The sequence below is a fragment of the Oryza brachyantha genome, chromosome 1 (assembly GCF_000231095.2).
Source record: "Oryza brachyantha chromosome 1, ObraRS2, whole genome shotgun sequence".
NCBI classification, from domain to species: Eukaryota; Viridiplantae; Streptophyta; class Magnoliopsida; order Poales; family Poaceae; genus Oryza; species Oryza brachyantha.
This window is the reverse complement of record NC_023163.2, coordinates 4,711,818-4,841,371: the sequence shown is the minus strand read 5'-3', so window position 1 is coordinate 4,841,371 and position 129,554 is coordinate 4,711,818. Positions and strand designations below refer to the sequence as shown.

The window sequence follows — 129,554 nt, the reverse complement described above, 5'->3', positions numbered from 1 at the left end:
GCCGCCCCGCCGCGCCCGCGCCTGGCCGCCTCCTCCTCGCCGCCTCCTGGTCCGTCGGCTAGGGTTCTAGAAGAGGGAAGAGAAGAATTGAAGTGAGGGCAAAAGAGTCACTAGTTCTCAGTAAAAGGCTTGAAAAGATGAAAATGGTATGATGGAACAAACAATGGTTAAATGAGTGGTGTTTTGAAGATATCCTCGTTACTAATGACGTTTTAGAGAGCGTCCACTTTACCGGTGGTGTTTTGGCGATTAACCGGGTTTGCACGGTGGTGGATCGATCGAGCTGAGGTTGCTGGGGCAAATGATGATTGGGTGAACACGTGTTGAGTTCTTGTTCGCTGGGCCTTGCGCTTTTCTGCATAAAAGGCAATGGCGCCGACATGGCACAGCATGCTTCGATGGATGCACCATTTGTGCTATAATCTTCAGATTTTTCCAAGGGTAACACCGGATGACACGTCCTCGATCTACTGGCAGTAAATATAATCTGAATCTTTGCCTATTACCTCCGACGTCCCAAAATGAGTATTACAATATCTACAAGACAACATTACCTATTTATAGTACACCCTCAAATAATTATATTAGATTTAAGATTATTTTTATTGACAGTAGAATCAATATATTAATGGCTAATAAGGTCATTTTAAGTAGTGATATTACTGTGGCAAAATACTACCAACAGAGATCACGCGAAATCAGGCATCATTTAAAACCTTTGAAGATTTTAGATGTTTGGATTATCTGATATTTATGAAAACTATTTGAGAATACAAACAAATGAATTAACTAATGTAGAGTAAAAAAATTTGCTATGAAAAATAAGATTAGAAATTTTTACAAAGAAAAGTTATGCACAACACACACCATTCAAGCGAATGAAAAACATGCCACGGAAAAACCAAAATCTACAGAAGAAAAAGAACATGACCTAGTCCCCTCCAATTTCATCGTACAAGTAGTTTTCAGCATTTGCAAAAAAATTTACCTAATTGCAAGCCCTTTTTTGGGATTTCTAACATTTTGTTTAAATTTTTTCTTTAATTAATGTTTGTCTTGCTAACACGTATACAAGATTCACATTCTCCAATGCAGGATCAACGAAAGGGCAACGAAGACATTAATTTAATTAAGTTGTCCTTGCAATAAACCTTTTTAACTTATTTTCTTAATTTTTGTGCATAAATCTACTTTTGGATCAAAGTTTTTTTTCTTAATTCAAAACTAGAGAAAGTACAAAGTTTTTTGAGGTACAGATATTGGGGAAACTTTTGGATCAAAGTCAGGTGTATACACACTAATTTTCACTTATAGAAACCGCCATCGATCGATCCATCAAACATTAAACCAATAATGGCATGGTTAGTTCTGCCTATAAATTACGGTTGCAAACATAGGATATATATACGTGTACACTTCGTGGTAAGAGAATCTAATCACTCGAGATCTCAATGAAGTGATGGCACATGTGGTTCTCTCACCACTGAAGAAACCGATGCCAGGCTTTGTTAGCTAGGTCGTCCTTAATGATCAGTAGCCAGCAGGAAGAACCTGTTCAAATCGTTTTTTTAATTATCCATTTTTGGGATCAACAACCCTGCACAACTCCTTTTGGATCTGAACAGAACCTAGTCTACAAGTCATTCTCTTCCAAGCCGTTTTTTTCTTATTCGGTTGGATATGCTATTTTATTGCCAAAACATATATAATCAGCACATATACTTTGCATAATTGAATGCATGAGCTCTCTAGGCTCCCAATGAACCTAGCTACATTGCAACTTGTAACTAAAAGCTATTGTCAATTGGTCAGAGAGAGGTGTGATGGCTGGACTGAACTTGTTGTGAGAGATCATGGGATATACCAGTTCGAGTAGACGAGAGAATCTGACTCCGGATTGGTTTCATTCTCGGAAGCGAACAGCTGGAGTAGATGTGAACAGTTCCCTGCCTGAGTTTAATAGTGCTTTCACGAGAGCTTAACGGCGTTCGATATATTGCTGGAATAATCAAGCTCACGCTTCTGTTGCTGTCAATCTAACTGTTGCGACACATGGGGATGAACTGAATCTCTCACGCTCTGAATATATATATATACATATATCTCCTTCATCTATGGACTCCTCACCCACCCACCTGCCTCTGTGTGGTATGGTAATGCTCAGCGCCATTGGTGCGATGGAGAACTGGTTCGTGAAAGAAAATTAAGATCTCAGCTGAGATAGGTCTATCAGATCGATCGCTTGCTGTCCTGAACTTATGATGGGGTACAGTACACATCATTGATTATTCCCTGAAACATCCCATTGAATAGTGGCGCCTAATATTGGGGGCTACAGTTGCCATGGCGATACCGCAAAAGAGTTAATTCAGATGCAAGGCGATGCTGCAATAGATATGATCAGTTGTTTGCAAGATTCAGATTTAATTCATCATCTGCGCCCCCTTGAATTTTCGCAGTTCAGGAGCAGTACCAATTCCTTTTTCTTTGAATGCACGGAGCAGTGCTGATTTTCACCAGTCTGATGAATCCTGCACGGACATGAGAATTTACATCTCTGACTGAAACAACGTATAGTACTAGCTAACTGTATAGCTAGACCAAGAACAATTGAGATCGCTGCTCACTGACAGGTGTGCCCCCACAGGTTATAGGGTTCACCTATTAGTGATCAGTACTGCAAAGGGTCTAGATCCGATTAAGAAACAACCCATTCACAGTCGCATCAGGAAATAAATTTGCAGACTATTTTCAAGAATCATGAGAGATGGGCGAAGAAAGACACTGTGATCTCCATGAAGGGGCAAGATGGTACTAACAAAATACTGGAGTCACACTGAAGAGTGAAGGTGTACAATACAAAAGATAAGCTGCACTTGCAGTGTAACTTGAGTACTCTTGAAAAAAAGAAAGAAAAAAAGAACTCGCTTCAGTAGTTCAGTTTGTATCTATCTTTCACAACCATGATTAATTTAGCAGTAGGATTAAATCACTGCATTGATCAACTGGTTAGATCTTTTTGGCTGGGGAGTAGCAGTAGCGAAGAGTAGATGATATCCAGTCCGACATGGCACAGCACTAAACCCTAGCTAAGCAGCCATAGATAGCGTCGTCTTCTCTGAAGCTGTCAAGACGAGGAGCTCGACGACTCGAACGTTGAGACCTTCCGGCGTTTGCTCAGCAGCGACGTCCTGGGCGCGAAGTCGAAGCCGGAGCTGGCCTTGTCAAGCACGGACTGGAGCGCCTCGCGGACCGAGGCCATGGCAGCGGCGGCGGCGGCGCGCGGCCCGCACGACACCAGGAAGGTGAGCCGGACGCGGCCGCCCAGCGTGGTCACCTCGGAGCCGACCACCTCCAGCCCGAGCGGCTGCAGCGCGCGCTTGACGTCCACGAAGAGGTCGGCGCGGTCGTCGCAGCTGAGCGTCGCCCTGAGGAGGACGGGCGTATCGCCGCCTCCTCCGCCGCGGCCGGAGGCGGACGCCTCCTGGACGGCCTCGACGGCGACCTCGTCGGCGCCGGACGGGACGGGGGAGCACCTGCCGACCCGCGCCGCGGCGCTCTTCAGCTTCCTCACGTGGCTCACCACCTCCGCGAGCAGCGCGGCTTTGTCCATCTGAAAAACCGAGCGAAGAATCATTTTTTTCCGGCCCATAAAAAGCCCATCTCGGCCCAACGTGTTCGTGGGCCGTGGGGATATTTTTGACGTAGCATGCGTCCGCTTGGTGCAACTGACTGCGCCGCCGCCGCGGTTGCCGTCACCGATCGGGACCTCGCCGGCGTGGGGCCCGCAAAGCAGGAATTCGGCAGCGAGGTGGGGCAAGAAAGCTGTGGCTAGGTGCTCACCTTGTCCGTGCAGGGCACCATGGTCCGGAGCGTGGCGAGGTGGGCGTTGATCCTCTCCCGCCGCCGCCGCTCCGCCTCACTGTGGCTCTTGAGCGCCATCGCCGCCTTCTCGTCCCGGTCGCCGCCGCAATCCTTCCTAGGCATATCCATGTCGGCGGCGGCAGCGGCGTCCATTCCATCCGTTTCGCCGTCGTCGAAGAAAACCGACGACGCGGACGCTCGGCCCGGCTGGGGCTGTCTGACGCCGTAAGGCCCATGGCCGCCGCCGTGGTACCCCTGGAAATCGTACAGCCGACCGGCGGCGGCGGCGTCACCGAAGGGAGCAGAGCCCATCCCGTGGTCGCGGTGCAAGCGGGCTGCCACTACGGAGACGATCCACAAGGCAAAAGAACATGCAGATCGAAGGCCGAAATACCAAACAAGGCAAGCACCATACAAGAGGATCGGACACGATCAGCCAGAGCAAACGATCAAAGCAGGCCAGGCAAACGGCTCCTGCACCCAAGAAACTTGCAAGGCATAAGTGTGCCAAGAACACCTGAAACGAGTCTCTCTCCACCCAGAATGTCGCAGATGTTCCGCCCACAAAGAGAGGATGGAAGCAAGGCCAAGCCAAGCCCAAGAACCTGCAAGATTCAGACAAGGACGAGAGCCAGCGGCAAGAAACAGGCAGGCAGAGTGGCAGACAGCAGCAACACCAAAGCCCTTCTCTTCTCCCAAGATCGCCTAAACAAACGGCAAGGTCGTAGGAGCAGAAACTTCCAACCAGATCACAAGAAAAGCAGAGCCATGTCGTTGCTTCCGGTACGCGCGAAACAGTGGAGCGACAGGGACAAGCAGGAAGCAGGAGGGCACAAAGATCGTAGCTTTTGTGGTCTCTCAGGCTGTTCAAGAACTCAGGAGAAGCTACAGACACCGAGGAGGGAGAGAAGAGATGAGAGAGGAGGAGGAAGCAGAAGGGCTCAGGTGCCCGGCGGCCGGTTCGGAGGGCACGACCAGAAGGGGAGCGTGACACGCCGTAGCTTCCTCTGCTCCGCCGAGCCCACCTCGCTTCCACCCGTGCAGAACCTTGGCGTGCGGCGGTGTGCTTCCATTACTGTCTTCGGGGAGCTCCTCTTTCTTCAGCAGCGTAGGCTAGTGCAGGGCACGTTTCATCCTGGAGCTTCTCTGCTTTATGAACGGGATCATCTTCTGTTCTTCTCTCTCTCAGACAGATGATTTCTGTGTAGATAATCTGGGATTTCCTCTCAGTTTCTTGGTGAATGGTGAATTGATCTTCTCTGCTTCAGAAACTTGTGCAGGATTGAGAAGGGAACGCAGAGCACAAGGCTGGATGGATGGATGGATGGAGGAAGAGGGCTCTTGAGAGATTCTTGACGAGAGAGGGATGGAGATTGTGCAGCTTATGTGTGCAGGCCCTTTGGCTTGAGGTTTGTTTTTTCTGACTTTGACATAAGAGGATAAGGACATGTTGCACATTTTCTATGTTGCTTGTTGGGTTTGTTTCTTGTTTGCTTTCTTGGATTCTTGCTCTTTGTTTGGATATCTTTTTCCATGCCCCTGATGGTGCCTCGCGAGAAATTTCTCCAATCGCTCACGTAATTGTTCAGGGTTTATTGTTTTTTAGCAGACAAAAAACTGTCTAGTTTTATGTTATTTTTATATGCTTGTAGTGTTAAAACTGTTGAGCTATTATGCAACTTGCACAGACAACCAACAGTATGCATGGTTCAACTGGGATATAGGTTCTCTAATCAATAATGATCAGTGTCAAAATTCACTGGAATCATAAAAAGTTTCTTTGCCACAGGGCTTACACGCAAAGGAATAAGATTGTTCGGTTTTTAGGGCTACAGCCAAATTGAAAGTTTCAATAATCTTCTTAGAGTTAATCGTGAATTTTGCCATAAAGCTTCTCATCATTATTATCCAGCAATTATACTAATATATTTTTGCTGTGGATAGCCTTAAAACATATATCATACAAATAATATATGGTGAGCCTGGTTTTATTTTTAGGTTGATGGTCACCTGAAATTTGTATATGGTCAAATGTGACAATTCGTAATAATATTTTAGAAACCTTCTCGGAGGATAATTCAGAAATGGGAATGATAGATAAATTGGTTTGTTCAACTAATTGTGTATTTGTATGCCGTCCCTACATGCAACTTGTTTGCTGCTGAGTTTTGTGATGCAGACCAAACCATCTCTAAGCGTCTTGATGTTGCCATTTCAACCATCTCTGTTGGCTCCAAGTGAGCTACGGTATCAGCTATGAAGTGTTCCACACAAGATTCTGCTTTTCAAGTATTGGGAGCTTACAATATGTCATGAAATAATTGTTTTGTTTAGATGACCTAATCACTAGGCTGGTAAGTACACAGAGGCCATCTTTTGTCCTTGACATTATCAATCAAACCATGAGATGACTCAACTCAATTGTTTTTGTTTGACTTGTAACCTTCAACAGGTCCGATTCTAGAAATAATCCAACATGTTTGACCAAACCATTTAGTTCGTCTGCACGAACCATGCCTGCCATGAATGAATTGTTAAAGAGTTTTACTCTCATTCTTCATTTTGTACCTCGAGATACCAAATCGTTTCTTACTATTAGATCTAGCTAAGTAAGACGTGCACTGTTGGATCCAACAATTAGAAACGATTTGGTACCGCACTATCGCGAGATACCGATACCTCAAGGTATAAAAGGAAGGACAAGAGTAAAACTCATTGTTAAAAATGTCAGCAAGCGAAAAAACATCCAAATGATTCTATACTGGGACACAGGAAATTAGAATCTGATTAACATAGTTACTGTACATCTGACTAAGAAAAGGGGAATTCAATCACCATCGGTTAAAACAGTTCTCTATCGGAGGCTCTACTGACGTGAGACTCTACGTCTAGTTGCGTTGCTTGTGATATTCCACATATGTTGATGTTCATCTATCAGAAGTAACTGTTGATGATTGGTTAAGCAACTCATAGCTGATAGCAGCCAATATTAACTAATTCCTTAAGGGGACCAATGAGGGATCAAGGATAATCTTGAACACCTGGCGTTCAGATGGCCTTGTGTTTCTGAATTTTATAGTAAGCATCACAATCTTGGTAAGTACGAGTTTTGTCATCTTTGGAAAGCTTAATAGTATTTACTGCCTTGGTTTTGAGAATCTTGGAAATTTTACATTCTTGTTTGCTCTCCCCAAATGACTTGAGTTTTACCACATCCTTCCTTTTGTACCTCGAGACACTAAATCATTTCTCACCATTGGATCTAGCTAAGTATTATGTGTACTGTTGGATCTAACGATCAGAAACGATTTGGTATCGCGAGGTATCGGTACCTCGAGGTACAAAAGGAATGATGAGAGTAAAACTCAAATGGCTTACAGTGAATTATAATCGTTAAGGGCTCCTTTGAAACGCAGGGTCGAGAAAATATGAGAGAAAAAATACAATATTTTGATAAGCATGTAAGTGTAAAACAAATGATTGTAAAACATAGAAAAAATACAGAAATAGTGATTTGATTGGACCGCAGAAAATATATAGTACTTTGAGGAGAGATAAAAAGACTCAAAGAAAGTTTTCCATGAGGTTAGACCCTGTTAAATTTCCTCCAAAACTTAAAAAAATTGAATAGAATGAAGTTTTTCATAGGAATTCAGTATAATTCAATAATTTGTTTTAAGAGGTCATATAGATATATGATTAGAATCTTAGAAAATTTCTACGTTCTTCCTTCAAGTCAAAGGGGGCCCGGGGGAAAAAAAAAAGAGGGGAAAGAGGGCCCGAAAAAATTATGCAGCTCTACCGGAAGTAACGTTTTGTGTTGTCAATGTCAATTTTTCTTTCCATGGTGCACATAATCTCACAACATGCAAAGAGTACAGCAGACGCACCAAAAATGGTAATTCCCAGAATGCAATTCTGATGTACTATTTCATAATATAAGATATATGACTTTTTTTTTTAACGTTTGACCATTCGTCTTATTAAAAATTAATAAAAAATAAAAAATAATAAATCATGCTTAAGTTTCTTTTGATAATAAAGTAAATCACAAGCAAAATAAATAATATTTCGATAATTTTTTGAATAAAACATATAGTCAAACATTATAAATAAAAAAGTAAAACATTTTACATTACGAAACGGAGGAGAAACGGAGTAGTAGTAAAACTCAAATTGGCTTTTGTAGTGATACAGTAGAATCTATTGTCTCGGCATTCATGGTGAACAGTGAATGCACAATGTGGGAAACCAGCTATGGGCTAAGTGCTGACTAAACATATGGATAGCAAAGTTTTGCCATGTTCCCGGGAGTCCATTGATTCAAAGATAATAGTGTTAAAATGGGCCATCCAATAATGATAAAGACAAACATAAATACTGAAAATAAATTGCAACAGAGTAATTATGTCATGGCACAATTTACGTTAAAGAAGTAGCATAAGCTCTATGTCTTTGTGAAACGAAATATACCCCATCCCCTTTCTAAGGTCAGTTTGGTTCTTGCAGAGTAAAGATGAGGTGAGTCATCTGCAATCATCACCCCCGTTTCGACACAGAAAGATGCACTTTTTTTTAGTGCGTTACACTCGTGCCCTTCCAATCACACATTAGTATTCCTGATGTGAAAGTGACAATCATAACTGCAAGGAATTTGCTAAACATTCGAAAAGATCGATGCAACAGATTCCAGAGTCTTATCAAACAGATTCTTGGTGTTCTTGAGAGCTCAGCACTTCTGTGACTGGGGTGTTTGGGACAATGTCCTACGAAATATTTGAACACTTATTTAAGTAAACATAGACTATTATTAATAAAACGTATATATAATTTTGAACTAAATCGCGAGACAAATCTACTGAGCCTAATTAATTCATAGTTAGCTTATGTGATGCTACAGTAAACAAGCTCTAATTATGAATTAATTAGGCTTAAAAAATTTGTCACACAAATTAGCTATTATTTCTGTAATTAGTTTTATAATTAATCTACCTTTAATATTTATAATAAGTATCCAAACATACATGCGGCTAAAAAGTCCCCGTCTAAACACTCCCGATCAAAAAGGTTCTCAATGTAGTCCCTGTATCTCAGACTGTATTCCACACGTTAGGATTTAGGCTTCAGAATTACGTAGCACTAATGGTTCTGCATTGGCATGCATTTTTCTGCATGCATTGGACTCAAACAAGAATCAGGATCTGTTCAGGTAAATGTAAGACAGCGAAAAGGTTCACAAGTTGCCGAAACGTAACAACGGCAACTCTTTACACATGATCTTCATATTGTACAATTATTCCTCCTCATTCACATGGATCATATGCTGCTATAGGCTTATGGTACAATCCTAGGAAAGCAGCATATACAGTTATTCACAGAGTTATTACTAACAGGGTTACAGGGGACAGGTGCCTGATGCATGTATGATGTATCATCTATCCACAGTACTGCATTTTGCACCAGCCAAGTGCCCAAGTGCATAATCACATAAAGATCAATTCTTTCGCTATACTGACTGCTTTCTCTCGACCAAACAGCTTATGAACAATGGCAAGGGCAAACTCTGTCGCAGACCCTGGAGCTTTGCTAGTGATGAGGTTACCATCAACAACCACCCTGCTGTCACATGCACTCTGATCAGTAAGCAGATATGCCATCGGTGGAAACGATGTTGCCTTTTTCCCCTAAAATGAGGAAACAGCTCCAGGTTAATACAGCTTCATAGTTTTTTTTTTCCCAGAAGGAAATACAGCTTGACTGCTAATCTGGAACAATCATTTATATGCCTAAGAAACTGGAGTACTGTATTTGTTAGAAAAAAGAGAGCTGGCTACTGACAGGGATTAATACTCATGTACATATACACGGGAATACCTTCAATAAACCATGGGGCTCGAGGACATAAGCTGGGGAAGCACATATTGCACCATATGGTTTATTAGAATCTGCCTGTTTCTTGAGTAAATCTATAAGTACCTTTGTACTAGAGAGCTTTTGAGCACCTGGCAGGCCACCCTGTATACAAAACCAGTATCAGCGCAGTATTCAAAAGAGGTAGCACCGGATCAATCAAAAAGTAACTCAGCAGCTATGGAATGTACCGGCATGACAATCAGGTCAAATTCCCTTGTGGCAGCCTCTTCCACCATAATATCAGCTATAAGGTTAAATTTGTGGCGGCGGGTCACGATTTGCAACTTATCCTCAACTGATGCAACAGTAACATTTGCTCCTGCTCTACGCAAGATATCTATTAAGTTAAGAGCTTCCATTTCCTCCGAACCATTAGCAACCGGCACAAGAACCTGGAGACAGGAGTGGGGAGCACTACAATCATCCATGGTGTCATAATCATTATTCACATGTCGGTCTGATATAATTCACTAATTCTTGGTTATATTCATGTATGAACCAACCAACTAGTTACAAACTGACAAAGAAATCCTATAGCATCAGCAAAAGCATATTTGAGCAGGTCAAGACCTGTGCCATGGCAGAAGAACCTCTTCATGCAACCTAGGGATCCCTTTTTAACAGAAGGATTCAATTTTATTTCATACCTGAGGTGTACCACTGCATTTCCACTCAACTGAATTGTACTCATCTATGACATAGTCAGCTCCAGGTTGAGGACGGACATACTGAATTTAAAGAAACACACAATCATTAGGCAATGTTAATTTAAGCAGCTGATTTTGATGCAATTTGCACGGAAATAATTCAAGCGACCTGAGCAAAGCGACACATTGTTTAACTTTCAATTTCAGTATGTTCAGCATGTTTTACGCGTCAGAACAATCCATGGATCATTCAGATGATTGACCAAATCACTATAGGCAGAACTTCAGGAAAAATCTAACAGTTTACAAAGAACAATCAGGGATCATCGGTTTGTAACACCACCACCTGATAATACATAGCATATAGAGAAATAAAAGGTATGTAACAGCATGCAGCTTACCAAGGGTCCTGCAACCTCCTCCGACTTCTCTTTGCCATATAGTTGCTCCACCAAAGCGAGAGCATATTCAATTGCCGTAGCTGGCCCCTGGCTGGTTACTGCATTTCTATCTACCACCACCCTCGAGTCCACAGGGATAATTTCAGCATTGAACTTATCCATGAGTGATGGGTAGCAAGTTGCCTGAAAGAACAAATCACATCTGTCTCTCAACATTGATATCTCTGTCTCTAACAAAACCACTCTCAAACCAGTTAAATTGACTCTTCTGTCTGAATGATCAGTTTTCACCTTTAGGCCTTTGAGCAAGCCCCAGTGAGCCAGCGTCACCGCCGGCGCCGCGCAGATGGCGGCGTAGAGGCCCCCCTGGTCCGCCTGTTTCTTGACCATCTTCTCCAGCACATTGCAATCCCTAAGATTAGCTGATCCCGGCATTCCTCCCTACACCACAAGCAACCAGTACCACCGAATCGAATCGTCAGTCCATGCAAGATCTCCCCCACCCTTAAGCAAGAACATCTTGGAGGTTTACAGAACGTGAATCAATGGCAGGGTAAAGCATGATTAGTAGTTGTTAAGGGGAAAAGAGCAAATTTTAGGAGGAGTAGGAGGGAACCAGGGATGAGGGACGCACCGGTAGGGCGATGAGGTCAAAGGCCTCGCCTTCCAGGTCGGCGACGCGGGCGTCGGCGACGAGCTTGACCCCGAAGGCGGCCTCGACCAGGAGGCCGTGGTCCCCCGCGGGGTCAACCGTGGCGACGGTGACCCGCGCGCCGGCGCGGTTGAGGACGTCGGCGGTGGCTGCCGCCTCCACCGGCTCCGTGCCGGCGGCGACCGGCACGAGCACCCGCTTCGGCGCCGTCGCGGCGGCGGCGCCGAAGGCGCGGGAGAGGAGGAGCCCGGGCAAGGACGCGGCCCGCCTCGCCATGGACAAAGTCCAACCGGCGGCCATGATCCCCGGAGGCTCGGAGCACGGGATTCTTGCCTCCTGCCCCGCTTCGCCGGAAAGGTGGTGGTGACTTGCGGTGGGACTGGGAGCGAGGTGGGAATCGCAGTCGCAGCGGGCGGTCGATCCCCTTCCCGAGAGGGCAGGCAGTAGTGCAGGCTGCGAGTGCCCCGCTGCCCGGCTCAGCTCACGGCAAGTGTCGCCAGCGTCAACGGCAACCGACGAGTAGTCTCGCCGCCGTTGGCTCGCTGCGATCTTTCCCTGAATATTTTTTCTCGGCTTTTATATAGAAATTGATTATTTTATATTTTTAAACCAGAGGGTAAACCTTATCACAATTACTTTCAACATTTTCAACGTAAAATAACTATAATATTTCAGCTTACATATTTATCTAACGAAACAACGTACTCTATTTGTACTAAAATAAATTAATCTTTCAATTTTTAGCTATAATATTTGACGCTTTATCTTATTAAAAAAGTTTACGATTAATATTTTTGTCTTTATTAGATGATAAATTATGAATAGTAATTTACACGTGACTATTTTATTCTCAATTTCTTACAAAAGTTTTAAATAAGACGGATGGTCAAACGTTAGACACAGATGGTCAAAATGGAGTAAGTGAATTAGGGTGCGTTCGGTTAGCAAATTTTTTTTAGAAGGGATGTCACATCAACGCGTACGGTTCTATATTTGAAGTAGTAAAAATAGTCTAATTACAAAACAAATTTTAGATTCCGCATGAAAACCACGAGACGAATCTTTTGAGTTTAATTAATCCGTCATTAGCACATGTTGGTTACTGTAGCACTTATGGTTAATTATGTATTAATTAGGCTCAAAAGATTCGTCTCACGATTTTCCCCATAATTGTATAATTAGTTTTAATGTTTGTGTATATTTAATGCTTCATTTAGGTGTTCGAAAATTCGATGTGATGTTTTTAGAAAATTTTTTGAAAACTAAACAGGGCCTTAGGGGTTGTTTAGTGGGCTAAACTTTTTAGTCCCATGTCACATCGAATGTTTGGACACTAATTTGAAGTATTAAACATAGACAAATAAAAAAAATAATTTCATGAGTGGTAATCCATGAGACAAATTTTTTAAGCCTAATTAATCCATAATTAGAGCATGTTTACTGTAGCATCGCATAGGCTAATCATGGATTAATTAGGCTCAATAGATTCGTCTCGCGAATTAGTCCAAGATTATAGATGAGTTTTATTAATAGTTTACGTTTACTAATTTATAATAATAAACGTTCAAATATTCGATAGGACAAGTGACTGAAAATAAATCGCTTGTTCCAAACATCACGGTTAGGTGGAAGACACTGATAAACGACATGGACCACTGTGAGTAAGGTTTTATGATACGTAGTACTCTCTCAAAACAAACTAATTTTTCATTTTTTATCTATAATGTTTGACTCTTCGTTTTATTAAAAAATTATGATTAATATTTTTATTTTTATTAGATGATAAATTATAAATAATACTTTCAGTGTGAATATTTGTTTCGGTTTCTTAAATTTTTTTTAAATAAGATAGATTAAATTTTTTTAAATAAGACAGATGGTTAAACCGAAAGAAAGATTAGTTTGTCTTTGGAAGGGGAGTACGTTGTACCGTTGGAAGTGAAACATGTAAATCTTTCCAAATCGGAGGTTTTTAATTTGATTAGTGTATTGCGCACGAGAAAGTCACGGTTCAACTTATGAAAGGCACGGAGTACCAAATATCCGTATCAAGTAGCACGTTTATCCTCGGATCGAAATTAATCTCTCTAAATTGCAGATGAACTCACGGATTATATTTTATTTCAAAGCCCAAACTTTATGTTAATTGTTCAATTGATAAAATAGGATATGACGCAGAGCTCAAATGTCAGAAAGAAAAAAAAAACTCTCTTTGCGTGCGTAACAGATGACACGTCTGCATCAGCATCGCCACACGTCGATCGCTTGATCACCTAGAAAAGCAAGCCTTCCGCCACCCGCTGCGCCACGTCGCGGCCGAGCAGCTTCTCGACGGCGGCCACGGCGAACTCCATGGCCGTGCCGGCGCTACTGCCCGTGATCACGTTCCCGTCGACCACCACTCTGCTGCCCTCGCCCTCGCCCTCGCCGGCGCCGTCCTTGGGCAACCCGGCCGCCGCCATGGACGGGTGCACCGCCGCTTTCTTTCCCTGGAAAGAACCGCTCGCTGATCAGATCGATCGACAGACATGGGTGATCAAAAAGCAAGCGATCTTGTCTAGGTGTTCATTGCTCTTGCCTCGAGCAGGCCGTGGGGCTCGAGCACGTGAGCCGTCGCGGCGCCAATGGCGCCGTAGGGCTTGCTCGCCGCCGCCTGCTTCTTCAGCAGAGCGACGAGTTTCTCGTTGCTGCTCATCGTCTTTGCGCCAGGCGTGCCACCCTGTTCGACCGAGACGACACGAGACATGCAAAATGTTCAGTGCCATGAACATGTCAAGGAAATTGGGACCAGAGCTGAAGCGTGCGTGCTTGCCGGCAGGATGATCAGGTCGAAGCTCGTCTGACCGGCGGCCGCCGCCGCCTCGTCCAGCGTCGTGTCGGCCACGATCCTCATCCCGTGGCGCGCGACGACCTCGGCGGCGTCCTCGGCCGACGCGACGACGACGTCCGCCGCCTCGGCTCTGCGCAGGACGTCGACGATCGTTATCAGCTCCATTTCCTCGGTGCCGTTGGCTACCGGAACAAGGACCTGACGCCGGTGGACACATGCAGAGTTTCAGAGAAGTTCAGAGAACAAAAAATATGCGTGTGATTTTCACCATTTGTGTACTGTCCTGTACCAAAATATAAGCGATTTTGCCAATAAAATTACATAGTTAAGTTTATTATATTTTGCGACGTAGTTAGTATATATAAACCTTGGGTGTGCCGTTACATTTCCATTGAACCGAGTTGACTTCATCGATGGTATATCCAGCCTCATATTTGACAAGCTGACAACAAGATATATGCAGTTAATTACCCATAGCATGTTCATGTTGTGACTGAAATAAAAACAACAAAAGTATTGCTTTCCTAACACTCTCTCGTTCCATGCAGTGATGAGCCAAGGAGCTCAATTTGCCATGGGTTAAATGCCAGCTGCCATCTTCAATGGAAGTGGCTTACGCAGATGTTTACACAAAAATAACTGTTTTATTTTGCCACATAGGAAAGAAAGTATGCTACAAGGATTGGCCGGTGCCTGATGACTCACGGATGCTTAACAGGTGCTTATGTTTAATCTTGGTCCTAATTACTCGGACTAAGCACCCAAGAGAGAGTTTCTGGATTGGAAGAGAGACTTGAAGAAGGTGATTAACTTATGTGGACGTCCCAAGGATATCTAGCTAGTCATTAACAAGTGGGACTGTGGACAAGATAATTTTGTGGATTAATTTCTTCTGCACCTATTTTGTAATATTTATATTAAGAATTTTCTTGCTTAAAAGAATGTTCCAGAATTTATTGTATTTTCAATGTTATTTTCTGGTATCTCTAGGCAACTCCACTAGAAACTTACCTTAAGGCGAGGCACCTATCTCGACATAATTTGACATATGATAAATTACTCAATAAATATGAAAGGTCAAATTTAACACATACAAATTAAAAAAAAACAAATATGATTGTGAGGTGTCAATAGCATATGCACTAGTTAGAATTTAATTTGATTGTTTTAGTTTTTATACATCGAATGTAAACATAATATATTTGTGCAATAATATATCACATATAATATCTGATATTATTATTTTCAAAAATTTTCATAACTATTGAAACGACATGCAACAAAAACAGGGAGAACTCCTGCTCAGGAGAAAACATCCCCCAATTATATGGAGTACATTATTATCTTTTCGCTTCTGTTTATGCTTATAAGCCAAAATTTGAATTTTCAACCTTAATATAGAGTTATTTTGAGGTTTTTGGGATAGCTTATTTTTAGTCTTGGATTTTAGATCGCTAAGAACACATATATAAGTTTTATTTATAAATTATTTTTTATTTATAAATATGTCATTTGCCTTTTTCCCGAAAATTCAAACAATCACTCCCTATTACTCGCTGTTCCCAAACAATTCCCCTAGCACCATTCACCATTAAAATTTGACCACACTTACTTTGTCACCGATTTTACAAATATAAACTACATCATATTATCAAAACATGTTGCTCGTTAAATGTAACCATGCAACTTCTGTTCAACACAATATTATGTTTTTTGGTCAAACTTGTTTATATTTTCATCATATTTCGTTCTAGTGCTCATGCTAGTCATGCATGAAGTTCTATGGCTGCATTGTAGAAGAATTCAGATCGCGTGCAATCACAGCTGTGACAGTAAGTTAAGGACCGGAAAAAGCTTCGACCATCCATTTTGATAATCAAGATTCATATCTTGAGCTATAGTATAGGTGCAAAAAAATACCATACACTACAGCTATTTTTTACTAAAGTGCATCGTGCTAATTTTAGATAATCTGATTTGTATCGGTAACCATAGATACAACCGTTTAAGTTGCCGTGCTGCAGCTCATCCGGATCCATTCCTGAAACATTTGACGCCAAGACCATAGCAGCAGTCAGCAGATCATCATATCAACAACTAGCAGTATGGTCCCATAAGGACGAGGCCATGAGGGCCTATCCAGACAATAAATTCATGCCTAGCCTCTCCACAGACTCTTGAGCACAGGTTTCGTCAATATTCCAACCAAATAGTAACCGGTTTTTTCGCTTACAACGGCGGTTGTGAAGTGAACATTCAACGCAGCATTAGGCAATTAGACAGCCACAATGTCAGACGTCCATTTCCTCATAAATTATGCTTCCCATTCTTGAAAACCAGAAACTGTGCTCTCCCCACTCTGAATTTCTTGAATTAATTTCTTTTTCAAAAAAAATGTGGCCCTTCAACCATTCTAAATTTTTATGCAGAACATGTCCTCCATACTCTTAAAAAAAAGAACTAGTTTATTTCGTTTGGTGTCAATCTCAACCATATCAAATAATGGATATCACCAAAAGAATTATGACCTATGCATTTGTTTAGAAAATAATGTATTGCCAGATATTTGATTTGGCTGAGTTCGATATAAAATTTTGGTTGCATTTTTTTGTTAGATGAAGTTGAAAGATTATTTGATTTTCGTGATAGCTATTTTATCTTTATGTATATATTTATATTTATCGATAAGTATTAAATTTAAAAAAATCAAAATATTTTATAACATGAAAAGATGTAATACTCAACTTTTTAAGAAGGAAATTCGGGTGCACAGCTGTACACCCATGTCCTACTGTAGCTCTGCCCCTGACACGGCCGGCAGCAAATCAAATACTCCTACAAGCCAAGCCTAGCTAATCTTACTAAAAACCAGCAGCTATGTATCCAGCCAAGCACATTAACCAAAAGAAATCAAGCTGGCAAAAAGCCAGAAATTAATTAAAACCTTAAAATCGAAATTACCATTTCTTCTGCGATCTGCTCGGCCTTGCCCTTCCCGTAGAGCTGCTCCACCAGAGCCAGGGCGAACTCCGACGACGTCGCCGGACCGCGGCTGGTGACGGCGCTCCCGTCCACCACCACGCTCGCGTCCACGGCGGCCACCTCCGGGGGGAATTTGTCCACGAACAGCGGGTGAGCAGTTGCCTTCATGCAAAAAAAAACACACAAGGTAATTAAGCTCGAGTAATTAAGCTATCTATCCTCACTTACCGTTAAGTTTGACGGTTGCGTCGACATTACGGTAATTAAACGAACTGTGTATCTTTAACTTTCAGCAATCCTCCATCACACGTACTCTTTGTTTAGAATAAGAGCTTTTTTAATATTTTTAAAACAATACCTCGAGATGCCATATTTTTCAGTGTAAAATTTTGGTACAATATACTTTGTTGTACCATAATTTTATACTATAATTTTTGTTATATCAAGTTACATTTTAAGAACCAAATAAACTCTTAAAATAAAGTTTCTTTAAACAGGGAGTACCTCTTAACCAAGATTAGCTTAGTTAAAGTGTAGGTGCGTACACCGTCAGAAACTCAATATTAAAACATTTTTCACCATATATGTACTTGGTGCCTATTTTTATTTCTCTGTAGAGAAATTTTCACAAAATGGGTTTGGGGTACCCAAACCCAAACATATATTGTACTCTATCTCGAGGAATCATTTTAAAGGTAATTTTAAGCACATTAACATATATAAACCATTTATCTATTACATTTATATACAGTACTAATGCTTATATTTTTTTACAACCATTTGTTACCGGTGCCATTAACATTTACAGATTTTATTGAATATGTATTCAATTAGAATAATTTTACCGTTCCTAAGAAGGTACCCAGAGGTCTCACTGTCTTCTAATTTGATACCTCAGGTATTATATCAAATTTTAGAAGACAGTGGTACCTTACTGTACCAGGATGGGAAAAAAAGCTCATTCAATTAACGTCTTGTTTCGACGTTTTCAGCGGGAGAGCGATCGGAAAGAAGATTTCAACTTTCAAGCCAATCCAACATAAACATATACTTAAAATACCGTATATGCTAATAAAATATAATATATTTTTATAGAGATTTACTTCGGTCTAACGAACGGTCTAACAAAAAGTACCTCTAAGTACCGGTATCTCGTGATACTAAATCATTTCTGACCGTTGAATCTAACAGTCTACATGCTAATCAGGTAGATCCAATGTAAAAAACGATTTTGTACAGTACCTCAAAGTATTTTTTATTGGACCAGAGCAAATCTTATTTTTTATTTTTTATGAGTCTAAGGTTTCTTAAAAATCACTTTTACATCAAACACGTGTACATCAAGATCACCCAGATTTAAATACTGCTGTTCACAAATATTACGTTAACATGACTACCTCATTATGTAAAATTAATAATGTTAAAGATTTGTTGTCCTTCCATTTTCGAGATTGAGCATCTGGCAAAAAAAAGTGCATGTATTTTGTGGTAATTATGTCTCAAAAACCCATGGATACTTTACTCTCAATTAATTTGGTACTAGTGTCCCTTTGATCTGTAGTAATTTTTTTACTATTTTTTATTTGACGCCATTCACTTTTGGTCTATATTTATTATTCGTCTTATTTAAAAATTTTATACAAATATACAGAATTATAAGCCATTCTAAAATTTTGTTTGATAATAAATTAAATCATAATAAAATAGTAATTATATATTTTTTAGATAAAACGAATAGTTAAAAGTAAACTAAAAATAAAGGTACTACCGCTGTAAACATATTATAAGTCATTGGGTTTGTCTAAATTCATCCATATATCAATATATATGTGTCTAAATTTATTAACACATGTATTAATCTAGATATATGAATTTAATCTAGTGAAGTCTAGAAAGAAGGAGTATTAAATTTTAAAAAAAAAATCAGCGGATTACATGTTAAAAATAATTTCAACAGAAGGCAGGGATGTGATACTGGAACAGAGCAGCAACAGTGAATACTGAGCAGTGGGAACGGCCACTTGTTTAGCAACCTTGCGGCCGTCGAGCAAGCCCCAGGACGCCAGCGCCAGCGGCGGCGCGGCGCAGATGGCGGAGTAGAGCCCTCCGGTCGCCGCGTGCCTCCTCACCACGGCTTCCAGCGCCGCGCAGCCGCCGAGGTTCGCCGCGCCGGGAACCCCTCCCTGCATATACATATCGATCGATGTCGGTGTCGCCATGATCGGCGGCGCGGACGGCAATATTAGCTAGTACATAGCTGTGAAGAACTCAAGACGTGTGCACGTACAGGGAGGACGATGAGGTCAAAGCGAGCCGCGGCGGAGTCGTCGACGTCGTCGGCGGCGGCGGGGGCGACGAGCGCGTCCGCGACGATCCTGACCCCGTACATGGCCTCGACGACCAGCCCACCAAAGCCGTCGGCGGAAGCCACGGTAACGTGCGCGCCGGCGCGGCGGAGGACGTCGATGGGCACCGTCGCCTCCACCGGCTCCGTGCCGGCGACGATCGGCACAAGCACCTGCACACCATCAACCAACGTACCACGCGCACGCTCTAACGATCGACCACCGTATATATATCGATGTACGCATCAATACCAGCAGATCCCGCGCGCGTTACCTTCTTCGCGGGACGGGACGCCATTGCCAACGACGACGTCCGAGAGGTCGCTTGCTAGCTAGCTTGAGCTTTGCGCGAGATGCCGGGGGCGTGCAGTGCAGGTGGGAGGTAGGAGGAGACACCCGGCGCATCGAACGAGACTACACCGACGGCATGGGGGGGGGGGGGGGGGGGTTTCTTTAGTAGGAAACGTGTGGCGACGATGGATGTGCGCAGATGCCTGTGAAGGTAGGTCGTCCCGCACAGTTGCATTGACCAGCGCCAGCGCGCGCAGGTCGTCGCCTTCCTTATCGTCTTCGTCTTCGTTTTCAACGCAGGACAACTGCACTGTTCCTTCGTACTGCTATCTTTTTGTGTCATAATAGTTTTATTTTTTGTTTTTTCATGTCTAACGTTTAACGTTTGACCATTCGTCTTATTTGAAAAATTTATAAAAAACTAAAAATAATTAGTTTTATTATTCATATTTTATCATCTAGTAATAATAAAAATATTAATTACAAAAAAATTTAAATAAGATGAGTGACACGGAAAAACGAAAAATAAAGTTATTATGGGACCGATGTAATACAAAGCTCAAACAAGCAGCAGCTTTTGCTCTCTCGACACCATACATACATAGGAGCTACTCCTCCTACCCTTAAATGCAGGTAACGCCCTGGTTAGTTTGGGAAAATTTTTACGAGATACGTCACGTTAACATGTATGATCATATATTTTGAAGTATTAAATATAGTTTAACTATAAAACAAATTTTAGATTCTATGTGAAAACCGCGAGACAATTCTTTTGAGTCTAATTAATCCGTCGTTAGTACATGTTGTTTAGCACTTAAGCCTAATCATGTACTAATTAGGCTCAAAAGATTTGTCTCATGATTTTTTCAATAACTGTGTAATTAGTTTTAATGTTCATGTTCATATATATTTACTGTTATATTTAGGTGTTCACAGATTCAATATGATGTTTTGTGGGAAAAGTTTTGAGGAACTAAACAGGGCCTAACTAAAGATGACATTGGACCATCTAACTATATTTAACAATTAGGGGCATCGATATAGTATTTTTTATATCTAGTTGTGAATGTTTGGATACAGTGACTTTTTAGTCCCTTGTCATATTGGATGTTTGGACATTAATTAGAAGTATCAAATATAGACTGATAACAAAATTAATCGCATAAATACATGATATTTCATTAGACAAATTTTTTAAGCCTAATTAATCCACGATTAGCAAATGTTTACTGTAACATAATATTCGCTAATCATGGACTAATTAGGCTCAATAGATTCGTCTCGCGAATAGTCCAGAGTATGAGATGTGTTTTAATTAATAGTCTATATTTAATACTTCTAATTAGTGTTCAAATATTCGATGTAACAGAGACTAAAAAAAGTCACATGGAAACAAACAGACCATAGTAGTCAAAACATGTGTGACTACCAAAACAAATTGTTAGTATCATTTAAATATGCAACATTTAATTGATTGTTGAAATAGTCCATACAATACGTTGCTTCGTTATGTTATTTTATTACCCCACCGGGTTTTAATGTTGTTGACTTTTGTTTTATCATTCTTCTTATTCAAAAAGTTTATATATTTTTTATTTATTTTGATATGATTGGGCTAATGTGCAAAGCAACAACTCTATGAAGCCCTGACATCTTCATTATTAGATAAGTGTAATGCGAAACCGCCATGAATTGTGCTATCACATATCTTTCTAGTGTAGCATAATAAGTCGTTTAGAAGTTAGCTACTTCAAAGCATATGTTCTCGGCTTGGTAGTTCTCTTTCTCACCAAAAGTGATTGGCAACATGATTTATCCAAGTGTTGTTGAGGACAACCTAGGGATTATCCCGTGAAGCGGAGCATTGCTTGGCTATAGTCACCATTGCCTTTACTTTCTCCATTGACTGGGCGATTGGGTGATCTGGAAGTTGCTCCAAGAGTGTATCTGGAAGTGTGGCAGTCGTATCAATGTTTTGTTGTTGAGTATTGAAGACATCGTGTCCATTGACTAGAGTCTGTAAAATTGTGTGTTGCATCCGGCGAGATGCGTTCCTAAGATATGTACAAGCTTTGGCTTCATGATGCCGCATGTCCTCCTCATCTCGATGGACTCTTTCTTCTTGACACTTCTCTTCGGTCACACATGTAGCTTCCTCTTTTCTTCTTTTTCTTTTGGCCTCCTCTTTCAGGGTAAGGACCCGAGATGCGACGACAATTTCTCATGGTGTGGGAGAAAGCTCCTGGTGCTGCTACAGCTATACGATGCCTCAATCTGTATGATTTTCTTGGCTTCGTCTTCATGCCTGAGTGGTTCTGAACCCGACTTGGTTTGGATCTTCTCAGTAGATTGGGATCTAGACTACATTGGAGTTTTGTCCGCCCTAGATGAGATGGATCGGGAGACCTCTTCCTCCAACTGGCTCAAATCCGAGTCTGTGAAAGATAGCATCCCAAACTCATCGGCTTCAGGTCAAATTCCACCGAACTTTAAGGCTTGTTTGGGGGCAAATTGTGTCTTCATGATTTTTGAGTTTGGATCATCAATCTTTAGTAGAAAATATCACTGCACTCCTACCTAGCGTGCCAATTGTCAATGTTCTGTGTCAGCAGTAAATAAAATAAAGAGAGTGGCAAGTGAGATCTAAAGATTGATGGTGTGCAAGAGATAGGGGTTATCCATGTTCGGTCCATCGAGTATGAAGTAAAACCATACTCTTACTGGCTAGATGATACGCTTGTCTATTGGATGTCAATAGCTAAAACTTTGAGAATCTAGAATATTCCCCTTGAGGGACGTCCCTACCCACTATATACTGATGAATAGGGGTTACATGACTTATATACCAGGTAGCATACAATCCCATATGTATCATATCCAACCGCGTCAATTGGTATTATTAGATTAGTCATAGAGTACTAGGCTTCAACAGTCACTGTGTCATAAACAACATCTAATGAAATGGAGCTCGTAGCTTCTAACGAGGAATTAGGGTATTCCCAACCCATAACACTAGATGCAGTTTCTATAAACTTCACATCATCAAGAAACTAGTACTAAACACTACCCTTTCAATGCAAACACCACTATTCCATACTTTAATTTAATGCTACTTATTTTATACGGTATCTTAAATATTGTGTAGAAACCATGTCTCATGCAAGACATGGTTTCATTCTCTTTCCTCATTTATTCACTTGCCACATCATCTTTCGTCGTTTATGCAGTCCCACTGCTTCCAAGATTGCTGCTCAAGACAGTTCAATGGGTTCAATTATTACTGATGCTCGTGAAACTGAATCGATTTCCTTTTTGAAACAAGAAACTGAATCAATTTCAACTAAAAGTCCAGGTTTGCCCTTTATGAAATCATATGGGATTGGTTAGATTCTGATTCAGTTATTTTTCATCGCCCTTTAATTTCTTTCTTTGTCAGAAAGTAATTCTTCTGGAAGGGATAATATAGAAGTAAATGGTCAGTGCTTGCTGCACATAGATACCTCAGCAGCTGAAATGTCAGGTATCAGTTTTTCTACCAGACACTTCAGAATTCAGATCCCCTTTTGCCTTCAGATAGTTGCACTCATCAAGAATTTATTTCACACGGGATAATTGTCAGCTCCCCCGTTTGATGTGGGAAAACTATTGATGCAGATGAGGAAGTTGTTCTATGCAATTTTAGCTTTTCATTGAAGCATGGCAACTGATGTTCTCTCCCCTTGCAGAAAAGTTCTATCGTACGCTTACTGAATAAGCTCAGGTTGGCAAAGGAGAGGAATGTAAAACTGGCAGTCCATACTAGATCTCAGGAAGCAGGACATGTCAGCTATCAAGCAGTTTCTTCCTCAGATGATCTAGAAGGCGATTGGTATGCTTAGCACAATGTCCCCTATTACAGGGGAAATCTTTGAAAGCTCATGTACAGAGAACTCCTTAATTCTCTCAATCTCAGAGATGAATACGTTTTTAGTCTTTAGGAATTGTCTCTTCTTGACCTGAACTTTTGCCCTCAATACTTTTTTTTAGAGCTTTAAATACAGTTTCTGTAGCCAATGATTAATAGTGGATCTATGGTTGCCATCTTCTGAAAAGAATTCAGTAATCAGTACACAGACGGTTCCAGTAGGGCGTTGTTGGTTGCTTTCTTTGATTGGTAATAATTTGTTTAATTTGTAAACCAAACTGTTGGCTCCTATTTTTGGCTGAAGATAGTTGACCTATATGCGAGTTTGTGGGGCAACCCACTTGCATCAATAGTTGAAGATTCGATTAGATATTCACTCATTTCTTACATTACATCTAAGTAGTCATTAAAGAATTTTAAAAATTGATAAGATAAATTAATATAAGATATATCACTTCATAATATGCAAGCTTAAATTCAGCTTCTACAATTTGTAATAAAAAATAAAACTAATATATATACCATAAATTTGTTATTTTTTATAACTTATATAAGTCGAATTTAAACTTGTATCTTTGTGGAGTGATATATCTCGTGCTATCATATCTTATCAAATATTTTTAAAATTATTCATGACTATTTAGACGACAGAAAAAGAGTGGATATGCAACAGAGCGATGAAAACATTTTCCGATTATGTGTCAGCTAGTCTGAACTCTGAAACACTGGTTTGTCGATCAAAGATGAAGAAATCGTATTATTGTCTTGCACGATTAAACTGAAACTGACCCATCTATCCATCAATCTGAAATTCTGAACCGTCCGTGTGATCGATGGACAAAGAGTTAACACTAACACACTGTACTGCACGTCGCCGGCGTCAGGCCGTCGGGTAGAAGGGAGAGGTGGCGACGCCGCAGGTGCCCTGCGGCCACCACACGTCCTTGGCGAGGTAGAAGTAGCCATGGTCGCCCCAGTCTTTGCTCCACGAGTTCTTGGCGATCCAGTACTTGTCGCCGCCGAAGCCCTCGCAGTAGCCGACGATGGTGACGGCGTGGTTCACCTTCTCCGACGAGCAGGGGCCCCGGTACACGCCGCCCTTGTAGAACTGGAAGTCGCGCGCGCCGGCGTCGATGTACGCCGTCACCGGCTGCCGCGCCACCGCCAGCGCCAGCTGCCGCTGGTCGTTGGGCGGCACGGAGCGGAAGCCCGACAGGGACGCCTGGTGGGAGAACAGCAGCTTGCGCACGTCGCAGCCGCCCCTGACGCCGGTGTACGGGTACTCCTCCTCCGACGCGATGCCGCCGCGGGAGGCCACCAGGCTGAGCGCCGTGTCGGAGCGGCCGCCGCGGCACCCGTTGCTCCCGGTGTCGCAGTCCAGCATCACCTGCTCCGACAGCGACACCAGCTCGCCGGTCATGATCTTGTTGAGCCCCTCGATGGCCGCCGCCGCCGCAAACGCCCAGCACGACGCTGCCATTGATAGATTCCCCACCCACCCAATCAGTCAGCGTGTCTGCAGGGAGCTGAGCCGAGACAGACAGAGCATGCAGCGTGTCAGTCAGGCGATCTTACCGCAAGAGCGCTGGAACTTGACGCCGGTGACGGCGCCGCTGGAGCGCCAGTCGACGCAGCACGGCTGCGGCGAGTCGGGCGGGAGCGGGAACGGCGGCGGGGCGCGGAACGCGGTGGCGTTGAACCCGGTGTACTGCTCGACGAACTCGCCGGAGGTGAGGTCGCCGAACCCGTTCATCCCGACGAAGGAGTCCGTGATGGTCTGCGGCGCGAACGCGCCGACGCCGGAGGAGATCTCCGTCTCGCTGCGGAACGCGCCGATGAACTTGGTGTTGTCCTTCCATATCTGGTACCGCTTCTCGTGCTCGATCGGGCACGGGTAGCTCTTCCCGTACTGCGCCATCCACCGCGAGAACAAGAACCTCAGCTCACTGTCGGACTTCTCGCATGATGACGGCGGCGGCGGCGGCGACGGCGACGGGTTCGCCATCGTCGGCGGCGGTAGGACGTGCAGCAGGAGGAGGCAAGTGACGGAGAAGAGAAGGCCAAGGCAAGGCTTGGAAGAAGCCATCGTGATTAGATTACGTTAAGTGTACTTAGAGCGTGCTTCTTATGATGTATTTTTGTTATATGGGACACGTGATGCAGGCAGAGCAATGGTTTATATAGACCTCCTGATGCATGCAGGGTTGCTATTGTATTTGCCTTGTGACTTGGGAGCAGCGGAAATTTCGGTCAGAAATTATTTGAAGTTTGAATAAAATTTGGTCATATTTCCGATCCGGAATTTTGAGTCCTGCTTGAGAGGTGGAAGTTGTCCTCATATTTTTTTTCATACGATGCCGTTAACTTTTATGTTTACGTTTGATCATTTATCTTATTAAAAATATATAATTATTAAATTTTTTTATAATTTGATTCATTATCCTGAAAACTTTAATATGACTTATAATTTTATATATTTAGATGATTTCTTTAAATAAATGACTTATAATTTTATATATTTATATAATTTCTTTAAATAAAATAAATAGTCAAATGAAAATATAAAAAATATGGATAGAATATGAATGACAAGGAAGTAAGTGAGGACAGTAAGGTTCAATGCACTAATTAACTTGAGGCTGCGTCCAACCAATCGCCATGCACAAAATGTGGCGATGGATTAGTGTATAATTAATTAAGTATTAAAAAACTAAAATTTAATATTATTTTCTATATATTTTTTAACAAAGTTTAACGTTTAGTAACATTTAAAAGTATTTAAAAAGCATGTGCATAAAAACACAAGTAAAAGTTAGGAAAAGTGGGTGCCGAACTATGCCTAAGGGTCCCCGGAAAATAAAGGATCTTTTTCAGGATTTTGTGAGAATTAGCTGAATCACATCCAAACTTGTCCACTAATGCCTTTTGGGACAAGGGAATAATCCGCATATTTTTCATTCAAATTTTGAGGAAATATAACATAAGGTCCAACCTTGTTGAAACTTTTCATTTCACATTTTGTCCGATTTTCTAAACTACTACTCCTATTTGACTATGGAGCATATCCTTGCAGTATGGTTGGCAGATTTTACAATTTCTTTCAATCTAAAATCCTACGGAAGAGTTCAGCAACCATCAGATCCTATAACCGAAGTGGGCATAATTTAGCTGGACTTAATGATTTTATCATTTTAGTCATGGGGCGATTAATTAATGAATCACTAGCTGAAGGTTGAATATCTGCTCAGAATACGGTGAGGATAGAGGTCCCAGCGTACATAAAAGAATGCATATGATTTAATTTTCAAGAAACTATGTGCTTGATGCTGAGGACAATAAAACAAAGTTATCAAATTACTCCTTTGACCGTGTGAGACTCGGTCTAATTGTTCAAGGTCTTCGGCGGTGACAAGTACTTGATTTTTAATTTACCACTGGAGTGTTTCTCAAAAAATATACGTCAAATCACATCAACCCGAATTAGTACATTTCTAGGTACTAAGCACTTGCCGGGGTGATTCTGTGGCTTTTTCGTAAAAGAAAGCCGATATATTTACGAAAAGAAAAATAATTTGTGAATAAAACTTTTAATACGTATTCTTAGCGATCTAAAAGTTAATGCTGAAAATAAATTTTGATGAAAAAATCTTAAAATCAACTCTAAATGTTGAAGATTCAAATTTCGACATATAAATATAAATATAAGCAGAAACGAAATGATGGGGTGATAGAGAAAATAATCTGTTTTATGTGAAAAATCCTATAAACATTTTTGTGTTTCAAACTGGCCCAATGTGCTATGACCACTGAAAAGCGGAATTTGAAAACTAGTTTGTTGACGTTAGTCCTGACAGTATTAATTAGCACCACACGAAAATTTCCTATACGTACTCGTCAGCCAGAGGACACGCTTTAGTACGTAATCCTGTACTTGTATACCGTTATCGATCGTATGTCTAGATTGAGTTCTACCATAATTTTTCTTTCTTTAATTTTCTGACATCAACTAGATGATGAATACTCATAAAATTTATATGATTCAATTCCCCTGCTGTCTGATGACTAAAGTTGCGACGAAATCGACAGCGTAAACATATCGAATCAGCGCTGTCGAAGTGTCAACCGGTCTGACAAATCGCAGCGAGATTTTGCACTACTGTGGTCGTCTACGTAGACAAGGATGATGCCACCCAACGTTGCAAGATATGAATGCAAGCATGCTGCAGCTTGTAGTGATACGATCAAACCATCTGAAATTCTCTGAGCGTATTTTTAATAGATGGCATCGTTTGCTTGTTTTACATATTTGATAATTTGTTCTATTTAAGAGTTTTATACAAAATATAAAAAAATATAAATGTAAGATATAATTAAAATATATTTAATAATAAATTCAATCACAACAAAATAAAAGACAATTATCTAAGTGTTTTGAAAAAGATAAATCATTAAACATTCAAACATATGCCAAAACATAGATGACGTTATCTGTTAAAAGTGTTCTCGCCTTGAAACCAAATGTGTGCCCTTATTCGTGAGGGCCTTGCTGTGCCCTTATCCGGGTGTCAAATAATTAAGAGAAGAATATGAGCATGTTGAGAATCAAATACTGGATCTAATGGGCCGTGTTCGGCTGGTGAGGGTAAGGTAACTTATTCCAATGCAGAAAACGTAGTAATAGATTAGTACATGATTAATTAATTATTAATTTCTAAAAATATATAAAGTAGATTAATATAATTTTTAAACAACTTTCATATATAATTTTTTGCAAAAATATACTGTTTAGTAGTTTGAAAAACGTGCGTGTGAAAAACGAGAGGATAAGATATCTTACCTGGGGCAAACGAACAGGGCCCTAGACACGTACGGGAACTGGAGCTAGCTGTGCGTGAGTAATGAGGTTGTTTATGTGCTAGGAGAGTGAACTTGTGCTCCCAACCGTTAACGACAAATATCAAGCGTTGCATCTGAATTTGATAATGTGAACCGCAAAAGTAATTTAATTCTGCAGTTTGTTTACATGCAAATTGCTGAAAAGCATTGTCGTACACTCTTCGCTTCAGTAGCTTGGTCATCGGAAAGAACGAAGAATTAAAACTGTGGATGGTTTTCGTTGATCACGATCATTCTGACGAGAAACCTTGTTCTAAATTTCTTCTTGAAGCATGCACGGTTCAGACTTCAGTGTCTACATACGTACGGTGCAGAACATGTCAAAGTGAAAAAGTTCGTCGGAATGTGCAAATATTTGTGTTGATGATAATCGTCAGGATACTAAACATCACCATCTGCTGTAAACAGTCAAAAGTCAGAATTAGTGAAGCTTCTTTTTCATCGTCGGACGTTGTTTTCTTTAGCAACTACTGATCGTACTCTATCTGTAGTGGATGGTTTTTCATTCCTCGGGTGAACATCTATTTATTTCTTACGTGTTATCTAAATAGTCATAAAATAAAAAAAATAATAGGAAGATTAATACGAGATATATTATTCTATAAACATACACGTTAATTCGACTTCTACAAATTAAAATAAAATTGAAACTAATATGTGTACATTCACAATTTAATTTGTTACAACTCGTATAAGTCAAATTTTATCTTAGATTTCTGTGGTGATATATCTTATATTAATTTACCTTAATAATTATTCTTATTTATTTAATAACTATTTAGATGGTCCGTAAGAAAGTAACGAATATCCAACGGTGCGATCAAAATACTTTCCACTGTCTGTAAACAATTGAGAGATGAAACAGCTATGAACACTTCTTGAGCATGAATGGTTCAGACACACACACACTTCAGTGTCTACCTACGTACGGCACGTAACATGTCAAAGGGCAAAAAAAGGTCGTCGGAATGTGCAAAAAGTTGTGTTAATGATAATTGTTAGGATACTAAACATCGTGATCTGCTCTAAATAATCAAAAGTCAGAATTAGTGAAACTTCTTCCATGAACACATTGTTTTCTTCAGCAACTACTGATCGATACACTAATGTAATTAAACAACTGACACGACGAAACAGCTATGAACAATTCTGCAGGTGACAGCATAATGAAGCACACACACCTAGTCAATCACTCAATTGGTTGATCCTATCCTAATCACTGTTACAGGTAGCCGTTGCTAAGACAAAGCTCAAAGCTACTTAGCTTATATAAAGCAGAGCTGTTTCAGAACATTTCATCGCGATCTCGAAACCGGCAGCATCCAGTAGTATAAGACCTAAAAAGATCAAACTTTGATCAAGATCTCGAAACAATATTTGGATTAGAAGTGATAAATAATCTGGCGATCTGATCGATCACACTTGGGATGCATGATGGCGCCTTCGCGTCAGATGGCTAGTGCTGTGCTCCTTGTCTTGTGCACGTTCTTGGCGTTGCAGGCGATGGCGGCGAACGCCCACGGCGACGGCGGCGGCGGCGACGGCGGCGGCGGCGACGGCGTGACGATGCAGGTGTTCGAGGAGTGGATGGTCAAGTTCGGCAAGAGGTACCCGTGCCAGGGCGAGAAGGAGTACCGGTTCGGCGTCTTCCGCGAGAACGTCCGCTTCATCCGGAGCTACCGGCCGCCGGCGAGCTACAACTCCGCGCTGCGCATCAACCAGTTCGCCGACCTCACCAACGACGAGTTCGTGTCCACCTACACCGGCGCCAAGCCGCCGTGCAACAAGGAGGCGCCCCGGACGGTGGACCCCATCTGGCTGCCGTGCTGCATCGACTGGAGGTATAAGGGCGCCGTCACCGAGGTCAAGGACCAGGGCGCCTGCGGTAAGTAGCTCGCTCGCCGGCGGCGGCCGTCACCGGCACTGTATGTAAGCTGTTGCTCGCTGACGCCAACACGACGGGCTTGGTCGTTGCAGGATCTTGCTGGGCGTTCGCGGCGGTGGCGGCGATCGAGGGGCTGACGCAGATCAGGACGGGGACGCTGACGCCGCTGTCGGAGCAGGAGCTGGTGGACTGCGACACCAACAGCTTCGGGTGCGGCGGCGGCCACGCGAACCGCGCGTTCGAGCTCGTCGTCGCCAAGGGCGGCATCACGGCGGAGAGCGACTACCGGTACGAGGCGTCCGAGGGCAAGTGCCGCGTGGACGACGAGCTGTTCAACCACGCGGCGCGCATCGGCGGGTACCGCGCCGTGCCGCCCAGCGACGAGCGGCAGCTGGCGACGGCCGTGGCGCGGCAGCCGGTGACGGTGTACATCGACGCGAGCGGGCCGGCGTTCCAGTTCTACGGCTCCGGCGTGTTCGCGGGCCCCTGCAGTCCAGTTTCGCCCAACCACGCCGTGACGGTGGTCGGCTACTGCCAGGACGGCGCGTCGGGGAAGAAGTACTGGGTCGCCAAGAACTCGTGGGGCAAGACCTGGGGCCAGCAGGGCTACATCCTCCTCGAGAAGGACGTCTCCTCGCCGCACGGCACCTGCGGCCTCGCCGTCTCCCCCTTCTACCCCACTGTGTAATCGCCGCCGCCACCACCCTCGCCGCCGCCGTCTTCTTCATCCTCTTCCTGATCGTCTTCTTCCTCCTCCTTCCAATAAGGACTAAAAGATCGAGTTGTGAGAGGGCAATGAATGCTTTACTTTTCTTCGTGATGATCAGCGTACACGCACGGTGAAATTCTCCTCGTGATTTTTGAAGCTAATCATGTTCTTCACGCATTCGATATTTCGATTGGGACTCATCATCTTTTGGCTTTAATTTATGCTTCTAAACCAAAATTTAAATTTTTAATCTTAAATTTAGTGTTAATTTTTAAGTTTTTATTATAATTTATTTTCTTGCCTTAACTTTTAGATAGCTATAAACACATATATATAAAAAATTTACTCACACATTATTTTCCGTTTGTAAATATATATGCCATTTGGATTTTTCAAGGAAAAAAACAAAAGATAACCCCCCGTCAAACTAATGCAAATAATTCATTATTCTATATCATAGATCAAGTTAAATAAAAACGAAAAAAGTTGAAATTTCGGTAAAATTTAATCTGGTTTTACTCGATTTTACTCGGTAATGGAAACCCTTGTTATCCCTCTCTGCTCAGTTCGGCCCACCCATAAAAAACAGCCCATTACACTCAATTGGACCTTAGTAGTGTAAATCAGAACGTGCTCAAATATAGCCCATCTTAAACCAGTCCCACAGTCTGGCCCATCTTAAACCAGGCCCACCATTTGGCCCAATAAAATACCCATCGCCCTCTCTACCGGAGGCGGCGGCGCCGGTGGCGCGAGCTCGTCGGCCGACGAGCTCGCCATGATTGCTGGCTCACGAACAGATTGATGCCGATGGCGACGCTGGCGTCATCGGTCGGATCAGGCAACCGCCCGGGAAAGAAGAGCGATTTCAACAGGATATCAACCTGAGGTCACCGGATACGGGCGGGCGAGCGCGTACGTCCACTTCGCGTCTCGGACGCTGCTTTAGCTGAAGTCGACAGCTCTTCATGCGTGGAATTTAGTACGAACACGTCTTTATCTTAGTCTTACTGTGAACCCAAAAACGCAGCCAAAAACCATTGTTCGTCCACTCGAGAAAATTTCTTGATGGCTACAGAAACTCCGAGTATCTGGGGAGTTTATCTAAATTTGATCATTTATATTATCATTTAGATAGTCATCTAAAATTAATTCATCGGTTATCACTTAAACAAAATATTCATATTATTTATATATTTTTATTAATATTTTATAACTGCACCATCTTATCACTTAAACAAAATATTCATATTATATATATATGTATATATTATTAATATTTTGTAACTACCATCTCATCTCATGTTGTACTTGCACTCTGTTGAGATATTGAGTTAGAGCAGAGAAACCTAAAATACAGAGTTTTTTTTAAAATACGGATGATATTCTATATTTTTGTAAGATGGGACGAAAGTACCTGCCGAAGCATCTTTTTTTTCCACGTAATCTAAAGATTATCTTTAGGACGGAGTATCTGCGGAGAATGATCTAAGTTTTCTGTTGAAAAGTGTGTGAATTTCATGGAGAGTTACAATTTTAACGAGAATCGGGTGATCTTTTTCTCCCCTGAAATTTCAGCAATTTACCTGTGAGACCTGTACGTTAAACTGGGGCTGAAGCATGTGTTACTGCAGCAGGTAGTTGCCATTAATCAAAAACAGGTTTGGCTGGGCCCGTAAGCTGCCATGATTGGTGTGTGGTTGAAGCGTCCACCCCATGGTCTTTCCCTGTCAGAAAGATAAGTACATTCGAAGGGAGCTATAGTTTGTTAGCCCGTGTTCCTGCATTACTGTATACTACCACCACCAGTGTGTGGCCCCAAGCTTCAGAATAGTCTCACCCAGTTCGTTTCCTTCCTTGCACTGCAGCCCAAATCATTGATCCAATCGCACTCTCTAATCTGGTTAATCAATCAAACAGCTCTCATGAACCTAATCCTTGTGAACAAAATAACCACCCATAAGATGGACATGGACACAACGCAAGCAAGCATGGCGAGAAGAGCCAAAATCTTGCTGTCCTGTCTGATGGAATCAGGCCATATGGCCACAGAGCTACTAGTTTGTACAGATCTGCTGCATGCTCATGTGATTCTTTCTTTCTTTTTTCGCCTGAAAGTCTGAATGTCACGACGACGTCCGTTTCTGGGGGAAAAAATTGCCCCTTTCGCTGTCACATTTTCAGTTCTTCCGTTTCACCTGTTTTTATTTCTGAAGTACCGTAGTCGTTACTGCATGCATAGTAGGACATTAGGACAGCCACAGAACCACTAATTGAGGCAGGGAGGACAGAAGCATCCTAAAAGCTTATATAATCCCAACTGCCTGTAGACCCCAAACCTAGTTAATGGAAAGGATCGTTAGTAACGCTTATCATGCAAGTTTTCGGCGTTAGTTAGCAGCTTCTGGGCCTATAACAATGTCAGCGGGACTGTCCTCTTTGCACAGCCAGATCCTTTTTTCTGCAATCAGTTATATACCTCAACTGGTAATTAAGACCGAAAGTTGCTGTAGCCTGTAGGCACTCTACAAAGTACATATGCTCCATTGAATTGACCTTGAATTGCAAAGTACAAACCCAAGTGACCGATCATCCACAAGTGCTAATCTATCTCATTTTCCATCCTGAAAATATAATATGAAGACTATAAATTGAGCTTCAACAGAACGGTCATCTTACCATCTATTTTTTGATGTCATCTATATTAGGAGAGAGAAGATTCGTATTTGGATGATCTCTCTCCATCCTCCAAAGAAATATAGAGGATGTCATATATGAATCTATTTTATATGATCATTCAAATAAAGATATGAATGACCAAATTTAGATTAGTTGTCAGGATGCATTTTCTGACAACTCACTCCATGTTACAGACATGTGGTTGGAGGTGTGCCACTGTTTGCATCTCTGCATTGGATCGTGAGAGAGAGAGAACACACGAACGACGTTCATGTGATTCGCTGCAGCACGTTTCTCACTCACACGAGATGTTGGTCTGAAGGATCTCAATCTAGGGCTCTGTACTGTACTAAAGCTGATTCTGATGTGCTGTCATCTCCTTTTCTTTCTCAGCCCAGCATGGCTTCCCTTTTATAATCCAGCCAATGGGCAGCACAAGATTGCATCTCGAAACCAGCAGTAGCAGTGGTACTGTAGGACAGTGCTACAGCAGAAATCAGCAAGGCAGAAAAAGATGGCAGCAGCAATAAAGCAGATGGTATAATCTTGTTTTGTCCCTGAAAGAAAGAATCTCCATTTCAGTCAGAGAAAGGCAACGAATGATGTAGAACGCACGAACAGCAGAGTGATAGGAAAAACAAACTTGGAATAACTTGATGGAGAGGATGATTGGATTGGCTGGACTAAGATTTTGCCCGCCACATACGTGCAGGTATACTATTCCATTCTGATGATGGTGTCTTGCTTTCCTCTCGAGCCTCGAGTCTTTGTCAATGGCAGTAAACCCAATTAGCCAAGCTAAGGATCTGGACAGGATTGCTGAATTGATGCAGATATATCCTCTCCTCCCACTAGCTGTCTTTCGTTAATTAACAGGAAATCAATTAATGTTATGAAATTATGCAGGGAATCTTGTGAAAAGAATCACTGGAATTTTATGGTAGGGATATATGGTGGATCAATTTGGTGGATAATACAAAAGCTAACAGCAAGATCCAGAGAAATACTGTTTCAGGAGTTTATTTTCAACACTAAGTGGAATTTGCTCACACATATTTCCATATGGATAATAATCAAATAAACCACATGCCCTCAAACCAACGAAATGTCATGATGTCAACTTCTGAAATGACATGAAACAGAGCGGGACTTCCAGCCAACAAGCAGCAGCAAGAAACCATATTATCAACAAAAATATATTCATCAATACTAGTAATACCTCAGTAGCAGTAGACCAGCTGGAGGAGGTCGATTGTTCACAAGCATGGGGCTGAGGCTGAAGATGATTCCATCCGGATTCCCTGCACTTCTCAGAAGGTTTGGCCCGTTTTTTTATCGCCATGCACAGAAAAAAAAACCAATCAAACGAGTGAAACCGATCAATCAATGGATGAAATCTCGCTATTTACTATAGCTTCCAGCGATTCCTCTCTCTGGACCTTAGCGGCTAGCGATCCATGGCACATGTGGTGGTCACCCTTGCATCCGTCCATCCATGGAGAACACCACTCTTCCACCTACCATAAAGAAGCGTGGCGTCGAGCCGCGCCCTACATATTCTGCTCCCGCCATCGTCACACTTCCCGCTCGAATCACAAGAAGTGGCTTTTCTTGTGGCCGCGTCGTCTTCTTCCTCCTCGTATCTCTCTCTCTGTGTCTCATCTCCATTGTCGTGGATTGAGTTCTTGGCAGGAAGATGAAGAGTAAGGTGGTTGTGTATGGGGTGGTGCTGGTCGTGTTCCTCCTGGCGTGCACCGCGGCGGCGGCGGCCGCGGCGATTACCATCTCGAGGAAGCACCAGCACAGGGCGTCGTGCGACGTGTTCGCCGCGGGGAGCTGGGTGGTGGACGAGTCGTACCCGCTCTACGACTCGGCGGCGTGCCCCTTCATCCGCGCCGAGTTCGACTGCCGCCGGTACGGCCGCCCCGACAAGGAGTACCTCAAGTACCGGTGGCAGCCGAGCCCGCCGTGCTCCGCGCCCAGGTCGGTTAATGGCAAGCCCGGCCGCCGCCGTCGCCGCCGCGGCAATTCGGCTGTGTCTCATCGTCTTTTTTTCGCGTGGCCGGCAAACGTTTGACGGGAATTCCGCGGCGGCGCAGGTTCGACGGGGTGGCGCTGCTGAGGATGTGGAGCGGGAAGAAGGTGATGTTCGTGGGCGACTCCCTGGCGCTGAACCAGTACGAGTCGCTGCTGTGCATGCTCCACGCCGCCGCGCCCAACGCCCGGACCACCGTGACGCCGGCGTCGGGGAAGATCGACCCCTCCACCACCGCCCGGTTCGAGGTACGTACGCAACGCACGTCGCCGCGCAACCCTCCCGTCCACCCCTCCAACCCTTTTCCTTCACGGCCCAGCAACGAGAAAAACCAAACCAAACCACACAAAAGTTGCCTCCTTTGGCGGTTGGCCTGGGTCCTCCTGAGTCCTGACCATGATGACCAGCTGCAGTGCCGCTAGTGCGACGTGAACCCCCCTCGCGACACGGGAATGATTGGTGCCTAATCGCGCTCGTCCCTGCCACACCAGCACGTTGAGTATGGACTCAGACCCACTACCATTTCCATAACCGTTCGGGAAAGTTAAGATTCTGAGAAACAATTAGTCAGAAGTTAGCTTTTTAGAATCTGGAAAAATTGGGTTTATAGGTTCTGACTTTTAAGTTCATTTTTTGGACCATGTAACTTCAGATTTTAGAAACTGAGTGTTGTTTGAGAGAATTTTTAACTTCTAAATATTATGTCAGAAGCTTTTACGGAAGCTTCCTAAATAAATTCAATATCGTTAAAAGTATGAGTTTCACCGAGATGGACCTTACTTGTTAGTATCTCTAATATTATGATACGTACGTGAATAGGAGCTGGTAGCGCAAGAGAAGTCAACATAAGTAGTAAAGGCGAAGGAGTTATGGGGTCTCGTGCGGTAGCGCGCGGCGCACCGCGCACATCAAATTCTGCGGTTTTTTTTTTGCTCCTCTGTACGATTGAATTGCCGCATTGGCGTTTTGTTTCTTGTTTTCCGTTTCGTCTCGGTTGAGTATATGCAATTTGGTCCCTACGGCACTACAGTTCCTTTCCTCTTGGAGAAAAAACAAAGGAATTGGTTAGCAGAGAGGGACAAGAGCGTGCAGCAGCAGCAGCTGACACACGACAGTGAGCTGGCCTGAAAACACCGCCTCGCTGTGTGAATTGTGATGGATGCAGGATGCATCACTGCAGATCTCGCGTGATGTGTTCTTGCTAGCTGCTCAAATCTCCACGACAACAGTAAAACCAGTGCTCCACTGCAAGTACCAGTACTAACAATCTGGCACTGACTGTTTAGTTGAAGATTTGTCCGTGTCAGACCGTCAGTCCTTGAAATATTGGCTACCCAGTGTCCCTTCTTGGCCTTTTGCCGGCATCATTGCGCCGACGCGCACGGGCATTTCGGGGTGGTTGCGCTGCCGTTTTTAACACTGTTTTTTGGTAGGTCACCCCTCGCTGCCTTCCGTCTTCAATGGCGATACGGACAGAAGTAGCGTGACAGCTGACATCGTCCAAAGCCTTAGAATGTGCACTGCTCTGTTCCTGCACATTGTCGCCAAACCTGCTGCCATGGATGATGAACACTAGTAGTCTGATGACCATTTGATGCGTTGGTGCAGGAGTTAAACGTGACGATCGTCTACTACCTGTCGCACTACCTGGTCGACATTGTCAACGAGAGGGCCGGGCGCGTCCTGAAGCTGGACGCCATCGACCAGGGCCGCGACTGGCTCGGCGCCGACGTGCTCGTCTTCGACTCCTGGCACTGGTGGCCGCGCTCCGGCCCGACGCAGCCGTGAGACCCTCCTCCTCTTACCATCATCTGTTCATCGACTGCATCTTCCGTGACTGTGACTGATCGACGTACTGAATTTTCTTGCAGCTGGGACTTCATCCAGGAGGGCAACACGATGGTGAAGGACATGGACAGGACGCAGGCCTTCACCAAGGCGCTCAACACCTGGGCGAGATGGGTCGACGCCAACCTCGTCCAGGCCAGCACCAGAGTCTTCTTCCAGGGCATCTCGCCGTCGCACTACAGGCAAAAAACCAAGAACTCGATCCATTCTCTCTCTGAACCGGGGGCTCTGATTCTGCAGTGGACTCTGACACGTGCTGTGACGGTGGTTTTGCAGGGGCCAGGACTGGGGCGCGTCGGCGAGGGCGACGTGCATGGGGGAGACGGCGCCGGTGAACGGCACGGCGGCGGGGGCGGGGGCGGGGGCGTACCCCGGCGGGCCGATCCCGCAGCAGGCGATCCTGAGGGGCGTCCTGGCCGGCATGGCGAAGCCGGTGTACCTGCTGGACTTCACCTACCTGTCGCAGCTGAGGAAGGACGCGCACCCGACCAAGTACAACGGCGGCATCTTCGGCGAGGACTGCACCCACTGGTGCGTCGCCGGCCTCCCCGACACCTGGAACGTCCTCTTCTACGCCGCGCTCACCGGCCAGCAGTGATGGCTGGCTATGCTGGCGATCACACCCAATCAAGATAGGATATAGTTGCAATAATCAAAAGGGAAATTTTATAGATACATAGAGGATTGATTTTATATAGGTCTCTGGAAAGATTTTTCTGCCAAAAAATTATAGCAGAAGATATATTTGTTGCCAAAAATGACAAAATGAAAAAGCCTGATTAATTCTTTCTCAGAAATGGAGGTGCAAGATGATGTAGTTGGTCGATGAAGAGGTTCTCAAGTGGCTCATAAATAGAAAAAAATTGTTTTTGCAATATGTGGTCTCTGTGAGCAGACAGAATACTTTACTTTGGTGGAAATTTTCATATTTCGTAGGACTACTGTAAGGTTGCAAGAGTAGAGGAAACCTTACAAAGATATGAAAAATTTTATGCTGTTCAACAAGTGATACGATTAAACAACTCTAAACGGCCCAATCGTACTGGGCTTTCAGAAATTTCAGTCTTAAATCTAAACAAAAGGATATTCCTTGAATAAATGGGCTTCAGATTCAGAGACCAAGTGGCACACATAAGATGGGCCGGGCCCAATACGCTACGGGCGCACGGCCTTGAGGATTGGCGGATGCGCGTAGCGGCCGTGCAGCCAGCCGGCGGCGATGCGGGCGTAGGCGGCCTCCGTGAGGTGGATTCCGTCCCAGCTGATGGACGCGGCGGGGTCCCGGCACGCACTCCGCCGGGGAGGCCGCACGCCGCCGTCGGGTTGTAGTTGTACGGCCCGCCGCCGCCGCCGCAGCACGCGCGGAGGCTCGACGCGCCGCTGAACCCTGCAGCGTCAGTAATCGAGCAGACCCAGGTTAATTAGCAGTAGGGTAAATTTGTATAATTATTATCTATTTTTTTATAATTTGTTTGTTATTAAGTAAAATTTATTATGAATCTTTTTTTAGAAACTGATCAATGGCTACTGGTTGACCGTGTAATACATAAAAGATCGGAGAGAGTGTTGGACACACTTAATATATGTTCTTTTTCTTTCTAAAGAATTCACGCTAAATAACATGTCGAAGTCATGCGAAAGGTATTTGTGGTAAATCACAATGGGTTGAACAGTTGGGATCAAAGTTTTGTCATCATCCCGATCTAGTACTCTAAAATTTTAGTAGTAGGTTAATCTCACTATAAATATATCTTACCGAATCTTACATTATATCTTGAATCTATTATCCCTAAGATCCCATAAAAATAATGCGAATAAGTTAGCACAAGCTTAAAAAAATCAATTAGGTTTATCAAATCTACAGGTTTCAATTTATACAGGATATTACAAAACTTATTTAAAACTAGCTAAATGCATGTGGGTTGCTACAGGTTATGAAATTTAGTAATTTTACCGTTCTTGAGTAGCTACTAAGAGATACCAAAAATTTTAGTGTAAAATTTGGTATCCCCTAGCACCTAGATACCAAAAGGTATCAAAATTTTACACTCAAATTTTGGTACCTCCTGTATCTTCTCAAGTACCGTAAAATTGCTCTATGAAATAACCAAATTAGGTCTTGTCGATAAATATGTTATTTTCATTTGTGTTATAATATGTTTAAAAAATACAAAAGAATCTTTCATCTGGAAAAGCAAAATACTATGGTTAAAAAGTTAAGTTTGTAGAGCTACATAATAAGTATAACATGTATTGTATTGATATAATGGTTCACTTGATAATGGTGATGACAGAGACTCACTAACATCGTTATTGTAGTTTTTCTCGAACGTGCAAAAGATATGCACCTCAATATATTAGAATGAAGAAAGAGTTGATATACAACGCATACGGCCAGACCGGCCTTCAGCAGAGACCCTCAAGAGAAACAACCCGAGAGGAGAGATACCAGACGCTAAGAGCTAATCTCCTAACAGAAACGCCCAAAAAGAGGGGGAAAACACACATGCTACGCTAATCTCCTAGCATGGCGCTAAGGGGTGCTATCCCAGCGGAGGACCACATCAAGCCTTCCGAACGGATGGCTTTCAACACATCTTGAAGGGAAGAAAACTCATGATCGAAAACCCGACGGTTGCGCTCCAACCAGAGCTGCCAGGAGACGAGGAGGACCAGGGAGTCAAAGCTGGTCTTCAGATGCTTCGGAACGAGGGCTCTTGAAGAAGTCCACTAGTCCTGAAGGTAGACGCCCCTAGTGGGAGATAAGGGAGCCCATTCCGCGACTGTCAGAACCCGAAACCAGAGCTATCTAGCATAGTTATTGTATTTTATAGTACTATAGATATATACTTCTAAATCCGATAGGATTCCAACCTTATAATGCTGTTAGTAAAGTAAAAACGATCCTAATCCTGACTTAACAAGGTTCAGACAGTCGCAATGGGGAGAATTAATCAATTGATTGGCTCGGTCTTTAACCATCGCTAGGGATCTGCAGCCTGCATATATAATGCTGCATCACCACGGAAACGGGACTACAGGAGTAGATTATACCAAAGCGTGTACTATCCAGAAGCCTAGTATTTTAATCCAGTCGGTTGCTAAGGGCATACTACTACCTCGGTCCCAAAATAATATTATTTTTTGTTTTTTCCGTATCCAACATTTAACCATTCGTTTTATTTAAAAAATTTGTATAAAAACTAAAAAAATTAGTCACACATAAAATGTTATTCATGTTTTATCATCTAGTAAGAAAAAAAAATTAATCGTAATTTTTTTCAAATAAGACGAATGATCAAACGTTTGAACACGGACGGAGGTAGTAGCTAGGTACTCCGGTACATTGGATCCATTCTAAATCGATCTTAAAACGAATATATATGAATCCCAGAAATTAAAGCTGCTTTCATGAACACGCGCGAAGAAGAAATTAAACGAAGAAGAAAACCAATCAACCACACTAGCTCACCGAATCTGGCCGGCCTCTTGATGAACTCGATCACCGGCCTGTAGTAGTCGGCGTAGACGATCTTCACCGAGGGGTACTCGCCCCGGAGCCGCGACACCGCCTCGAACAGCACCGAGTTGTGGTAGCGCGCCAGCGCGTTGTGCTTCTTCAGGCACCCGGTCCGCGCGTCGTAGTCGCCGCCGCCGCCGCTGCCGTTGTTCTTGCTCGCGTACAGCGTCAGGATGACGGGCACGCACCCGTTCGGCAGCTGCCCCGGCACCACCACGTACACCGCTCCCTCCCTTATCACTGCCTGCATATGTACGAGAGAGAGATTGAAGACTGTATAAATTGTTTGTAGTGTGTGTGTGTGCGCGCGCGCGCTTTTCTCTGCAGGGTCGGTGAAAAATTTTGGCCGACCTCGACGCCGGCGGTAATGGCGTCGACGACTTTTGGAACGTAGGGAACGAGCTGTTCGACGGTTTTCCCGGCGGCCAGGAGGAAGACGTAGTCGTTTCCACCGAACTCTCCCATGAAGAAGAGCGATGTCTTGAAGTACTCTCTGCATTCTGCGTAAGCATGAGCAAGCCGATCAGTAATGCATCAAGCGAAAGTTATGTCGTTTTCCGTTAGCATGTTTTTCAAATTACTAAAAACAATGTGTTTCATACGAAAAATTTGTATATAGAAGTTGTTTCAAAAAATTTTAAAAAATCATTTTTTTCAAGATTTAATAAGCCAAAAAGAACAGGTACTAGTCGTGTAATACCTTGGGATGTTGAGCACAAGGTAGGCTTGAGCTTCTGGAACCACTCCAGCTGCACGCTGAGAGAGGTGTTGAACGGGGGCACGCTGGTGATGTTGTTCTGGAGGAAGAAGGCTAGATCGAGAGCGCTGGCGCCGACGACGGCGAAGTTGGCGCCATGGGTGAAGTTCTGGCCTTCGCCAAGAGATGGTGGGACGAACGGGAGGTGAAACTCATCAGCTGCAAAAACAAAAAACGCACAGCCAGATTAATGGCCACCATTCTCTGAGTTACCTAGCTAGACGACACTGTGAGAACAACACATGCGTACGTACATACCGATGAAGTCCATGATGAGGCGGCCATTGGACGCGCGGCCGGTGGGGCGGCCGAAGAAGGTCTCGCCATAGGGGAGGTTGTCGAACGGGATGACCGGAAGCAGCGGCGCGGCCACCTTGGCGAAGTTGCCGGTGTCGGCGTACGAGTTGCCGAAGCTGAAGATGGACAGGATAAAGGGACGGCCGGGGCTCGCCTGAGCGTATTGCAGGCCGGCGAGGAGGACGACGACGAGGAGGAAGGCTACCGGTTTTGAGGGTGAGCAGCGCTCCATGGTTTGAGTTCAGTGGTCAAGATCTGTGAGCTGCTTCTTGTTCAGCTCCAGGATTTGCATGCTAATTCGCTCAGCTGACAAATGGCCGTGGGTACCGAGTTTATGTAAGTGCAAGCTTCACCAGTGTAGTTTACTTCGAGAAATTCTTTAGTGTGCAATAGCTACACTCTAATATGAGCTACCCATGTGACTTAATCCAAAGAACTGTATTGAATGCTGATCTATTAGCCACGAGGCCATGGGTAAGGTGTAGTAATAGCTAATAAGTCAACAAGCCCACAAGAAAAGCAAACGGGAACATGGCCACTGTAAAGGTTGACTTTTTTTTTTTTAAAAAAAGAGCAATTTTACCGTCCAACAAAAAGTATCTCGAGTTACCGGTATCTCGTGATACCAAATCGTTTCTGATCGTTAGATCTAACATCGCACATCCTACTCAGTTAGATCCAATGGTGAGAAATGATTTGGTACCTCGAGGTACCGGTACCTCGAGGTACTTTTTGTTTGACTGGAGCAAATCTAAAGAAAAAACTACGGTAAACGATCTATCTTGACTTGGAAAAAAAAGAATACTGATGATTATTTCAAGAGACAAATAGGTCCCTTGAAGTTGGAGGGAAGAAGTTAGGGATGGCAATGGATCGGGTTTGGGGCGGGTTTTGGAAAAACCCGTCCGTCACAGAACCCGTGACTGTAGTGTAAACCCATACTTATAAACCTTCATGGGTGTAAAACTAAACCTGTACCTATACCCGCCGGGTACCCGAAATCCAATGGGTATCCACGGCTGAAATCATGTCAAACATAAAATATCTTAATCGAGACTTCTCCATGAGTATATTAATGTTTTTCAATATTTAAATACTTAGAATAAGCAAATAAACACAGTCGATTGATTAATATAAAAACAAGAAAATCAAAAAGGTATAATAGTAAACAAGTAAAACTAAGCTCAAAGAATTCTAACGTTCAGTCATCCAATCATATCGACACAAACGATAAATCATGCATCAACAATATTCTCATGCCCTTGACTTATAATACTGAATAATAAGCATGCTTCATGTCGAATATTTCAAAGTGTTGCTAGATTTTTGAGGTCCCAATGGGCACCCACGGTTGATTTTTCAGGCTCGGCCTGAGATTTGGACAGGCTTAATTTCATGAGAAATAGATAAGTTAAAAGGCTCCTTTGCAATTAGCTCAATTATCATGAAATTCATCTAAGATTTCTTCGATGTAAAGGTGACCTAAAGTTGCAATAGGACAATTTTCTTTTAAAATAAGTAGTGTATATATATATATATGTATGTAACATGAACTCTTGGATTAAGAATAACATGGTGTCGGGACGTGGCTACCACAAGTGCTCTCAAGCAAGGCACGAAGGTTCTCCACCCATTCTCCATAGCTCGATTGTGCTAGATCATTGTCCCCTTACTCTCTATCCGACAGCACTGCCATTGTTCACCTCTTGCATTGTCGTCGATACAACATGGAGGAGAAGTAGCAGCACCGAGGAGCCTAGAGAAGGCAGCGAGCAGTGATAGTGGCATAGGGTGAAAGGCGGCCATAGCGAGCAGTGATAGACTGACTTGGGCCGCTTTCGGTAAAGGGGAGGTTAGTTAACTTAGCTGACATAGAAAACATAGTAATAGATTAATATCTAATTAATTAATTATTAATTATTAAGAAAATATAAAATAGATTAATATGATTTTTAAAATAATTTTTCTATAGAAAATTTTTCTAAAAAATACACCGTTTAGCAGTTCGGAAAGTGTGCGGAAAACGAGAGGGTAAATAAACTTACCACTACCGCCCAACGCGGCCTTGGTTCTTTGGTGAAGCTACGGTGGCAAAGGTAAAGATAGGGAGGAGAGAGAGAATGATGGGGTCTCACTGGGATGGTTTGGTACTTTTCAACTGGTAATACCAATAGACATCAAAGAGAACAAAATCACCTAAGGAGGTAAATTAATATAGTTTTAATAGTTGAGCAATTCTACGGTTCTTGAGAAGGTAGAAGATACCAAAATTTTAGTGTAAAATTTAGTACCTTTTGATACCACTAAAATTTTGGTTTTCTCAGTACCTATTAAGTACCGTGAAATTGCTCTTAATAGTTATAGAAGTGCATATACTAGCAAATTTGGCCCATAGTTGAGGCAGGCAAAAGGAACGTTTCTTCTTTTATGTTCAACTCATGGGCCTATCCTTTAGGTAGAACACCCAATTCTACAAGGCTAGCTGTAAACTCAGCATCATGGCCACCTCCAATTGAGTGAGTTTAATTAGCGTGTGTTCCACATGAAAACCAAGAACTTTATCTATCATCTTTTAAGAAGTATACCGAGGTATCAAAAATTTTATACTAGTATACTGAGATATTAAAAATTTTAGTATAAAATTTTGATACCTAATCCTTTTTTATATCCTTGAAAACGGAGAGAGTATCACTCTTCCGTATTAACTTTATATATTATAACTTGTAATTAACACACGGGTGCATTACTAGTTCACATTAGCATCTCGGCACATACGTACGTACGTACAGTCGACAGACGCGAGCAAATAAATACGCAGGAATCTCCACGACGCGCGTGGGCTCAAGTCTCAACCACGCACGTGACGCGGTGACGATCGATCGGGTGCGCGCGACGGCCGGCGGCGCTACCGGCGCACGGCCGCCAGGATGGGCGGATGCGCGTAGGGGCCGCGCAGCCAGCCGGCGGCGATGCGGGCGTAGGCCGCCTCCGTGAGGTGGACGCCGTCCCAGCTGATGGACGCGGCGGGGTCCCGGCACGCGCTCGCGCCGGGGAGGCCGCACGCCGCCGTCGCGTTGTAGTTGTACGGCCCGCCGCCGCCGCAGCACGCTCGTAGCCTCGACGAGCCGCTGAACCCTGCGGCGTCGGTAATTATAGTCAACTTAAGTGGTGTTTTAGATTGAGAAAATTTTTGAAAAAAGTGTCACGTTAAATATTTGACCGAATGTTGAAAGGGGTTTTCGGACACGAATGAAAAACGAATTTCACAGCTAGCCTAGAAACCGCGAGACGAATCTTTTGAGCCTAATTAATCCGTCATTAACACATGTTGGTTACTATAGCACTTATGGCTAATCATGGACTAATTAGGCCGTAACTGTGCAATTAGTTTTTTGGTTCATCCATATTTAATGCTTGATTTAAGTGTCTAAAAATTCGATGTGAAGTTTTTGGAAAAAAAATTTAGAAACTAAACACGCCTTAGTTAGAGACGTCAGGAAGAGAACCAAGAAAAGAAAAAAAATGCAACCCAAGATCACCGATTTTAATGCTCCCTCCACTTTTTTGCATTTATATAACACAATTGGTTTTTAATTCAACCAGGATTCGAAGCCTCACTTCTACGCATTTAATTAACATTAGATCATTTCCTAATATCCAAGTTAAATATAAAAATTTAAATATAACTTATGATTTTGTATATTTAAATAAAATAATTGAATAAGACTAACGGTCAAACGTAAATGTAGATAAAAAAAATCAACAATGTCAAATAAAAAAACTAATACTTTAGTAGTTTAGTTTGCTTGCAAGATATATGTTTCAACTCGTACTATATATTTATCTCTCCAAATTAATCAAATGAACGAAAATATCGTATGAACACATAGTAGTATCGTATTGTAAACTCTACGTTATATTCTGTTATATCATCACGACAAGTTCAATGATGCTTCTTTCCCCATCACCAAATTTAATTTTCTAGTCGGTCGAGGACTTCGTTAATCTCTGGGTAAAATGCATTTCGCCCGGGAGCGAGTCGGCCGTGCCCGTGGACTTCCGGCGATGCATGCAACTAGGGCAATACCGATCGATCAACACGGCAACAAAAAGCGTTTACTTTTGCGATGGAGACAACGCAACCATCCGACTGCTAATTCAGGTCAAAATTCCTGAACCATTCAAACGTGTGAACCAGGGATAGTACTCACCGAATTCGTCGGGCTTCTCCACGAATTGCATCACCGGTCGGAAGTAGTCGGCGAAGACGATGGAGGCCGACGGGTGCTTGATCCGGAGCAGCGACACCGCCGTGAACAGCGCCGCGTTGTGGCGGAGGGCGAGATCGTTGAACCGCCGGAGGCAGCCGGTGTCGGCGTCGTAGTCCGTCGCATTTGGGCTCGCGTACAGCGTGAGGATGACCGGGAGGCAGCCCGTCGGCAGCTGGCCGGGCACCACCACGTACCTGGCTCCCTCCTCGATCACTGCCTGCATTTTTTGGGTTAATTATATAAGATTTACTTCAGTCAAATAAAAAGTATCTCAAGATACCGGTATCTCATAGTATCAAATTATTTTTAATCGTTGGATCTAACGATGCTTATCCTGCTCAGCTAGATCTAATAATGAAAAACAATTTAGTATCTCGAGATACCTGTGTCTCGAGATAATTTTTGTTAGACCGAAACAAATCTTTAATTATATAATCAGCTACCAATCCAATCCTTTCGTTTCTGTTTATAATTATACGCCAAAATTTGAACTTTTGATCTCAAATTTAGATTTTTTTAATCGTAGTTAATTTATTTTTAGCCTTAGCTTTTAGATCAATAAGAATACACATATAAAAGTTTTATTAATAAATTAATTTTTGTTTATAAATATGTCGTTTGGTTTGTTCGGTGAAATGGACACGATCACCCTCTACGACGACGTAGCTACTGCAACTCAGCATACTAGAGAGACGAGACGTCGTCGTGAAAAGAAAGAGCAATTTTACAGTCTTAAACGGTAACCGTGAGTAGGACTGTAAAATTGCTCGAAAAGAAAACACACGCATGTGCTGCTGCTACCTCGACGCCAGCAGAGATGGCTTCGACGACCTTTGGCGCGTATGACATGACCTCGTCGATGGTTTTGCCGGCGGCCAAGAGGAAGACGTAGTCGTTCCCACCGAACTCTCCCACGAAGAAGAGCGATCTGTCGAAGTAGTCCTTGCACCCTGAAAGAAAAACAAAGCCGGCGATCGATCGATCAATCGATGAACCGTCGTCCAAACTTAAATTCTTCCAGCTACGTACATACCTAGCTAGCTCTTGAATTCTTCTGCCGAACTTATGATCGATATATCAAACAAATTAACTTGCTTTAGCTACGTACCTTGGGTTGTCGAGCACAGGGTAGGCTTGATCGTGTGGAACCAGTCGAGCTGCACGGTCAGCGAGGTGTTGAACGGGGGCACGCTGGTGATGTTGTTCGTCTGGAAGAAGGCGAGGTCGAGCGCCGTGGCGCCAACGACGGCGAAGTTGGCGCCACGGGTGAAGTTCTGCGGCGCCTGCCCAAGATACGGAGGCAGGAAAGGGACACCAAACTCCTTGGCTGCCATGGAATTGAAGTTGTTCAAATGATCAGTATGCATGGCCGTCCGTCAGTCTCAAATGTGTTTTCTCTGACAGAAACAGAGATGGAGCTAGCTAGCCCGAGAGATGTTCATGGAATTAATCATACCGACGATGTCGATGATGAGACGGCCATTGGAAGCTCGGCCGGTGGGACGGCCGAAGAAGGTCTCGCCGTAGGGGAGGTTGTTGAAAGCGATGACGGGGAGCACCGGCGCCGCCAGCTTGACGAAGTTGCCCGTGTCGGAGTACGAGTTGCCGAAGCTGAAGATGGAGCTGATCTTCGCCTGAGCATAGTGTGCGCATCCAAGGAGGAGGAGGAGGAGGAGGAGAAGGACAAGCAATGTCACTTTGTTTGCGAGTGATTGCTCCATTGCTTCGGCTTTAGCTAGGTCTAGGACTGCAGGAATTCGGGGTTGCCGATGCCGCCAATAATCTTTCAGTTTATATAGCCGAGCAGCAAGTATGCATTTCCGTGATAAAGACCAGGCATGCACCTAGTGGCGCATGTTTACTCTTCGTATTTTTTCTACAAGTATGTACCGTACTTTTTGTCAAGTTGGCCCAACAAAAGAGGAGAAAATGATTGACAAATGGAGCTACTTTTATTTACTACTCCCTCCATGTTTCTTATGTACCGCCGTTGACTTTTAGATATACATTTGACTATTTATTTTATTAAAAATTTTAGTATAATATGTAAAATTATAAGTTTTATTTAAAGTTTCTATAATAATAAATTAAATTATAATAAAAAATTAATAATTATATAATTTTTAATAACATAAATGGTCAAACGTAAACATATAGGTCAACGACGAATCATAGAAGAAACATGGAGGGAATACTATTTGGAGATTTTAATAGTATTTGACAGTGGTGATTGTATTTGGTCTTTGGTCTCTAACTTTGATCACTATTCTCTCTATTATAATATACTCTCTCTTATTTTTGATATTTAAATATTTGTTTAATCACTCATCTTAATTTTTTTTGCAAATATGCAAAACTATAAGTCATACTTATAGTCCTTTAATAATAAAATTAATCACAACAAAATAAAACAAATGTTGAAACATAGATCCAAATTCAATAGTGTGAAACATATTAATACTAGAGGTAGTAATAACTATATGAATATAAATTACAATATTGTAAAATTACTAATAAAGAAAATTCTATCTATATGTCTTTTTATCTTTGGAACTAAATATTTTGAGAACTATTTAAACTCAAATTCCGAAAGTGTAACCGAAAAAAGTCAACCGAATAATATATTTAGATATATTTAAATGTGGAGGTAGTATGTATAAAAACAGTGTTAACGCGTATCAGTGGCGAATCTAGCCAGCGAGATTAGGGGGGTCTGAATAACCTAGATAGAGTTTTAGCCCCCCCTTCTATTGATCTTTGCCATAAAATTTTATGGGGGGTGGTCTTTGTGGGGGCTCCAATAGCTTTAACGGGGGTAGCGAGATCTCGAGCCCCTCCACCCCATGTTAAATCAGCCCCTGAAGCGTACAGTGCTTTTAAGATAAAATGGTTTGCACCTGCTATTTCAACCATTCTTTTTAATTTTTTATTAATTTATGGATTTTAAGTCTTTTTTAATGTGACACTCTCTAGTCTAGGTATTATGTTGTGAAATTTTAATGGCCCTCTAACAGAATAAAGAAAAAATATTGAAAATAGGTTGTTTCGGAGTAAATAAAATAAGCTATAGTATAACCAAACTGAGTATATCTCAGCTGGTTAGGATACCTTGCAGTTGAAACTCGTCTAGTCTGGCTCAACTCTCAAATATGACATTTATGCTTTGTTTTTTTGGTAAATTTTTCTATAGTACACTCGAACTCTATATAATTTGGTTATGAACATTGTAAAAATGTGATATGTCTGGAGGACACTTGTTGACGTCAAAAACATGCTGGCTGACGTGTCACACACGAAGTTCTGGAAGTCGTTTCTTAGAACGCTCCAGTGCAGGGCGTAAATTCTCATATTGCACGGACGTTCTAGCCAGTTTGATCCTGCAACTAACGAGATGAAGAATAAAATAAGTCGAGCCGATAGGTAACAAAAAAAATCCAGCTGATCAAATGTTGATGTAGTAGCATTTAGCCGAAAGGCTAATCGATCATGTTGAAGGCTTGAATCGGCTGAGAATCCGATGCATAAACTTAATTAGTTAAATAAACGATGAATCCTTTGTTTTATGTAATGGTGCATGTCTGCAACAACTGGTCCACGTTGTCACGGACAAGATCGAAGATTTCTCTGAAAGTGATTTGCAGCTGGTGCTCCATGCCTCCACTGATCCATTCGTCGTGCTTGCAATATTGTTACTTGCAATATGCATATGGCAATTAATTACTCATCGTTGACATTCCAGCTTTTCTGATACTTTGGATAATAGTAGTTATGATACGAAATCACGTTGATTACAAAAAAATGGGAAGTCATGGCTAGCTGACACTCTTTCTTTGGTGTTGTAGAAGTCACGATGAGGGTTTCAGGACGATGTAGTACACTACCAAGTGTTAATAATTAATAGGTTAATTGGAATTCAAGCGAATTAAGAAATTACGTATAAATGTATGTTTGCTCGGGTGTTATCACTAGTTCAATTTTGAATATATTTAAATATATTATATATGTCAATATTATAAAAAAATGTATATACAATTTTCTCTTGGTTACACTCGTAAAACAATAACTTGTGTGCAAATAGAAGTTTTAAATTCAAAAGCAAAATATTCCATAACCGCATGACCACTTTGCTCTAGAAGCTACTAATAATGATGCACTCTGTATAGGGGCGGCAAGCTCACACGTGTGTAACCAACGCAACTTGTGCGTGATACCATCCACAAGCACAAGTCGTAGTTGGGTAAAAAGAGGTAAACGAAATTCGTATTTTGTGAGGAGAGAGAATCAATTTTTTGGTGGAAATATTTTTCTACAACTTTCAATAGATTTTTTTATAATGTTCAATATAAAATTTGAAGAACTTTCATTATAATTTTTTTGCCAACTCTCAACTAGAGTTTCACTTATCGTATTCCTAGCTATCTTAAACCGTGCACTAGCGGAGAAATGATTATCGACGATAATCACAGAGAAATCACACATTTAAATTCAAATATTCTAGGAAAAATTGATGCGATTTAGGCGGTCAAATCGTGCTATATGAGCAATAATCACGCGATATCGGGTGATTTTCATGGTGGTTTTGGCTATAACGATAACCACTGCATCTATGACTAATCGTTGCAGTTTTCACAATATCAATAATCACGGTTTTGGTGTGCAAACTACGTGATATGTCACGGTTGTCATGATATATGTCACGATTATCGCAATATACCACCACAAATTTTTTTTGGAATTATTGCGATATTTGACAAACAAAACTGCGACATATAGTTACCATGCCTGGTGATTTGGGCGATTATCACGATAAGTGAAACCCCGCTAATGACATAAAAAAATTGATAACTTCGAATATAATCTTTTGCAACATAAATAGGAACTTTTTGTAACTTCCGTCACAGTTGTTTGAAAAACTGTTAACACAAATTTTGATAACATAAGATTGGTCCAGAAAACCTCGTGCAGGCCCAAAGACCCATTTAGGCCCACTGCATAGGATGAGATACCTTTGCAAGTGTGCACCCATTGAAAAGAGAGAGAGACTAACAAAAAAAAAAGTTTTACATGATTTTTTTCTTAATTTGATATTCTCTGGTTGGTTTATGGTTAGAGTTCAATGTCTTATTATCATTACTTGCGTCTTGACTCTTGGTCATTTTTTGTTGCTTTTATGTGTGAATCCTGGGCTGTAATAAGTGGTTGTAGCTTCTTTTGAAATCAAAGCTGGGTTATTCATCATAAAAAAAATACAAATAGAGTCTTTTGTAGTAGTATATGAGATTGATATGTCAGGGAGTAGTACAATATAAAAGATCTGGACAGGTGCTCGTGGAGTCGTGGGACAGCATGTCAACGGCGCTATGGCCTCTCGGCCGCCAAGATGCGCGGATGCGCGTAGGGGCCGTGCAGCCAACCAGCGGCGATGCGCGCGTAGGCGGCCTCCGTGAGGTGGATGCCGTCCCAGCTGATGGACGCGGCGGGGTCCCGGCACGCGCTCGCGCCGGGGAGGCCGCACGCCGCCGTCGCGTTGTAGTTGTACTGCCCCCCGCCGCCGCCGCCGCAGCACGCTCGTAGCCTCGACGAGCCGCTGAACCCTGCATCGTAAGGTAATTAATTCACCAATTTTTAAGTTAGCGACGTCCGAATGAGAAAATGCAATCCAAACTATTTCGGACCGTATATGCACCGATTTTGCATTTTAGTTTGCTTTTGCCTGCACGATACGTGTTGACGAAAATATATAGTATAAATAAATGATAAGACGAACGTGAATCCTCTAACATTACGTTCACTAATACGTCAGCTGAGCGTTTACTTTCGTGATGGAGACTTGCAGCCATCCGGATGCTAATTAATTGAGGTAAAATATATCATCTCGAAACATTCATTCAGCCCTACGTACGCATACGTGAGATCGATCGATCATCGTTGACTCTCACCGAATTTGCCGGGCTTCTGCAGGAACCTGGTCACCGGCCGGTAGTAGTCGGCGAAGACGATGGCGGCCGCCGGGTACTTGCTCCGGAGCAGCGACACCGCCGCGGCCAGCGCCGCGTTGTGGTGGCCGGCGAGCTCGTTGAGCCGCCTCAGGCAGCCGGTGCCGCCGTCGTAGTCGTCCGTCTTGTTGGGGCTCGCGTACATCGTGAGGGCGATAGGGAGGCAGCCTATCGGCACCTGACCGGGCACCACCACGTATCTGGCTCCATCCTCAATCACTGCCTGCATTTTTTTTGAGCCCATGTGTTTTATGATCTAATAAATTATATAAAACTATAGGGGTTTCGACACATAGGACATAACTATAGAGAAATAAAATGATTAATGTTAGGTGACTGCTGTGGTGTCAAATAACTTATAAAACTAATATGATTTTGCATGTAATTTATAACTCATATATGGTCAAAAATATGGTTTTGAAACTATATGACCATAATATTTGTGGTTATTTGCCACATAACAAACACAATGTGTTTTTTTTTAAACTCGGTCCATAACGTATGTGGTTTTGTGAACTTTGCACTTAAGATTAAGAGTAAAATGCACAAACAGCTTTTGAACTTTTAAAGGCTTTTATCTATATCCATAAACTTGTAAACTGCATATTTTCCATCACTAAACTTGCTAAATGCATCACTCTGATCAATCTGACATGGGCAATGTTACATGGACTCTTTTTTTTAGACGAAAGCCTGAAAATCAATAATTAACGGGACAATTATCCTGTGCAAGCAGCCCCATAATCAGTGGTGAAACATCATGCTGCCACAGTGCCACTCAATCACCATCTGATCATGAGAAGTCAGTTTTGCACACTCACGTGCATGCCTATTACAAGAACGATGTACATAAATGCATCTAAACTCATCAAAACTCCTTTGGAGCGCCTTCATCCTCCAAATGTAAGGCACGATCACAGAACACTGATCTTTCTACATGTGCCAAAGAGACACCAATTCCATGCAATTGGTCTCGATAATTAAAAAACGAATGCCTCTACTCCTGGCCATCTCCATACCATACATGCAAGCAGCCGCCTCAATAGCAAGAGGTTCCAAGCAATGAAACTACCATTTTGCTCCTCCTCCAATACACTAATCCCGTAGAATCATCCCCATTGATCCAGTGTTCTTGGCAAGAGAAAACGATGCATCATTATTACATTTAATCGATCCTTGATCAAATGGACTCTAAGATGGCACATTCACCAATCCTAGACCGGCTGACAAGTGGGGTTCATTCACAATTTTTTCTCTCCATTTCGCTTTTCTTAACAACGTACGGGAAAATCAAAAATGAAAAGAAAAAAAAGAGGGAGAGAGGGGGCTCGTTAGTACGGGAGCATGTCGGCGCACAAGGGTATGCAAGTGAAGCTCATTGCCAATGAGCAAGCACGATGACCTTTTCATTACCTACATTTGGATGTCGGATCCATCGGTGTCCCTAATTCGGTCTCTGTTCAATCATAGGGGATTGGAGGGCACATGTTTGATCTGCTCACCCCATCTGTCTCCTTCGTCGACCCAACATCCCTAACCCTGCCATCATGGAGAGAGGAAGTGGAAGAAGGAAGGGTGCAGAGGAAAAAGGACGACATAGGGTGCTGGTGGCTGGTGGTGGCAGAGAGATGAGCAACTGTTGGAGTAAAGGAGATGTTGCCACCTATTGTTGGAACTGTCGTTGTTGATCAATTAATGATCTGTCGGAGTTCTTGATGATCGAAGGGAGGAGGAAAAGGAGAACTAAAAAGAAATAGGAAAAGGTATATGGGCCCACCTGTCAGTACACCAAATCAGATTTTATGATACTTTTGTGTCCATGTAGCATTGTCAGATTGGATGATATACTGATTTGATACATTTAGTAAGTTTAGGAATGTAAATATGTAGTTTACAAGTTTGGCAAGTCAGATGAAACCCCCTTATAAGTTTAAGGATCAATTCCTTTAGGCATACATTTTAGACGACACCTTTGTCACTAATATGTGGATTCAAAGATTGGTCGGACCCACATATCAGTGACAAAGGCACATGACTATGAAGGCAGAGAATATTGATCCACATTTTAGAGATAAGCCATATTGGTCTTCTCTTGGTGATGCCCCCCTCCCCTATTTCATTCTAGTCCTCTAGTTTATAATTTTTCCATATACTTTTTGTTGGTTTGTTTCAGTTTGGTAGATTGTGGTTTATCTAACCGATATTTATTTCACTGCACTTTTGGCTGGGTACACCGTACACTAAGTGTAGAGGCCGAATATGTATTACTCATTTCCCATTATCTTCAAAGAAAAGGGATTTGGGAGAGACATGAAGAGAAGACGGGCTACCTCAACGCCGGCAGAGATGGCTTCGACAACCTTTGGCACGTAAGACATGACTTCGTCAACGGTTTTGCCGGCGGCCAAGAGGAAGACGTAATCGTTTCCACCGAACGCTCCCATGAAGAAGAGCGATTTCTCGAAGTACTCTTTGCATCCTGGAGAAATCCAACTAGGAGATCACTAGATGAATCGTCGTAGCTACATGGTAAGCTCTTAAATTCTTTCGCCAATTTTATGCTAAACCAAGTCAATTATATACACATCTATGAAATTTTCACTATTTTTAAAATAGTATAATAATGTACATATCTAGTGCCCCTATTATAAAAATTGATATCCCTCAAGTATCAAAATTTTACAATAAAAATTTGATACCACATAGTTTTTTGTAAAGTACCATATAATTTGTCTACATCTATACATCACTCATACCTTGGGCTGTCGAGCACAATGTAGGCTTGAGCTTGTGGAACCAATCGAGCTGCACAGTCAATGAGCTGTTGAACGGAGGGACGCCGGTGATATTGTTCTTCTGGAAGAAGGCAAGATCAAGGGCCGTGGCGCCGATGACGGCGAAGTTAGCGCCATAGGTGAAGTTCTTCACCTGGCCAAGATACGGGGGCACGAAAGGGACACCAAACTTCTCGGCTGTAAAGTTGTTGAAATGATGGACATCAAACTTAGCGTGCTCTTTTTATATGTATTCTTTGTCAGCTTTTACGTGCATATTTTTTAAACTATTAAACGAGTCACTTAAGGCAAGAAGCTGATTGTACCACATTTTTAAAGTAGATTTTTAATTTTATATTAGTTAACTTTATTATTTATACTATAAAATAGCTATCAGAAGATTAAAAATCTTTTATTTTTCATTTTCATCTTAAAACTTCTCTGTGGTAGAATCTACCGATGAAATCGACGACGAGGCGGCCATTGGAGGCTCGGCCGGTGGGGTGGCCGAAGAAGGTCTCGCCGTAGGGGAGGCTGTTGTAAGGGATGACAGTCAGCGCCGCCGCCGCAAGCCTGACGAAGTTGCCGGTGTCGGTGTACGAGTCGCCGAAGCTGAAGATGGCCTCGATCTTGGGGTGGCCGGAGCTCGCCTGAGCATAACGTGCGCATCCAAGGATCGGGAGGAGGAAGAAGAGGAGATGGAAAATCACTTTGTTGGAGCTGGTTGAGTGCTCCATGATTTGGGCTCTGGGGGGATGCATGAAAACGGCAAGGTCCATCACGTACGGTGATTACTGATGATCATGACCGTTTCTTCCGGTTGGATGCGTTAGACCAGGGAGGCCCTTATAGGACGGTCCGTTTTTACCATGGTAATAAAGATTTGGAGTGACTTTAGTTATTTTTCTCCGGTTTGCGCCGGTACAGGAGCAAGTTGCTGGGCCATGAAACGGTAAATCAACCAGCCCACGGACTGGATTGGTAGGCTGGGCTCAAACACTACACATTTTTTTTGGGGAGGGGGGGGGAGGGGGGGGGCACGCGCGATCGGTTCCCGTATGTATACATGTATGTACGTATGTGTATAACTTTTGGCATATAAATTTTATACACATAAACTCTAGGCATATAAAATTGTATACATGTAAACTTTATATATACTAACTTTTATAATATACATACAAACTCTCTATATAAAAATAGGTACAAATATTATATATACATAAAAATTATAAATGTACACTTAATACAGAAAAATCTTTATACATATAAATTTTTATACCTATAAACTTTAAATGCATATTTTGTAAAGTAAAAAAGAATTAGAAAAAATAAAAGTGCCGCGCGCGGTGGGGCCAAGCGGATTAGACGTTTTGTACTTCTGTACATGCACGGAGACGAAGCTGTCGGCCCGGAAGCAGTTTTTTAGCACACGGGTGGATATTCACCCATTAAAGTATCTCCAACAGCTTATCTATTTTATCCTCTATGCTGAAAATAGAGGATGAAGATTATAAATTAAGCTCCAACAGAACAACTATCCTATCATCTATTTTTAGATGTCATCCATATTAGGAGAGAACCTTCATATTTAGATGATCTCTCTCCATACTCTAAAAAGATATAGAGGATGTCATATATGGATGATCTAGTAGATTACAATGAGATATAAAGAATGAAACTAGTTTTAATGATCATCCAAATAAAAATAGAGATGACCAAATTTAGATAAGCTGATGAGGATGCTCTGAGTTGCATGACATCTAAATAGTCATAAAAAATATTAAAAATTTGACATGATAGATAAATATGAGTTATGTCACTCCATAAACATGTGAGTTTAAATTTAATTTCTATAAGTTGTGGCAAAAATAACAAAAACAATTATGAATACTTAGTTTTAGTTTTGTTTATTTTTTTCTACAACTTGTAGAAATTGAATTTAAACTTGTATGTTTGTGAAGTGGTATAACTCATATTTTAATCTCTCTTGTAAAATTATTTCATATTTTTATAACTATTTACGTAGCATGCCAGCACACGGTGGATGTCCACCGCTGTGCTAAAAACTGTTTCCCCAGTCGGCCCACCGCATCAACCACGCGCTGCGGCCCGCAGTATCGGCTGGTCCGCGTACGGCCACCCCTGGGCCACGGCCCTGTACGCCGCCTCCGTCGGGTGGACGCCGTCCCACTGCACCTCCGCCGCCGCACGCCGCCGTCCCCGGCTGCCCGCACAGCCTCGTCAGGTCCACGTTGTACCTCCCACCGCCCGCCCCGCAGCACGCCGCCGTTGAACCCTGCAACAACAACGACGACGATGACGACGACGGCGGCGGCGTCACCAAACCGATGCCGCCAACACTCATCTCAGAGCAGCTCACCGAAGCGGTCTGGGTTCCGCAGGAAGTCGACGACCGGCCGGTGGAAGTCGGCGGCGGTGACCGTCTCGTGCGGGTGGCGGGCCGCTGCTCCGGATCTCGCCGACGCGTTCGCGGAGGAGGGAGTTGTGCCGCCGCGACAGCGCGTTGGAGCCCTCGTGGCAGCCGTACGCGTCATGGCCGCCCGTGCCGCCGGCGAACCGGGCCAGCATGGACGCCATGCACCCGAGCGGCACCATGTTCGCCACCACGACGTGCCTCGCGCCGTGCCGGATCAGCCTCTGTCACAGTCACACAGACGACATAAACAATCAACAAAATCAAGTAGCTCAACGAAAATCGATCAGATTTCATTTCGCGTATGAATCATCCGATGGTGCGATGTAAGCACCTCGACGCCATTAGAGATCGCGTCGACGATTTCGGGGACAAATGCGTTTGCTTCCTCCAGGGTCATGTTGGAGGAGAGGATGCTGCCGTAGTCGTTTGCCCCGAACTCGCCCATGATGAACAGAGCGTTGCCGAAGCAATCGCCCTCTCCTGCTCGCATTGCGCAACGACGACGAAATCAATCAACCGGGACGAAGAAGATTACTGCGCACTGGCAAATCACACATCTTTTTTTTACTAATTGATTACGCTGCGGCGTGTGGCGGCACAGGGAATGCTTGGATTTCTCGAACCAGTCAGCTGATCGTTGAGCGAGGCGTTGATCGGAACAAAGACGGTGACGCCCCGTCCCTGAACGTACGTCAGGTTCAGGGCGGTGCCCCCCGCCACGGCGAAGTTGACACCGGCGGCGAAGTCCTGCCGCCTGGCCAGCGACGGCGGCACGAGAGGTAGCCCCAGGGCCTCGGCTGCATCGACCGACGCCACGTCGATCAGAGAATCGAGAGACGATTAGCGTATCGAAAAAGTCCTTTTTCGTGTTACCGATGAAGTCGATCACGAGGCGGCCGTCGCTGGCGCGGCCGGTGGGGCGGCCGAAGAACGTCTCCCCGAAAGGTGGGTTCCTGAGCGAGAGGTTGGGGATGACGGGGTCCTCCCACAGGACCAGGTTGCCCGTCGGAGCAGGCGCCGCCGTGGAGGGCGACGACGAAGAACACCACGGCGAGTTTTCCCATGGTCATTGTCAAATCATTGCTCTGTCACATACATATAGGGGTTATTAGAAGCTTCTAACTCGATGTTTTGTTACTGCAGTTTCTCACTGACTAATTTCTGCGCTGTGTTCATCCTCACTGGGAACGCAGTACAAGACAACCACAATTATCACGTTTGAGATACGGCTTTCAGTGCAGACGTTGATTGATTAATATTTTTTAAGACCTCGACAACACGCGATAAACATTGCATCTCTCATGTGACATCCGCATCAATCTATATAGTATAGATCTTGCAGGATCTGATGTTTTCTTGTTAGAATTTGAGATTCTTAAGTTATCTGTTGGGTAGGATACGAACAGCGGGCAAATGTTACTACTCCATAAATATGTTCCCTGGTATAATGTGAGGAAAAAGATAAAGCTCCACATGCATGTTTGATTTTATTGTGCTTTTGGACTGTTCAAACTCATGGATGCATCATTGTTTTTTTTTTTAGCAATTTTACAGTTCTTAGTAGGTACTGACAAAGTTTGATATCTCCTAGTATCTAGGTACTGAGATGTATCAAAATTTTACACTAAAATTTTAATACCTCTTTCTCAAGAACTGTAAAACTCTTTTTTTCCGATGTTTCTATTCAAGCTACAAACCTTTCTATGATTCTATCCTCTGATTGTGGTGTGTCACGTACTGTATCCTTCTGAACATTGTTTGTTCTCAAATTCAGACGTACCCCCTGATATTCTCTACTCGTCTCCTGAACTGACAAACCAAACACAGGAAAAGAAAGGTTTGCGCCTGTGCTGAGTACTAATTTCAGTACTTGCAAGGTCAAAGCAGCACGGACACAGCAACGCCCAAAAGCTTTGACAGTTCGACACTTGACAGACACAACTGCACTCCACAGCCAAAACCGGGCTCACCCAAACCACACTAGCTCATCGATTCATCCAGTCTAAAAGGCATGACTAAATTACAGATCAGTTTTACAGCGTGCAGCAGCAGCCAGCAGCAGCAGGTGGAGGAAACGGCCGTACGGTCAGAGTAGCCTTGGGCTGGTGTAAGGGCCGTTGAGGATGCTGTTGGCGATGGCGTGGTAGCCGGCCTCCGTCAGGTGGACGCCGTCCCAGTTGGCGTACGCCGACGGGTCCGTGCACACGCTCGACCCGCGCACGCCGCAGCTCGCCTTCGGGTTGAAGTTGTACGGCCCTCCGCCGCCGCAGCACGTCCTCAGCGCGCCGTGCCTGAACCCTGCAGATTGACACGCAGCCACACAGCTCCAGTTCATCAGTGAGCGAGCCCAGGGGCTCACAAATTCCCCCGAAATCGCACTTTTCGGCTCCTCTTTAGTAGCCTTATTTCAAAATTGATCCATCCCGAAAACTGTTTTCCACGAGGGCTGGCACTGAATTTCTGGTCCATTTCCGGATAAAGTTTTTCGGGATGGCTCAGTTCCTAAATAAGTTTATAAAAAAGGGTCAAGTACTGCAATTTTCAGCACGAATTTGGGATGCAAACAAAAATACTTTCAATGAAAACATTAAAAATTCTATGAGCATCCATTGGTAGACCCAAAATTTCGGAAATTTCATTTCGAAGTTTTGAACCCAGACCTAGTCTAGAGAGCATCTTTACTGATTCCGACAATCCGACCTGTCAATACACAGTACTGCTGTGATCATAATTGGGCTCTAAATTGGTCAAAATTAACCTGCCAACTAAAAGGTGGTAGCCGCCGGATAAATAGACAAGACATGTTATTGATGCCACCTATATATTGATGGGAGCTGGTGAACATGGTGAAGCACTAAATATTGTGGAGTTAACAGTTAAGCATGTCACATGACTTGAAATCAATGCTTATTAATACGCGTCAAAGAAACGTAGACATAGACTTCTAGAACCTGATCATCCAACAATAAGGAAGAAACTGGTCAGCAAATAGTTTCCCACATCATGTACAAACAGAACCTCGGAGGTTCAGTATTGTCTTGACTCAGAGGCTAACAGCAGGATTGATCAGTGCCATGATTGTCTTCTATGAGTAGTAGCTCAGAGTTTCTAAGGCAAAGAAGACTAGTCTCAATGTAGGTTTTATGAAGGTGTTATGCATATTAATTAGGTAACACATCAGCATAAAAGGGAAAATGGAGGTGTCATGCATATTAATTAGGTGACACATCAGCACAAAAGAGAATATTTATATGAAACTATGAGGAGAGAGAGCGAATTAGTTTTATAGCATGAAACATTTGGGCACTGTTACTAAGTTCTCAGTAACGCAATGAAACTTGCATTGAGGGGCTTGAGGCATTTCATGTAATCAAACACTCTCTGCATGCAATCAAACTTCTAGTAGTAATTAAATGTTTTATTTAGCTTTGAAGATACAATGAAACGTTGCATTGTGAGGAGTTGTTTCATGCATCGTTTCATCGAGTTAGCTGTCTTGAAAACTGTGTAGTGAAACTGAGCATTAAGACTAGCCTAATAGACTAACAAAGATCAATGCATCACTTTCACTGACCATGTTAGTGGTAAGTTCAGATGAGATGAACACGACACTGAGCTTTTCAGTGTAACACAGAAGTAATCATCCTCTATGCACAGGCATACAAGTCCCTTTTCCCTAAAGAAGAATGGCCACTAGGAGGGATCAGATCCTCTAATCTTTTCTGAAAGAGCCCGACAATCTCACATTGCATTTTCAGAGAGTCCTACATCTACACCCCCATACTGACGATGATTGATGAGAGATCGTGGCGGGCCACCGTGATTGCTACCGTTCTCTGTTGCTGTCATCCCAGCATCAGTGATGCAAATGCAGAATAGTTCATCAGTTCGTTCAGTGCCACTCTGTCCATCCCATTCAACTGGACAGCGTCCTAGACAGCTCAGGTTATCAGCTGGCTAACTTAATCAGGACAGCGAAATGGATTTGGATGGGATTGGGGGTGAGGTTTTTGCGTGCTCACCGAACTGCTTGGGGTTCTGGGCGAAGGACATGGCGGCGCCGTAGTAGTCGGCGTACATGATCCTGGCCTCGGGGTAGCTCCGGCGAAGCAGCTGCAGCTTGTCCTGGAGCACGGCGTTGTGGTGCTGGGCGAAGTCGTTGTACGTCTTGAGGCAGCCGGTGGCGTCGTAGTCGCTCTTGTTGCCGCTGGGGTGCAGCGTCAGGTACGCCGACGAGCAGCCGATTGGCAGGTTCCCCGGCACCACCAGGTGCAGCGCGCCGGCCTTGATCAGCCTCTGTATCCCGACACATTGCGGTCAGCACAAGTGAAAAAGAAAAGATTGAATCTTGATTCTGTGATCGTTCAGCATTGGTGCTGTGAAGACGACGCTCACTTCGGTGGCGTCGGCGACGGCGCCGGCGACGGTGGGGACGTAGGATTTGGCGTCGTCCAAGCTCTTGCCTTTGAAGAAGGCGTAGTTGTAGTCGTTTCCCCCAATCTCCCCCACGAGGAACAGGGACTTGCTAAAGAACTCCTTGCAATCTGCTTCGATTCAGCGTAGACATGCCAAGAATCCAAACATCACAATCGGTATTTGTGGATACGATTCGAACCAAATCGCCCCAATCGGAAATGTGCGAGAGACCTTTCGGTGAGCTGCAGAGTGAAGGCTTGAGCTGCTCGAACCAGCCGAGCTGCACGCTGAGTGACAGGTTGGTCCAGAGCTTGTCGGACGCGCCGATCTCCTCGAAGAAGGGCGGATCCATCGCCGTGGCGCCGCCGACGGCGAAGTTGACGCCCCGCCGGACGTCCTTGCCACGCGACAGGTACGGCTGCAGCAGCGGCAGCCCGAACGCTTGCGCTGCGGCGGAAGAGACGAGACATGGAGAGAAAGGTAAGAAAAGAGTAAACAAATGCCCACTGGAACATCAGAATGTGCAGCGGGGGACGGGGCGCGGGTGGCTCGCATTGGCCCGGGCGCGCACCGAGGAAGTCGACGACGAGGCGGCCGTCGGAGCAGCGGCCGGTGGGGCGGTGGAAGTAGGTCATGCCGTAGGGGTACTTGCCGACGATGCTGAAGGAGAGCGGGCTGGACACGACGAGGTTGCCGGTGTCAGTGAGCGAGTCCCCGAAGCTGAACATCGAGGTGTAGTTCTGCACCCTCTGTCCCCCTCCGCCGCCGCCAACGCCGCCGCCGCACCGGGAGAGCCGCGCGAGGGAGCAGCAGAGCAAGGCGGCGATGAGCACGGCGAGCCTGGCGGCCGCCATTGCAGCTCCTGCAGACAACGTCACGACACACCAGCACCACGCTCTGCAAGAACTGACACTGGCACAAAGTGAGCAGCACAGTGAGCTCCAAACCCGAAAGCTACGCGGCGAGGAGGACGAGTGGCATTGCACGAGGAGGAAGGAGCCGGAGCTGCTGCTGCTTCCGCAATGGGATGGGCTCGGCAATGGTGGCACTATAAAGAGCCATTAATCCCGGGCTTGCTTGAGATTGTAGGTGAGGGCGTAAATGCCGAGGGCAAATCTTGGGTAGGTGCGCGACGAGCGTTCGTCGTCGTCGCTTTGTGGCGGACAGCGAGCGGCCGAAGCAGCTACAGGCCTACAGCTACTCACGCTCCGGTAAATATCGGTGCTACTACGCCATGGATGCGGCCGCCGGAGGAGGCACAGCTGCCTCCGCGGGTAAATGATTGATGACTCACGTGACATTCCGGGGCCTGACGCCTCTCAATTATTCAGACCACGCGACGACAAGCTCGCTAGCTGCTCGACTGTTCATGGTTAATGGCTTATTAATGACTTTAAAACTAATTCGTTGGTAAAACCTTTACACATTATAAAAATATTTTTATCATAAATGTGAAAATGTGAAGTGAGTAGCTACACCTGATAGTAATATCTAATTTTCATATATACATATATACTGATCTAACTATAAGAGTTGAGAAAAAAAAACTACGATTAAAGTCCTTGAAAAACATACTTCATATTTTGGTTTTATGGTTTAAATTTTAGTTAACAAGGTTGTGTTTAGCTACCCCTTTCCTAACTCTAGATTTTCTCGTTTTTTACGCACATATTTTCCGAATTATCGAATTGTGTATTCTTGCAAAATTTTTATATAGGAAAGTTGCTTAAAAATAATATTAATATATTTTGCATTTCTTTATAATTTATAATTAATTAATTATATACTGATCTATTACTATGTTTTTCGCACCAGATAAATAACACTAACGAACGCAGCCCAAATATAAGTATAAGCCAAAAAGTTGGACGTGTTTACTGTGCCTTCTACTAGTTATTTAAGTCTAACTATATATTAAATATTTTATTTAAAACTTATATATTACACATAAATTTAAATTTATTGTAATGTTATATATTTTAGTTTTAGTTTTACTCGAATAAAATTTCTAAGGTGTCAGTGTAGTTGATCCAAAGTAACCAACTACTCGTGATCACGGTCGGTATCTTTAAAAAGTCGAAAAAGTTAGGCTCCCGTAATCCCATTCTGTTTCATTACTTCATCGCCGTTGAGGGTGCCTCGAGATTTGCGTCAAATGCAGGATGTATCTTGTTTTCTGATCGTTTGGGTTATCCCTTGTACTCTACTCCTACTATTTTACATGGATGATTCCATTTCGCAGGAGTTTGAGAAACACTGGGGGCATGGACCCTGGATTCTCTCATAGGAGTTGATGCCTTGTGGAGTTTTTGTACTAGCGGTAATTGTTTGATCAAAGAGCGGCTCTTCCAAGCACTTGAGCAAACGAACAAAGGAAAAGGAGAGGATGCAGCCCATCGTCGGATCGACGGCGTCGTTCTCCGCGCCACATGTGTGGAAGGCCTGGGCGCCCGCACGGTGCAAGTTTTTCGCGTGGCTACTGCTGCTGAACCGTACCGTCTACAACAACAGAGACAGCGACCAAATAAGTACTTTTGTCAGCTCCGCTACCGGAACCTCTAAACAGCACAACACCTTTTCAGAGAGCGCCCCCTGACGCGTCAAGTTTGGAGCCCTGTCTGAACAAAATTGCGTCGGCAAGACCTGGCTACAACACCACTCACCCCAACTGCTGGAGTACAGCCGGTATGAGACCCTGCAAGCAACACCAAAGGATGTGTGGAAAGGAGCCAAATCCCTCACCATCCTAGTTTTTGGGAAATCCGGAAAGAGCGGAACAACATAATCTTTTCAAAAGAAGACACCTGGCGCGTCTGTGGTGCACGGGGTCTATCTGCCCTAATAAAAATTCAAGAAGAAATGTTGGTCGCCATGTAGGATGATTGTTTAGATCAGACGAACCCCCTCCCACCCTCCGCTGCTTCACTGTCTGTTGTAATTAAACCTATATATGTTCTCCTAATTTTAATATACACCCCGCAAGGGGCTTAAAAACAAATAAATAAAACTTTTGTATATACATGTATTAAAAGTAAATATTATAAAATAAACTACAATAAAAACTTTAAAAATTAAGCTTTACTTTAAATTTGGTGTTTATAGGTAGAAGGAAAATGATACGAGCGTCTTGAATACGTGTATATGTTTCCTCACTTTACTAGTAACTGATTATTTGCTACTGTGTGAATGGACTGGCCTTAATAACATTCTTTAAGTGAGGTAGTTTTAGGGCTTGTTTAGTTTCCAAATTTTTTTTCCAAAAACATCGCATCGAATTTTTAGACATATAAATAAAGTATTAAACATAGATGAAACAAAAAACTAATTTTACAGTTATGGAAGAAATCTTGAGATGAATCTTTTGAGCCTAATTAGCCATGATTAGCCATAAGTACTATAGTAACCAGCATGTGCTAATGACGGATTAATTAGGCTCAAAATATTCGTTTCTAGGCTAGCCGTGAAATTCGTTTTTTCATTTGTGTCTGAAAACCTCTTCCGATATCCGGTCAAACATTTGACATGACACTTCTTTCAAAAATTTTCTCAGTCTAAACACCACCTTAGATTCTGGATTCCCAGCGAGAGCCGTTATCTACCCGTTTAATGTGCACATAATTGGAACGTGACAAATCGATAGCGATACGCCAATTAATGCCACATCTTGAACCAGGATCACCATGAGACTCATCAGCATTTACCTGAGTTCATCCTACTGCTGCCGATGTACGAGGTTTAACCAGATGCTAATATAATCATTAATCAACCAGATTATGAAGAAGAGAGTAATTAAAAAAAGGAAAATTTACACCGTGCTATTGTAATTTTGTAAAATTGAAGATATGTCATTTGTATCTCAATGACATGTGGAGCTCACATGAGTCAATGATACGTGAGTCAGAATAACATGTTTATGATTTCACAAAATTATATTAACAACCCAATTTTTCCTAAAAAATGGGTTCAATCTTTTTAGGCCAGCAAAGAGATACGCAGCTTTTGAATATATTTCTTTTTCCTTTATCTATGGCACCCCATTTCCCATGCCAGTAGTAGGCCCCAAACATTTGTGCTTCTTGAGACGGTGCACTGCACGCAGGACAACTTTAGTTGCATCTTGTCGACAGCCCCGGTCGCCACGCACCTGGGGCGAGCACGGTGCAGTGCTGCAAGATTTCAAAGGAGTTTTTTTTTCCCCCTCATGAGCCCGTTTAACAAAAGGAAATGCCAAGTGCTTTTCTTTTTTTTATGGCCCACTCTAATAATTCTTATGAATATTTTGAATCATGGTGTGTTTGGTTAGGGGTCAATGTGTGATGAGATATGACATATGTACTTTTAAGGATATGTTGATACAGTTTTATAGTTAGTTAGATGGACGAGATGATCTGATTTTTATTGTTTTGTTCGATGGATGGGATAGTCATATTAAATTATTAATAAATAATAATATAAATTAATCATCGTATATGTCATCTCTTGTTTGCTTCCAAGTAAGTTTATTTTGAGCAATCATTATATTAGATTCTGTAAAACTATAAAACAAAATACAATTGAATTTGGTTGAAAACTCGTGTAATTTTATTTAATAACGGAGCAGGTTACATAAGTGAGGGGAATCAAACCCAGTTTTATAGAGAAGACACTCAATAAGGGGCAAATAGTCGACAAACTCGTTGTGTAATACCTGTACTAAGGGTATTCGTAAACTATACATGTATATACATATGGTAGGGTTACCGAATATGAAAGCAATCATATATGTATTATAGGAGTTTGATATTGTCCAGATTGACTATAAGAGAAAGTGTCCATTTATATATACAATTTGGAAATATATAAAATTTCAGTTAAAAATTAGAAAAGTTAAGAGAAAGTATCCATTTATAAATACAATTTAGAATTATAAATTAACTATTATATAGAAAAAAGTTTGTGTACAAGTACAATTTAGAATACAGGTAAATGGGGTTTCATGTAAAAATATAATTTAGGAAAATTTAAATTCAAAGTAAAAAAATATTATTATTTAGATAAGATACCGTATATAGATACAATTTATAACGATGCTAGCCGTGCAATATACGCGGGTCACCGTACTGTTTTTTTTTTTTAAGATCACCCAGGGAGAGGGATTCTCCACCTGAATTGCATTGAAAAAAACAAAGTAGCGGATACTAGTTAGTTTTTATAAGATGAATAATCAAACATTAAAAGATTAACATGGTCAGATAAAACAAATGGAGGGATTACCATTCATAACTGACAAGTAAACAATTTAATTCCTATATCAAAATATTAATTTTGATGTTTTCAAACTTGATCCCGTGAGTGATCACACGAGCATCAGAACTTAAAATGGTACGTGCTGGCTTGCTGTACTTCTCCGTCTCATAAAAAATATATCTAGAAGGAGACGTGACCCCTTCTACTAGGAATCCACTATAAATCTAAACAGATAATTATCTAGATTCATTGTATTAGGGGTTATCTAGATTCATTTTAGTTTTTATCGGATGGATGGAATAGCTAACACTGATAGTGTGATGCCTTCACAAAATGGATTTTTTTACGGTGCTCCTAAGGCCACGTTTGGCTTGAGAGGGTAAGTTAACTTATCCCTGGCATAGAAAACGTGCCACGTTCGGCTTGAGAGGGTAAGTTAACTTATCCCTGGCATAGAAAACGTACTAATAGATTATTACATGATTAATTAATTATTAATTATTAAAAAAATATAAAATAGATTAATATGACTTTTTAAAACAACTTTTCTATATAAAACTTTTACGAAAATACATCGTTTAGCAGTTCGGAAAATGTGCACACTGAAAACTATAGGATAAGTTAACTTACCAGGGCCAAACAAACGCGGCCTAAGTTGTTTGGACCGTTCCTTGGGCATGTATCCAATGATTGGTAATTCTATTTACCTCCTAGAAGGTAGTAGAGTCCACTCTCATTTAATACCCCATAATTAAGAAAATAAATACTATTTATTCACATTCAATTGTGATTGTCTATTTGGTAAGTAATACTCCTAAAAATTAATTCTAGATTTATAAAGTTAAATTGTAGTTTCAAAAATATATACTAGTAAAAGTATCATCTACCATTAAATTTGAAATATGCTTGAAAGATAAGATAAAATAAAAAGTATAAATCCATACTAAAAACCCAATACTCATCATATAAAGCAAATATGTTTGTTTGAATCCGCTTTCGCTGCAACAGAAACTTTGGAATATTCTTATAGTAAATTTTATTATTTTTGTGGTTTAGGATTGAAATTAGAATAAACATGCATGAAAACGTTCATGATAGATCTGTAGGACATACTAATTCATGCATGCGTGATTATAATTTGGAAAGGAAGCTACCTGTATTCTTCCTTTCCTTTTTATTTATGATGTGATTTACGTACTAGGGAAATCATGCAGTTGTTTTTATAAAAAAAACACTAATAATCAAGGGCTAGGATTATACGAAGAGCAATTTTTTTATGTAAAATTTAATATCTCTTGCTACTTTAGATATTAGAAAGGTACCAAATTTTACATGGAAGTAGTACCTCATGGTACCTACTAAGGATAGGAAAACATCTACCTCCTTAGGCTAATCTCAATAGGAGTTTTATGAACAATAAATAAGATATCATATAAATATTTTTGATGATGTTGTAAAATATTAATGAAGAGAGAGATGAAATAAGTTTCATAGGGATGAAACCTTCTATGCACTGTTGCCTAGACAGCCCGTGTATTGCATGTAATTAGGAAACAATAATAGATGAAACTATATATTGAGAGAGGTGTTTTATCCTAATTTTAAACTTTTTAGATGACATGTTATTCTAGGTAATCGTGTCAATTATTGAGGATTACCTTATTGGTAAGATGAAGTACCTTAGAACAGCTCCCACAAAACCCAAAGGTCCCAAACTGAGCAGAGAGAGAGACGCCGCGGCCTGCGGCTGCGGCTATCGCGAACGCGAGCTCAGTATGGGCGGGTGAGCGTACGGCCCTCTCAGCCAGCCATCGGCGACGTGGTGGTACGCCGCCTCGGTGAGGTGGATTCCGTCCCAGTTCACGTACGCCGACGGGTGCTCGCAGGCGGTGGTCGCGCCGGGCATGGCGCACGTCGCGTTCAGGTCGAAGTTGTAACGCCCGCCGCCGCTGCCGCAGCAAGCTCGCAGGGCGCCCTCCTCCCCGTCGATCCCTGCGCGCGGAATAATATTCCGGTGAACACGCGCTGGCACGGTGCGGTGTAGGAAGATTAGCTCTCAGCTTTGGGCTCACCGAAGCGGCGGGGCGTCGCGGCGAGCTCGGCGATGGGGGCGTAGAAGTCGCCGTAGATGATCCTCGCGCCGGGGTTCCTGCCGGCGAGCTGCGCCAGGGCCTGACGGAGCTGCCGGTTGTGCTCCATGGACAGAAGGTTCAGCTTCCTCAGGCAGCCGGTGTCCGGCTCGTAGTCTGCTTCGCTTGAGCTCGCGAACCGCACGAGGTTCCCCGACGTGCATCCCATCGGCGAGACTCCCGACACGACCACCGTCCTCGCACCGTCGTCGATGAGTTTCTGCAAAAATGGCACGATTTCAACCAACGAGCTTGGTCAGTGATCGATGCAAATTCTAACGTGCACCTGTGTGCCTGCACAGATCGTTCTGACGATCTCGGGGGTGTGAGACCTCGCCTCGTCGACGCCTCTGCCGGCGAACAGCACGGACGCGTAGTCGTTCCATCCGAGCTCGCCGACGAAGAAGAGAGAGTTCGAGAAGTAGCACTCGCACCGACGTGGCTCGCCGCCGGCGCCGCAGAGCGACGGCTTCATGTCGTCGAACCACCCGAGCTGGTCGCCGAGCGAGATGTTGAACGGAGACAGCACCGTGAAGTTGTTGTCCACGAAGAACGCACGGTTCAGCGCCGTGGCGCCGGCCGTCGCGAAGTTGGCGCCCTGCTCGAAGCTCCGGTTGGCGGCGAACGACGGTGGAGGCAGAGGGAGGCCCAGTGCTTCGGCTACAGAGAAGCGACCAAGCAAACGCCATTAAAAACTCAGGAATTTTAACGATTCGACATAAGCACGAGCAAGAATAGGAACAAAATTAACCCAATTGGAAAGAAACAATTCACCGATGAAATCTACGATCAATCTTCCATCGGAGAGGCGGCCGGTGGGGTGGCCAAAGAAGGTCATTCCATACGGCGGTTTGACCATGGTAAGGTCGGGCTTCCTGTGGCCGTAGATGAAGACGATGTTGCCGGCGTCGGAGAAGGAATCTCCGAAGCTAAAAATCGAGGTGTAATCCAGCTCAAGCGAGTAGGCCACGCTCGACAGCAGCACAAGGATCTGTACCCACAAATCTTTCTGCCTCATCCTCATGATTTCTCCTGATTTCTGAAGATAAGAACGTAGCAACAAGTATACGCATGAACTCTGAATTATGAAGTAGACGTTCCAACAGTAGAATATATGGCCCTCCGTTCGTGTTTTTATATGAGGTAGTTGATTTTTAAGGTTAGTTTACGTTTGACCATTTATTTTATTTAAAAATTTTATTTAAATATAAAATTATAAGTCATACTTAAAACTATTGTAATAATAAATTAAATTACAATAAAATAATTAACAATTATATATGTTTTTTAAGAAGATAAATAATTAAACGTAAATATAAAAGTTAACGGCGTCATATAAAAAATCCGGAGGGAGTATATAAAACATTGCGAGTCCCTACTAAAATTAAAATGCACTGGTCAGACATGCCAGAGTCATCTTGGTTATCATCTCATCAATATGCGTCCCGATCAACGATTTCTGAAGAACTGCAAATGACAACTGCGCCATCAGGGTGACTGGACATGTGTTAGGTCACGTACTCTCGTCCAAATTAATCGGGGGGCAAGTTATTGATAACAGTTTTCTTTGGATAATAGTTATCGCTGACACTGCATCTGACCTGATTAGTTATTCTTTCGGCTCCTGCCCGGAAAGTCCCAAAAACTGCATAGAATGTAGTAGTTCAAATAGTGTAGAGTTCTTGTGCTATATATTAATTTATTTTTATTTTCAGGCACTTTGACGCTTAGGAAAAGAAAACCTAAAAAGAAACACAGTGACATGACAATTTGAGGGTGGGAATGTAAGGGTTGGACGAAAAAACCCATCTCTCGATAGCTCATTTTAGCTTAGCTTAACTCTACTCATTACGAATCGTGCACAAGCTAAGATAGGGTTTTAGCTCGTTTGAATAGCTCTGAGCTAGTCAAACGAGTTAAAGCCTAACAAGTTGGCTAGCAGTTCACCAAACCAAGTCTAGCAGCCCAAACAACATGTTCGATCCTAACTCACAAGGGACAAGGCCCAACACAACTCAGAAGGGACAAGGCCTAATAGCTCAACTCAATTTCTTACATTTAAATGTTTAATGGACATGTTGCTAGATGCGTGCATCTTCCTCTCCATGCTCGTTTCACTTGTAACATGTTTCTCCAAGTTTCAATTTGGTTTTTATAGACTTCATGGTGTGCCAGTGATATTGAATGAAACCTATTTAAATATGTTCTAATGTAATGTCCCAATGTAATATGAAAGTATGTAATAAACATAGTACAAAATGAAACAAAATGTGTTCTGTCCAATGCATTTATTATTATACAATTTTATGTAATTAAATCACTGTATTTTGGAACGTTTCAAGAATTAAGAGTTTAAGGGTGATTTAGGATATTTTTTACTTACCTACTTAATATGGGTTCTATAGATTATATATATAGGAGAACAACACTGCCACGCTTCAAACTCTTCAAAAATATATGAATGACTGAAAATTCAAAGCGGTTAAGAAAAATACAATATCGCTAAGAATTCATCAAACTTTCAGTTATCACAACATAAAAGAGAACAGATCGGTTCCAACATAATTTTATCTAGGATCCATTTAAGCTGTTTAGCCAGCCATTGGCAATGAAGCGGTAGGCTGCCTCTGTCAAGTGGCCGTCCCAGAACAAATGGTTGGATGGATACTCGCACACCGTCGCGCCAGGCATGCCACATCCAGCGCTCATGTTGAAGTTGTATTTTCCACCTCCACCACAGCAGCATCTCAAAATATCACTGATAAACCCTACACAATTAACAGTCATCGATCAAAACCATCTTCCACAATTAAAAGAGGACTTGCATCATCATCATAACACTACAAGTATCTGCAAATTAACACATTGATGAGATAAAAGACAAGTTAATGTAGAGTTTTTTTTATCATCCTTAAAAAGTGCCTCGAGGTAACATATTTTTCAGTGTAAAATTTAGAGTAATTTTACTGTTCTTGAGGAGATACTACGAGGTACCAAAATTTTAGTGTACCTCCTGATAACTTCTCAAGAACTGTAAAATTGCTCAAAAATTTAGTACCTTAAGGTATAATGGGCATGTTTGGGGGAATTTCTTCTAGCTGCTTGTGTCAGAAGCTTCTAAAAATCTATAGTTACAGATTCTAGAAAATGAACTAAGAATTCAAAAGCTGGAGAAGTTGAGTTTATGAGTTTTTCCAGATTCTCAGAAGCTGGCTACCAAGCAGCTGCTTTTCCGAATCTAAAGCTCCTCCAAACAGACCCAATGTAAGGTACCAAAATTACTAAAATTTCTGATATCTCGAGGTACTTATTAAAGATGGTAAAAAACCGTTAATCTAATTATGTGCTATATATCCTACACTAACCAAATGTGCGAGGAGACTTGACGATTCGAATGACCGGGGTGAAGAAATCTGCATAGATAACCCGGACATCGGGATGGCTGATCCTAACGTCCCTGAGGGCATCTTGTAGCAGCTCGTTGTGGTACACAGCGATCTCGTTGAGCTGCCTCAGGCATCCTGTGCCAGGCTCGTAGCCTGCTGGATCGGCGCTGGGAAACATCGCCAGGTTGGGCGGCATGCATCCCAGTGGCGGGATCCCTGGCACGACCACCGTTTTTGCCCCGTCCTGCTTGATTAGCCTCTGTTAATAAGTCGATGGAGAAAGTGTTGTTTGTTAGATATTGCCGGCCAGCCAAACTGACGTGGATGGCTGGTTAATAACCAGCGATGCTTGCTCCAAGTTTTGGAGATTACTTACCTAGCTAGGGTTTTTAGGGTACTTTGAGGTATAACATTCTGTATTAAAAATTGCTACCTAAAGGTACCAATAAACTTGAGGTTCCAAAATTATATCTTGCACTAAAAAATTATACCTCTATATATTTTCTCAAACACAGTAAAAATTCTCTTATTTATTATTCTTGAAAATATTTGTAAAGAAGTTATATTTTCTAATATAAAAATTTGGTGCCTAGAGGTAAAAAATTATACCTTGGTACCTCAAGGTACATTTTCTTAAGAACTATAAAATTTTTCATATTCATGATGTCATGTTTCAAAATAAATTTAGAAATCTGTCATGAAAATAAGAATTTATATGGTCCTTGGCACATAACATTTTTGGTCCATAAGAAAGCACACTGAAATACCGTAAAATTTTGGTACATGTAGGTAACTAATATTTATATATAGGTAGCATGTTTTTATAGTAAAAAATATGGTAACTGTAAGTGTTCTTTTAATAATGATAAAAACACTAATATACTTAGTAATATAGATTAATACCATATTTTTAATGTATAATGTTATAAGTCATTTTAGGTTTATTATAAGTTAAAACGCTCAAGTTTGATGAAGTTTACATAAAAATATATCAACATATTTAACCTAAAATAAAAATATACTTAATGAAATTAATTTGAAGAGGTGGATGTTAGTAGTTTTCTATAACATGGACAAAACTGAAGATGTTAATTTGACTTATAAAATACTATGTTGTGGGATGGATCATGTCTAAAAAAGAGATTTGCTCCGGTCCAACGAAAAGTATCTTGATATACCGGTATCTCACGATATTAAATTGTTTCCCACCATTGGATCTAGCTAAATAGGATAGGATGTGCACGGTTAGATTCAACAATCAGAAGAACCCTGAGGTACTGGTGTCTCGAATTACTTTTTATTAGCCGGAGCAAATCTCCCAGAAAAAACATAGTAGAACGATTACCTCAGTGGCCGAGGAGATGGTTTTCACCACGTCTGGAACGATCGATCGCACTTCTGGCAGGGTCTTCCCAAACACGGAGAAGCTGTAGTCGTTGACGCCGAATTCTCCCATGAAGAAGAGAGACTTGTGGAAGAAGCCCTTGCACTCTGCGCGGAGTACTCCACTGTGTAAGCCGATGCGTTGCCTCATGGCTGGCCGGCCCTCATCATGCATGCATCAGCCACGCATCCATGGCGAAGTGGTGCTATATATGCTACACTACTACTGCAGATAGTGATTTACCTCGGGCAGGGCTGCACAGCGACTGCTTCAGCGAGTCGAACCAACTCAGCTGCACGCTGGAGCTCGTGTTGAGGACGAACTTGCCGACGCCCGGGATGTCGCTGAAGAAGCTGGCGTCGAGAGTGGTGGCCCCGGCAACGGCGAAGTTTGCGCCTCGCCGGAAGCTGCCGTTGTGCGCCAGGAACGGCGGGACAAACGGCAGGCCGAGCTTCTCCGCTGCACTTACTCCGGCGGGCAGCGGCGGCCGTGCCTTGAGAACGCGTTCTTTCGCCAAGAAAGAAAGAAGCATGGCCGGAGTCGGGCACTCACCGATGAAGTCGAGGATGAGGCGGCCGTTGGAGTTGCGCCCGGTGGGGTGGCCGAAGAAGGTCATGCCATAGGGCGGCTGCGTCGACGGCGTCGACAGCGAGCGCGCAGCGAAGACGACGGCGTCGTTGCCGGTGTCGGCGAAGGAGTCGCCGAAGCTAAAGATGGAGTCGTAGCGCCGGCGGCGGCGGCCGGGGATGCAGGAGGAGACGGCCGGCAGGAGGAGAACCAACAAGACGATGCGTAGCAGCTTCATCCTCGTGGACTCGATCGTGGTGCACACGCAGTAGGGAGCTGGACGATGGAGATGCACAGGGCGGGAGAAGAATCGTATCTCCCTCGCGTAGACTTTCTTTGCTTGATATTCCCTCCGTTTATACTATAAGATTTCTGGTTTCGTGTAGATTACTATGTGCGCAAATAAATCTAGACACATATATAAAATATATATATCGATACATGAATAAATTTAATAAATTTTAAAAGTTTTATAATATAAAACGAATTGAGTAGGACACAAGGAGTACGAATTAAAGCTGGCTTAGCTTTCTCCACAAGAGCTGTGCAAGTTCTGTCATGCTATAATCTTTTGCGGTACGAAGAGTGATAGTGAAGCGATGAAAGTCATCTCAGAATTCAGAAAACGCCTTGCTTCCAGCTCGAAAAGTGACAGAAAGCAATTGAAATCTACCTTGAGTCAACACCATCCATTATTTTTTTTTCGCCAAGCTGGAGAAAAGTAAGACGCCGGCTGATTCTTATCGTTTATCACGATCATGAGAGGAGTCGTACAGGTTACAATAGCATAATTCAAATTTTACAAAACCATAGATATCATGAACCAAATTTTAGAAAACCAAGGAGAGTTTTATACGTGACAAATTAATAACTGGTGAAAGACATATAGTTTAGTGGTTCTAGTGACGACTTGGGTAGTATTTTAAGGTTTTGTGTTTAAATTTTTACATGAGCGAATTTTAGATTGCTAACTTTTCAATTTAAAAATAGTTAGATTGAGTTGTTTAAAGGGCCAACTTCTTAATTTAAAAATGCTACGTGTTGAATGAGGAATAATTAATAATTGATATATAAATCTAAAGTATTATAACTATAAATCACTAACCGATTTTCATAGATAAAAACGGTTAGAGATTGTAGCCTAATTTTTATTGGGTGATACACTAATACGATACGTATTCGCATAAAATTGATTAGAAGATAATCTTAAATAAAGTTTTTAAACTAAAAGTAAAATCATTGTTTCTTAATATGTATGTGATCGAAGTGATGTGATACAAAACTAAAATTTTAATGACATGTAAAGGGTTAGAACATGATAATAGCTCTATTCTAAAATATAATTATTTCTGTGTTATTTAGCATAGGCTAATAAAATACAAAAGATTCTATTTTAGTGATTAGTTTTTAAAGTTTGAATTGACTGTATTTTCTTTCTAAGTATCTAACTGTGTCTCGAATCAGTGGGATGATAAAAATCATCGGAATCTGTACATAAATACATATATTATGATACAATCTTAAAAATACTTATATTTTAAATAGAGTGGGTATAAAAATAGCTTTTTACTGATAATATAATTAATGTTTGACTTGGATCCTTAATGGATACAACAGTGTAAAGGGATTTAATATTGGAACATGATTTAAAATATGTGAGTTTTAGATTTTTTATTACGCAGTCAATTATTTTCTACCTCAACAAAATAGAAGAAAAAAAAGAAAACAGAGGAGACAATACTCACTTCTCTTTCTCCATCGTCTTCCCATCGTTCTTCCTTCTGAGTTGGTCTATCGATGCATATACGGTGCAGTCAGTTGTGAAGGGGAGGGGGGGGGGGTTGCTTTTCTTTTACTCATAATAATCAAATTTTACAAATAGAACTATCCAGAAACATTATCTAAAAATTGACTCATTCCTTGGCATCGCATACCGTGGCGCTGAGGTGGAATTGATTATAATCTAACGTGCTCCGATGTGGGTTTGACGTGAAGTTAGTGCAGTCAACTCCACCTTGACGATACGTTACGTGGGGCGCTGCGCTGTTATTTCTTAATGGTCTATTTTTGGATAATGTTTTCAAATAGATCTATTTATAATTTTTTTTGCAAAGAGGATTAGATTGTAAAAAATTCCGATCAGAAGATGGGGTCAGTGGGACAAATCGACCAAGAGATGGCCAACCTCGACCGCTAGCCACCAGCGGTGGCCTCCATGGTTTGAGAAGAACACAAGGCAACACAAGAGACAAGAGCCTCAATGCCGGTTGGGTGCAGGATCGAGACAATTCGCCGGCGCGGCATGAGGTCTCGATCTGCCGTCGCGTGGGCTCACGATGAAACGAGTAGGAAACGAGTAGCGAATGTCGGACTAGGAGCAAGCGTGGCTCTGAACTTGTGGAGAGCGATTTCAACGTGTAAGGGAAGTCCGGTATTTTTGGGCGGTTAGGAGATCTGTTGGAATGATTTTTTTTTTCACTAATATCCCCCTAGTTTTGGGATTTAGAGGAGTTTAGGGGTTTTTTTTTCGATACTCTAAGCCATCGCCGATAATAAGAATTGGATCGTAACTGATTCGATGAGACGGAAAAAAAAACCTCAAACTTGGGGAGAAACGTGGGGAGATGAAGACATGAAGTTTTGTTGGAGTGAACCAATGCTAAAATTGGTTGGACATCAACTAAAGACAATTTGCAGATCCGTTAAGACCTTGTGACCTTGTTCGGTTAGTTGAAATTTAATCCCCAAGAGAAATCTATCATGCGGATCAGATGAACCCTTCTCATGTCACATAATCCCTGTGGGGTTTGAATCCTCAACTTTCTCATAATCCCTTCCATAAAAATATCCGATTGTTTTGGCAAAAATTTACACAAAGTAGTAGGTTAGGATTTTATACATTATCACACAAGATGACAAGATTTTTTCACACCACCGATGAAGAGGATTAATTAAATCCCAAGATGGGCCGGGCTTGAACCCCGACTGGGCTTAACCGAACAACGATTTTTTATATAGGTCGGGATTTATTCCGCGGGGGAGAAATTCACGGGGTTGTGGCTCAATTCCGCCCAATCCCCCTCCAACCAAACAAGGCCTCAGTGGGGTGAGAGATGGGCTTGGTATAGTTTAGCGAGCCGTCTCTACTAAACCATACGGTGGAAGGGCACGGGCTTGGAAAGAGGGGTAAGTAATATATTTATTTCCTACTTTTTGGACTATTTTGACTGAATTATCTAGTATCAAATATGGTTGAAAAATTATCCAAATTTAACTAAGAGGAGTTTAGAATTTCCCATGTTTTTTAATACATGTAGGATTTTCACGCACACAAGTATTAAAATTCTCACGAGCTATGTTCAATACATATGAGTGAAATGATGGATGAGGGAAAATTCCAAAAACAAGACATAAATCCCAGGACAGAGATTGAGTGAAATAGATGGGGGTGTCACTCATTTTTTTCTAGTACTTTGAAATAGATTTGGACTGTTACAGGTGTCTGAATTTGGATTGAGGGGATATATACGTGGTGAAAATTAATAAACTCTAGCTAAATTTTTTTCCACAATATGCAGCTCTGCCCCTGAATAAATCAAAAGATACGGGGAACCCATTCTAACATCTTCATAATTCAAATTTTAAGTTTTTTTAAAAACTGGGTAAACTACACATCGAAAGGGCATGGAGTGCAACTCTATCCTATAGGATTTCCAAAAATAGCACCGTTAATCACACTTAGCCAATAATGTAAAGAAAAATGTGGGAAAGCAGGCGCGGTGTGGTGACGGAGTCGTTGGGGTATTGCCTCCATCCAACGGGATTTAAATCCTAGTGGCCACAAATATTGCACACGCAAGCGGGTTTTCAACGAGATTTTGGTGAGATCATGGATGTTTGTTGGTCTTCGTATATTTGATCATATGTTAGGGGTGCATTCATACATACGGTGTTGCGTGTATAGTGGTATATTTGCATGTGCGTTTGTCATGTAATCGCAAAAAAAAGATAATGAAAACATAATCAGTTTGCATCGATGAAGCGTTCTTAGAATCTGTCACGGCCCAAAATGCATCTACCATGGGCCGAATTAGTGCAGAGCTAGTCAGTCATCTGATGTTTCAAGGCCTTGTGCTTTATGTCCGTCCAACTAAGCCCATCAACAGGGTGTGGTCGGCCATGAGCCATGCGATATTCAGCGTCAGGAAATCAGCAAGGCATTCTGCACATCTGGCAGCAGAGAGGCAATTCGTCCAAAATTCACCGGACAACGCTGCGATCTGACGCCCGATCTCTGCCAAAAAATCTGGCGGTCAAAATCTTTCAATTGGCCATCGGTGACATTGAGAAACAAATGGTTTCTATGCTCCTATAAATTTTTCTAACTCATTATTTTTATCTATAGTCTGTTTATTAAAAGAGAAAAATGATCGTGGATCTTACATGTCAACCACTCACCAACTCTACTTTTTACGAGAAAAAAAAGTCACGAGACTATTAGGCTCACATGTCAATAACAAACATATGTAGCAGTTAAAAGATAATACATGCCAAAAATAATGTTAATAGCATGTCAATGATATTTGTAAAATAAAATATCATTGCAACGCACGGACAGTACGTTAGTAGTCATTAAAAACTGAAAGAAATAGTGAACCACACTGTGATTTTAAGTTGAACGAATTTTGATGCTTGAGATATCTTATACGCATATATATCATCAAAATATAATAATCTAAGATCTTGTTGTAGCAAAGATATAATTTTTAATGAATACAACATTATAAACATGTTATAGATTAGATAAATAGTTTAGGGGGAAAATCATTTAAAATTCACGTTTAAGGACTTGTCCTATTTGGTAAACTAGTTAAATGCCCATGCTTTACTATAGATTTTATGATGTCTAATCAAATTTTCTTATATGAAATAGTTAACTTAATTTGAATTTATATGTACATATCAATTTATATTTAATTGATTTTTAATATTAAGAAAGTTGAGGGCTAAATAGTAAAACTACGGTGATGGTAGGTGGTGGTGGGCTGGATTCACTGCCACCACCACTATTTTTTTTAGGAGTATAGATGCTTGCTGCGTGTACCCTTGCACTGAGAATTGCGACTTGAGAGCAGAGAGTTGATGTGGGTCAATAGTGATAGTTTGTGTTTTTTTTACTTAAAAATTTTGCTAAAGTTACACCAAATCCTATGTAAACTTTGAAGTCATTGGGGAGGGGTTAATATCCTTTGCACTACTGTATATGCAGTAGATGCTTATGACATATGAACCCAGAGCAAGATCCACATGTTGGTAACACCTGTATATATAGACCAGAATCTCGTTCCATCGTAGAGGCCAAGCTCTTGCTAGCCTCCCATGTCTTTGTTCTTTGGCAGGTGGATGCGAGTTCCAAGGAGGATTGGCGTCGTCCCAGCCAGTTTGCTCTCGATCAGGCGTCCAGTTAGAAATGTTTTCAAAATTCTAGTACCATGTAAGCTTTTAAGAGAATGGATTTAAAATTAAATCTGACCTTTACATCCAAGAACAGATACACACAGCTCTAGTATCGTGCGAGCTCTACCAAGTTAGAAAATACACGGTCGGTACATATGCAAAACATAAGAACAAATGGTGCTATATATTTATATGAGAGCAATTTTGATTTCTCAAGGAATAGGAATTACAGCTACTCCCTACGTTGAGCCAACAAACAAAATACACACACACCCACACCATGCCACCCCAAAATGCTTACATTAAAACAACACATCCCCAATTCCCCCAGCCACCCATCTAACCTGAACAAAACACAACACCATCCCGTCTCTGTCTGTATCCCTGTCCCTCCGTTTTGCTATCCCTTTTAATTTACCTCCCCAAATCCCCATCTAAAAACACTCCATCCAGAAAGTATATATGAAGAAGGTGTCATTAACACTATATGCATTATGCAAACGAAGGATCAGCGGTGGCGGTCGCCGAGGATGGGCGGCTCGGCGAACGGCCCGTAGAGCCAGCCCTTGGCGATGTGGCCGTAGGACGCCTCGGTGAGGTGGATGCCGTCCCAGCTCCAGTGGTTGGAGGGGTCGTCGCACGCGTACGACCCCGGGTCCCCGCACTTGGACGTCAGGTTGAAGTTGTACTCCCCGACCCCCGGCGCCCCGCAGCACGCCCGGGGCGTCTGCCTCAGAAACCCTGCCGAGAAAAAACCACGTGAGTCCAGGGTTATTTGGATTCAGTGATTTTTTTTAAGTCTTTAAAATATAAGATTTGCTCTGGTCCAATAAAAAGTACCATGAGATACCGATACCTCGAGATACCAAATCATTTCTCACCATTGGGTCTAACTGAGTAGGGTGTGTATTGTTACACAACGATCAAAAACGATTTGGTACCGCGAGGTATTAACACCTCGAGGTACTTTTTATTGGACTGTAAAATTGCTCTTAAAATATAGACGGATAACAAAACTAATAACATAAATAAAGATTATTTTATTAGACAAATTTTTTAAGCCTAATTAATCCATGATTAGTAAATGTTTACTGTAGCATCACCATTCGCTAATCATGAATCAATTAGGCTCAATAGATTCGTCTCATAAAATAGTCCAGAGTACGGGATGTGTTTTATTAATAGTATATAATTAATAGTTCTAATTATTATCTAAATATTCGATGTGACAAGAAAAAAAATGTTGGACAAACACCCCCTTAGGCGGCTGGCGTATCGGTGTATTCGTGGTGAAGATAGGATTAAGAAATGTGTGGTGGTATGGGTTGGTGAACCTGTTGTTGGATCGGTTCTCTAGCCCGGATTGCCCGGATCACGGATGTTGTCACGGCTCTAGACTTTGCTTGTTCATTATTTCCATGCATGCACGAGGTATTCGATGGACCAGACCAAATGGTATACATGTCTGCTACTACAGCTTGGACTGATTAAACAGGTAGCCGGATTTGACAATGTGTTGATTCTTACTTAGCGTGGTTTCAGTGCCATATCAGACATGATTTTTTTAAAAAAAAATTGATTTGGTTGGGAATTGAAATTGGGCGATAATAAATGGGTCATAAAATGTTTTATGTTGAATCCGAATCAAAATGTCACAAATCAATGCACAGTTTTACTGATCCGTCTATACTTTTTCTTGCTCAATCATTTTCTCAAGGAAAAAAGGGTGCTCAATTATTGTTTGGCTAGGTCGTTTTCTTCTATATGTTAGTAGAAATTTAAGTCTTCACAAAAAAGGGAGAAGGAAATCGGATTATCTTCTACGAAAAAAATAATATGTGATACAATCAGTTGCACGTCGCCCGAATCGTGCATGATGATGGCTACCAATTTCTGAATGATTAGAAACAGTGGTATGTGGGTAATCTTCTGAATATGCAAACCAAAAATAAAAAATAAAAAAAAGGCAACAAGCTCGTTGAATATGTTAAATCGCTAATCCCAAGTACTAAGGTGTAAGCACGGTGCCATATGTGAGTTGTTTACTACACCTTTCTTTTCTCTCACTTCGTACTTCTCTTGTACTTATATTTTCTGAAAGGATTGTTCAGTGTACTGACACTACTACTTGCGCATTGTCATTACTGAGTTGAGCCTGCTGATCCCTATTTGTTTTAGCATGGACTATTGACTCCAAAATTAAGCTGCTAATAAGCCTATCTAGGCTAACATTCCAGTGGCATCAATTAAATCCAAAAGCCCTGCCCATCCTGTACGGCCATTGGACGATGGACACGTCCCTGGAGAGGTCAATGCCCTATGGATCACATGGAATCAGCCCAAACTAAGATTTGTCATTAAGACCTACTAGGTCACAATTTAAAAAGCTTTGGAAGGGTTACTGCTAATTCATGGCCGGCATCATGCTAACAATTCCAAACCTCCAAGTCTTCTCTCATGTACCAATTGATATGGTCACATGTGGGTGTATTGCCATCACTGACAACCAAACAGAGATTTTTATTAATTTCTTTTCCCTACGAACATCTTCACCCAATCTCTCTGGACAGAAAGAGAGGTTTTGGAAGGTGTTCTGTTTGATTGATTAGCCAGTGATGCCGTCGTTTAGTTAGGTGTCACTTCGAAATGCTTTGTCATGTCATGTCACATAAGTAAACACAGTAAGCAGCTGAGCTGCACACGTACTGATGCTACACTTTCTCTTAATTAATTTCAGCTGCAATGCTGATTTGGCTTTGGACGTAGTACGTGGCTAAGCCAGCGAAGCTTACTAGAAATTCTCCCACATTTCCCTATTGAAGAGTTCAAAGGTCATTGTGTGTTTGATCACGAAACCTCATAAATATTGGGGAAAATTTGGCCCCCAACTACCCTTTTCTGAATGTTAGCCCAGAAACGCATGCTTGCTACCGTCACTCGACTGATTGGTTATTCTTTTTTTTTTTTGGACCACAACTCTTTCTCCTTCCATGCTTGCTTTGAAATGATGGTGACGATACCTCATAAATAAAACATTTTAAATATTTTTGGAAGGAAAAAAAGAAATGTTGCTAAGCAGCCTTTGATTTGGTCTCCCAAATATGCTCCTGTCTTGCACAGCTGTTGTTTGCATTATATATTTCGTCATTCATGCGATTAATTATTCGCAAATATGGTGACCGTTTCCAACTTCACCGTACAGAAAAATCGGACCTTTGCTGGCTTGGTTAATTAATTGCTGAGTTTTTAAAGTGGTTTTCGAATTGTTTAGCTTGAACAAAAAAAATGTTTTTCAAATGATACTTTTCTGTTTGTTTTTTTTTGTTTACAGAAAAGAAGGCAATGACCGTGACAGGCTGTGGGGCCCACCCGTCAGCGTCCGTCGCGTTGCCGTAACGAACCGAACTAACAGCCTTAGACGCAAACTGCCGTGACCACGGGCCGCGGGAACTGCGACACGAGCGATCGAGAGAACCCAAAAAAGAAAAAAAAAACCCGCGAAAAAAGAAAAGAGCGGGAGAGATGGGAGAGCTCACCGTATTTCTCGGCGTGGAGGACGAACTGGATCGCCGGCGTGTAGTAGTCGGCGTACATGATGCGGACGCCGGGGTGCTTGAGCCGGAGCTCGGCGATCTTCCGCTGCAGCGCGACGTTGTGCACCCAGGACAGCGTGTTGAGGTCCCTGATGCAGCCGCTCCGGCCGCCGTACATCTCCGGCTGCTTCCGGAAGATGGAGAGGTACACCGGGAAGCACCCGATCGGCAGCACCCCCGGCACCACCAGCTCCACCGCCCCTTCCTCGATCAGCTTCTGCAAGCACAACCACGCACGCACGCACGCCGTCGATGAGAATTGGAACCGATAAATCGCGGCCGGCGAATTAACCGACGGAGACGGAGAAGAAGACGAGGAGCTTTGCCTCGATGCCCTTGCCGATGGAGTCAACGACGTCCGGGATGAAGGTGTGCACCTCCTCCAGCGGCCGGAACGCGAAGAGCGGCGAGTTGTAGTCGTTGCCGCCGAACTCCCCTACGATGAACAGCGACCGCCGGAACAGGTCCCTGCACTCTGATCACCCCCAAAACCAACCGGGATTAGATAATTCAGTATGGTGCATGCCGCGCATTCGCCGGCGGCCGTGGTGGTGGTCGCGGTGGCGCCAGACCTTGCGGGGACTTGCAGATGGAGGCCTTCATGTCCTGGAACCACTTGATCTGGGTGTGCAGCGAGCCGGAGTTCCACACCGTGTGCCCCAGCCCGCGCCCCTGGAAGTACGGCGTGTCCAGCGACGTCGCGCCGGTGATGGCGAAGTTGGCGCCGCGGTGGAACGTCGCGTTCTTCGCCTTCGACGGCGGCAGCAGCGGCAGCCCCACCTCCTGCGCTGCTCATCACACAACGAACACACAAGGACAACTCAAAACCTGACGGCCAGGGTCAACCCGAGCATAGCGATCACCTCGGAGAAAGAGAAATGGGCCGGTCGAGTTCGACGACGTACCGATGAAGTCGACGACGAGGCGGCCGTCGGAGCACCGCCCGGTCGGGTACCCGAAGTAGGTCATCCCGTACGGCAGCCGCGCCGTGGCGAGGTAGTCCGGGATGCCATCCACGACCAGGTTCCCGGCGTCCACGAGGGAGTCCCCGAAGTTGAAGATCGCCGCGTACTTCTGCGCCACCGCCGCCTGTGGCGGCCGGAGCCCGGCAAGAACGACGAGCACCACCACGGCGCAGACCGAGAACCTCATCGCCGCTCGCTCGCTCGAGGTTGGTGTCAGGCAGGGAGCCGGGGCCGTGGCATGTATAGGTCGCCGATGCCGTGGCGCCGGGAGACCTGTCCGAACGAGCTCTCGCCTCGTTTAAATTTCTCACTTTGAGTTGGTCGTCGGGGTGTACGGGCGTGCTTATATTAATTAATTAATTACGCCTCCTCCTTAACTAACACTTGCTAATTAATTAATTAATCGATGCTTCCCTGTCTTGGTAGAAGTGCGAGGGTATTGGCTTGATTTGCTTTCGTTTTGATGACTTTGATCAGGTCTCGGTTTCTGGACTGGACAGAAAGTGGTACTACTAGCGAAAAATGATTTAGTCATGAGCAAGATATAGAGTATTATATCATCATGACAAGTCAATGCTACTGCTCCATTAGTCTCTCTCGTGATCTCACCGGAGCCGTTCTTAACGAATTCGGATTAACCATACCCGGATACACACAGGCTACAGATGTAGAGTACTTATATACGGTGTACAATTGTACATACGCCGATGGATGCACACAGCACACATGTGTGTAGGAATCTACTATAAGAACATGCCATGCATGATGCATAAGAGGAATCTGCTTCTATACTTGTTTCTGGCGTTGCGAGGAGAAGAGAAAAAGAAGAAGAAGAAGAAGAACATGCAGGGAATTATTGTCATGAGGAGTTGACCTTGGGAGTTGCTGGGGTTCTAGTTTTGTTTTGTTTTCTTTCTTTTCATCAATCAATCATCAAATCATAGAAACCCCGGCATGAGGGGTTTACTGGCTTAACCATATACTACTTAATCTCTGAATAAATACTCTCTGTCTCTTTGCTAGCTACTCATCTATGGGCTACATATCTCACTCGAAGATCGAAATAAACATGTTGCATCGAAAGATTCTTCACATCACTGGAGGATGATACTCAATACTTGTGCATCTTTCTCTCGATTATGGCTGTGTAGCTACCACCACGAGTGCACTTCACCAAGTGGCACTTTGTCATCTGCAGCAAATATGCAAGTTGGAAGGGCCGGCTAACGTAAGGTTCGCGAGGAACAGATTCAGAAATTTCTCTGCTTCACATGCGCGGAAGCCAATGGAAGAAGAAGGCAGCTACCTCAGGAAGCATCACTAAAATGGGTATATTTTTCAACCGGTGGTTGAGCAGTTCCTGTCACCGGCAATGACGTTCCCGTTCCGATCGAGCTGGCCATATGATGCAGGCTGATTAAGCTGCAGCAACAAGGGGATAAAAATCTCTGAAACTTCTGTAACTGAAACACAGGCTAATTAAGCTGCAGGCTGCAGCAACAAGGGGTTAAAAATCTCTGAAACCCTGTAACTGAAACCCAAGTGAAATGCGTGCGCATTTTAGATGATTCCATCATCTGTTCGGCTTGTATATGTTTGTCTCCTACCTGCCTCTGCATTGCTGCACGTGCAGCCGGCTGAAGAACTCTTAGCTAGTTCTGACTCTCCTCTTCATGCGTTTGTCTGACGAGACTTTGGAAAGACCAAAACGCACACGATTCAGAACGTGCTAGATCGAGCCAGTGATCATGCGTGCGTGATGGATGGGAACTAGTGTAACCATCATACACAGATGGCATAGCTTTGCTGTACTACTACAGTCGGTACAGATGAAGCCAAACTCGAGCTGGAGCTAACTAATGGATCTACAGGATCATACGATTTTAAGTCTGAAGAAGACGGCCTGCATTCTCTCAACTCGTCACTTTCATACACCAGCTCTCTACAAGCTCACAAGTATTTCGGAATTTAGCTAGGTGGCTGATCCGTCCATGATTAATGCACTCATCACTAGCTAGTCCAGTACAGAGTACAGAATGCAAATAGGTGAAACGTACTTGGAAGGATCGATGTCAGGGAAGGCAGGCTAATGAGCAAGAAGATTCCTGCAGGATCCTAAAACTTCGTTCTACTCGCTCATTCGATGTATACTACTAGAGTAATAGTAGTGTTTGTTTTTTTGGTAACAATGGATTAATTTAACTCAATTAGTGTGGTAGTTGCCAACGATCGGGTTGTGGTAGGTAAGCAGTAGGAGTTAAACATATCGAATATAATGATAATACTAACAATTAGTCAAGCTTCATGTATACATCGATTGATCGACGAATAATACGTAGAGAGTGTGTACGACAGGTCAAGCGATGACCTCTTCTTGCCTTGGCTCTGTCCTATAACCGCACAGTTTATTGCATGATTGATCCACGTATGATCGATTCTGCTTCAGAGTTAGTCTGTGCAGTTGGGGAATCAACTTCACAGACTGTTCATGCTTGCGTGTGGCATTACTACAAAGTCGAAGATGGTGCAAGCTAAGTTGGATACGTCAAGTTGCGATTAATTACGAAATCAGTGAAGCTGCAAACTAAACACACACACACACACAGAATTCATAGATTAATTACCTATGAGCTAAAGTCTAAACCTTCTCACTAACCACTGACAGCAACTCTGATATGGTTGCATGTGAATGATAACACTGGCGCAGTGAACCTTCAGCTTCAGTGGCCACTGAAACCAGACTGTAACAGCACAAGAGAACAAGGGAGAAAATTTTCTGCAGAAACTGCTGCTGCTATTCGATCATTGGACCACGCCAATTGAAGGACCTGTTGCTGATGCCGCGATCGATGTGCTTCCTCTGTCGCCGTCAGGAGAACAATCAAAGGAAGGCCTCGACGGCTGGCTGCAAACACCAAAACGCACGAATCAGTCTTGTCGCTACGTAGTTGCGTTCTAGACGTCCCTGCTAATTTGCTGACGGGTTGTCTGCAGAAAGTTTGTAGACCTGACATGGAAGTTCGCGTCCTCTGTTTTTCATCTCTTTCAAACATCTTATGTAGGGAAACTTATGACATTTTGGACAAAGAAACTCCGGTCATGAATTCTTACAGTTTTTATTTTTGAAAGTTAGCCATGTATTAACTTTTGAGAACTAATCACACTTAAGGTTCATTTGACTATCAATACTGAGTGTGTTGTGGCCATAATCAACGGTTTTACTCTGTAACGCATATGGAATTTTGTGTGTTTTTAAGACTCAATTTAACTCCCGTAAGATTATAAGATGTCCATTCCAATGTTCAAAGGAGTATCCTGTTTAGTTGACAAAAATATTTGTCCAAAAACATCACACCGAATCTTTTGACACATGTATGGATCATTAAATATAGATTAAAAGAAAAACTAATTGCACAGTTTGCATGGAAATCACCAGACGAATCTTTTTAGCCTAATTAGTCCATTATTAGATATAAGTGCTACAGTGGCTGCGTTCGAAACAAGCTGTTGCAAAAGCTGATTAGCAACACAGAAAACGATAAACGTAATTAGTATATGATTAATTAAGTATTACTTATTAAAATTTTAAAAAATGGATTTATTTGATCTTCTAAAATAATTTCTATATAAAAAATTTTCGCACGAAATACACCATTTAGTAGTTTGAAAAGCGTACTAACGGAAAACGAGAAGGAGTTTATCTCAACAAGGCGAAACGAACGCAACCAGTAACTAACATGTACTAATGACTTATTAATTAGGCTCAAAAGATTCGTCCCCCGATTTCCAGTCGAGTTATGAAATTAGGTTTTTCATTCGTGTCTAAAAACCACTTCTAATATCTTGTCAAATGTCCGATGTGACACCTAAAAATTTTCTTTTCACGAACTAAACAGCGCCAGATGTGTGTTTTGTGCACTATAATGTGCTGGTTTTTTTAGAAAATAAATATTGATATTTATTCGGAGAACAAAATATTAACATTTAAAACAAGATTTGGTTAAATTTCAAAAACTTTGACAATTTCTCAAATACCTAGTTGAAAACAAAAAAGGTATGCATAGATTTACTTTGAGAAGTACTATTGTAATATCAGGAACTAATTATATTTTATAAATCTATTCTAATATAATATCAATGATTTTTTTTGAAAAATGAAAAAAATCTTGTACATTACATATTTATGATTTTGCGAGAGTAATATTTCTGAAGTTCCTGACCAGTTTGTCAAGGAAAAAAAATCAATGCTATTCTCTGCATCCTTCCAGTTTTTTTTTCACCGCAAATATTAATTTGAAATTACAAGATGTTCACTGCAATTTATCACCGCAAATAATGTTTGTCAAGGAAAAAAAAGTTAGCATGAGAGTAATTTCTCCCGCAAGAATCGGAGTCATGGAGCATAAGTTACAAGATGTTGGTTTTTCTGCCAAACAATATAGATCGCAGCCATGCTAGCTTGAATGAATGCTGGTGACAGATTCCGGATGAATTCGCCCCGTGACTCAAAAGCTTGGCTTCTTACAGGAACCAACAACCAAATTGACGAACTGATCGCCTAACTGCTCCCCTCCTGAAGCTTATCAAACTAAGTTGAACTGAAGAAATTAACATCTGTAAGGACAAAAACAACACACGCATGGATGGACGCCACCCGGGTCAATAATCTGAACCTGAAGTTTCCAATACGTAGCAGTTGATGACAGACAGCCAATGCAGAGAACTGATCGAACATGCATGAGATGGTCATGGCAGCAGGTTTAGCAACAGGAAGTTGGCCAAAAACAATTGACCGGTGTCTGTCTGCCTCCATGTGATGATGGCCGGGTTTCCTGCACTTCATTCGGGCGGTGCTTCGTCTCAAGTTGCCGCAGCGGTGGTGTGTGTGTTCATCGATCTCGTCAGGCAGCGAACGAGTGAGTACTCGGCAAGCAACAGTTCAGGCAAGGCTTCTTGTCCTATCCAATCCCCGTTTTGCCTTTGAGTAATCTGGCTGAGATTTGCTCCAGTCCAACAAAAAGTATCTTAAGATACTGATATTTCGAGATACCAAATCATTTTTCACCATTAGATTTAGTTGAGTAGAATATGCGCTGTTGGATCCAACGACCAAAAATGATCTGGTACCGTAAAGTACCGATACCTTAAGATATTTTTTGTTACTTTTTGTTCGACTGTGAAATTGCTCAATCTGCTCAATCTGGTTTAGCTGAAACATGGGACTGGGAGACTGTGTCATCGATTGCTTGTTCATCTGCTAAGTGCTAACAGGTCCAAGACCATGTATGTGCTCTTTTATAGATGAAAAATAAAGCATTATCTTAATTTTTGTTAGATATTTAATAACAGTATAAACAACTGAATTAAATACTACAAAGGTTAAAAATCTATTTTAAAACACGGTAGCGTTACAAAAAAGTGCAACCTATGTTTTGGGAGTTTCTTATAGCTTCAACTTCTTTTAAATCTCCTGCTATCGAAAGCTCTCCAAACAGTCCGTATTATCACATTGATTCTGAAACTCTGTACTCGTAAAATCTAGAAAATGAAATGCTAGAACCTAGAAACTACAGAACCCCAAATTGACCTAAGCATTGTGCCAAGTTGGCCGTGGAGGCTGGAAGATGCAAGCCGGAGATTACAGATTCATGGGCCATTTGGGTGGAATTGCATGTCTTGGTTGGGCCCAACTGGGTCAGCTTACTTGAGATCAGTTTAGTGTTAGGCCCAAGTTATATAGCTCGCAAAGTTGCATGATCTGGCCCATCACGAGGTGGGCTCTAACATGTTGTGTGGGACAATAAGGTCATATAGACCTCTCCAACAGGCCCATTTAAATCCCTTTGAAATTGGACAGAAGAAGCGGATGGATGGCCCAGATGCGGACCTTCTGCTCTCTCTCTCTCTCTCTCTCTTTTTTTGCAGAAAAATTGGGTTGATTTGACAGAGTGGTGATAACTATTCAAATTTTGAGTAAAATACTTTAGTGTTATCAAAACTTACTAGAGGAGGTTCAAACGGGTCATACTGTTCAGCCTACCTAACTATCAAATACTCACTCCGTTCCAAAATAGATTAATCTTTCACTTTTTAGCTACAATGTTTGACGTATCGTCTTATTCAAAAAAATTTACGATTAATGTTTTTATTTTTATTAGATGATAAATCATAAATAGTATTTTACGTGTAACTAATTTTTTTTCTAAATTCTTGAATTATTTTTAAATAAGACGGATGATCAAATGGTAAACATATAGTCAAAAGTTTGTCTTATTTTGCGTCCGAGGGAGTATGTCAAAATGCTTCGACAGTGCCCACAGCCACGTAAGTAACTATCAGATGGGTGCCATTGTGCCAACACCTGCACTCCCAATATCTCCATCCCATCGCCATTACAGCTCCATCTCCCAGCATTATTTTTCAGAACATTCCCTATCAGATACAACATTACTATTACAAATACACTAATTATTGCTAGCATATAAACAGCCACCTGCAGAGCAGTGCAGATTTTTCTTTCCAGGCCAAAGACCGATACAGCTTTACAGAAAAAAAGCCTAGAGGAGTTCATCAGGTCGTCAGCAGCTCAGTGCAGAATAGCCGGGCTGCAGTATGGCCCCCTGAGCCATCCATCCGCGATCGAACGGTAGGCAGCCTCGGTGAGGTGAATGCCGTCCCAGACCAGGTAGTTCTCCGGGTCTCCGCAGGCGCTCGCCCCTGACATGCCACACCTCGCCTGGTTGTTGTAGTTGTAGGAGCCCTGCCCACCGGCGCCGCAGCACACTTTCAGGCCATATGTTAGCCCTGCAAAACGTTGCGAATAATATGTGTCAGTACATTGCCAAGTGATGGTTTTGATCAGTAATGTTGTGCACTGTGCAGGTACGGAACATTATAATGCTAGTTTTCGTTTTTATTGGTTGACATAATACGGATAGATATCTTGCCAGTTTTAAATTCTGAACATGGGTTAGGTTGGGGGTGATTGCTTGGCTCTTTTATGAAAAAAGACAAATGGTATAAACGAAAAAATAATTTGTAAATAAAATATTTCTATATGTACTCTTAGCTATCTAGTAGTCAAGAGTGAAAAATAAACTTCTGTAAAAAAAAATCATAAAATCAACTTTAAATTTAAGATTAAAAATTTAAATTTGGCTTATAAGCATATGTGGAAACGAAAAGATGAGAGCGATGATGTGCAGATGTCCGTGTCAATTGTCATGCTCAGGTACACGCAGCTAATGCGCAATGAGTGTGTTTTGTTCTGGTTAGTTGGGTTTTCCCTTTCAGACGAACAATATGCTGACTGAAAATGTTCTTATACCGGTGAACCTGTACCCTCATCCCGTGGCCTGAATCTGATCACCCAAGATGCCATCCAAAAACCTGACCACGTCATGGCTGAGCCGCTTGCGTTGCAGTTTCGGTGGGCACAGCGGCAATGCGGCAATTGTCCTTTACAGGGAAGATTTCGTTTGCTCCCACTCTGCTATTTGTGTCGAGGTTTTTTAACATCTTTAAAAAAATATCTTGAGATATGATGTCTTTTAGAGATTTGTTTCGGTCTAACAAAAAGTACATCGAAAACCGGTACCTTGAGATAATAAATCATTTTTCACCATTTTATCTAACTGAGTATTATATGTGCTCTGTTAGATACAACGATAAAAAATGATTTGGTACTAGTATCCTCGAGGTATTTTTTTTGTTAAACTAAAGCAAATCTCCATTTTAATATGAAAATTTAATATTTTGAGGTATAATGCATCTTAAGTTACCATAATTTTGCATTAAATTTTTTTTGATGCCTCAAGGCGCTTCTAAAGCCCTATCCAAATGAGAAAACGATGAGTTTCACATTTGGATCGCATTGAACGATTCCAATTTCATGGTTTTAGCTGTTCAATAGCCTGTTAATTTCACCCTGATCTTGCACTGATTGACTGATGCATGAGCTCGAGGGAGGGAATGAATCTGAAATAAAACTCAGAAACGTACCGAAACTCCCGGGAGACTGAACCATCTGGGCGACCTGGTCGTAGAAGTCGCCGTACATGAGCCGGACGGCCGGGTACTTGCTCTGGACGCCGGCGAGCCCCTGCTTGAGCAGGCCGTTGTGGTAGACGGCGAGCGAGTTGAAGCTCTTGAGGCAGCCATTGCCGTCGTAGTCGTCCTGGCTGGAGCTCTGGTACAGCGTCAGGTACAGCGGGAAGCACCCGATCGGCAGCACGCCCGGCACCACGATGTCCACCGCGCCGAGCCCGATCAGCGTCTGCATCATCATGCAACGACGACGCTGATGTTGCTGAGAATCTGTGCAGATTTTTGCTGCTGGAATTAATTCGATTAGCCGTGCACCTCTACGCCGCTCGTGATCTTGCTGATGATCTGGGGCACGTAGCCTTTCACCTCGTCCATGCTCTTGCCGCCGAAGAGAGGGGCGTTGTAGTCGTTGCCGCCGAACTCGCCGAAGATGAACAGCGAGTTGCCCAGGTAGCTCTTGCAGTCTGAATGCACAGGTCCATCGAATTGTTCAGAAAACATCGTATGCATGGAAACTAATCAGCAGTTTGCCTCCAGAAATTAAACACCAAAAGAATTTTTTTTATTTTGATTTGAGCAATTCAGCACCGTTCCCGCAGATGGACGGCATGAGCTGCTGGAACCACTGGATTTGGGTGTCGAGGGGGCCGTTGTTCCAGATGCTGTTGCCCAGCCCGATCGACTGGAAGAAGTCGAAGTTCATGGTGGTGGCGCCGATGATGGCCATGTTCGCGCCTCTCTTGAAGTCGCCGCCGCTCGCCTTCGACGGCGGAAGCAGCGGCAAGCCGAAGCGGTCAGCTGCGAGCGCATGCGCAACAGTGTATCAACCAAGAACACAACCCCATCTGGCCATCTGGACTGAAGATTTGGGGGGAGAAATGATCAGTTCAGGAGGGAGTTTCGTGCGTGCCTAGGAAGTCGACGATGACGCGGCCGTCGGTGCAGCGGCCGGTGGGGCGGCCGAAGTAGGTGTTGCCGTAGGGAGGCTGGCCGGTGGTGAGCCACGACGGGCAGCCGCCGGTGCAGAGGTTGCCGGTGTCGGTGATGGAGTCGCCGAAGTTGTATATCGCGTTGTAGCTCTGCGAGGAGCCGGGCCGGCAGGCGACGGAGAGGAGGAAGACGGCGACGAAGAGGACGACGGCCGCCTCGGCCGCCATTGCTGAGCACGTTACGTGCCTTGCGTGCGTGCCAGAGATGCGCGTACGTACGTGACGTGACACGTCTGCAACTTTGTGCTTTTGCTCGAGGGAGGCACATAGGCTCGGCTGCACAACGATCCCATCTTGTAGCCATATTTGTAGACGTAGGAGTTCGTCCCCTTTTGCCATCGGTTAAGTTGTCTTATCTTTGAGTTTTGCTTGTACTTCATCTTTTTGCCTCTACTTTTTCTTATAAACTAAAATATAAAATTTTAATTACAAATATAAAGTTAAATTTAGGCTTTTTGTCATTTAAGTTTATTATCTAGTTTTATCTTTTAGATCGCTGATAATACATATATAAATTATTATTTATAAATTATTTTATGTTTGAAAATATGTCGTTTGGTGTTTTCTATCACTACCTGTGCCTCGAGGTTATTCCTGGATTCCTGGTCCTCTGATCGATCAGTTAATTAATCCTCGTTTAATACTTGGGTAATTAAACCAGCAATCTAAGTATCTAACTATCTTGAGAAAGATCCAAACATCTCTCTATAAATAACTGGTATCACTCTTCCCCTTACAACTTTGTTCCATCCTTGCTCTTTTAATTCCTTGTTTCAATTTCTCTCTCCCCGTAGGTCTATATCACGTCTTCTGTATACCAGTAGGTTTTTTACCATTCTTAAAAAGTGATTTAAGGTATCAAAAATTTTAATGTAAAATTTTGGTATCGCTCCTCTGTAATCGCAGAGCGTACTGGCTAGCGCAGCACCCTTGCAACAACATCGTCACCTGTTTGATCCACCGCCTTATACTCAAGTTATTTTTTTACTTCCAATTTACTATCTCTGTCTCATAATAACTTTATTTTTTGATTTTTGTGCTCCAATATTTGACCATTTAACGTTTGACACTTAAAATAAATAGTCACACATAAAGTATTGTTCATGTTTTATCATCTCACAATAATACGAATATTAATCATAAAAAAACTTCAAATAAGACGATAAGTCAAAACATTATATCCAAAAACTGAAAAATATACTTATTTTGGGACGGAGATAGTAGCACGGATCTTGAAGCACATCCAATGGCTGGAAAACCGAAAGTTTCCTCACCTAAATTTCTGTTAAGACTGCTAATAGTTTTTTAGCCTTTCGGAAAGACACATTTTTAATTATCTGGGGAAATGAACTTGAGAACAGCATATTTGTAAACAAATAATAATTTTTGAATGAAGCTTTCACATTCGTGTTTCTAGCAATCTAAATGTAAAGTCAAAAAAACAATACGAGGAAAAGCCTTTGACATACTTCAAATTTAAGGTTAAAAATATATAAGTATTATCAAAACCGAAAGGATTATAGGGTTTAGAATCGAGAAAGATACGGGTGAGTGTTCATCCTGCTGATTGTTTAGTTGATTAGTCTACGTTAGCAGTACGTGTGAGCAGTGTACAAATGGGTAGACTGTCGGTGCTCCTGAATGGATGATGTTTTATCATCCGATATTCTCTCGTTTTACTTGTCATTTAAAGACAGATCATTTTTTCTAAGGAATGAAATTATTTTCATAGTTTCATGGATGACCTTAATTTTGTTCTTGCAGCTTGAAAACATGTGTTCCACACAAGTGCATCTCATGGTGGGGGCGCAGTGGCTACATATATTCAGGAAAGTTTGGAAGGTTCTTACTGACATGTTTGTCCCCATGTGTACATGTCTCCAGGATGGATATAAAAATAGATAGTGATCAGTTTCAGGTTTTCATTCTTATTGACGATGTGTGTCATTGAATTTTGTCAGTAGTCTTTACAAATTGATGTTTTGTAATCGGGTTAAGGGCTCTTTTGGAACAAAGAATCCTAGATCAATTTTATAGTTCTTTAGTAGGTATCAAGAGGTACCAAAATATTAGTGTAAAATTTGTTACCTCCTAGTATCTAGGTAAGAAGAAGTACCAAAATTTTGCATTGAAATTTTGGTGCCTCTGTGAAAGTACATAGAAAATGAAGGAAGCGTCTTCACCCTTTTCAGGGCCGCGTGTACGTGTTTATATAGGGCCATCAACCGGCCAGGATTACAGGTTGTTTGAGGTTAGGTGCTACTAAGCAGGAATCATAATCTAGATGACAATACATCAACTAATCAATGCGGATATACATTCTGTAACTAATCCTCCTTAGCCGCACTAACTACTCAAGATAACATGATATGAATACAACACGTATACACTGCATTATCTAACAGCCTCATGATATCTTCTTAAGGATCGTAAAATTGCTTGGAATCCTAACGCTGAAGAGCTTTTCTGTAGACGTGGATCACTTAATTGCTATATGGTGACGATGCTTTTTTCACCATTGGAGCCGTACTCGCGTTGAAATACTCATTCTTATCTAGGATGTGGGCTTGGCCTTGACATCAAATTTATATAATATTAAATATTTCTAGGATTTAATTTATAACAGATTTTTTAATAAGAGTTTTACTTCCATTCTTCCTTTTGTACCTCGAGGTACCGATACCTCACAGTACCAAATCGTTTCTGATTGTTAAATCTAACAGTAAACATTCTGCTTAGCTAGATTTAATGGTGAGAAACGATTTGGTACCTTGAGATACCGGTATCTCGAGGTATAAAAGAAAGGATGAGAGAAACTTTTTTAATAATGATTTATAGTTTTATATATTTACATAAATTTTGGTTAAGACGAACAGACAGTTATAAATTTAAATCAACGGCGTCAATTTTAAACTGACAAAGAACGGATGAAGCATATCAGAGTGACACCAATTAGCGTGGCTGCCAAACGTCAACATGTCATGCTGCCTTAGGTGAGACTGTTCTTTCTTGCACGTACGAACGACCATATCACAAATATGCATATATGCATCCGAAAACGTTGCAATGTTACATGATCTTGATGCCTTGGACACTTGCGATTCATTGTCAATCAGTTGCAATTTGCAAGTCCACATCATCCTGTTAACCTTTTTTTCTCTCTCTGATGAATTAGAGCTTTTTTCCTATCCTTAAAAAGATACCAAGAGATACCACTATTTTCTATGTAAAATTTAATAACTCGTGATACCTTAGGTACTCGGAGTTAATAAATTTATATAGAAAATAGTGGTACCTCTTGGTACCTACTTAAGGATGATAAAATTGCTCGATGAATTAACCTGCACATGTACGGCTGTCACTAGCTAGTGTCTGCACGTACGCACAGTGGTGAGCTGGGCATTGCATGTTCTTGAATGGATATATGGTGTTGTTTACCGATGTAACAGCGATTAGCAAACACGCCGTAGCAAATAGCGTCAATCAATTATCAATCAGTCACAGTTTAAGCAAACCATGGTGGTGCAATCAAACGCCTTTATAACGGAGAAAATGGTTTGACCTTGTCCTGTATGAAGAGTCCAATTTGCATTCCTTTGGCAACTGAAAAGATCAAAATGACAAGGTATACAAGATAGTTCTATTCTATAAAAAATGAGTTTTTTTACTATTCTTAAAAAAATATCTTAAGTTACCATACTTTTTAGTATAAAAAAAGTGATACTTTAAAAATTACTTTGTATCTTGAGATACCAAAAATTTATATTAAAATTTTTTATACCTTAAGATACTTTTTAAGAATGGTAAAAAATCCCATAAGAAATAATGCCTAGCTGCAAAGTGGGGAACGAGTAGTCTCTTGTAATTTCTGGTGTTTTTAGAACTAGAATACACGAAATTTTAAGGTATTTGCCGTGTTTTTAGACAGAATTTAGTGACCACTGACCACACGGAGAATGCAGATCTCGTTCGTTGTTCTGCCATTAAATTGTTCATCATGACAGGTTGTTTCGTTCTGAATCATCGAATGTGTTCCACAGCAACAGTGTGATGATCAACCCTGTTCCCTTTGAACAACCAAATGGAGGCACAACTCCAAAGCATGTCAATCAGGGGAAGGAACTCACCACCAACCATACTGAACACCAAACTAAGGATGAAATGGGGACAGTCAGTTACCAACAAAACAAGTACTTTCCCCCCTAAATTATGTTAAACACCATTGTTTGGCATCGTCGATCCGTATCCTTGCTCGAATAAGAGTAACAAATCTGTTACATTTTTCTGTATATGGATAGGAACATGATGGCAATGTTCTTAAAATCCTAAGCATTGGCGTTCCCAACAGGAGACCAAAAGTATTTGCCAACTGAAACGGAGTGACAGGCAGCGGCTAGATTATCATCAGCACACGAAAACACGAGAGCTGGTGCTTTGGTTGAGACATTAGATGCGTCGTTGCAACAGGCTGCGAAACTGCGGATTAATCAATGAGAGGGTGATTTAACAATCAGCTTTAGGCCGAGCCAGCTACTATCTCCGTCCCATAATAATCTCATTTTTCATTTTTCCGTGTCCAACGTTTGACCATTCATCTTATTTGAAAAATTTATAAAAACTTAAAAAAAATAATCACGTATAAAATACTATTCATATTTTATCATCTAGTAACAATAAAAATATTAATCGTAAAAAAATTTCAAATAAAACGAATGGTTAAACGTTAAACACGAAAAAACAAAAAATGAGATTATTATGTGACGGAGGTAATAACATTTTAGAGCCCATTATAAGTTAATGTTGCAATTGGGCCCATTATGGAAAACGGGTTAAAAGTTTGGCCCAACTCTGTGCTCAAATTGGGCACACAGTTAAGGCCCATTCTGGGAGAACATCACGAGATACAACCCTGTTAAGCCCATTATGAGCCCATGAATTTGGCCCATTTTGGCTAGGCCATTATTACACTGTAACACAAATTTGAACGCGAGTAACAGGGAGGATCAAATTCCGTTCCAAAATAATGGAAGCAACATCTTCCATACTATAGCCGCAGCTACCACAATCCAATTAAGTTTTGAGTCTCAATCAACATAAGCATCACCAAATGACATTAGGCATCGGCATTCCACAAGCACTCATCAAGTTCCAGAAAATCATCATACCAACACAACAACAAAAAAAACAGACGCCGAAACTGACGGACGAACAACACAACGATCATCAAGCAAGCAACCCTTCACAATCTCTCACAAATTCAGAACCAGACAAGTGTCCATCCAAAAGGAATCAAAAAAAAACACACATTTTTTCTACGAACTGGAATCCACGAACAGTAATTAATAAACCAAATGGAGATATATTCAGCAGAAAGATGCATGGAGAAACAAAATAATCAGCAGGGTATCTTGGAGGTGAACCACGTCATGACATGGAGCGGCGCCTTGACGAGCTCCACCGCCACCTCGAGCAGCACCGTCACGCACAGGCAGCACGGGCAGATGCATGAGATCGGCAGCCTGCGCAAACACAAATTCCCATCCCCTCACCGGGTTAATCCATCCATCCCTGATCCATCTCATCTCGAAACGAAGAAGAATGGAAGAAGAGTAGTGGTTACTCTACCCGACGATCCAGATGATGGCGCCGATGAAGGAGACGACGACGGCGAGGAGCGCGAAGGGCAGGCCGAGCAGCCACCCGATCGGCCGGCAGTCGCCGCCGCCGCAGCACATCTCGTCACCGGCTTAGTCCTCCCCACTCCTCCTCCCCGACGCGCTTCAGCGACGCTGTGGTCAGACAACTGCTGCCGCTGCTGCTACTGATGCCTCGCGCGTGGACTGAAACCGGAGCGGAATCCCAGGGGATATATGAAGACGACGACGCTGCGTCGCGGTCGCTTTCCGGCACAGAGAGAGAGAGGGGTCGGACGAACACGCACGCGTCAGGCGGCCCACCCTGCCGCCGCCAAGTGTAGAGCGGTTGTTGGAGACGACGGGATGAATCCGGTACGCCGTGCGACGTCGCCGGTGTTTGACCGGTGGAGCGACCGTATCTGCTCGGCCATGGACGCGTGGCGGCGCGCTGGGGTTAGGCTGGCCGGCACCGGGTGTGACACCGTGTCGAGGAAGGAAGGGGAGAGCTGGAACGGGAGGCGAAAGATCGGTTGGGCCACCAGCTGGCCGGCCCCCACGTACTCGTGTTCGTCGATTTTTTTAATTGAATTCCGCGGGGGTGAAAACCGCACGAAAATTCCTGATCATACCAATGCCATTCTATGAAAAGTAGGAGTACTGTTTTAAAACATTATTGTTTATGGAGTTTTTCTTCTAATATCTATCAGCATCGTACTAAAGTCGTCACTAAATAGTTAAATTCATAGATATAAAAAATTCCGATCATACCAAACTATTTCCCTGATAATAACATAAAAGTGCTATTGTTTTCAGCCGTTTTCATCCGTCTGCACAAACCATTTCCCTAATAATAACATAAAAGTGCTATTGTTTTCACCCGTTTTCATCCGTCTGCACAAACCATTTCCCTAATAATAACATAAAAGTGCTATTGTTTTCACCCGTTTTCATCCGTCTGCACGGAATAACCACCTACACAATCCAAACTAGCTCCATGATTGATCACTTCCGTTTTTAATAACAGCTCTATGGCAGTCCGCAATCGGATGAGAAGTTTTGGGGTTGTGGATAGTACTGGACTGCAGTGACTAGGATGGAAGAAGCATTCTGGTCGATACGGGATCAGACATGTGGACTCTGATTACTCCGTCAGGAAGAAAAGGAGTACCAGATCGGCCGTCATGGCTGATAGTTACGCTCATCGGCAGATGCATTACAAGAGGATGAAATGTCTGGTACTCCATTAATGCATTAGAAATTGATGATCTGGTATGTTTTTGCAGGTTTGTGCTGTTAGTACCTGATGCTAGGTCTAACATGTCGTTCAGGTATTCAAAACATCTTCACCGCTCATGCCACCAACACTCCAACAGTACCTGGTTACCACCTTCCGAGCAGCAAATTTTAACTCCTATCATCATGCTGGTTTTCGCTGTCCCAAATCGTTGGTGCTTCTGTATGTGCTGACTTGTGGGACAGCAATTTGGCAAAGCTGACAGTCAAGAAATATGTGTTATTGATGCATTATATGAACTGGAACGAAACTGATGTTCAGCAACAGAAGAAAAAAAATCAAGCATCCACTGATGTTATTTTTTTATTTTTGGTTTTTATCAATTCACTGGCTACTCGCAAAAAAAAGGGTACATAGTAGTATAGTACTAATTGGCAGCGAAACAGAAACAGCAACCTGGATTTGTCGTTCCATGCAGTCATCCTTAAAAGGCAGAAACACGTTTCTTAAAAAGAAACTAGGGGATTGCCCCAAAAAGAATTTTGCACGAAGCTAGATAATTCACTTATGGTTAGACTTAATATACAACTCTCAAATTTATTTTTATAGATACAACTATATGTAAAAATATATTTGGACTCCTATACAACTCTTAGCTTCTATTTCTATAAGGTTTGGATTCCTTATATAGCTCTTAAATTCTATTTCATATACAACTCTTAATTTCTATTTTCTATAGATATTATTGTATTTTATTTACAACTATATCGATCAATCTATACCATTATAATTTAGACCCATTATGATTTAACGGTTAAGCTTACATTTTGATTTCATATACCTTATATTTCTATAAGGTTTGGATTTCGTATATAACTCTTATAAAATATTTCTCTAGGTTTGGATTATATATTTATATAACTTTTAACTTTTGTTTTTATAGGTATAGTTGTATTTTGTATACGACAATATCAATCGATCTATACCGTTATAATTTGGACACACCATGATCCGACGGTTAAGATCTTTTTCTTTTTCTTTGATTAAGTGGAAACCTCTAGCTTACAGAGCCAACATGGTGCCTCCTTTATAATATAATAGATGGGGGAGCCAGAAAATACGAGTGTTTCCTAGAAAAAACACTACTGTAAGTTTGTACGAAAAAACTAGTCAAGTACAAGTCATTTTGGCCCTTCAAATTCGGGTAGGATACAATGGGAAAAAGAAACATTTTGTAGGATACTACATTTTAGACCTTAGAATGTTCAAATACTTCCGTATGCGTTTGATTTATGACCCAACAGAAACTCCAAGGCTGGCCTAAACGAACTTTCTGTGTCATTGACATGTGGGGCAGCTGGCAAGCGGGAGCATGGGACCCAGCTGTCAAAACTAGAATTTGAATGGGATTTGGAATATACTGTTTACATTTACAAGAAGTCACTTGGGATTATATTGTTAACAGCAGTTATTTTGGACTCTCAGTGTCATGTCCTTTCTTCAACTATTTCAAGTTGACAGAGAATTATCCACCAAGCAACTCAATATATTGAATGATGAAAATCCACTGCAATAACCTTTCTATCTAAAATAATCTCATATATTTTTATAACGACAAAACATAATAGAGGTTTTGATATATTTGATATTCAAATTAATTATACTATAGAAGGTGCAAAAACAGACAAGAGGTTGCAGATATAACCATGTATAATCACAGGAATGACATAATGTAGGCAGTTGAGGAATGCTGACATCAACGTTGCTATGAAAAATAAAACAATAAAATAAGATTACTCAAGAAGAACAGAAGATCCAATATGAATTTATTAGTACAGTACCTACAATTCTCCTTTTTTTTTCCTCCAAATACGACTCTAGCCATTCAAACTTGTATTCTCCTTCTCCATCTCAACAATGCAGGCTAATCTATCGTGCACCTGTGACAGGCATACTGTAAGAGGTCCATCAAAAAACAATAGTATATGATAAACAGCAGATCAATCTCTCACCTCCAAAAGTTTACTTGGCTTTTCATGCTTTAACTTCTCTTCATACCTGCATAATATAAAAATAGCATCTTATTCATGTAGCTACAAGCCTACAAAATATCGTTCTACTCAATATCTATTCGGAATTGTTGAGTCTTTCAAAACCACTTATGTTTCACTACTTCTGAATACAAAGACTAGTGAAAAGTCATTTCAGTAGCCAAAAATGCAAAAATATTACTAGAATCTGTACATGTTCTCATAACTAAAATATATTATAGAGTAAACATTACAACAGAAACAATATCAATATCACAGCTGCATTACGGATTACCATTCTCGGGGTATGCCAGCTTCATCGCGAGCTGAGTAGTTAAATGGACCCTTCAGCACCACATCATGCTCCTTTATCAAGTCTGCAATGTTAAAATGAAAAAAAACATTCATACAATTAAAATTAATGAGTAATAAGGAGACAAGTTTACCTCTAAAAGTTGCATCTGGGACACGACCCATCATTTGGCATACTTTCAGGAACCAATGCAAACCTACAGAAACGTGTGCAAGCTCTTCCTCTGCTACTTTATTCACAATATCTGCGGATCTATGATCCCCAAAACCAAGTAACTTATGGACAAGTCTTGGTCCAGCATCAAGGCCTCGAGCTTCCTATTAAAGTTCTAATAATCAACAATTTTGTCAATTGCAACAAGGAAAACTTCTTTTTCAGCAAGTACACTTGTCTACAGACCTGAAGCTTACTATCTCGAAATGAATAGGCATTACACATAAGATATAGATAATGATCTGGCACCTGAACTAGCGGTATCACTGCCAATCGCGCGGAAACGTCACTTGAGGATTTCGCACACTCTCTCCACAGAAGATTGTGAACAGGCATATCACCGTAGCTGTACACGCCAAGCTTATTCATACAATAGAACTGAATAAGTAATTCACGCCACATTTATCTGTGTTTTGCTCACCTGAACCCAAGCTCAGTGAGCCGCTGGGAGTACCACCGAAAATGCCGGCTCTCATCGTCAGCCACACGCGCAAAATCCGCGAAGAAGCCATCCCCCAGCGTGTCCCGGAGCGGCGAGAACCGCACGACCGTGTCCCAGGCAAGGTCGATCGCATTGAGCTCGACGTGCGCCAACATGTGGAGCATGTACGCGTTGAGCGGCACCCCCATCTGCTTGTGCGTGGTGATCTCCTTCTGCGTCACCTACAGGAGACAAGAGCAGCAGCAGCAGCCGGCCCTGAACCAGCTCGATGAAATGCCTCAACAAACTAAGCGAGAGGAAGCGAGGAGGTGCTGGAGCATCTACCACGATGGGCTTATCAGGCCTGGCGGGGTGGTCAGGGGCTCCGGCCAAGCCGACGGGGAGCCCGGCGACCCACCGTGTGAAGGCAGCGTGAGTGAGCCGCGCCTTGGCGAGGGGGTCGGCGGTGGACAGCACGAGGGCGCCCATCTCGGCCAGCGACGAGGACGCGCTAGCTTCCTCCGAGCCGGCCTCGTCGGCGTCGGGGGGAGCGCAGGGCCCGTGCGGGCCCCACGTGCGGAGGTCGCTTGGCGGGGCCCGGCGCCATGCGTGGAGGCCCGGCCATGGGAGCGGCGACGCGGAAGCCGCAGTGGCGAAGAGTCGGCGCGGCGTGGGGCCACGCGGCAGTGGGAACGAGAGCGGCGGCAGCAGCCGGAGCGGGAGCATCTCGCCGGAGTTCGCAGATGGGTGAGGTGGGTTGGGGAGGTTTATGGCTGTCAGGCTGTGACCTGCGATAACGGCGGATTCGTTTGTAGTACCTCCGTGGTCTAAATGTTCGAAGCTTGTTTAACTTTTTAACGCACATTTAATCATTTATTTTATTTAAAAATTTATATAATTATTAATTATTTCTATATTATTTTATTTATTGTTAAGTGTATATATATAATTTTACATATTTAAAAAATAAATTAAATAAAAATGACTGATCAAACGTGTAAAAAAAGTCAATGACATCAAATATTTAGATATTTAGAGACGGAGAGAATACTTTTTAATCTTTCGTGTGGTGTGCGTGAGGGCTTTTTTTCAAATGCATGATTGAAAAAAAAACAAAGCAATATGATAATAGGATTTTGATGTAAATGCAAATAGAAAAATAAAGAATTACAATATACGGTAGGGCTGGTTGTTTTGATAGAAAGCAGGAAAACATGTGAATTGAGCTAAAGAGATAGACTCAAAAGAAATATACGAAGGTCGTGTTCTTCCGTTGGTTTAACTGGCACGTAAAAAGTAGTAGCAATGGGTTAGCATACGATTAATTAATTATGAGCTATAAAAAAACTAAAAAATAGATTCATATTATTTTGAAAGGAACTTTCTTATAGCATATTTTTACGAAGAAAAACCATTCAGGAAGCGTGGTTGCGGAAAATAAGGGAATATAGGTTGGTTAGCCGGGGGTATTGAAAATAAGTTGTAGTTCTTGCTAACTTTTTTTAGCAAAATTTACACTCATCATGCCATTCCATTCCTTGGAATTTCAAATAATTTATGAAACTCCAATCATTTGTTTTAAAGGAATATATAGAAATAATTATTAAAAGATTTGAATCCTAGACAAATCCTTTAAATAAGGCCCAAAGTATATGTATATATATATAGTTTCTAATGGTTCATTTGGAACAAAGTAATATTTTATATGAGGATAAGAATCCTCTGTAAAAATTCCTTAGATACTCCTTTAAATCAAAGAATGAATCCTTAGAATTCAAAAATATAGGATTTTTTTTGGGGTGGGGGGATCTACCATGACCTTAAACCTATTAGAAAATTTTCTCTGTGTCAACTCTCTCTCTAAATTTATGTAATTTTTTTCCGTAAAACAACTAAACAACATGATTGAGCATCAACTTAGCATAACCAAACAACATGATTGAGCACTTCATGTATTCTAGCATTCCATGGAATCAACTTAGCATGGTATCCTAAATCCTGTGTTTTTCCTATTTCTATTCTTTGTGTTTTTCAAGTCCTATGTTCCAAAGGAGCCTTAAAAGGATTTAAATCCTACCCAAATCCATTAATTCAAAGGTAAGTTTCAAGTACAATTCATTACACTGAACAATAGTTTCAGATAACAAATTAAATTTGAAAAGTTTCGAACATTTCGTAAAGCAAAATAAGATTAAGTAAATATTTTGTTGTTTATTTGTGTTCGCAAGAAAAATATGGTGGTTATTTTGGAGAGGAGACAGCCGGGAGTCATGGAGCATCCGTGCACTCAGAAATGATTATATTGAACGGAAAGAACAGAGGTTATCTAACATGACAAAGTGTGCAGAAATCTCACAACAAGCAGATCAACATCATTATCCGTGGTAAATCCAACAAAGCAGAAATTACCAACTACTATAGCAATTTTACAATATTACAATAGGGTGGGGCCTCCAGGTTCCTGGTCTGGTCATCACCGGTTGTCTTGCTTCCCCCCAAATGTGCAGGTTTCTTCTATCCAATGTTAGACAATTTCCAGCTCAATGATTAGGTAAACGCAGCACTCTACAATAAGTACATAACTGCAAACAATGGTTCAGACGCATGAAATGCATGTGCATTTTATGGCACCCACTATGAGTCTAAAACAGACAGCGAGAAGGGGACAGGCATTGGTTTGGTTAGACTTCCTACATAGCCAAAATTTACAGGACAGCACTGAATCTCGCTGACGATATCATGCCTGACATCAATATCTGCAGATAAGGGAAAATGAAATATATTAACCATACTATCAAATAGGTTAATTCCCTTAATAAACTTTTCTTTTCCAAGAAAGTTCTAATTCTTCCATAAAAATCATGAGTAGAAATTCATATTAGTCATAGTTTAGTCAATCTTCTGTTTTCATGGCTCGTGAAAACTGCCATAGCGATTCATCTGCTAGATTGCTAATCAAAGTTAAATGTATTTAGAATCATCTAATATCTTACAACACATTACTGACATAGCAATCATCTGCTAGATTACTACTCAAAGCTAAATGCATTTCAGAAACAACTAATATCACACCACCTCCTACCGTTTGTCATTAATGAACGTATTAAAAAACATCCATATGCTTTGGTCAGATTATTTTTAGCATTAATCTTGGCGATGACTAGAATTTAGAGTAGAGATAGCAATTGACAAGCATTTTCCTAGTGGAATAAATCCATGGGTAATCATATTATAATCTTTTGCAGCAATTTCAAAAGAGTTCAAGAGGTCTTCTCCAGCAGCAAAAGTATGTGAACGAATTTTAAATGGTGCCTCATCAAGTACTAATGACACGTTTGGAGTGCACGAATTTTAAATAGTTTCATACAAAAATCATTCCATTCCCATATAAGTCATGAAAAATATCACAAATTCCAAACAGGGCAAAAAAAATAATGCTAGACAGAGTATTTGCAGTTTTGCAGCACAGTAAAGTTTGTTTGGTTCCTTCTCAGAACCGGTGTCCTAGTTACCTCATTCAAGAAAATACAAATTAAAAAATGTAACTAAGACAAGCTTAAGCCTTTCATTACTAATATAATAAATATCAACTGAAAAATTAGCCAGGTAAATTGGCCCAACTGGCAGAAATTCCAGCATCTCAATCCAACTAGCATATGGCATATTAAGTTCTGACACTTTGTTACATAACGTATCATGCATAGGCTTCAAACTGATCTAATATAGCAAAGTGTTTCCCTCCAACTCGAAAAAAGGTTAGGGAAAATCCATATTCTCTGAATTCTCTCTATAATATTTTGTTTCTCATAAGTTTAAGCCCCAAGAAGGTGGAAACCAAATCCATGACTAGATTATGATCTGTAGCAGAAAGCGGTTGCATGGTGGTAGATCAAGTAAAATTCACCTTATAATATATATGTTCCCTACCGGCAGTGCTCATTGCTCAATGCAACAGCTATTCATTGCGCACTCCTTACATAACAGTAGTAATGGTTACTTATATATCCTAATCTCATCCACATCTGCACTCACACAGAAAATTCCACAATATCATGTGGGCCATATTCTTGCAACAAATCTTTGATTCCCTGCCCTGCACCTCTGCACAATGAACGTAGTTGTTTTTTTCTTGTCTCCTTTTGAAAGGAGAATGTCCATAAAGGAAAACATAAAGTTGTGAGATTTTTTTTTTCAAGGGTTCGAATACAGGTAGATATCCAAATGATGAAAACTTCTTGTTTTTTCACCAGATATGAACTTTAAATTTGACATAGATGAATTCAAAATTGGAAAAGTATAACCCCTCATTAGTGAGGTTGCCCTGGCAATCTGAATGCACTTACATCAGCACTAATGAGATAATAAAAGTATCTCCAACAGCTCATCTATCCCATCCTCTATCCTGAAAATAGAGAATGAAGACTACAAATTGAGCTCCAACAAAACGGTTATCTTATCATCTATTTTTAGATGTCATCCATATTAGGAGAGAGAACCTTTATATTTGGATGATCTCTCTCCATCCTCCAAAGAGATATAGAGGATGTCATATATGGATGATCTGGTGGAGTACAAAGAAATATGAAGAATGAAACTGTTTTAGATAATCATCTAAATGAAGATATGGATGACCAAATTTAGATAAGCTGTTGGGGATGCTCTAAGATAGCATAGGCTAACAGCCTGATAGGTTTCTGTGATACCTTTTAGGCATTTCGGCAATGCACAACATACTGTTGGTGTATCCAATGATGACATGGATATGTGTAACCATATTGGTTGGCACAATGCTGATACAGCACTATGCAAGACAAGAAAACAATCAGCTCACAGCTAATAGGGCAATATCCACAGTTCCAGAATTTTTGTAATGAAAGAAAGGGAACAATACTTTGGGAAGATGGCTACCAAAAATCTCCAGCTTTTGGGACAAAACCAATATAAACACCTATGGCATGTAAATTACTATGGAACTTTGTCAACCTTTTCCAATATTATCTAGAGAATGCTTCTATTACTATACAAGCTTCTTCTTTACTCCCTCCATTCCATATTGTAATATGTTTCGGTTTTGTACTAAGTCAAAACTCCATAATAATAATTTGTGTTGGAAATGCTGCTACATTTTTCTATAAATTTAGTCAAACTTGAAGAAGTTTGACTTAAGAAAAATCTAAAATATATTCCAATATGAAATAGAGGGAGTACCAATTAGTACCATACATTGGCAAATTATTGTCGTGGATAGTTTTAGGATCACAGTACTAGAAGTTTTAACAACTTTAATTATCTGTGCATTGCATGGCAACTCCACCAGACACTACTAAACCAATAGGCAATCCTTGTAATGTAGATTGGCATAATGACAGGGAAGTAGGGAGTGGTAATACTTGGGATCCTATCTTGTAACGACCTTTACGTTGGGACACTGTTTGATGGGGTCACAGTCAAACATTCAAGAAGGTATAATTCTAACATGTGTATATTATAACTTTGCACAAACATACTATAACTTTGTACAAACAACAGCACAAAATCACTCTGTCACAATGCTAATCTATCGCAATGCTAATGTCAAACAGAGCGTTCAAGACCCAATCATCCAACTAACCATGGCTATCAGATCATCACACCGTTTCTTTCTTATCCGAATGATTGAGGTAGTAAAGTATAGTATACAGCACAGTACATCTATTCTGGTTTGAACATGTTAACTGCTCATTTGTTACCACAACTACCATCATGTGAATGTCAGATTGTCAGGTAGCATCATTTGTTAGCACAACTACTAAGATGCTTACGAGTTACACCACAAAAGATTTTTCCAAAAGCAAGGTACAATACAAATATGGTATAATATATTAGCTTATAATACTCCTAGCTAAGAGTAGTAAATATAATAACACAATAGCGCTATTTAGTTTGCACATATAGCTGATCATTAATCAGTAAATACTAAATAGCCGTCCTTTATATATAAAGTAAGAACTAAGATGCTTTTGACATGGAGGGCAGGGCAAAACTAAAACAAATTGAACAATTTTATGTTTCAGGTTTCTAGTTTAATTTTAATTCTTGTTATTTTAGTTTTCAGTGCAGTCATTTATCCTGGAAACCACACAAACCACATAAGCCAAGCAAGGCCATATTGGTATTTTATACTTTCAGCACCTCCACCCATCTCATCATCCCAGCTGCAAAGCCCAAGGCTGACTCAGCACATCAGCCAGGTGCCCAGGCCCCATTGACCCCCACTTGCCGTTGCCAAAACACTAGCCATTCCAGTCTAGAGCCCCCAGTGCAGCAGGATGCAGCAGAGCAGGCAGCCTCCTGCATCGGCACCTGCTCCACCAACTGGTGACTCAACGAGCAGTGGTAGAGAAAGCCCACAACAAGGTGACTCCACAGCTCCAACAGGCCCACAGATCCTGTTTGTGTTCTTGACTGTTTTGTACGGTTGACATTTGATCAGCAATTCGCCTATTGGTTATTGTTAATTGCTTTGCTTATTGCTCAATTTAACTCCCGATCCACGTATTAGTTGCTCAGTTGGTGTTCTTTTCACAATCAGTGCCCCTTTTGTTTGTTTGTTTTTTGTCTTGCATTCTTGTTGTTGAATACATGCATTATCACAACGATGCATTACTGAAGTGGCGATGCAATATTAATTAAAACAGGAAAATGCAACAAACTATTTTGGTATTTTCTGTGCAGGTTTATTTGTCTGACATTAATTTCAGTTGCCAATGTTGCAAAATCCCTATCTTAAAAACCAAAGAAATTGCACGAAAGTGCTCTCCCCTAGCGACATGAAAGCTTTCACAAAAGTAACTAAGTAGCGCAAGCAACATGGATATTCATGGTTCTCAATATAATTTCTGTTTTCTTTGTTAAAAGCTTGAATAACTAGCTCTCCTGGAACTTCAAGAATATACCAATTGAATAATTTGAATTTGGAAAACAAATACAAGAAAATGATTGCCCAGTAACTAAACATACCTGACCTGACCTATAGATGTTACGTTCTGGGTGACTGTGCAGCATCAGAGCCATCTGCTGATGAACTATCTGTGTCTGTATCTGCATATGCTTCTCACGGTAAATTTCATGTGTTATGCACATATATATGAAAATATCCTTTATAGAGCTAATTGGTAACATAAATTTCTGCAAAGGAGTAGAGCATTTACCACTAGATGAAGAGCCTGAATCGCTACTAGAACTTCCAGAACTACTTGATCTACCAGCATTCTCTCCTTTCTGATCTTCCAAATGAACAGGTGACGATGAACCCACATACCTCTCATTGTCATCTGTAATCGAGCAAACTTAGTTGTTATCCATATACTGGTAACAGAGCTAGGTCAACAGACAATTTGACATTTAGATTAATAACTGATATATTTGTTATTTTCTTAAAGACAATAATAACAATTATAAACATGGTACAAAACACATAGGTAGACTACCTGCTGTGTTTTCTTTAGGTGGTTCAATATCGATTGATTCTGGCTCGGGATTCTGTAACTGTAGGAAATAATTAGTACGACATTGGACATAAGTTAGCAATTAATTCATGAAAATTACATCATCCCTAAAAAGCATACCGTCTCTTGTACTGAAGGCATCTGATCCTGCTCCACTTCGTCCAACCTCGCATGCTCTGTCTTCTCTAGCTCTAGATCATGATTCGTGTCGTCCTGCCCTGCCATAGGATGCTCAGCCTTGCGCTTATTCTTGCTTATACTTTTCTTGTAGTTTGTCACAAACCTATCGAGCTCCCATAATGTCTCAACATCAAAGCTATCTATATCAACCTCAATCTCATCATCATGCTGACTGAGTGACAAGTTTCTCTTCTTTATAATTTGCACAACATTGTCAAGTTTCTCTGGTGGCAACTCCTGGAGATTATTACTAAGACGTTGTTTCTCCCAAAAGGTCATCTCCCTCTTATTAGGCTCCCTTGCCTTGGGCTTCTTTAAAACTGGGGGGCGACCAGTCTGTTGCTTTGGCGTAGCCTCCATCCCCGCAGCATGCACTGTTGAGTCCGACCTCTCTAGCACCTTAGAATTATCTAACTCCTTTGGTTTCCTGGGCGCAGCCGATGATGGTGTCGGCGGCTGTGGTGACAGCTGTGCCATCTCAGCCTCAATTTCTGGCCACTTCTCCTCAAACATGTTCATTAGCTGCTCTGCCATGAAGTGCACATCCTGCCCTTTGGGGTTGTACCTCATGGCATTCTGGAAGGTCAGACGCACATCAGCGGCGAACTCTCGCGGCGACTTGTAGTGCCCAGCGGCCAGCCGCGATTTGACAGTGCCGAGGTCCATGGGCTTGGTGATGATGGTGTGGTAGTCGTGCAGGCCAAGCGCACTGGCGTCGACGGGCGTGTTGAACACCCAGCTGTGCTTGTGCTTCATCAGCCTAGCGAGCACCGTGCCGCAGGTCTTGAACACGGGGGCGTAGAGCTTGCGCCGCGCCTCCGCGGAGAGCGACGGGTTCGAGGGCCCCTTCTTGGACTTGTGCTTGGAGACCGGCGGGTGCGGGGGCAGCGGGGTGGAAGGGTCGGTGGCGGAGAGCGCGGAGGAAGGCGCGGGAGCGGGGAGCGAGTTGAGGCGCTTGGAAGTGGCCCGCACCTGTGCGAGCTCCGTGGTGAGGCGGCGCCGGAGCTCCCGGCGGGCGGCCGGCGACGAGGAGAGCGAGAACGTGACGGTGCGGATGTGCGTCCCGTTGTGCGCATCGAACGCCGAGAGGCCTCCGCCTCCGGCCGCCGCCTTGGAGGAGTTGGGCCCGGGGCCGTGGGCGTGGGATTTGCGGGAGAACGCCTTGCTGGACGGCGACGGCGGCCCTGAGGCCATAGGGGGCGGGGTCAACGGCGGCGCCGAATCGAATCGAGGGCGGCGGCGGATCGGGGGTGCGGCGATTTGGGGATTTCGGGGGGGAGGAGGCGAGATGGGGAAGGCAGGCAAGGGGTTCGGTGGGAGGTGGGGGCAGGCAGGCTGCTGCTACTGTTCGGTTTTTTTTTCCTTCTTTACACTTTTTTTTTCTTCCGGACTCCTTTCCATTGATGGTAAAATTTATGTTCATCATCCACTGTTCGGTTCCTCTGCGTTCTTGGGGCGTTGAGGATTTGGTGGTCCGGGAAACATAGCAGGTGCTTTCTACTTTGGAGTGGTTTCACCGTAATTTCTTATGGATTTTGTCGAAATGTAATGTCAATGGCAAATAACAGTTTTGTGGTTTAGCATATCAAATTGATGCGTAGTTAACGAGTAATCACGGTCATCTTAGATTACATGTTAATTTTTAACTATGTACGAAGATACACGGCATTACCAAGGTAACGCATTGGCGAGCATGCTCTCTCTTTTTGTTTTTGGGCAGAGCATGCTCTCTTAATGTGTGTTTAAATTGATTGAGGATGATGGTAAATCTCAACCTCACTAAATTCCTAATAAAATCCACTAGTGTCATCTCATAATGTACGTGTGTATATTTTGATTAGAACTTTAAACCATTGTCATTCAAATTGGAAATCGGATTGTCCGATGCAAAGGAAAGTCCAACATTGGTTATTGCTCCTTGCGCATCCAATGGCAGAGTCTGCTCAATCTATCCCACGTCTTTTGACTCAGAAGCACAACCCATGGTCCCCTCGGCACCCAGAGCTCCCGCGGTCGGAACAATCGCTTGACCTTCTTAAGCTTCGATTCGCTAGCGGAGCGCATCCACCGTCAATTCAACTTTTTAAAATTTTAATTTAGAAACATAAAAACGATGTGTATGGACTTGTCTGAAAATGCAGAGTATTTTCCATACTCTCATGAACTTGTTACTCTTTAGTCAGAAACTTCGGTCGTCTTGACCTTTTTTCTGCAACTTTTTCAGAATATAATACTAATCTTTTTCTTATTACAACACATTTGTGGAATATAGAAAGACAAGAGTATATGTCATTTATGGAAAATAGTTTTAAGACAAGAGTATATGTCATTTATGAAAAATAGTTTTAAGACAAGAGTATATGTCATTTATGGAAAATAGTTTTAAGACAAGAGTATGTCATTCTCATGTTATGGAACTAAGGGTCTCATCTTTTTGCTTATGCTTTTGTTCATAAGTCAAAATTTAAATTTTAACCTTAAGTTTGAAATTGATTTGGCTTTTTAATTATAGTTTATTATTTAGCATTTGTTTTTCGCCAAGAACACATATATAAAAGTTGTATTTATATATTATTTTTTGATTGTAAATATTCTGTTTGGCTTAAGTATTTCATAAAAAAATCATGACCATAGAGGGTAGACTTTACGAATTTATTCTAGCACGAATTTATGGTTGGGAACGTACCAAAAAAACCCAAGAAAGAACTCAAAGGAGATCACGACATTGCTTGATCAATGATCCCCATCCATGTGATTGAGACAGGTCCAATTACGAAACCAATACCGAGGGATTCAGATCAGCTTTAGTCATTATACATGCAGTTGTTGTCATTGTCTTAAAACAGCGATCAAACGGTTCAAAACACTGGGTAGTTCGTATCTGATGGTGTCACCTTATCTAATCAACGCACATAAAACGAGGAAAGCCATAATTCTCGTAGTGTACTGTAGCGATGGCTGCAGAACATTGACCATCAAAATAAACAACTAAAACTAGCTGCAGTCCTTTGCCTGATCTCAATTCCAAGACGAGACTCAAGTTCTGTTTGAGAAGCTTAACAAACTAATAAGAAGTTAGAATCTAGAAAAACTGGGAGATCGATTTTTAGCTTTTAGTTTATTTTCTGAATTTTACTGCACTCGATTCTCATAAACCGACTAACGAGTGCTGCTTAAAATAGTTTGTGACTCGAGATTCCGTGAGAAGCTATAGGAAGCTTCCCAGGCCGCGCCGCCCTGGCGCCCTGACCGCCGGAATACAGTTCGTCACTGTTCAGCTACTGCTTGAAAGGCTGTGTTGACAACGGCATCTTGGACTCTCGGACGCACGACAAACTTGCAAGTCAGTTGCTTCCACGATTCTCCACCCAAGTTGCACTTTTAAAGAATTTGCACGCAAGCGAGGCTGGAAGCTCAGATGAGATCTTGGAGACGAGGCGGTTCTTCAGTCCACTTCAGTACAGTAGCGAGCGAGTGAGGCGTCCCCCAGGTAGGGGTAGGTGGGGTATCCGGGATCCGACGAGCATGAGGCCGCGGCTGGTGCTCTTCGGCGACTCCATCACCGAGCTGTCCTTCGCCGACGGCGGCTGGGGCGCCGCCCTGGCCGACCACTTCGCCCGCAAGGTACGCGGCGGCCCCCTCCCCTCCCCTCCTCGATCTGCCCCCGCGTCGGTTTTGATCGCCGGGGTGGTCTCCGGTTGGCTACAGGCGGACGTGGTGCTGCGCGGGTTCAGCGGGTACAACACGCGATGGGCGCTGCGGGTGCTGGCGAGGGCCATGGAGGGCGCCGCCGCCGGGGCCGGGGGGTCGGACCCGGCGGCCGTCACGGTGTTCTTCGGCGCCAACGACGCCTCGCTGCCGGATCGGAAGCAGGTGCACCAGCACGTGCCGCTGGAGGAGTACCGGAGCAACCTCCGCGCCATCTGCGCCTACTTCAAGGTTCTCCTTCCTTTCAGCGACGATCCGTCTGCTCGGCTTAACTGCTTCGTTGCTTGCTTACTCCGATTTGGGTCTCACATCAGGAGCAATGGCCATCCACCAAGATTATACTCATCACGCCTCCACCAATCTATGAACCAGCGAGAATTCGGTAAGGATATCTATGAGTAGGACTATGTTCATGTAGTCTTTAACTATTTTTAAAATTGTAAGATGATTTTATATATTTTTCAGAGAATTATGGACCTAAATCTAGAGCTCGAGCCATAGCTGCACTAGGTCTAAATACGTCCCTGATAACAAAGGAGCCACCCAATAAATTTGTACTTTCTTCAGACTTCAAGAATTTGAATCCAATTTCATAATGTACCAAACCAGTACAGGGCATGCTTATGTTTGATCTATCGACTTATATCCACGAGCAGAATTAACCACCAGTTTGTATTTCTCATGTAAAAGGATGCACATTATACACTGTAAGTTTTTTTCCCTTTTAGTTTATCGGTATATCAGTTACCACTTGGTGGCACTGGGCTTGATCTGAAAATTCTTTTTTCAAGTAACAAGCTAAACATTGTACCTTCTTGTAAGGGAGATTTTTGCAAACTCGTACTTATTGTCCGTTTCTTTCAATGAAGGGACATGTATGGAGAAGATGACCCTTCAAAACTACCGGAAAGAACCAATGAAGCTGCTGGCGCTTATGCACAGGCATGCCTGACAGTTGCTAAAGAACTGAATCTTCCAGCCATAGACATCTGGACAAAGATGCAGCAATTTCCTGACTGGCAAACATCTGCATTGTGGTATGTATCTATTTCAAGTGACCTTATACCAAAACTTGAAAATTGATAGGCTTAATAAGAAGCAAAGCAAGGGCAGTCATCTATGCTACCAGTAGCCTACTTCGCAAATTCCACGGACAATCTGATCGAACGTAATGGTTCTGTCGAGTGTACAGGTTATATAGAAGCAAATGGATGGTTAATTTGACTAAAAAAACCTTGGCCTTAAACCCGACCCATTCTGAAGATCCTATAATTAACATATTTAACCAAACAAGATGAACTTGATACTCTGCATAACACTGTATGACTGTTTTCTAGCTTCTGAATTGTCAAATGAAAACCTGCAGAAACAAACTAGATGCACAATAGCGTGCATGCTAGTATTATACAAGCTACCACTTTTGCTTCTCTAATGGAAACCAGTCAAGATCTTCCCATCTCCCATAAGGAGATTAACTCAGCAGTAGAAAATAGAAATGTCCGCAAAGCAATAGGGAACAAAAAACATGTGTACAGATTTTTTTTTTTTGAAGAAGAAGAATTGCAGAGGTGTTAAAGACCAATAGAATATGTCTGTAGAACAGATTTTTGGGGAAAAGAATTGTGGGAACAAATTAATTAGAGTGCAACTCGCTTGGTTTTCGCTCTCTTCTCTGCTATGTATACAGTAACTGACAGTGGATAGAGCCTTCGCACACAGCATTAGGTTTTTTATAAATAACTTGGGTCTTCATGCCGTGATTTAGGCCATGTTTGTTTCTATTTAGAATTATTGTAATTTATATTATTGAGCCAGATTACTACAAGCTGAATTATTATAAGCTAAATTGGATAATGGATAGTAAGGTGGGTAATTATTTTAAAGTATCCAGGGGTAGTCGGTCTTTAGCCACCAAATAATCTGAAATAAATTATCCTTGGAGGAGCTTATCATATTACAATAATCTGAGCTTTAGATTATGACAAGACTAAATTGTGTTGGTGGTACACAAATTTATCAGGTGAGTGCAATTTAGTATATAAAATCGTAAAATGCTCGTTATAATTCACGAACTTGTTTAGTGTGTGCGAACCAATTCCAAAAGGACATATTTTTTGACAGTAAATATATAGCGAGAGAGGTTGCAGAACGACATATTATAACAAATCTTGCTCCAAAACAACACATTGTGGCAAATTATACCGAGTTAGAGTTGATTAGGTTGTCACGTACGCATATTAGGACGTGATATGTCATATGTGCAAATAACATTCATGCATTTTATTTTATTTTATTTTCATTGTTTTGTATTTATTTCATACTCCCGTATATACACACACTACACAAAATAACTTACTCTATGTTTGAACGAGTGGGTGCATATGTTTATGACATTATCGGGTCATCTGAGCCTACGCAAGATTCTAATCAATGTCAAATTTAGTAAAATTAGTCATGTCCTTTGGATCTAGTTTACAGCATGCACTAGACAAATTTATGCATTCAAACAAATAATTTACAAGTTTATGTACTAGATTGCATCTACCTCGCAAGTTCGTACACCTTTAGCACAATTTAATCTTATAGTAATCTGTCCTTGTAATCTATTTTATTTGTTTCAGACTATTTTTAATAATCTAGATCACAATAATCCTAAGTGAAAATAAATAAGGCCTTATAATGTATGCATGTTTTCTTACCGAAGAAATGCATTATGTTGTCTTGTAGTTTTGAGTACTGCTTAGTGCTTACAGTGTTATTTTTTCCCTGATGACAATGACTAAATAACTTCCTTTTATATTATGCAGCGATGGACTGCACTTCACCCTGTTCGGAAACAAAATTTTGTTTGACTGCGTGCTGGAGACCCTAGAAAGCATTGGTTTCAGCCAAGGAAGTCTCCAACCAGATCTTCCTCTCTTCCATGATATTGATCCCAAGAACCCTTTGAAAGCCTTTGAAATCTGAAGAAGGTTCCGGGCTTCCGGCACGGTTTAATCCATCATGAGACACCTTATGCCACCGTGCATGGTTTGCCAGTATGTGCTTGAATTATCATTTAGAAGATGGTTTGTATTTTATACATTTGAACATTATTAATGGTTTGTATTCTCATATACTCTATCCCAAAATAATATCATTTTTGCCTCATTTTGTTTGTCTATAATAAGTCTAACTTTAAGCAATTATTGTATTAGAGTTCGTAAAAGTATGAATAAGTGCATTGAAACTAGATAAAGCGAGGGATGGTGCATTGTTATTTAATAAAGTGGATAGTAATACATTATTTTGTTTTTTATTGGTATGTATAGGATGTATGAAAAATAAAATTATTTTAGGACGGAGCAGATAGGACATAACAATTGGTCATGCCAGTCCGTGTTCACATTTTGAAAAAATGGAAATATATTTTAGCTAATGTATGTTGCCAGTATTTCCAAGAAAACAAAATGAACATATTAAACTTTTCGTCTTCCTCTCAAAACAAGACGCACGCGGCAACCCTGTGTCAGGTATCCTGGAACATTTCAACTTAAACATAAAAAGCGATTGATGACTATTCTGTTAAATTTATGTGCTGGAATGATGCATGGTTTTGGGCCTAAGAGAGGAGGCCCACTATCCATGACCCTACCCTATGGCAATTTCAGCCCATTATTAAGATGTTGTGGCTTTAAAAGATGGTGTTAGCCTGAAGTTCTATTTGAACTCCACTCCCCTAGAAAGTCCAGTTGGGTTGCAGAAAGCATGCAGTCCAGCAAGGCAAGGAAACTTTGATACTAAGGTCATTCCCAGTGGAATGATCGTATGTAACATTGCATTTCGTTGATGATTGAAACAGTTCATACTCCCTCTATTTTAAAAGATAAATATTTCTAGGATTTAAATTTTATACCACAGTATAAGTATTTCTACATTAACTCTCATAATTTCAATCATTGCAATGATTTTAGAGCCAATCAAACGCTTAGAATGGAAATCTAATCCATTCAAAATTTACAAATTGATCACTGAAGTGACTAAAAAAGAATATTTTGACATCTCCTAAGTCTATGCTAAACAACTTTGGAACGGAGGTAATACCATGTATATGTTTAATTTGTTGTTTTATAGGCAATACATGTAATAAACAAACTATACTGGTAACAATGTACATTGTGGCTACATTTAGATAAAAACACATGCCATCTCTTCATTGCTACATATATAAAAAATGTTAACACGGTACCCTATTTAATGAGATCGAAACTCCCATTAGAAATGGTATAATGGTGCGTTTGCTTGGGGAAATTGCTAAGAAGTTTGGGCTGTTAATAATTTTTAGTGGGCATGTGAATGGTGGTAACTGAGAGGGAATTCCCACTCTAAGTATAACGTGTTATATCTGAGCCGTCTATCTTTACTTTCACATCCAAACTCCATAGCAATGTCGTTTCTTTTGCCAAATACTAGTAAAAATCAAGCTCCTATAACCAATCCCACCATCAAATCACTCATCTAAGGCCATCCTCAATACAAGTTTTATGAACACGATTACCTAGAGTGACATGTCATTAAAAAAAACTAGAATAAAACACCACTCTCTCAATGCATAGTTTTATCTATTGTTGTTTCCTAGGTTACATGCAAGACACAAACTGTCTAGGTAACAGTGCATAGAAGATTTCATCTCCATGAAACTCATTTCAACTCTCTCTTCATTAATACTTTGCCACATTATCAAAAATATCTACATCACCTTATTTATTACCCATAAAACCTTTATTGAGATTGGCCTAAACTCACATTCTTCGTCCCTAAAAGTTGGCAAAACAAGGTGTACTCCTATTCAAACCACCAGCTCATCACCTGGGAGTCCACGACATCTTCCGTGGCTTTAACGAGAAACAAGATTATTTTAGGACCCCAAGAAGAGGAGGATCTAGCTTGTTGCACAGGTGGTGAGATGGGCACGATCACGCGCGTATGCATGCACGCGCTGCCTTCTCGCAGAAAACTACGCACAAATGTACAATACCGTTGTCACTTTCCCAGCTCTCACAGGGCGAGACGACGGTTTTTTTCGGCAGAAGCCATTTCACAATTTCACATCCAGCAGCAGCAACTGTCACTCTGTCAGGCTGCACATAAAATAAGTCATACATAAAGTATTATTCATGTTTTATCAGCTAGTAAGAATAAAAATATTAATTGTAAATTTTTTTAAAATAAAACAAAGAGTCAAAACATTGTATAAAAAACTAAAAAAAGGATTTTATTTCACTACAGAGGTAGTACTACTAAAAACAAAAACAAAAAGAAAAGAAAAGGCCTAGACAAACCTACCGTATGGGTTACTGATCCCTACGGCCTAGGTTGATTAACTTAACCTTAACCCCAGGCTGATCAAATCCTAACGATAAAACAAGGATAGGGTTTAGCCTAGCTGCTTAGGAAAGAGTTAAAACAATCTGCCTATGTGTACGGCAAAGATCGCCTCGTCATGAACCTCGCGGGATGGGGGCGAATTCGCCTCGTGAAGCGCAGATATCTCCTTTATCAGCTAACTTACCGCTACTCTCTCGCTGACATGCGGGCCCTACATGCCAGACCGCAGGTCGTCGTAGGCTGCTCCTGCGTGCTTAATTAACTGGCCCGTGAAGCATCATGATCAGTAAATCAGCACAGTAAATAACTTGGGATTCAGCAGCAGCATGGTTAAATTCATCAGACGCGTGTGTAGGAGGGTAGCTGCGCGCTGTGGCGCCTGCTCCCTTTTTGCCTGTGCGTGCGTGTCGTGGAAAGCGGTGACTTTTCTGATTTGCTGCAGATCTGGGGAGAAGCAGCTAAGCCAGCGTGCGAGATGATGCATGCGACTGTACTGGAGCACTTAAATTACTATTTATCTAGGCTATAGTTATGTACGTTCGGAATATTTACTTAGGTTCCAAAATATTTTCCAAAAAACATTACATCGAATTCTTGGACATCTAAATAAAGCATTAAATATACACGAATATTAAAACTAATTAAACAGTTATGGGGAAATCGTGAGACGAATCCTTTGAGCCTAATTAGTACGTGATCAGCCATACGTGCTACAGTAACATATATGTGCTAATGATGGATTAATTAGGCTCAAAAAATTCGTCTCGTAGCTTCTTGGTAGAATCTGTAATTTATTTTATAATTAGACTATATTTAATACTTTAAATATGTGTCTATATATTCGATGTGATGTTTTTGGAAAAAAAATTGTAAATTAAACAAGGCCTTAGACTATATGAACAAACGAAATTGCTTTGCGTACGAGAAAATCGTACGATTTCCGTTGCCGACGCTGTGATTTGTTTGTGACTTCCGTTACGCGCCGATTCGCTCGCTGCTGCACCGTCGCTACGTGCCATGAATCGTACTTACGACAATCGTACGTATAGCACTGCTCACGAACAACCCTCGATGTTGGCGAGTACACTTATCGCTCGACTATATCAACTGCAATATATTGTGAATGTTTGGATGAGAATGGATAAAAAGTAGGTGGCTCCTAAAGACTTCTCTTGCCTGGATGTTGAGTCCACTCATACATTAAGGCAAATTCACTGGGTGAATCATTGTTTTTCCCTATGTGTAGAAGAAGCATGAGAGAAGAGAAATGGAGGTCTGGCCTAGGATCTAAAGCAAGGACATGTGGCAGAAAGGCGAAGAGAACAAGCATGGCTTCGAGACGAGAACAATAGGCTTATTGTCTTTGACATCGAGGTCGTCACTTGATGTCGGCTATGTCATTGGATCTATGCTATTGTTTCACTGCATAACTCAATTCTTATAGTGTATTTCGCACGCTCCCACAACCTACTATTGAGCCGACTCAGTCTATATCGGGTTGAGCCATCGTGGAGCCTACCCTCGTGGCTGGATCAACACACTCCACCCAACCCTATCGCGAGAGTTTCCTTAATGCGCACGGGCTAGTACCACCTTGGCTTGCATCGCTAGGGACAATGGTGGCTATCGAAGGATGAGGGCGTCACGATGACGGTGAGCTCATCCCCTAGCCTTTGACCCCCACCCTAACGAGCTCCTCCCCCATCTGATAATGGTGCGTGACAAGGATGAGAGTTCAAGACCACTACAACATCAATGAAGTTCCCTGGCCCACTGCCTTGATCTATACCATCACCAGTATTGGCAATAAGGAGAAGGGAGACAATAGAGGAGGAGGGAGACAATAGAGGAGGAGCGAGTAGAGTTGTCGAAGATGGGATTCAGGGAGTGGGGGTAATTTATATTACTTTCTATTTTTTGGAGAGTGGTTAGTGTGGACTGATATGTAAATTAAAAATTCAGAAACAAAAATAACCACCAAGGTTCAACATGAAAATTTAAAGTTACACTTGAAGCCACATGCACGACAAGAATTTTTTTTTTTTGGACTGGTCTAACTTACGTGACATGTATTGTTTATGGCCTTAATGGCTTATACTTGCAAATCACCTATTGTTCTATAAAATACCAATCATTCTTGGATGGATAGGGTGGCTTCACGATTCATGCAAAGATATTAACCTGTTTACCATCACACCTCACATCTCTCTGCAATCACGAAAACTAATCCACAAATCCACGCGATGTACACCAGTGCAGACGCCACCCTTCCCCTTCCTATCCTCGATTCCTCCCTACACCTTATATCCCCGATCCGCTTTGCTGGTGAAGGTGAGCACCTGCGAGGCCCAACTGCAGTCCCTTTGTAGCCTTCTCCCATCCCTCTTCCCCCTACTCTACTATATCGATTCACCTCATCTTATTGCTTAAGTATACTAAAATCCTACTGACCCGTCTCTCAATCCACGTCTATGGCAGTTCCCCCGCCAATGGATTTGCCTCCTCTTTTTAACTACAAGGCTCTTCTGAACCATATCTATCACACTTCTCCATCTATGTGGCTCTGGCACGATCGTTGGTGTCTTGTAGCTCTTATCTCTCCACCACATACCCATGATCTACCACTACCCATTACTCTTAAGTATCACCGTCAATTCATCATCGTCCTAATATATACCCCATCCTACCATCTTGATCCAATTGCGAAAACGTAATATGGTAAAGCTTTGGGGGTCTCAGGCTACTTGGCTGGCCATCGTTAAGTCATGGCAATCTCCCTCCTCTTCTCTCTTCTACTCCCCCCTTGTCTAAATACGATGCTCAGGAATTCTGAAACTATGATGAACAGCAAAGGTGGTTGACCTCGCTGTGATCCGTTCATGGCAGTAGTGCTCATACCAAAGAGGGGGTACTGCTAGCGTTGTTAGCCTGCTACACTATACTTTTGCTGGGTTCTCGCGTGCTGCGACTCTGCGGCTAGCTAGCTGCAGGCCGTACTGCAGCAGATGAGCCTTTTTAGGGCCAGTGAGCTACAATGCCGTAGCCTGAAGATAGGGCAGGACAGTTCGTTCATCATTGGGCACTGGCAGTACCCCTCATTTACTGCCACAGTTACATTCATTCATGCATGCATAGGTTTCCTCCCCCAGTTTTCCCTCGCAAATTGACAGTTGCAGCGAAAAGAAAATTGTTCCTGTTGATTGAGGTGGTGTTTAGGTAGCTTTTAGATTGAGAATTTTTTTTTGAAGAAATGTTAGGTCAAATGTTTGACCGGATATTGGAAGTGATTTTTGGACACGAATGAAGAAACGAATTTCATGGCTAGCCTGGAAACCGCGAGACGAATCTTTTGAGTGTAATTAATATGTCATTAGCACATGTTGGTTACTGTAGCACTTATAGCTAATCATGGGCTAATTAGGTTCAAAAGATTCGTCTCAAGATTTTTCATAACTGTGCAATTAGTTTTTTTAGTTCATCTATGTTTAATATTTTATATATTTAGATGTGCAAAAATTCGATGTGATGTTTTTAGAGAAAAATTTTGGGAACTAAAGAAGACCTGATTATGATTATTTACTCCTACATGAGCGCAGTGCCGCTACTACTGGTATGATCTCACTGCTACTGATCTACTACCTCGATCCTCAGTTTAGGCATCCAACGAAATGACCATCTCATGGAGTAGTACACATCGCATAATAAAATATCGGCACAAATAATCTGAGAAGTTTCAACCCAAAAAGAAAGCAAAAGCATGCGGATGCACGAGGGGAAAAAAACGGTTTGCATGCATGCGTGCCCCAGCTACAGTTGCTACACAGTTCTCCAGAAATCCGTACGAGCGTATTCAATTCGATGCAAGCATGCAAATAAAATAAACAAAAAAATTAAAAAGAAACGCAGCTATAGTACTGGACTAGTACTGTGCTGGCAGGAGAAGTAGTACTACTAGTAGCTGTACGTGGCCATCGCCATAGTTGGGGGGCGTCGCGAATCATTGGACGGACGGATCGACCGAGATGCACGCCACGCACGCGGCCACCTCCTCTAGGCATCGCGTATTCGAGCGCGGCCGGCCTCGCCATGTACAGCGACGTGCGTGGCTGCATGCGTGCTGCTGCCCAAACGGTGAGAGCTACTACTAGCTTATTCCCGGCGCACTAGCTTGGCCAGGATGCTTGCCAAAACATGTCGTCGTACGTACGTCGAGACTTGAGGCCGGCGAGATCGATCGATGGATCGAGTGCGTACGTTACGTGGTGGCGCTGCGTTTTCGCGGTCAGTGCAGTGGGGGCAGTGATTGAAATCGATCGTTCGATGTTATTAATTAATTATCGGTGTACCGTGTGTACGTACGTGCTCGGACGGCGACCGGTGAAAGCGCAGCGGAGCCATGGTCGACGGGCATCGAACCGTGTATGCCCGCCTCCCCCCACGTGCCGCGTGGCGCGTCCACGGGCCACGGCGACTCGATCGGCGACCAACCCGTACACGTTCGTGGCGCTGTAGCGTCGCCGTCGCTGCCCTCACCTCGCGAGTTTTCGCCCCTGCCGAAAGGCACGGTCGAGTCGATCACACCGCGCGCGAGAATGAGAAAAACTGTTCAGCGCTCACGCGCGCATGCACTGCGTCAGCCGTTAGGAATAATAATCACTGTGTGGAGAGTGGGGACGACGACGAAACGGACGGCGATGGCGGCGGATTAAGATCGTGTAATGTTACTTTTCTCTTACGTAATTATTTATCGCTTTTGCATTAGGAGAGGAATCGCGTCCGACTGAGGTAAACGGGGCACTGATTATTGGCGCGGCCCTCTAGCGGGGAACGGGAATCGATCCCACTCCGCTCTAGAGATGGCAACGGGACCCATGACCCGAGACCCAATGGGTATTTACTCCATTACAGTATGGGTATGAGCTAAATATATTACCCATGGTAATTAGGCAAATACTTTCACCTGATGGGTACACGGGTATGGAAACATTCTTATGATCCTATACCCGTTTACCCATGGGTAATAAATACCTGCAAGTTTAAATGCATGTCATGACCTAATATCATATTAGCCTAGCCTAATTAACCAAAATCATAGGTATTTAAATTATCCATACATTTTCCACCACACTATATAAATGTGTAATGTCCTAAGTATCTACCGTCTAAGCATATACTATATGAAAAATGTAATATTTAGATTATTTTAAACTTTTGCGGGTATATGTGTAACTCAATGGGTAGGGTTTACCCAAGCGAGTATGGGTATGAAGAAATTTTTTTACCCGTGACGGGTATATGTATTTCAATAATACGAAATTTTACTAGTGGATATGAGTATGAGATAGCAATATCCGATGGGTATTTATCCATTGCCATCCCTACTCAGCACACGCGAGCGAGATGATCGCGGCGCGCCAATAATCAGCTACCGCCGCGCGCGCGCGCGAGAGAGAGAGATCGAGCAAAAGCCATGGGACTTTACGAGGTGCGATGCCGTACTACGCGCTCGGCGTAGTGCGCGGATCGATCGATCGGAGCCTGAGCCAGTGAGCCTGGCATGGCATGCACTGCACCGCGCACTCACGCGCGCGGCCGCCGACGCCCGACGCCGATAATTGGGGGCACCACCACCGGCTGGATCGACCGAATCCGTCCTCGTCGTCGTCGGAAGCTAGGCCGGCCTAGGCCCAACTGTAAAGAGCACGGAAAGCTGGCGTGCATGCACGCAGGCTGCAGGCCTGCGCACACAACCGGACACGGCCGGGGGCGGCGCGCTGCGGAGCAGCAGAAGCAGCAGCAGTACTGATGCTAGCAAGCGCAGGCAGGGGGAGTTGGTTTGTGCGCCCCATGTGTAGATCCAACTGCTGCTAGCAAGAGCTAACTGGTTGTAGTCAGAGGAGCTAGCTAGCTGGCTAGTGCGTGCTCACTGCTCAGAGCAACTGTAATAGCATGTTATACGCTAGTTATATCCTTACATGGAGGAGAAAGGGGACGAGAAAGTGTAAGAGCAGGTACAATAGCAGGCTATAAGGGCATTCTCAACACCATAACATTAATTAAGTTGCCATCTAGAATGAAAGATGATGTGACAAGTGAATAAATGAGGAAAGAGAATGAAACTATGTCTTGCATGAGACATGGTTTCTACACAACATTCAAGATATCATGTGAGATAAGTAACATTAAATTGAAGTACGGAATAGTGGTGTTTGTATTGGAAGAGTAGTGTCTAGTATTAGTTTCTTGTGAAGTTCATGGAAACTACATCTAGTGTTATGGGTTTGGAATGCCCTAAGAACAAGTTTAATAGTAAAGCCAACCTACTAGCTATAAGCTTATATTATAGTCAACACATATAATAAATTGGTTATAAGGTTGGCTATAATTTTTATCTCTTATCTCTTTTTCTTATCTTTGTATTTAATGTATTTTTTTGAAGTTGGTCTATAAGTGGCTCTTGTATGAGAGCCAACTCCACTTCTTTTTCATTACCTCTTTCCTCCACATCAGCTTATAGCCTACTATTATACTTGCTCTAAGCCAGCTATAAGCATATTTTAAAGAGATAAGAGGGGAGAGAGAAGAGAGGTTGACTACTAATTTGTAGCCAACACACACGGACTCCAAGACAGAGTGTATGTGTGACATATGAGACCATGTATTAATGTTTTGTATGTAACTATTGTATGAATTAGCTATTAGATTGACTATAGATGCATTAGAGTTATTAGTTGGCTATACTATTGAACTTGCTCTAAGCAGGCTGTTAGCTTGTAGCTAGCTTAGGTACATGAACCAAGAAACTCTGTGAGAGTAATATATGGGTCCTGCATTAATGATGAAGAGCTAACTAATATATGGGTGAGTAAAAAAATATGGGTCCTGCATTAATGATGAAGAGCTAACTAGTATATGGGTGAGTAAAAAAAAACTATAAAAAGTCTAATAGCCAGCTTGTTAGCTACGTTATTAGCCTGGCTCTCAGGCAGGCAGGCAGCTGTGATGAGGACTAATAGCTAGATCAGTCAGAGATCATCGGTGATGAGGACTATAGCTAGATCATGGGATCGCTTTCTCAGCATGCATGCATGCAGTGGCCCGACCTGCCCCTGTCTCCGGCCTACCCTTTCCCTCCCGAACCCAAGCTATTTCTATGGCTTCTCTTTTCTTTTTTACAGTAGGTTATTTCTCCTTTATGTTCTTGTCTCACTATTCTTTATTTTATATTTTACCTGTATTATATTCTCCTTTTAACCAATTGTAATCTTCATTCGATTTTTTCTACATATTTTTTATAACTCTAAAAAAATATATTTGTAATGGAGTGGGTAGGTGAATGTATGGATCCCTATAATTCTTGCCTGGTTCCGTGTCATCGTTCCCCTGCTGCACCCTACATATATCATATATATGGCTAGCCTAGGGCGCTAGCGGTTTACCATATATATATATATATATATATATATATATATATATATATATATATATATATATATATATATATGTATGTATGTATGTATGTGAATGGTATCAACAGCTAGGATGGCCATGAGCCCATGCTTGGCTAATTGGCTGCACGTATTTTCTTTTCAGAGATATGTTCACAAGCAAATTTATCAGTACATTGGACTTGGAGCAAATCAAGCCAAAATTTGAAAAGACTGACATGCTTATAGTCTGTGTCTAAATGGACTCTCTTGTTTTCTTGCTTAGGGATCAAGGTTTTATGAATCACAATACTTTCTTAAATCTAATTAAAATCTCTTATAGATACAAGACTATTCCTCCTATAAATATAGTGGCTAAGACCTATAGAAACAACCACTCATTCAACAAAATCAATCTATTATTCTAATCCTCTGCATTCTACATTGATCTTCCTCCTCCTTGGGCATCCCATGTCTATTCATCTCTCACCCTCTGACTGCTCATCGTCCCTCATCTGTTTGGCGTCCAAGGATGTCTAGTTGTGCCGAGCATAGGTACAAATCGATGCATGTTCACCCTATTGTTGTTTAGTGATTGTTCGACGGCATGTACCCCTATGGTCGCTCATCTCTGGGTGCAATTGTGGATTGCACATAATGTTCTAAGTGTGACTTGGCACGACTCAATGCCAATAAAATGGATACACTTCATGCACATGAATATATACCATGCATTGTGCTCCAGCCCAGAGTCCTAGTACCATAATATATGTATTATGTAGTAGTACAAAAGAAAAAAAAACTAATGTTTCCGAGCGGTGACTAGTGACTATAGCGTGCAGGCAACTAACGAAAAGAGTGAAAAACAACCAAAAGATTGCCGGCTGGCTCCTAATTAGACAAATTATGTTCCACCCTACTTGAGATATATAATTTTAAAATGAAAAAAAAATCAATTCACTTACAAAATTTGTTAGTCTCATGTTCCATATTATAAGATTTCTCTGCCACCGTCTAGATTCAGCCATTTATCAATACGTATGAGTTATATATATATACGTCTATATTCATTAACATCCATACGAATCTAGACTAGAACAAATGCATTACTATGGTTTAGGCTGAGAGCGTATTAGTTTGGAGGAGAATAAGAGCAATCCAGATCCTCTAACTTTGTGAACAAAAGTCTGTCTTGGTCTACAATACCCTGACTTTAAACACTGTATCTATAGTAAAATACAGTATATATACTACAGCACATGTATTGTTCATAGGTACTGTAGCAATCGATCTTGTGCGCTTGTTACGAATTGGACGGCTGAAAACACTGTACATGCCTGACTTTTTTAACCGAACGGTAGAGAATCCCGTTCGGAATAAGAGATGCGACGTCATATGTACGTAGCTTGGGGCTCGATCGTTCGCAGTTGCAACTGCTTATAAG

The 129,554-nt window shown here is 42.2% G+C and overlaps 18 protein-coding genes, 1 long non-coding RNA gene and 1 pseudogene across 31 annotated transcripts; 3 read left to right on the top strand and 17 right to left on the bottom strand.

Moving 5' to 3' along the window:
* Positions 1 to 2,748: 2,748 nt before the first annotated feature.
* On the bottom strand, positions 2,749 to 5,272 carry LOC107305459 (transcription factor bHLH30-like). Its single transcript, XM_040520007.1, has 2 exons — positions 3,844 to 5,272; positions 2,749 to 3,613 (listed from the first exon to the last, which is right to left on the bottom strand). Exons 1-2 carry the CDS (start codon positions 4,174 to 4,176, stop codon positions 3,128 to 3,130), a joined length of 819 nt encoding a protein of 272 aa, XP_040375941.1. The 5' UTR covers positions 4,177 to 5,272; the 3' UTR covers positions 2,749 to 3,127.
* A 3,877-nt stretch (positions 5,273 to 9,149) lies between these two features.
* On the bottom strand, positions 9,150 to 12,022 carry LOC102712872 (protein DJ-1 homolog A-like). Its single transcript, XM_015837347.2, has 7 exons — positions 11,460 to 12,022; positions 11,117 to 11,266; positions 10,826 to 11,008; positions 10,425 to 10,505; positions 9,966 to 10,169; positions 9,739 to 9,879; positions 9,150 to 9,548 (listed from the first exon to the last, which is right to left on the bottom strand). Exons 1-7 carry the CDS (start codon positions 11,775 to 11,777, stop codon positions 9,348 to 9,350), a joined length of 1,278 nt encoding a protein of 425 aa, XP_015692833.2. The 5' UTR covers positions 11,778 to 12,022; the 3' UTR covers positions 9,150 to 9,347.
* A 1,553-nt stretch (positions 12,023 to 13,575) lies between these two features.
* On the bottom strand, positions 13,576 to 20,042 carry LOC102712595 (protein DJ-1 homolog B-like). 2 transcript variants are annotated; one of them, XM_015839531.2, is made up of 8 exons: positions 19,909 to 20,042; positions 19,577 to 19,807; positions 19,323 to 19,535; positions 17,269 to 17,451; positions 14,675 to 14,749; positions 14,290 to 14,505; positions 14,056 to 14,196; positions 13,576 to 13,966 (listed from the first exon to the last, which is right to left on the bottom strand). In XM_015839531.2, the coding sequence occupies exons 1-8, from the start codon at positions 19,930 to 19,932 to the stop codon at positions 13,751 to 13,753; spliced, it is 1,299 nt and encodes a 432-aa protein (XP_015695017.2). In that variant the 5' UTR covers positions 19,933 to 20,042; the 3' UTR covers positions 13,576 to 13,750. The 2 variants fall into 2 exon arrangements, with proteins under 2 accessions (XP_015695017.2, XP_015695023.2); XM_015839537.2 differs by having other exon boundaries at positions 19,323 to 19,472.
* Positions 20,043 to 24,709: 4,667 nt separating this feature from the next.
* LOC102715616 (ervatamin-B-like) lies at positions 24,710 to 25,915 on the bottom strand. Its single transcript, XM_006643847.2, has 2 exons — positions 25,405 to 25,915; positions 24,710 to 25,302 (listed from the first exon to the last, which is right to left on the bottom strand). Exons 1-2 carry the CDS (start codon positions 25,913 to 25,915, stop codon positions 24,710 to 24,712), a joined length of 1,104 nt encoding a protein of 367 aa, XP_006643910.2.
* Positions 25,916 to 30,156: 4,241 nt separating this feature from the next.
* On the top strand, positions 30,157 to 31,319 carry LOC102712317 (ervatamin-B-like). Its single transcript, XM_006645575.3, has 2 exons — positions 30,157 to 30,610; positions 30,703 to 31,319. Exons 1-2 carry the CDS (start codon positions 30,157 to 30,159, stop codon positions 31,296 to 31,298), a joined length of 1,050 nt encoding a protein of 349 aa, XP_006645638.3. The 3' UTR covers positions 31,299 to 31,319.
* A 2,511-nt stretch (positions 31,320 to 33,830) lies between these two features.
* On the bottom strand, positions 33,831 to 35,589 carry LOC121055559. 2 transcript variants are annotated; one of them, XR_005812636.1, is made up of 4 exons: positions 35,520 to 35,589; positions 35,218 to 35,299; positions 34,642 to 34,857; positions 33,831 to 34,555 (listed from the first exon to the last, which is right to left on the bottom strand). It is a non-coding gene; the product is annotated as an uncharacterized LOC121055559 (long non-coding RNA). The 2 variants fall into 2 exon arrangements; XR_005812635.1 differs by lacking the exon at positions 35,520 to 35,589 and having other exon boundaries at positions 34,642 to 34,853; positions 35,218 to 35,414.
* On the top strand, positions 35,245 to 38,688 carry LOC102715341 (protein trichome birefringence-like 38). The gene is made up of 6 exons (XM_040528304.1): positions 35,245 to 35,315; positions 35,691 to 35,981; positions 36,098 to 36,281; positions 37,642 to 37,817; positions 37,905 to 38,063; positions 38,158 to 38,688. The coding sequence occupies exons 1-6, from the start codon at positions 35,263 to 35,265 to the stop codon at positions 38,477 to 38,479; spliced, it is 1,185 nt and encodes a 394-aa protein (XP_040384238.1). The 5' UTR covers positions 35,245 to 35,262; the 3' UTR covers positions 38,480 to 38,688.
* Positions 38,689 to 38,904: 216 nt separating this feature from the next.
* Positions 38,905 to 42,687, bottom strand: LOC102715058 (annotated as a pseudogene).
* Positions 42,688 to 45,131: 2,444 nt separating this feature from the next.
* Positions 45,132 to 48,481, bottom strand: LOC102712040 (GDSL esterase/lipase At5g45910-like). Its single transcript, XM_040529974.1, has 5 exons — positions 48,183 to 48,481; positions 47,835 to 48,053; positions 47,528 to 47,676; positions 46,667 to 46,943; positions 45,132 to 45,590 (listed from the first exon to the last, which is right to left on the bottom strand). The coding sequence occupies exons 1-5, from the start codon at positions 48,445 to 48,447 to the stop codon at positions 45,361 to 45,363; spliced, it is 1,140 nt and encodes a 379-aa protein (XP_040385908.1). The 5' UTR covers positions 48,448 to 48,481; the 3' UTR covers positions 45,132 to 45,360.
* A 3,448-nt stretch (positions 48,482 to 51,929) lies between these two features.
* Positions 51,930 to 56,298, bottom strand: LOC102711759 (GDSL esterase/lipase At5g45910-like). The gene is made up of 5 exons (XM_015843081.2): positions 55,954 to 56,298; positions 55,479 to 55,694; positions 55,053 to 55,201; positions 52,666 to 52,945; positions 51,930 to 52,320 (listed from the first exon to the last, which is right to left on the bottom strand). The coding sequence occupies exons 1-5, from the start codon at positions 56,273 to 56,275 to the stop codon at positions 52,085 to 52,087; spliced, it is 1,203 nt and encodes a 400-aa protein (XP_015698567.2). The 5' UTR covers positions 56,276 to 56,298; the 3' UTR covers positions 51,930 to 52,084.
* Positions 56,299 to 56,982: 684 nt separating this feature from the next.
* LOC102711488 (GDSL esterase/lipase At5g03980-like) lies at positions 56,983 to 58,477 on the bottom strand. The gene is made up of 3 exons (XM_006645572.3): positions 58,268 to 58,477; positions 57,941 to 58,157; positions 56,983 to 56,987 (listed from the first exon to the last, which is right to left on the bottom strand). Exons 1-3 carry the CDS (start codon positions 58,424 to 58,426, stop codon positions 56,983 to 56,985), a joined length of 381 nt encoding a protein of 126 aa, XP_006645635.2. The 5' UTR covers positions 58,427 to 58,477.
* A 1,288-nt stretch (positions 58,478 to 59,765) lies between these two features.
* LOC102714775 (GDSL esterase/lipase At5g45910-like) lies at positions 59,766 to 63,813 on the bottom strand. 3 transcript variants are annotated; one of them, XM_006643845.3, is made up of 5 exons: positions 62,924 to 63,804; positions 62,584 to 62,799; positions 62,332 to 62,480; positions 61,959 to 62,232; positions 59,766 to 60,234 (listed from the first exon to the last, which is right to left on the bottom strand). In XM_006643845.3, the coding sequence occupies exons 1-5, from the start codon at positions 63,204 to 63,206 to the stop codon at positions 60,023 to 60,025; spliced, it is 1,134 nt and encodes a 377-aa protein (XP_006643908.2). In that variant the 5' UTR covers positions 63,207 to 63,804; the 3' UTR covers positions 59,766 to 60,022. The 3 variants fall into 3 exon arrangements, with proteins under 3 accessions (XP_006643908.2, XP_015699246.2, XP_015699245.2); XM_015843760.2 differs by having other exon boundaries at positions 60,154 to 60,438; positions 62,924 to 63,813; XM_015843759.2 differs by lacking the exon at positions 59,766 to 60,234 and adding an exon at positions 60,448 to 61,868 and having other exon boundaries at positions 62,924 to 63,813.
* Positions 63,814 to 65,907: 2,094 nt separating this feature from the next.
* On the bottom strand, positions 65,908 to 70,798 carry LOC102711211 (GDSL esterase/lipase At5g45910-like). Of its 3 annotated transcripts, none has more exons than XR_001549475.2 (5): positions 70,482 to 70,798; positions 69,994 to 70,367; positions 69,651 to 69,927; positions 69,237 to 69,570; positions 65,908 to 66,518 (listed from the first exon to the last, which is right to left on the bottom strand). XR_001549475.2 is itself a non-coding variant. In XM_006645571.3 (4 exons), exons 1-4 carry the CDS (start codon positions 70,729 to 70,731, stop codon positions 69,332 to 69,334), a joined length of 1,140 nt encoding a protein of 379 aa, XP_006645634.1. In that variant the 5' UTR covers positions 70,732 to 70,798; the 3' UTR covers positions 68,538 to 69,331. The 3 variants fall into 3 exon arrangements, 1 of the variants encoding a protein (XP_006645634.1); XR_005810987.1 differs by lacking the exon at positions 65,908 to 66,518 and adding an exon at positions 67,326 to 67,495; XM_006645571.3 differs by lacking the exon at positions 65,908 to 66,518 and having other exon boundaries at positions 68,538 to 69,570.
* A 1,345-nt stretch (positions 70,799 to 72,143) lies between these two features.
* Positions 72,144 to 75,356, bottom strand: LOC102714500 (GDSL esterase/lipase At1g28590-like). 3 transcript variants are annotated; one of them, XM_040527876.1, is made up of 5 exons: positions 75,030 to 75,356; positions 74,721 to 74,936; positions 74,439 to 74,629; positions 73,073 to 73,352; positions 72,144 to 72,475 (listed from the first exon to the last, which is right to left on the bottom strand). In XM_040527876.1, exons 1-5 carry the CDS (start codon positions 75,280 to 75,282, stop codon positions 72,279 to 72,281), a joined length of 1,137 nt encoding a protein of 378 aa, XP_040383810.1. In that variant the 5' UTR covers positions 75,283 to 75,356; the 3' UTR covers positions 72,144 to 72,278. The 3 variants fall into 3 exon arrangements, with proteins under 3 accessions (XP_040383810.1, XP_040383816.1, XP_006643907.1); XM_040527882.1 differs by having other exon boundaries at positions 73,073 to 73,337; XM_006643844.3 differs by having other exon boundaries at positions 74,439 to 74,584.
* A 5,312-nt stretch (positions 75,357 to 80,668) lies between these two features.
* Positions 80,669 to 85,387, bottom strand: LOC102714225 (GDSL esterase/lipase At5g45910-like). Its single transcript, XM_040529917.1, has 5 exons — positions 85,000 to 85,387; positions 84,667 to 84,882; positions 84,421 to 84,569; positions 84,038 to 84,311; positions 80,669 to 81,242 (listed from the first exon to the last, which is right to left on the bottom strand). The coding sequence occupies exons 1-5, from the start codon at positions 85,244 to 85,246 to the stop codon at positions 81,010 to 81,012; spliced, it is 1,119 nt and encodes a 372-aa protein (XP_040385851.1). The 5' UTR covers positions 85,247 to 85,387; the 3' UTR covers positions 80,669 to 81,009.
* Positions 85,388 to 91,411: 6,024 nt separating this feature from the next.
* Positions 91,412 to 94,373, bottom strand: LOC102713945 (GDSL esterase/lipase At5g45910-like). Its single transcript, XM_015836249.2, has 5 exons — positions 94,016 to 94,373; positions 93,694 to 93,903; positions 93,421 to 93,569; positions 93,061 to 93,334; positions 91,412 to 91,863 (listed from the first exon to the last, which is right to left on the bottom strand). The coding sequence occupies exons 1-5, from the start codon at positions 94,260 to 94,262 to the stop codon at positions 91,646 to 91,648; spliced, it is 1,098 nt and encodes a 365-aa protein (XP_015691735.2). The 5' UTR covers positions 94,263 to 94,373; the 3' UTR covers positions 91,412 to 91,645.
* A 4,693-nt stretch (positions 94,374 to 99,066) lies between these two features.
* Positions 99,067 to 99,923, bottom strand: LOC102713673 (signaling peptide TAXIMIN 1). The gene is made up of 2 exons (XM_006643841.3): positions 99,720 to 99,923; positions 99,067 to 99,613 (listed from the first exon to the last, which is right to left on the bottom strand). The coding sequence occupies exons 1-2, from the start codon at positions 99,827 to 99,829 to the stop codon at positions 99,490 to 99,492; spliced, it is 234 nt and encodes a 77-aa protein (XP_006643904.1). The 5' UTR covers positions 99,830 to 99,923; the 3' UTR covers positions 99,067 to 99,489.
* A 2,907-nt stretch (positions 99,924 to 102,830) lies between these two features.
* LOC102710933 (uncharacterized protein HI_0077) lies at positions 102,831 to 104,745 on the bottom strand. The gene is made up of 7 exons (XM_015839315.2): positions 104,287 to 104,745; positions 103,942 to 104,183; positions 103,770 to 103,866; positions 103,441 to 103,624; positions 103,290 to 103,371; positions 102,977 to 103,022; positions 102,831 to 102,904 (listed from the first exon to the last, which is right to left on the bottom strand). Exons 1-7 carry the CDS (start codon positions 104,665 to 104,667, stop codon positions 102,842 to 102,844), a joined length of 1,095 nt encoding a protein of 364 aa, XP_015694801.2. The 5' UTR covers positions 104,668 to 104,745; the 3' UTR covers positions 102,831 to 102,841.
* Positions 104,746 to 106,219: 1,474 nt separating this feature from the next.
* LOC102710649 (transcription factor GTE4) lies at positions 106,220 to 112,983 on the bottom strand. 5 transcript variants are annotated; one of them, XM_015832627.2, is made up of 5 exons: positions 111,549 to 112,983; positions 111,411 to 111,462; positions 111,132 to 111,254; positions 110,941 to 111,030; positions 106,220 to 106,697 (listed from the first exon to the last, which is right to left on the bottom strand). In XM_015832627.2, exons 1-4 carry the CDS (start codon positions 112,800 to 112,802, stop codon positions 110,960 to 110,962), a joined length of 1,500 nt encoding a protein of 499 aa, XP_015688113.1. In that variant the 5' UTR covers positions 112,803 to 112,983; the 3' UTR covers positions 106,220 to 106,697; positions 110,941 to 110,959. The 5 variants fall into 5 exon arrangements, with proteins under 5 accessions (XP_015688113.1, XP_015688112.1, XP_015688111.1 ...); XM_015832626.2 differs by having other exon boundaries at positions 110,946 to 111,030; positions 111,411 to 111,468; positions 111,549 to 112,982; XM_015832625.2 differs by having other exon boundaries at positions 111,411 to 111,468; positions 111,549 to 112,981.
* Positions 112,984 to 114,869: 1,886 nt separating this feature from the next.
* LOC102713404 (GDSL esterase/lipase At5g45920-like) lies at positions 114,870 to 118,574 on the top strand. Its single transcript, XM_006643840.3, has 5 exons — positions 114,870 to 115,232; positions 115,317 to 115,547; positions 115,631 to 115,698; positions 116,186 to 116,353; positions 118,124 to 118,574. Exons 1-5 carry the CDS (start codon positions 115,134 to 115,136, stop codon positions 118,281 to 118,283), a joined length of 726 nt encoding a protein of 241 aa, XP_006643903.1. The 5' UTR covers positions 114,870 to 115,133; the 3' UTR covers positions 118,284 to 118,574.
* Positions 118,575 to 129,554: the final 10,980 nt, after the last annotated feature.

What these genes read in the sequence shown, in the direction of transcription:
- LOC102715341 (XM_040528304.1), top strand. Translation starts at nt 35,263, where the DNA reads ATGGGGCTGAGGCTGAAGATGATTCCATCCGGATTCCCTGCACTTCTC. An exon ending in CGCTCCGGCCCGACGCAGCC is followed by an intron (nt 37,818 to 37,904) that starts GTGAGACCCTCC and finishes ATTTTCTTGCAG; the next exon opens with CTGGGACTTCATCCAGGAGG. An exon ending in ATCTCGCCGTCGCACTACAG is followed by an intron (nt 38,064 to 38,157) that starts GCAAAAAACCAA and finishes GTGGTTTTGCAG; the next exon opens with GGGCCAGGACTGGGGCGCGT.
- LOC102712872 (XM_015837347.2), bottom strand. Translation starts at nt 11,777, where the DNA reads ATGGCCGCCGGTTGGACTTTGTCCATGGCGAGGCGGGCCGCGTCCTTG. An exon ending in TTGACCTGATTGTCATGCCG is followed by an intron (nt 9,880 to 9,965) that starts GTACATTCCATA and finishes TTTTGTATACAG; the next exon opens with GGTGGCCTGCCAGGTGCTCA. An exon ending in AGCCCCATGGTTTATTGAAG is followed by an intron (nt 9,549 to 9,738) that starts GTATTCCCGTGT and finishes TCCTCATTTTAG; the next exon opens with GGGAAAAAGGCAACATCGTT.
- LOC102711211 (XM_006645571.3), bottom strand. Translation starts at nt 70,731, where the DNA reads ATGAGGATGAGGCAGAAAGATTTGTGGGTACAGATCCTTGTGCTGCTG. An exon ending in ATTGATCGTAGATTTCATCG is followed by an intron (nt 70,368 to 70,481) that starts GTGAATTGTTTC and finishes GCTTCTCTGTAG; the next exon opens with CCGAAGCACTGGGCCTCCCT. An exon ending in CGATCTGTGCAGGCACACAG is followed by an intron (nt 69,928 to 69,993) that starts GTGCACGTTAGA and finishes CCATTTTTGCAG; the next exon opens with AAACTCATCGACGACGGTGC.
- LOC102715616 (XM_006643847.2), bottom strand. Translation starts at nt 25,915, where the DNA reads ATGGCTTCTTCCAAGCCTTGCCTTGGCCTTCTCTTCTCCGTCACTTGC. An exon ending in CAAGTTCCAGCGCTCTTGCG is followed by an intron (nt 25,303 to 25,404) that starts GTAAGATCGCCT and finishes TATCAATGGCAG; the next exon opens with CGTCGTGCTGGGCGTTTGCG.
- LOC102710649 (XM_015832626.2), bottom strand. Translation starts at nt 112,802, where the DNA reads ATGGCCTCAGGGCCGCCGTCGCCGTCCAGCAAGGCGTTCTCCCGCAAA. An exon ending in TGCCTTCAGTACAAGAGACG is followed by an intron (nt 111,469 to 111,548) that starts GTATGCTTTTTA and finishes TATTTCCTACAG; the next exon opens with TTACAGAATCCCGAGCCAGA. An exon ending in TTCAGGCTCTTCATCTAGTG is followed by an intron (nt 111,031 to 111,131) that starts GTAAATGCTCTA and finishes TACCGTGAGAAG; the next exon opens with CATATGCAGATACAGACACA.
- LOC102712317 (XM_006645575.3), top strand. Translation starts at nt 30,157, where the DNA reads ATGATGGCGCCTTCGCGTCAGATGGCTAGTGCTGTGCTCCTTGTCTTG. An exon ending in CAAGGACCAGGGCGCCTGCG is followed by an intron (nt 30,611 to 30,702) that starts GTAAGTAGCTCG and finishes TGGTCGTTGCAG; the next exon opens with GATCTTGCTGGGCGTTCGCG.
- LOC102713673 (XM_006643841.3), bottom strand. Translation starts at nt 99,829, where the DNA reads ATGTGCTGCGGCGGCGGCGACTGCCGGCCGATCGGGTGGCTGCTCGGC. An exon ending in GCCATCATCTGGATCGTCGG is followed by an intron (nt 99,614 to 99,719) that starts GTAGAGTAACCA and finishes GTGTTTGCGCAG; the next exon opens with GCTGCCGATCTCATGCATCT.
- LOC107305459 (XM_040520007.1), bottom strand. Translation starts at nt 4,176, where the DNA reads ATGGGCTCTGCTCCCTTCGGTGACGCCGCCGCCGCCGGTCGGCTGTAC. An exon ending in TGGTGCCCTGCACGGACAAG is followed by an intron (nt 3,614 to 3,843) that starts GTGAGCACCTAG and finishes TCGGTTTTTCAG; the next exon opens with ATGGACAAAGCCGCGCTGCT.
- LOC102711759 (XM_015843081.2), bottom strand. Translation starts at nt 56,275, where the DNA reads ATGGACCTTGCCGTTTTCATGCATCCCCCCAGAGCCCAAATCATGGAG. An exon ending in CCTCGTCGTCGATTTCATCG is followed by an intron (nt 55,695 to 55,953) that starts GTAGATTCTACC and finishes ACAACTTTACAG; the next exon opens with CCGAGAAGTTTGGTGTCCCT. An exon ending in ATTGTGCTCGACAGCCCAAG is followed by an intron (nt 55,202 to 55,478) that starts GTATGAGTGATG and finishes GGATTTCTCCAG; the next exon opens with GATGCAAAGAGTACTTCGAG.
- LOC102711488 (XM_006645572.3), bottom strand. Translation starts at nt 58,426, where the DNA reads ATGCGAGCAGGAGAGGGCGATTGCTTCGGCAACGCTCTGTTCATCATG. An exon ending in CGATCTCTAATGGCGTCGAG is followed by an intron (nt 58,158 to 58,267) that starts GTGCTTACATCG and finishes TGACTGTGACAG; the next exon opens with AGGCTGATCCGGCACGGCGC.
- LOC102713945 (XM_015836249.2), bottom strand. Translation starts at nt 94,262, where the DNA reads ATGGCGGCCGAGGCGGCCGTCGTCCTCTTCGTCGCCGTCTTCCTCCTC. An exon ending in AGATCACGAGCGGCGTAGAG is followed by an intron (nt 93,335 to 93,420) that starts GTGCACGGCTAA and finishes ATGATGATGCAG; the next exon opens with ACGCTGATCGGGCTCGGCGC. An exon ending in TCAGTCTCCCGGGAGTTTCG is followed by an intron (nt 91,864 to 93,060) that starts GTACGTTTCTGA and finishes AACGTTTTGCAG; the next exon opens with GGCTAACATATGGCCTGAAA.
- LOC102710933 (XM_015839315.2), bottom strand. Translation starts at nt 104,667, where the DNA reads ATGCTCCCGCTCCGGCTGCTGCCGCCGCTCTCGTTCCCACTGCCGCGT. An exon ending in GGCCTGATAAGCCCATCGTG is followed by an intron (nt 104,184 to 104,286) that starts GTAGATGCTCCA and finishes TGTCTCCTGTAG; the next exon opens with GTGACGCAGAAGGAGATCAC. An exon ending in CCCAGATGCAACTTTTAGAG is followed by an intron (nt 103,372 to 103,440) that starts GTAAACTTGTCT and finishes TTAACATTGCAG; the next exon opens with ACTTGATAAAGGAGCATGAT.
- LOC102714500 (XM_040527876.1), bottom strand. Translation starts at nt 75,282, where the DNA reads ATGAAGCTGCTACGCATCGTCTTGTTGGTTCTCCTCCTGCCGGCCGTC. An exon ending in CCTCATCCTCGACTTCATCG is followed by an intron (nt 74,937 to 75,029) that starts GTGAGTGCCCGA and finishes GAGTAAGTGCAG; the next exon opens with CGGAGAAGCTCGGCCTGCCG. An exon ending in CCATCTCCTCGGCCACTGAG is followed by an intron (nt 73,353 to 74,438) that starts GTAATCGTTCTA and finishes ACTTATTAACAG; the next exon opens with AGGCTAATCAAGCAGGACGG.
- LOC102713404 (XM_006643840.3), top strand. Translation starts at nt 115,134, where the DNA reads ATGAGGCCGCGGCTGGTGCTCTTCGGCGACTCCATCACCGAGCTGTCC. An exon ending in CCGACCACTTCGCCCGCAAG is followed by an intron (nt 115,233 to 115,316) that starts GTACGCGGCGGC and finishes GGTTGGCTACAG; the next exon opens with GCGGACGTGGTGCTGCGCGG. An exon ending in TATGAACCAGCGAGAATTCG is followed by an intron (nt 115,699 to 116,185) that starts GTAAGGATATCT and finishes CTTTCAATGAAG; the next exon opens with GGACATGTATGGAGAAGATG.
- LOC102714775 (XM_006643845.3), bottom strand. Translation starts at nt 63,206, where the DNA reads ATGGCGGCCGCCAGGCTCGCCGTGCTCATCGCCGCCTTGCTCTGCTGC. An exon ending in ACTCTGCAGCTCACCGAAAG is followed by an intron (nt 62,481 to 62,583) that starts GTCTCTCGCACA and finishes GAATCGAAGCAG; the next exon opens with ATTGCAAGGAGTTCTTTAGC. An exon ending in CCGTCGCCGACGCCACCGAA is followed by an intron (nt 62,233 to 62,331) that starts GTGAGCGTCGTC and finishes GTCGGGATACAG; the next exon opens with AGGCTGATCAAGGCCGGCGC.
- LOC102712595 (XM_015839531.2), bottom strand. Translation starts at nt 19,932, where the DNA reads ATGGCGTCCCGTCCCGCGAAGAAG. An exon ending in GCTTGCTCGACGGCCGCAAG is followed by an intron (nt 17,452 to 19,322) that starts GTTGCTAAACAA and finishes TTTTGCATGAAG; the next exon opens with GCAACTGCTCACCCGCTGTT. An exon ending in AATGTAACGGCACACCCAAG is followed by an intron (nt 14,506 to 14,674) that starts GTTTATATATAC and finishes CACCGGCGTCAG; the next exon opens with GTCCTTGTTCCGGTAGCCAA.
- LOC102714225 (XM_040529917.1), bottom strand. Translation starts at nt 85,246, where the DNA reads ATGAGGTTCTCGGTCTGCGCCGTGGTGGTGCTCGTCGTTCTTGCCGGG. An exon ending in CCTCGTCGTCGACTTCATCG is followed by an intron (nt 84,883 to 84,999) that starts GTACGTCGTCGA and finishes TGTGATGAGCAG; the next exon opens with CGCAGGAGGTGGGGCTGCCG. An exon ending in CCTCCACGCCGAGAAATACG is followed by an intron (nt 81,243 to 84,037) that starts GTGAGCTCTCCC and finishes TTTTCTCGGCAG; the next exon opens with GGTTTCTGAGGCAGACGCCC.
- LOC102712040 (XM_040529974.1), bottom strand. Translation starts at nt 48,447, where the DNA reads ATGGAGCAATCACTCGCAAACAAAGTGACATTGCTTGTCCTTCTCCTC. An exon ending in CCTGTGCTCGACAACCCAAG is followed by an intron (nt 47,677 to 47,834) that starts GTACGTAGCTAA and finishes TTTTTCTTTCAG; the next exon opens with GGTGCAAGGACTACTTCGAC. An exon ending in GGAGAAGCCCGACGAATTCG is followed by an intron (nt 45,591 to 46,666) that starts GTGAGTACTATC and finishes CCGACGCCGCAG; the next exon opens with GGTTCAGCGGCTCGTCGAGG.